Source organism: Chanodichthys erythropterus, chromosome 15 (assembly GCF_024489055.1).
Source record: "Chanodichthys erythropterus isolate Z2021 chromosome 15, ASM2448905v1, whole genome shotgun sequence".
Classification (NCBI taxonomy): domain Eukaryota; kingdom Metazoa; phylum Chordata; class Actinopteri; order Cypriniformes; family Xenocyprididae; genus Chanodichthys; species Chanodichthys erythropterus.
The window spans coordinates 6,398,725-6,519,091 of NC_090235.1; the positions used below are offsets into that span (position 1 = coordinate 6,398,725).

Consider the following 120,367-nt stretch of genomic DNA (forward strand, 5'->3'; position numbering starts at 1 on the left):
ATGGAGGCCTCACGAGCCATTGGATTTTATGAAAAATATCTCAATTTGTGTTCTGAAGATGAACGAAGGTCTTACAGGTGTGGAACGACATGAGGGTGATTAATAAATGACAGAATTTTCATTTTTGGGTGAATTAACCCTTTAAAAACAATGCCACTCCAATTATATATGAAGAGATTTGGAGTCAGATGTTATTTATTCAAATATTGTAGTAATATATGTGAGATGGGAAATGAGTAGAAGTGTTAACTTTACGATGGAGTAATGGTGCTTTAAAAAAGCTAAACGGGTTTTACTAACGCAAATGATTGTGATTCACATCGCAGTGATTTCACCATTCAGCAGTTTGACTGCACTTAACGTCCGCTGCTCACTGGTGCTGATTCTGGGTAGAGTTACCATAGAGTTACCGCGGTACAATGTTTGCAGAATGGAAAGCGGCTGTCAGACAGCCTGCTAGCGGTGCGTTAGCATAAATTACATTTAGGCTCGTGAAATGAATGTGCTATATATGTCATGTTTAATTCTGAATAAAAGCGGCTGCTCAGTTTACTCAAGGTTTAAATTTTGACTCTAACCAAAATTAATTAAATTCTTTATTATAATTGCAGGAGCTTTTATTTTGTACAATGTGACATTGTAGGGCCTGTTGCTTTTTGATCATTTGTGTTTTGTTTTATGATTTAGTTTCCCTTTTAAAGGCAGTGCACAGTTCTAATATTCTGCCTCATTTGCAGTCTTGAGATTTGAATACTAATGTTATATCTGAATATCCTGACAACAGCAATTCCGTATCCTGTGAAATAAAATATGACTTACTTTTTTTTTTAAAGAATACATTAACAAAAACATGTAATTCACATTAATAAACCTCAAAAAAGTTAATGAAGTCAGTTACTTAGTTGTTAAAAACAACATTCAAATAAATAACAGTGAACTGTGGGACATTAGATTAATATTGATCTGACATATTACATGATAGAGGAATGAGTGTAAATAATCAGATTTGACAGATCTGAACCTGAAAAGCGATTGAAAGAAGTTTATTTTATGGAAGCTTGTTTACGCTGGGGAATAAAAATAAAAGCAGTAATTACCACATTTTATCTCACAATTCTGACTTTTTTTCTCACAATTGTAAGTTATCTTTTTTTTTCTCAAAATTGTGATATAATTGTGTAACAATTGTGTTATGGAGTCCAAATTGTGAGATATAAACTCGCAAATCTGACTTTAACTCGCAATTATGAGTTAATATCTTTATATCTTTTTTCCGCAATTGTTATCTTGTAATTCTGATTTTTTTCTGCAACTCTGATCTGATTTCTATTTCGAGTTGATATTTCTCAATTATAAATTAAGTCAGAATTGCGATATAAACTCTCAATTCTGAAAAAAAAGTCAGAATTGTGATAGAAAGTCGCAAATTGCGAGATATAAACTCGCATCTCTGACATTTTTTCTCAGAATTGTGAATTAATATCTCTCGATTCTTATTTTTTTTCCTCAAAATTGAGATATAAACTTGCAATTCTGAGTAAAAGTCAGAATTGTGAGATAAACTCAATTTTGAGTTACAATTTTTTACAATTTTGAGTTCTCGCAATTGTGACTTTTTTTGCAATTCTGATTTTTTTAGGATTGAGAAATCTAAACTCACAATTGCGAGTTGACATTTATCAATTTTGAAGTCAGAATTGCGTGATATAAACTTGCAATTCTGACTTTTTTTCTCAGAATTGTGAGAAAATGCAGTTGGCAGTTATAAACTCGCAGTTGTGAGTTGTGAAGTCCGAATTGCAAGATGTAAACTCGCAATTCTGAAAAAAGGAATTGAGATAAAAATTTGCAATTGCAAGTTATAAAGTCTTGAGATATAAACTTGCAATTCTTACCTTTTTTTCGCAATTAATATCTCAATTATGATTTTATTTCTCAGAATTGAGAAATATAAGCTTACAGTTGGCAGTTATAAAGTCAGAAATGCAAGATAAAAATCGCAATCGTGAGTTTTCAAGTTGGAATTAAGTGATATAAACTCGCAATTCTGAAAAAAAGTTACGAATTGTGAGAAAAACCTTGCAATTGCATGAAAAATCTGAATTGTGAGATAAAAGGTCACAATTACCACTTTTATTTTTTTATTCTGTGGCAGAAACAAGTTTCCATATTATTCCGTGGGAATAAATAAAGCATTTGGATATATGATCACTTACATCCGTTTATGGATAGATTATTCATATCCTCATAGTCCACTGACAAATAATGTAATTTTTGTTGCAAGTACAATGTCACACCACAGAAATGTAAAATGTTCAGTACAACATAGTGCCTCATACAAACCACTGTGCTCTGTAAATATCCATTTTCTTTGCATTATTTATGAGGTTGTGATTACGCTCTGAAGCACCGAGTGGATTATGTTTTTACTGTTTGGTAAAGGCTCACAAAACTGTTGCCCTCAAAAAGAAGAAAAACCAAAATGACACGCTGACCACGTGAGTGGTCACGGTGACGATCGTGTGTTGTAATTTCCCATCAGTGTTGATAATTCTTACGTTTCATTGTGACAAACTCAAAAGAAACCAATTGAGAACATGTCTAGCACATGAACTTCTCACCGAGTCATGTAGAATTGTTCATTAGTTTTTCTCTCAACCCCGTGAATTCTGCGTAAGTGTTCATTTGTTGTGCGTGTCAGTACTATGCCATGAGTTGACCCTGCCATTTTTACCATAGACATCTAACATGTCTAATGTTAGAATCCGATTACCATCTTTTTTTAGTCGGTCCATGCATGGTTTGTGTATTGAATATGTTTTTAAAAAGTTACAAAAGGATCTGATATTTGTTCAGAGTTGCGCAGTTTCTTTTTAAAACATTTGAACCCTGGTGTTTGTCTTGCACTTTAATTTTCTCAATGGAAAGCACACAGGGGGAGAAAAAAGATGAAATGCAGCACCTTGTATGTTGTTTGTTTTTGTACTTCTAAAGTCTTCTTTTCAAAAAGTTCTTTTTTGTATTTCATGTTTTTTCATGTTAAAACTGTACAATTGGACATCTTCCATATAAAACAATGAAATGATCTCTGACTGTGAGCACATTTTCATAAATCAGCACTAATAAACAATATGTATGATGTGTTTCTTTATATCAAGTGTTTGTGAACCACTTCACCCATGCACCCACTGCATTTATAATGATATATAATTGATATTTAAATATGTTTTATTTATATATATTATATTTTCTCAAGAGTTCTTATATCTTTTAGGATACAAGTTTTAAAAGTGTCGTTTTTACTTCAGGTTGATCAAGTTACAGTAAAAATGCTGATAAGATTTGAAACGTATTAAAAAAAATTCTGCTTGTCAGCATATTCCTGTTAAAATACATATATAATTACATATTTTTAAAAAATATAATATGTAGCTACATACTCTACCACCCAAAAGTTTGGGTCGTTATGAATTTTTAATGTTTTTGAAAAGTCTTCTTTCAGTATTCAAGGCTCCGGTTATTTGATCAAAAATTCATTAGAAATATAAAATTAATATTGTGAAATAATATATAATAAATTTTAATACATTTTAAAAAGTAATTTATTCCTGTGAACACTAAAAAATATTGGGTTATTTTTTCTACACAAGTCCTGACACAAAGCCTTTTGGGTCATTTGGGTTATTTTTCCAGTGTTTGTGTAGTTTTTGTGTTACTCAGCTCCTGGGTCAGACGTAATAACCAAGTGTTTGAGTAGCTTTTTGCGACCTCTTCAGGAGAGCAGTGCAGCTCCGTCAAATTGGTGCATTTCTTTGGTAAAATACAGGTTTTATTTTATCTGAAAATTAGTTATTGTTCTGAATATAGTTTTAACTTTATGCAAAGCAACATAACAGGCGTGAGTCGCCAAAAACAAGTAACGCCTGATGTATTGCATAAAATTTTTATTCAAAAATATACAGAATATACATACTTGTTCTCAGAATTGTACGCTGATTATTTATGGACCGGTTATGGAGTCAGTCACGGCATTTTTTTTGGCCACGAGTAAAAATGCAGGGCGGCGGTCTCAGGGGCGTAAATCGCGGGGGGGACAGGGGGGTCATGACCCCCCCTATCTGAGTGCTGTCCCCCCCAAAAAATATATAATTAATAACCACGCTAAGTATTGTACATAAATTATATAAACTTAAAATAATTATGTAAGTAGTGAAGCAATACAAACGCAAACGGGCGTTTTAAGTTTAGAAATATTTTGAGTCACCCCTCCCTTGCCTCACAGTGGTTTGGTCCACCGCGCACGTCACACACGCTTGTGTGTAGATTCTGTAGAAGTCCGGCGGCGCCGGCGGGAGAGAACAGTTCTACAGACAGATGAGTTCCAGTTAGTCGGCTCTCAAGGCTGTTTTATTCAAAAACATCGGATGAAGTGATTATTTTTCTCTTTAACGCTGATGGTGCTGAGCAATTAGTCATAACAACAACAAAAAAGATGATAACTGATGATTTTATTTTCCCGTGAGTCCGCTATTTTAGCGATTATAATGTTACCTAGCTTGTTTTCCATAGCTTGTTGGATATTATAAGATAAGTCACCCACACCAACAACAATTAACATTGTGATAAGAATATGTGAACTGTAATAAGGCTAATAGATTTATTGTTGTGTGTTCGGTTATGCTCAGTGTGTATTCACAAAGACTAAAAGGGACTTTGGTATTCATCGTATTTTGGTGACTTGGTTGTAAACAACTTCAAAAAAAAAAAGTATAAATATAACATATATATATATATATATATATATATATATATATATATATATATATATATATATATATATATATAAGATTTTGAAGAATATTTTGGCCAATTTAGTCAGTTTTTTCATTGAACCAAAGAGAAACAATGTGCATAATGGCAGTCTCCATGCTACACTAATAATAGTAGGTTTTCTTCTGTGTAACATTACATATATTCTTTATAAGTAAAATTTTGGCTGTGTTATTTGTGTCCCCTTCAAAAATTGCTCTTAAGAAATTTTATGTTTATTGTCCCCCCCTACTGTCATATGAAATTTACGCCCCTGGGCGGTCTAAAGTTAGCAGTTCCCCTGCCGAACGCGAGCCATCTCCGGCACGAGATCCAGCGCCTTTACGGTGGAAACGGGACAACAGAAACTGGTCGATTACACTTGAATTACTTCAAAATTTTTACTTATATTTGTTAAACAAACTTAAATGTAGGCAATATGTATAAAACGATATAAAATATGATAGCAATTATGTAAAACAGTGGTTTTGTGCAGTGTATTATAGTGAAAATGAATCCACCCAATTTGCTGGGTAAAATTAACCCAACACGTGTTCTGTCCTAGTTACCCAGCACTTGGATTGTTTTTAACCCAGTTTTTTTTTTTTTTTTTTTTTTTTTAAATTGAAGCTGAATTTTCAGCATCATTAGTGTCACATGATCCATCAGAAATCATTCTAATATACTGATTTGCTGCTCAAGAAACATTTGATCATGTGACTCCTTTGTACATATGGTCTAATGTTCATGATTCCATTGACAGTTCTCCAGAATGATTTGAGAACTATGATCATCAGGTTGTTTATGTTGGCATTTTCACCCAAATTGGACTTTACATACTGTACATGCGTTCACGGTAACACTAAACTGTGTGTGCGACAAAATGATTTTGATGACTCAGATGTCTGCACCAAACATGCTGCATGTGTGTAGAACCAGTATTCCAGCACAAGTATCTCTTCATAAATCACACATTTCCTGTTAACACAGAAGTGGCTTTTATTAGCTCAGCTTACAGAATACTTGGAGCTCCACGGTGTGCTGAGCGAATCAAAGCACTGTGTACTTAGTGTACTGTACATCACTTTGGATGAAAAGCCGATGACCAGTAACTATGTACAGATCAAATTGAGTCAGTAGCATTGCAGTGTAATATTAAATTCTTATTACAATACCTGATTATTCACCAATACAGTCTTCAAGGGCATAGTTAGGAGCTCCATACTAGCACTCAAACAAATGCTCATTAGTGCTTAGAAACAATTGCTACCTTTATTTGGTCCTGTAGACAATGATGAGCAACAGTTTCAACCATGAGGATAAAGGAAAGGCAAAAACAGGGGGGACAACTGTACTGTAAAGGCAGGCTTGGCATTGGGACGACAGGTCAGCTAAGAGTGAAGCCCCTTGTTTCAGTAGTGGTACAGAAGAACATGTTAATTGAAGCTCAACTGGCTTTAAGGAGTCTGGTTATGGTGGCGAGTGGACTCGGACTTAAAGAATACAACAATCAGAGTCTTCCTTCTTTTCCCGACGCCTCTGTCCTCCGTGTGGTGATGCGGCTTGACCTCTCATCTGCTGGGATATGAAGAAAGTACACAGTTCAGTTTCAGTAACTCTTGAATTTTGTCACTGCATGGCATTGGAAAACTGTCTTAGGCTTTTTTTCAGCAAGGATGAATTAAAGGATTAGTTCACTTCAGAATTCAAATTTCCTGATAATTTACTAAACCCCATGTCATCCAAGATGTTCATGTCTTTCTTTCTTCAGTCGAAAAGAAATTAAGGTTTTTGAGGAAAACATTCCAGGATTTTTCTCCATATAGTGGACTTCAACAGGGTGATCAATGGGTTGAAGGTCCAAATTGCAGTTTCAGTGCAGCTTCAAAGGCACTACACGATCCCAGACGAGGATTAAGGGTCTTATTTAGCAAAACGAACGGTCATTTCCTTAAAAAAAAAAAGTAAAATATATATACTTTTTAACCACAAATGCTCATCTTGCACTACTCTGCAATGCGTCACACATTACATAATCATGTTGGAAAGGTCACACGTGACGTGGGAGGAAGTACTGACCCAGTGTCTACAAAGTGAATGTGTAAAGACTAAGTCAAATGGCCTTTACAAAAAAAGGTAAAGAAAAAAAAACAATGTCGGATGATTTTGAAGTTGGGGAGAAAATGAGCGGTACTTCTGCCTACGTAATCCGTGGTGGATCGCAGAGCAGTGCAAGATGAGCATTTGTGGTTAAAAAGTATGTACATTTTTTATTTTTTGATTGTTTCGCAAGGCAAGACCCTTATTCCTCATTTGGGATCGTGTAGAGCCCTTTGAAGCTGCACTGAAACTGTAATTTTTGACCTTCAATCCGTTGGTATTTGTTGAAGTCCACTCTATGGAGAAAAATCCTGGAATGTTTTCCTCAAAAACCTTAATTTCTTTTTGACTGAAGAAAGAAAAACATGTCCATCTTGGATGACATGGGGGTGAGTAAATTATTAGGAAATTTCTATTCTGAAGTAAAATTAATTCATTAAATTGATGAAAAGTGAAATATTTTGTAACAATAAATGTCTTCACTGCCACTTTTGATCAATTTAATGCATCCTTGCCGAGTAAACGTTTTTTTTTCAGATTTTTTGATTAATAGAAAGTTAAAAAAAATTGCATTTATTTAAAAAAAATATTTTGTAACATTATTAATGTCTTTAATATTTCAAATAAATGCTGTTTTTTTTTACTTTGTATTCATCAAAAAATCCAGAAACAAGAAAATGTATCACAGTTTCCACAAAAATATTAAGCAACACAATTGAATTCAACATTGATAAAAAGAAATGTTTCTTGAGCAGCAAATCAGAATGATTTCTGAAGGATCATGACACTGAAGACTGGAAAAACTGATTTTAAATTGTAATAATATTTCACAATATTACTGTTTTTACTGTGTTTTTTAATCAAATAAATTCAGCCTTGGTGAGCATAAGATATGTTTTTAAAAAACAAAATCTTACAGACCCTAAATTTTTTTAAAGGTGCCCTAGATTCAAAAATTTAATTTACCTCGGCATAGTTAAATAACAAGAGTTCAGTACATGGAAATGACATACAGTGAGTCTCAAACTCCATTGTTTCCTCCTTCTTATATAAATCTCATTTGTTTAAAAGATCTCTGAAGAACAGGCGAATCTCAACATAACACTGACTGTTACGTAACAGTCGGCATCATTAATAAGTACGCCCCCAATATTTGCATATGCCAGCCCATGTTCCCAACATTATGAAAGGCATTAGACAAGGGCAGGACGTCTGGATGTGCACAGCTGAATCATCAGACTAGGTAAGCAAGCAAGGACAATAGCAAAAAATGGCAGATGGAGCAATAATAACTAACATGATCCATGATATCATGATATTTTTAGTGATATTTGTAAATTGTCTTTCTAAATGTTTCGTTAGCATGTTACTAATGTACTGTTAAATGTGGTTAAAGTTACCATCATTTTTTTAATGTATTCATGGAGACGAGCCGTCACTTTTTTCATTTTTAAACACTTACAGTCTGTATGATTCATAAACACAACTTCATTCTCTATAAATCTCTCCAACAGTGTAGCGTTAGCCGTTAGCCACGGAGCACTATCAAACTCATTCAGAATCAAATGTAAACATCCAAATAAATACCATACTTACGCGATTAGACATGCTGCATGACGAACACTTTGTAAAGATCCATTTTGAGGGTTATATTAGCCGTGTGAACTTTGTTTATGTTGTTTAAGGCAAGCGCAAGCTCTTGGGGCGTGGAGCACGAGATTTAAAGGGCCACACACCCTGAATCGGCACATATTTAATGATGCCCCAAAATAGGCAGTTAAAAAAATTAATTTAAAAAAATCTATGGGGTATTTTGAGCTGAAACTTCACAGACACATTCAGGGGACACCTTAGACTTATATTACATCTTTTTTTAAAAAGTTCTAGGGCACCTTTAAAAGGTAGTGTACTTCTTTGGGGTATGAAAACAATCTGAAATTCATGTAACACAAGTAGAACACATTTGTCCAAATCATTAATTAATCTATTCTTATATAAACTGAATGCAACAATTTACACAATGGTTTATAAATGCTGATTTACACAGACATTTATTCAGTTGGTGTTTAATGAATAAGGCCCATTTACTCTCGAAGAAACAATCCCTAAAGTTTAATACGCAAGAGTTTCCTCCTAAGGGAAAAAAGTACCTGTCCTGCTGAGGGTTGGTGCTGTTGTGTTTGTGGCTGCTGATACTCCTCCTGCTGCAGCTGTCTGGCCAGCTCAAGATCACTCAAGGGTCCCGGAGCTTCACCCTGCTCCTGCTGCAGGGACATCGCCACCAGATAGTCCTGGATGACAGTGAATTACTCTTAAACCAATGTTTCTATAGATCATGCCACTATGAAACTGCTTTCTCAATGCATTTAACTTCCTTAAAATGACATATTTCTGAGTTAAACAGAATAATAAATGGGAAATAATCTAAGGCAGAATTAGATTTATATCGCATTGGAATCTGACTGGTGCAACATTTTAGGCTATGATATTATCGGTTACTATTAAACTTAAACCTTAATCACCTGGTCGATCTGCATTTGCTGCTGTTGTGCGGAGGGCTGGCTGGCTGCTTGGGGTTTCTGGGATGGGTGACACAATCTGAAGTCTGAGTCACAGAAATTCCCATCCCCCTCCACATTATGGAGACTCTCCCACACAACACTCTCCTCCTGCAGGAAACCCTGATCTGTGACCAGCAGGTAAAGGTGACCCTGAAATTTCACACATTGAACATACAGATTACTGCTCAGCAAATATGATCTTGACAATAGCTGAAACAAAGCCATTCAATTCATTTCCATAAGTATTTGAAGGTAAGGCAATTCCAGTAAGGTTCAAGTACGATTATTATCATCCAACTTGAAATATGTTGCTTTTTTAGATTGTATTTTATTAGATTTACTTAAAAAAGCCCCTGAATGTCTTCAGATACTCACTGTAAAAATGATGAACTACGCCAGTTTTCCAGTTATTAACATCGTAAATCTAGCAACGTTTTTGTGGGTGTTTCTAATACAACGGCTGACGGCAAATTTGATATCTTTCTCTCCTCTGACTGCTGTAATCAATCTCTCAATATTTTTCCTTTTTTGGAAAGTCATAGACTGAAAAAATATATTTGTTGTAGTTTCAGTTCACCACTATAGAAGTTCACCCAACAATGATGACTTCCACTTCTATGAACACCAGAATTGTAAAAAGTCCATTAATCAAGTCACAGTTGCTGCTTATCAAAGCAAAATCTCTGCATTATAGTGCATCTTTCTACTCAAAATGGAGTTATTCCAGTTTAAGTTTTTACTTGGCGTCAAACACATGAATAAATAAATACTTATGTGCTATAAATATCTGCCTTAAAATCTTTTCTTTGGTGGTGGGTTTAAAGCGGCTCAACAACGCTGGGGTTGTTATAATCAGCTTAGCGGCTATGAAGAGTATTGGTGTGGGAAGGCTGGTAAACACCTTGTGCTTTATCATAGTGCTGAAGTGGTTGTTCCTGAAGAATACAGATAGCTCGCCCTCCTTGGCTGTGGTGTTGAGCTCACACAGGCCGTGATACGACAGCTGGGTTGCTGTAGACTCCAGAAACTGCTCTGCTATCAAACCTTTCAACAAACAGAGATTAAGGCTTACCATCAGCCATTAGTACAATGAGAGAAGTTCACACACCTCTGATACACAATATCTGAGCCACTAGTGTATAACAATAGCTTATATTATGCTCATATACAGGTTCATAATTTTGTTTATGGGATCTACTAGAACACATCTACATTTAGTAAAAAAAAAAAAAAAAAAAAAATTTCTCTTATAATTTATAATTTGCAGCACCTGTTTTCTATGTGAGCTTGTTTTGGCCATGGAATAAAACAATTTAAAAGATAATTATGACTTTTTAATCGCACAATTCTGAATTTTTTCCTCACAAATGCAGATTTATATCTCGCAATTCTGACTTTTTTTCTCGCAATTGCGAGTTTATACAAACCCCCTTAAATGTTTCACTCTTTGTTATATTGCAGCCATTTGCTAAAATCATTTAAGTTCATTTTTTTCCCTCATTAATGTACACACCGCACCCCATATTGACAGAAAAACACAGAATTGTTGACATTTTTGCAGATTTATTAAAAAAGAAAAACTGAAATATCACATGGTCCTAAGTATTTAGACCCTTTGCTGTGACACTCATATATTTAACTCAGGTGCTGTCCATTTCTTCTGATCATCCTTGAGATGGTTCTACACCTTTGAGTCCAGTTGTGTTTGATTATACTGATTGGACTTGATTAGGAAACATACCTGTCTATATAAGACCTTACAGCTCACAGTGCATGTCAGAGCAAATGAGAATCATGAGGTCAAAGGAACTGCCTGAAGAGCTCAGAGACAGAATTGTGGCAAGGCACAGATCTGGCCAAGGTTACAAAAAAATTCTGCTGCACTTAAGGTTCCTAAGAGCACAGTGGCCTCCATAATCCTTAAACGGAAGACATTTGGGACAACCAGAACCCTTCTTAGAGCTGGCCGTCTGGCCAAATTGAGCTATCGGGGGAGAGATAAAAACTCGCAATTTTAAGTTGTATAGTTCTATAGTTAATATAAATTGTGAGTTTATATCTCTCAATTTTTATATAGTAAGAATTGTGAGATATAAACTCACAATTGCGAAATTAAGTCAGAATGGTGTGATATAAAGTTCCTCACAATTCTGAGGAAAAAAGGCAGAATTGAGGGATATAAACTCGCAATTCTGAGAAAAAGTATTTTCTTCCTCAGAATTGGACTTTATAACTCGCAATTGCAAGTTTATATCTCACAATTCTGACTTTTTAACTCACAATTGTTTGATATCTCACAATTCTGAGAAAAAAAGTCTGAATTGTGAGATAAAAAGTCGCAATTACCTTTTTTATTTTTTATTCAGTGGGGGAAACAAGCTTCCATACTTTTGACCCTCTGTCTGAATGCTTTGTTTTAGTTTCAGTTTCTTTAAAACCAGCCTTCAGAAAAGCACAGTCTGCTCTGATTGGTCAGCCAGCCCCCGTTTGTTGTGATTGGTCTACCACTTAAAGTTTGTTGGAAATGTAACGCCCCTTTCCATTTCTATTGTAACTACACTAACTATGGGGTCAGTTTGGTATCAGTTTGAGCCCAAGTCAGATAATTACAATTAGTCAATAAGAACAAATAATTCTTTATTTTATTCCACTCTTACATGTCAGATGTGATGTTATTACTTTGCTATTTATAGCATCTGACCTGCATTGAACTGCATGGCTCAGAAAGCAGTCATTAAAAATGGAGAGAACACAACAAAAGGGTGTTGCTATATACTGCTGAGAAATAGTGTTAAAAATACATTTTAACAACTTTTTTTTCCTAAGTTCATCCGCCTTAAAAAGGCAGAAAAAAAGGGGGTTTAGATTTAGGGTGGAAAAAAACTCAACCAGGCCGCACCCCCTTTTTTTAAAGTATACCTTGGGAAGGAATTATTTAAATGAGAAACATTGTGATGTGATGTATATGGAACTCAAGACTATAATCGAGGTGATTCAGGGAGTTCAGAATATTTAGAGAATGTCTCCCTTTGGAGTGAATGTGCTCTGCAGATCTTGTTCATGCTCAAACAGCAACATTACACACTAAAGAAAGTTGAAAAATTAGATAAAAAATAATAATTAAAAAAAAAACATGTTCATGCATCTTGTTTGTAATAATATTTAACATACCTTCACTGACTTGACTGCTGTCTGTCGAGTGCTTGAACTCTATGATCTTCTCCACCAGTTGGTTGTAGCTGAGTTTGCCCACTGCAGACACCACCTCAGGGCTCTGAAAAACAATGTGTTGTGAATGTATAGAATTCAATTCACAGATTACAACATTGTTTTGCTGACGTACCTGCGGGTCGACGAGCCAGCCGTGGTAGAGCGGAATGTCAAGCAGATCAAAGACGATGCACTCAGGTGTGTACTCAAAGTCAGACACACCTGTAAAACGCACATTAACGTCGAGGCCTGTTGACAACTTTGGCAGCACAGCCATCGCGTCGCTCATGTTCTGTGAAGGAAATTAAATTATAATGAAAAATAAAGTCTTTTGACACAAAATACATGATGTTATTTCAGGGTTATTAATCATGGTCATGTTACTGACCTCAGCGTGTGAGTTATTGAGAATTTTAGGTCAAGTGGAAAATGGTATGAGTAATATTTACCACATAACATGCTGACTCCTCTGTTGAAATCATCTAAATTGTATTTAAAAGGTACACTATGTAAACTTTTAAATTTAAATAATGAGTCAATACATCATCAATCCTTTTCCATAACTTGTTTTTGTTCTATCCTGATTCACTATGATAAGCCTATGCAAAGTATTTATATTTTAGACCTAGCGGGTTGGTTTTCATGGGAAAATTGCGTACAAGCTTGAATCCATCTAATTTCCAAACATGGGGAAAAAAGGAACATCGACAGCACATAAACAAAAGGATGCTTTCATTTGTGCATCTTTATAAGCACAAACACACGCTGTAATTGTTGGAATTGTTAATGACGGGATCACAAGCCTTCATTCATAGACTGAAGGCCTCAATCACAATATCTGCTTGTATATGTGTTTCGGTTCTGAGGTTTCCAGCACAGCCCGTCTGCTTAACATGTTAATTAAATTCATTAGACATGTGTTGAAGATCTGTGCGGAGCGGAGCCTGTTACACTTGTTCTCCCACACTACGATTCACCTGCTGGAAATTGAGCTCCATGCCCTCTGCTTTCTCTCGCGGTTTGATGGACAGCACACATTCACCTGGAACGAGACCAGAATCAGACTTTTAACACTTCAGCTTTCTGTCAAAGGTTGTTGTCATTATGCGATTAGTGTCACCTTTTCACGTCAAGCATGCTTGTATTGTTTGTGAAAGCACTTCTGGTTTATCTCCCTATCACTCAAGAACATACATTAATATCCTGATCACATGTTGATCTTTCCAGCTATAACTTAATAAAAGATGATATACAGTGGCTCCAAAAAATATATGGACACTTAAGACACACTTAAAATGTCTGAATGTCATTTTATTAGAGAAATATAAGTGCATAAATGTATACAATTATATTGAAACCAGGATTTTTTCTCTTTTTTTTTTTTTTAAATGGACCAGAAAAGTTAGTTACATATTATTTTTAGTTGTCACTTGGTTTGAAATTTTATGTAATGCAACGCAATGACATTCATGCATGTGACCTAAATGTGCAAACATTAGACTAGAGCAACACTGTAAAAGAAAACCTCCACCCACAGATGATCAGCAGAGTGGTGGTTAAAGTGCCCCTATTAAGCAAATACTACCTTTCATGCAGTGTGTAATACAGCGGTTTGTGAATGTAAAACATCTACAAAGTTTTAAAGATCAAAGACAAATAAAGTTAATATCTCCTTAAAAAAAGAATCGAGTCTGAACTGCTGAAACGAGTTGTCAGCAATTCCAGGCTCACTTCTATAACATATCTATGTAACAAGGTAACAAATTTGTATAATGCCAGTCTATAGTTCTCATTGGCTGCCTGCGTACAACGTCTACTTTGACCTGCCTTCAAACACTGTAGCTGTAGCATAGACTGGAAGAGTGTGTTTTGTGTTGTTGACATGTCGAGAAGACGTTGTTTTCTGCGCTGGAGGACTTGCGCTGGAATTGATACGTAAAAATCGATGCTATCATTACTGTTCGTGAAAATTCAGCTGAAATTCAGATATGCTAATGGTGTCAGACTAGGCCGTTTGACCAATCAGAGCAGAGTAGGCTCTCAGAAAGGAGGGGTTTAGAGAGACTGAATCTTCTAACGAACCGTTTTCAGACTCTTTGAGAAATGAGGTGATGTGCAATGTATATTATAAGAAAACTAAATTGGCCGGCAATGATATTACGCAGAGTCTCTCACATACGTCTCCATGGTTGCAAGGCACGCTCCCTGCGCAAGCAGGGGGTCACAGGCGCTGCGTAATATCATTGCGCCTGCTGCACTCATGGTACGGCAGTAAAGTTGATTATTATGCCAGAATGAGAGTATAGTTCCTAGCCATATGGGCCTAGAAAATTGCAACTTTTCATTTTCCGTCAGTCTTAATACAAAATCTAACAACAGAAGAGTCAAGTTTTAAATAGGAAAAATATCGAAACTCTTTGGTTATTTTTGAGCGAGATGCTAATGGTCTAATCGAATTCAATGAACTATGCTAAGCTATACTAAAAGTGCTACCGCCAGACCCGGAGATCGGTTGAAAACGGTAAAACTCAACTGTTTAACTCTAGGGGAGTTGGAAAATGAGCCTATTTTCAAAAAAAAGTGGAGTGTTCCTTTAATCTTTTGTGCAAATCCAGCATTGAATAGAGTACCTCAGGGATGACGCATTTTTGTAGGCAAAACCCGGAAGTGAGTTAGCATTTTAGGGCTTCCAGTTCCAACTATGGGTTTTTTGAATTGGTTTTTGCTAAATCGTCTGAAATAAGGTCTGTGGTTAACAAAGCCACTAAATACTTTCACGTTTTGATCTATGATATAAAACACACCAGTTATAACCCACTTGTGATTTTTTAAACCTTTATTGTGTCTTAAAAACGGCGGTTGCTAACAAAGTGCTAAAAGGGACTACTTCCTTTTGCCGGGACTTTAGATGTCATCATGACAAACAGGACATTTGGACAGCATTTCTCATGAAAAAGTGTACAAGTATTCATACACAGCGCAGATCATAATCAGCGAACATGTTTTTAAAATAACGTTGTTTTTTAAATACAGTTTGAGGAAGCTTGGTGGTGACGATGTTGATCTGCGACCATCATGTGCTGTAGTCCGTTTATAGTCTACTGTTAGCTTTTTATATCTGACGACTTTATTTAGGCTTCAAAATATATTTATGTTGTGTTCACTTGTAAAGATTATCATGATAGTCAAAACGTGTAAGTATCATAACCCTTTGTTAAACACAGAGCTTATTTTTTGTGATTTTCCAAAAGTCTATGGGAAAAATGCATAGGCTTTTAACCGAGGGAACCTGTGCGCCGCTAACTTCCGGGTTGGCCTACAAAAACAAGTCATCCCTGAGGTACTCTATTGACCCTCGTTTGTGAAGCAGTCCGGTACATGTTCCCGGGGGCACTAACCCGGAAGAAGCTCTTTGTAATCCCTACCAGCTGTTTGTTGTAGTCCTTAAACAGTGAAATTTTAAAAAAGAAAATATCTCCCTTTGCATTCAATCTTTGTAACTTAATAGATGTTGTTTATGCTCAAACAGCAACATTACATAACTAACTAAATTAAAAAAGTGAAATCATAATCAACCACACCTTTAAAATAGCATAATAGGGGCAATTTAAACATCTGGACTATACCATTCAAACCCACTGATGCGTATTGAGTATTACCATTGTGTCCTTGAGCAAGGCACTTAACCTAAAAGCGTCTTCTAAATGACTTACACCAAGGGCAGAGATTTAATGGTATAATCCGTGATTGGGGTGCCATTAGTGGTACTGAAACACAAATGTTTTCACACAGTAACCACACCCCCTTCTTCTCAAGTCACACTAGCCATCTGTTTCCAACCATAAAGATAACTGTAGCACACCACAAGGGTTCCTTAAATTATTACAGTCCATTAACAGAAAAGATGTGCTGTGACTCACTCATGCACTCTGTGTTTTGCTGTAATTTGATGTAACGGATACTGCATGTCAAGTGCTCTAAAACAACCTACCAAGGTGAGCCATCAGCTCTTCTGTGGTGATCACTTCCATCTGAGCCGGCAGCTTCACCTAAAAAAATAATCGCAGATGTTTCAATTAATATTTTATACACGTATATAATGATCTAAACTACATGCACATGAAATTCAAAATATATAAAAAAAACTTCTGCTTTTAGCCACGGCACACCCTTGTCTACATTTTTTTTCTTATAAAATTTCATAACAGTTTTTTTTTTCCTGAATGTGTTATCAGTACATTGTAAGCTGAAGTTATGTTTATATAGTAACACACAGGAACAGATAAGGAGAGTCATGACCTATTACTAAGACAAAGAAAAGTCCTAAAGTTTTGAAGTTCAACTAAATATTGGTTTGTTTTAGATTGTATTGTATTTTATTATATTATATAGTTATAGATACACTACTGTTCAAAGGTTTGATCGGTAGGATTTTTTAAAAATGTTTTTGAATGTTGTTCACCAAGGCAAGACAGTAAAAACAGTAGTATTGTGAAATATTACTTATTATTCAATAACCATTTTCTTTTTGACTATTTAAAAAATAATTTATTCCTGTGATGGGAATAAATGATCCTTCAGAAATCATTCTTATATGTAGACTGTGTATTTAAGAAACATTATTTAATATCAATGTTGATATCAATGCTGCTTAATATTTTAGTGGAAACTATGATACATTTTTTTCAGGATTCTCTGATGAATAGAAAGTAAAAAAACAAACTGCATTTATTTGAAACAGAAAACTGTATCATTATACATGTTTTTATTGTCACATTTCAATCATTTTAATTCATCTTTGCTAAATAATAATAATAAAAAAAAAAATATATATATATATATATATATATATATATATATATATATATATATATATATATATATATATATATATATATATATGTATATGTGTGTGTGTGTGTGTACCTTATAGCATATTTATATATATATAATAATTTTATATTTTATTAAATATCATTATAATAGTCATTTAGTCACTGCAAAAAAGATTAACTACATTTTTAAAAAGTCACAGAAAATGTTTAATTTACCAGATTTTTTTTTCTCAGAAAATTTATCGTTTACCAGGCCAAAATCAATGTCAAATGACTTAAAATTTGAGGCATCTTTCACATCTGTAACACGAACTGTATACAAGTTACATGCCAAAGTTTAAAGGATTAGTTCACTTCAGAATTCAAATTTCCTGATAATTTACTCACCCCCATGTCATCCAAGATGTTTGTCTTTCTTTCTTCAATTGTGAAGAAATTATGGTTTTTGAGGAAAACATTTCAGGACTTTTCTCCATATAATGGACTTCAACGGTTACCGATGGGTTGAAGGTCCAAATTGCAGTTTAAATGCAGCTTCATAGGGCTCTAGTTGATCCCAGCCGAGGAATAAAATATATATATATATTATTTTTAACCACAAATGCTCATCTTGCACTGCTCTGCAATGCGCCACGCATTACGTAATCACGTTGGAAAGGTCACGCATAACATAGGCTGAAGTACCGAGCAAGTGTTACAAGGCGAATGTGCAAGACTAAGTCAAACAGCCTTTACAAAAAAAAGGTAAAACAATGCTGTCAGACGAGTTTGAAGTTGGAGGAGAAAATGAGTTTTTCGCCCTACCCCGGTACTTCCACCTATGTCACACTTCCACCTATGTGACCCTTTTTCCTCGTCTGGGATCGTGTAGAGACCTTTGATGCTTCACTGAAACTGTAATTTGGACCTTTAACCCATTGGTAACTGTTGAAGTCCATTATATGGAGAAAAATCCTGGAATGTTTTCCTCAAAAATCATAATTTCTTTTTGACTGAAGAAAGAAATATATAAACATCTTGGATGACATGGGGGTGAGTAAATTATCAGGAAATTTGAATTCTGAACTAATCCTTTAATACTAGTTCTTATTATTTCTTTCTCCCTGCTTTCGCAAACATCACACATATTGTACTTGTTTTGCACCATGTGTTTGAACTCAACAGCTCGATTATGACAAGCGGGTAATAATGAATGGCTAACCTTCCATCGCAACAACAGGATGTTCATGATGGCAATCAGGGGGCAGGGTCCATTCTCGCTCTGCGTGATGATGGCCGTCTTCTTCTCTTTCCAGGTAATCCACTTGACAAAATAATATGCCGGCATACTAGGCTCTGATGCCCTAGCAGCCCCCGCACAAAACCCTTCATTCCCCTGAGAGGGCACTTGGTTTCCATCCTGAGCAGATTTAGGTGAAGTCAAAAGTCCATCAGGAGGTATCCCATTATTCTCCTCTGAGAATTCCAGACTTGCCATTGAGAAAGTGGGCGTCACTTCTGACTGGCTGGGCGTGTAGGATTGGCTGTTCATGATCTCGGATTCATCGGTTTTGTCTTGGCTTTTACTGGTCACAGAGGCCAGCTGAGCTGCATTAGCATCATCTTCAAGAGAAGCTGTGGTTGTAGGAGGATCTTTGCATGATGTGAGGTCATCTTTCATAAGGTGAGAAATACTCCCAGAGGATTGCTCAGTGGTGGTAACACCCTCTTTTTGGCTGATTTCCTTATCCTGCGGTCTGCCAGGGTCAAAGTCCTCATTTTTGGATGTATTTAACTGCTGTCCCTTAGAACTGCCTTTAATCTCACCATCAACGGTGTCTGGGCAAGAATCTGCCATGACCTGACAGGTGAGATTGTGTGCTTACAATTGACAGAGTTAATTAAACGTGGGTTGAAACAGCAAACACGTTTTAAAAAACTTTTCGGTTGCTGATAAAATAAAAAAAAACCTGGCAGTGACTGCTTGTATTTTCCAAAATTGTATTTTCGCTTACTTCATATTCCTGAGTTTTAGCACTTGAGGGATTTCTGCAGGTTCGATGTATTTGATTTCAACCTGTGCCAGTCTCTTAAAAACAATCACTTGTTTCAAAAAGCCAAAAATCTTATATCAATTCCTTCTTAAGTTAAAAACTTGGTACTTCCTTGCTTTCATGCCACATCCATCACTGTCATGAAGCACAAAACTGTTGGAGAGGCAGTTTTTCGGCACACCTCTGCCTAGTAGTGTTGTTTTTGAGTTGCCTAATTCTGGGAAGAGCTGAGTCACAGGGAGGCTTTCTGTGGACGCACACAAAGCATTTCAGCACTTACTCTACATGACCAAAACATTATTTTTCAATTCTGAAGTAGACTTAATAATATGAGCATCAAAGTTGCAATAGTTTGTTTGGCAGAGCTAATTCAAGCATAAATACATATGCTAGAAGACCCTTAGGGTTAGTTTTCACCTGATCCCTGAAGGTTGAAGCTCTAAAGGTTAAGAAGGTGTTCTGATGTCAGATGTTGAATATCACAAACTCTGAAACAAACAGGAAGAAACTTAGACAAGGTATCCGTGCTAAACTAAAATGTGCAAAGAAGCGAATGCTGTCATTTTCAACAATAAACATTACAAATGAGCTTTTTTAATCACAAGTGAACTGACAACACAAGAGAACAATAAGGTAGTTATTCGCCAATCTATTTAAAAATAAGCAACTTCTACTCAGTACAATATGTGATGTGTTTATAGACATACTAAAGAAGAGTAACAGACAGCAGTTCACTCTGTATTACTTACAACAGCTGCAGCAACTTACCATAGCGAGCTTTCTGCAGGTCTTTAAACATGTTCTTCTTTGCCCCTAAGGCATACACTGTTAAATACAATAAAGCAGTAAAGGTGTCTGGCTAAATTGTACAGGTTTTGCCGTCCACCAGTTCGCTGATACATGCGCACGTCACCCTCTCCCTCTTTCTCACTCTCTCTCGCCACTCTTTCCGTAATCTTGTTTTTGCCAGTCTCACTTCCGGTGCCTGTGTTTGTAAACAGTAACGTCATGTCGGAAGCAAATAACTAATACCCATTTATTGCTCAGCAATATTTTCTCTATCTTGGCAAAGTGTTTTGTTAACTCATACTGGTAAGAATGCTGCAGTTAAATTTGTTTTGATATTTTAAGACGTATGGGATACAAATTATTATCAGGTATCTAGTGGCATCTGGTGGTTGGAGGATGGAAATGCAGATGGTAACGCCAATAGAATAAAATAGAATAGAACAGAATACCCAAAAATAAAAAATTCTGACTTCATTTACATCATCTGACACCAGGTTTTTCCAAAACAATACAACGTTTTTTCTTTAGTAGAGCACAAAAGGAGATGTTAGGAAGAATGACAGCCGCTGTCCCAATTCACTTTCATTGTATAGACAAAATGATGCAATGAAAGGGGAATGGTGACTAAGGCTGTCAGTTCCAAACATTCTGCCTAACATCTCCTTTTGTGTTCCACTATAAAAAAGAATGGCATACGAGTTTTGAGGGTGAGTAAATTATCACAGGATTTTCTTTAGGCTATTTATTATTACACAAGAAACCAAATCCAAAAGAGTTCAAATCCTGTTCTGGCATCAGTTTACATTTGGTTCTAGATATAAACAATTACAAATAAATTATATATTTTCAAATAACAGTCCCTGCAAAGCATTTGATTAATCCTTTAAAACACATAATTACTTTATTATAAATCTTTTAGAGTGCAGAAACAGGAAATAACCACCATTTATATTATATTATATAATATAATATAATATAATATAATATAATATAATATAATATAATATAATATAATATTATATTATATTATATTATATTATATTATATTATATTATATTATCACAACGCATGAGACAAAACTGCATAATTCGTGAATGTTTAACTTTACCTGACTAAGTTTTTGTATAACTTTTGTATTAGCTGAACTCATTGATGTCAATCATTTATTTTGTTTTGTGTGTTTAATGTGTTTTGAAGCTTGTCATGGTGTTTTTATATCCGGGCATTAAAGGTCACTTACCAAACGCAGCAAGTCAAATAATTTCATGTACCAACTTCTTATTATTATCAAATATAATAAATTAGTGAATATATGCTATTTAATAAATATAATGATAGCCTATTGAATAATTACATAATTTGTAATATGCTTTCTTTATATTCATGTAAATCTCTGACTTCCTTAAAAGAACATACAGTCAAACCAAAAATTATTCAGACATTTTTTAAATATTTGGTATATTTTTACTAGTGGGTGCAGGACACTATAGTTCATTTATGTAAGTGAGGATAGCAAAATAAAGTAAACTGTGACATATTATACCAAAAAAATCTTCATACAGTGGACTACCAGTAAAATTAATGAAATATTTGGGACCAAAAATTATTCAGACACTTTGACCTGACCATGTTTTGCTTAAGTGTTATCTGACATAATTAAGATTAATGTTTTCTGACACAGTTCTTGTCATATTTTATTACCATTTTTTGAAACTATAGTGAATAAACTGTATTAATAAATGAAATATTCAAGGTGTTTAAATACATTTTGGTTTGATTGTATCTTTATTTTAATATTTATGTACTAAAAATGTACAATCTGTGCATCTAATATTTACTGAATTCAAATAAATATTCACACTGTGCTGCTTTAAAGATCAATAAGTTCGTTTTATTCCACTGAAAATACCAATAAATTTCCATTTTGCAAGCAGGGCGACAAGTTCAGTCAGTGGAAAGATGGATCAATCGATCTGATGGACGCTAAACTCAGCCAATCAACAAGCAGCACTTACATCTCACAATAGACGACTCCACTAGAAGAAAAGAAGAAGGGGTCGTTAACAAATGCAAATGGGGAGCACAAATTCTCAAGATACCACAAAAGTACTAACATACACCCATGAACGCAGTTACTAATTTTCTCTATTTCAATAGAACAATAGATTGACCACGCCCACTTGACACTAATTATGCACCTGTCACCGGTCCCTCAATCGCCCACAGAAGGTGGGCGGGACTAATGCAAATCGCCCACTAGTGATGTTGGGTGCGGTTTGTTCATGCTGAGCAGCCGGCTAGAAGACTGAGCCCAAACAGCATCGTCTATTCTTCTTCAAATCTGAATTACGACAGCTTGTAATTCCAAGAGAAAGAACCCGAGCACATATTAGGGGTATGTTTTATTACATTTTCCTTTTGTTGAGCAATATTTCTGTTTTAGTGCAATTTATTTAAAGCATTTCAGATGATTTTGGTGTTTCAACAAATAGACATGATGTCCAAGGTAACAAAAATGGATATCACCTTATTTGTCAGTTGAAAATTAGATAATATAACGTCTGTTACTAGTAAATGTTTTTTTGCTTCAGGCCTGTTTAAGGTTTGTTGCTGGTAATCCATTCTTACCACTGTACTGAAGCATCTCTAAAATGCTTTGTCATGAGGTGCGCCATCACTATTTTGGGGTGCTGCGCGAGCCTGTCTTTTAATAGTCGTGCATGTTGCAATAAACATGCAGGCTCTTCATGATAGTCATGTCAGGACCTCATCCACTGATTCTCTCTGAATGTTGGGCGTTTACCGCCGCTGTATTGTGTGCCCACAGATTAATCATCTCACGACGCACGAGACATGTAGCCTACGTGTAGTTCAATTAATTAGAACAGCTTCATTAGGGTCATTTCGCATGTTTGTAAATTGCAGCTCCCAAAGGATATCTTTTCTTTGTAACGAAAAGATAATGCTTCTTTGTTCTTATTCCTGTAAGGACTTAATCTTGCATCTAATTATAATATATTAATATAATTAGATGACTGTAGTGCAGATATGATATTCTTGTTTTTTTTTTTTTTACAACTTTTTCCTTTTTATAATATATTTTTTTTTATTAGTAGTAGTACTTTTATTATATTTTCCTCTGACATGAATATGAAAGTTATTTGCACAAGTAAATTGCTTGCATTTTATAATCACAACTTTTACTTATTAATTTTTTTAATTAAATTGTTAATTAATGTTTAGTTTACTAAAATTAATATCATTATTTCATTAATTGTTATATTACATTATATTTTAGCCTTTGACCTGCATGTGGAAGTTGTTTTACAGATGTAAATTGCTCATGTTTCCCTGAAAATAGCAGGTAACTGTAAATAGCTTATGGGAAAGTCAGGAGCTCACAGAGGGAAAATATATAAACAGGTTTTTAAATAGCGAGCAATGCACTGTATTCTGTGAAACAACTTAGTTAAAATATTGTATTCATATTGCATACAATGAATCTAAATTAATATTTCTACTAAGCTTTTAGGGTACATTTACATGACAATGTACTAAAAACTGGAACATTTTCCCTTTTGCGTTTTTGAACGGTTACACATACAGGCGACAACATTGTCAAAATGATCCCGTTCACACTGATCCGCAAAAACGACAAAAAAATGCTGTATTATGCATGCCAGGCCAGTAGTTGGCGATGTCACTTTGTAAAAAGTAATACGTTCCTATAGACTGAAAACGTAATGCGCATGATATCGTTTTCAAAAACTTGCATTTTGAAACCTGTTTAAGTTGTTGTCGTGTAAATGAACAGCCAAAATGCGCAAAAAGTGTTCTGATTTTAGTTGAAAATGTTATGTAAAGTAAACACCCCTTATTTTTTTTTATTCCTATGTGCAGATCGAAATGTTAGACAAAACCAGCCAGTTCAACTCCTTCCTGTTTTGGAGGCAGCCCATCCCATCGCTGGACCTGTCCGAGCTGGAAGACCTTGGCATTTCTATGCCCAAGTCCAAGGAAGCAAAGTCAACCAAGAGCTTTCCAAAACCTCCAGGACAGGAGGAAGAAGAAGATTTGGAGTTGTCGAAGTTCTCCACATTCAACTTCTGGAAAGAGCCCATCGCTAGTATTGATATCTTGGATTTCAACCTGCTGTTATAAGACACTGCAATGCAATTATCAGTTCCTGCCCAAATCTGTGTTTAATGCCACTGTGGTTCCACCAATTCTCTACTCCGATCTGATATTGATGAATTGATTACAAGAGTCGTGTATCATGTCTTTCTTGTGAAGCCATGTCAGTTCAACTGTGATAACTTGTGCTAAAACTATTAAGGCTGTTATTTACACTATTTAGTACTTTACTGCCCTGTAAACTCTACATGACTGCTCAATTAGTCGTGCGCATGAAATAAGATTAGGATATTCAGATCCATAATCTGGCAATTCATTTCATGGCAATTAAAGGCAAGGGGATTCAGAACAAATAGTAAATCTTAAACTGTATAATATTATTGTAAGGCAATTGATTTGTAATATTAATGCATATAGTAATTTTACTAGTTTAAACTAAAATTTCACTTAAAGCTGTTTTTGTATTAAACCGAGGTCAATGTTAAAAGGCACAGCTAATGCTTTTCACTGTTTCCCCCTTCACCATGTTTTATGACAAATGTCAGATGCCAATTAAAGTGAGCTTGCTGCTAAATGAATAAAAATGCCTCTGTGTTCATGTGTTTTTTTTTGTTTGTTTTTGGTTTTTTTTTATATACAGGTTACCTATAAAACAAAAAATACATTATTTTTGAACATTGGCTGAGAGACTATACAATGCAAACGTATTTAAAAACATCTCACTTATAATTTTATGTCACTGTTACAGGTGCACCAGCTGAAAGAAAGAAAAGTGTATACATATTTTGAAACGTTAAAAGATATAAAACACTTTTAAAGTATTATTTATATATACATTACAGTCCAAAAGTTTGGAACCACTAAGACTTTTAATGTTTTTAAAAGAAGTTTCCTCTGCTCACCAAGGCTACATTTATTTAATTAAAAATACAGTAAAAAACAGTAATATTGTGAAATATTATTACAGTTTAAAATAACTGTTTTCTATTTAAATATATTTGACAAAGTAATTTATTCCTGTGATGCAAAGCTGAATTTTCAGCATCATTACTCCAGTCTTCAGTGTCACATGATCCTTCAGAAATCATTCTAATATGCTGATCTGCTGCTCAAGAAACATTTATGTTATTTTCAATGTTGAAAACAGTTGTGTACTTTTTTTTTCAGGATTCCTTGATGAATAGAAAGTTCAAAAGAACAGCATTTATCTGAAATACAAAGCTTCTGTAGCATTATACACTACCGTTCAAAAGTTTGGGGTCAGTAAGAATTTTTATTTTTTTGAAAAGAAATTAAAGAAATTAATACTTTTATTCAGCAAGGATGCATTAAATCAATCAAAAGTGGCAGTAAAGACATAATGTTACAAAAGATTAGATTTCAGATAAACACTGTTCTTTTGAACTTTTTATTCATTAAATAATCCTGAAAAAAATATTGTGCACAAATATTTTGTACAATTGTACACATTAAATGTTTATTGAGCAGCAAATCAGCATATTAGAATGATTTCTGAAGGATCATGTGACACTGAAGACTGGAGTAATGATGCTGAAAATTCAGCTTTGCATCACAGGAATAAATTACTTTGTCAAATATATTCAAATAGAAAACAGTTATTTTAAATTGTAATAATATTTCACAATATTACTGTTTTTACTGTATTTTTAATTAAATAAATGTAGCCTTGGTGAGCAGACGAAACTTCTTTTAAAAACATTAAAAATCTTAGTGTATATTTATATATATATATATATATATATATGTATATATATATATATATATATATATATATTTATATATATATATACATATATATATATATATATATATATATATATATATATATATTAAATAGAAAAGTACACATAAAAATCTCACAAAAAATTATTATACACTTACAATAAACATTTATAAATATTATAAATGAAAAAAACAGAAATATTTAGGATCTATAGTTGAATAGGTAGGTAGTGTCTCAAATTCTAGCGAGCTGCCTGCCTAGTCAGCATTGTTTTGAGTGTTATAGCCATGTGCATTATTTTGGGGGTTCAAACGCACCTAATAAGCTCCAACATGCTGTCTAAGTAGGCAGCTCGCTAGTAACCACACCTAATATGCCCTAACATACTAAGTAGTTAGCTCGCTAGTAACCGCACCTAATATGCTCTAACATGCTGTCTAAGTAGGCAGCTCGCTAGTAACCGCACCTAATAGGCCCTAACATGCTGTCTAAGTAGGCAGCTTGCTAGTAACCACACCTAATAGGCCCTAACATGCTGTCTAAGTAGGCTGCTCGCTAGGTTTTGGGACACGTCCATAGCGTCTGAATAACACTTTTATTTCCGGGGTTAAAGCAGCCGCCATATCTGAATGCGCTTTAAACACACAGACATGTTTATGTTTAGCCAGTTCAGAAATACAGCACGAAAAACTATATAGTGCTTAAATATTAAACAATAGACGTCCAACAGACAGACTATAAAGGTGAGTTTGAAGTGCGCAGTCTTTATTAGTTCGTGTCGCAGATGGAGGATGTGTGTGATCTGCTCGGCTCTGTATTTGAGTCCACATGGCACATGAGTTTGGCATGTAAAATACGAGCTTTAAAATCGGCGTTAAATGTTTGCCTACTAATGTAAGCAAACGTTTCTGTTTATAAGTTCATATGTTTTGTGTGTATGTGTTCTTAAATGGAGTTATTTTGAGATACACGGAGTTTCCCTCTGCTGTTTCTGTGCACTGTTTTCATGACTTATTTTCTAATGATATGGACAGAAAGGCTGTTGTTTAATTATTTACTTTTTGAGTATCCGCTTGTTTACTTATTAGTGTTCTGTTTAACGTGTTACTGCGTTAGTGTAATTTGTTCAGATGTGTTTTAAACGACATCTGAAAAATAAATGCGAATGACGCGTCGAAATCTGCATGAACGATTAAATTTAGTTTGGTTTTCTGGACAGGTGCAAACAGTTAGAAAAGTAGTAATACAAAGTAGTGATATCTTTAAGGAGATGGTAACATTATTTTCTTCCTATTCTTTCAGACATCCACTTTTTCCACATGTACGTAAAATATAGGTCAATATGAAAACTAATCTCATGATTTGGTACACATCTCTCACTCACTACATGTGAAATGTACATTTAGGCAATCACTACACAATTTGAAATGTGACCCTGGACCACAGAACCAGTCATGAGGGTCAATTTTTTAAATTGATATTAATACATCATCTGAAAGCTGATTGTATTGATTGCATTGATGTATGGTTTGTTAGGATAGGACATCATTTGATTGAGATACAACTATTTGAAAATCTAGAATCTGAGGGTGCAAAAAAATCAAAATATTGAGAAAATCGCCTTTAAAGTGTTAGTTCACCCAAAAATAAAAATTCTGTCATTTATTACTCACCCTCATGCCGTTCCACACCCGTAAGACCTTCGTTCATCTTCAATACCCAAATTAAGATATTTTTGTTGAAATCCGATGGCTCGGAGAGGGCTGCATAGCCAGCAATGAAATTTCCTCTCTCAAGATCCATAAAGGTACTAAAAACATATTTAAATCAGTTCATGTGAGTACAGTGATTCAATATTAATATTATAAAGCAACGAGAATATTTTTGGTGTGCCAAAAAACGACTTATTAAGTGATGGTCCATTTCAAAACCCTGCTTCAGGAAGCTTCGGAGCATAATGAATCAGCGTGTCGAATCAGTGGTTCGGAGCGCCAAAGTCATGTGATTTCAGCTGTTTGGCGGTATGACACGCGATCTGAATCATGATTCGACACGCTGATTCATAATACTACAGTGTTTTGAAATCAGCCATCACTAAATAAGTCGTTATTTTGGGTTTTTTGGCGCACCAAAAATATTCTTGTCCCTTTATAATATTAATATTGAACCACTGTACTCACATGAACTGATTTAAATATGTTTTTAGTACCTTTATGGATCTTGAGAGAGGAAATGTCATTGCTGGCTATTGAGGTCTCACTGAGCCATCGGATTTCGACTAAAATATCTCAGTTTGTGTTCTGAAGATGAACAAAGTTCTTAAGGGTGTGGAAGGGCATGAGGGTGAGTAATAAATGACAGAATTTTCATTTTTGGGTGAACTAACCCTTTAAAGTTGTCCAAATGAAGTCCTTAGCAATGCATTTCCACTCACAAAAATAATTTTGTGATATATTTACGGTAGGAAGTTTACAAAATATCTTCATGGAACATGATCTTTACTTAATATCCTAATAATTTTTTGACATTAAAGAAAAATTGATAATTTTTACCCACACAATGTATTGTTGGCTATTGCTACAAATATACCCATGCGACTTATGACTGGTTCTGTGGTCCAGGGTCACAAATTAAGTTAAGGTTGATTTTTACTGGTCAGTGGCAAATACATTTTTTTCCTACTCCAAAATATCTCTGTTAGATTACTGCACAGACATTATCATCATATATTAACAGTTTGTAGTCCCAGTATGGTATTTTTAATCTCTGTCTTTGCCTAGATGTCGTTGGTGGATTTGGGAAAGCGTCTTTTAGAAGCAGCTCGGAATGGTCTTGATGACGAGGTCAGGACGCTGATGGCCAACGGAGCTCCGTTCACCACTGACTGGGTTGGTCATGTGATCATTTATGTCATGAGTTAATGATTTAAGAGCTTAGCCTTCACAAGAAACGATCAATAAGGAAAACAGTGTTATCAAGGCTTTTTAAGAATGATAAGCCAATCTATAAATATCTGACATCATCTTATCATCATATTCTGACTCATATGATGTGTCATTGACATTATCTGCTTGTATGTAGCACTGTCAATGTAAATTGTCACAAGGCAGTACTATAAAAACGTATTATGTAGAATATAAAAGCAATCACACCATATTATGTTGTATATATCAATGATGCTAACACTTTACAATATGTTTCCATTAGTTGGTTAACATGAACAAACATGGAAAAATACTTAACAATATAATAAATACTGTAAGAAATGTATTGCATGCACTAATATTAACTACAATAAGCATTAACTGACTTTAACTAATGGGACCTTATTGTAAAGTTATTAATACAAATGTTCTTTCTAATGATAATGGATTTTTCCTCCACTCAGATCCTATTAAACCTGCTACATTTCTATGGCATGTTGATTCATACATCTGATATTTTAAAATCAGGGTGTTGTAAAACTTTTTTTCACACTTGGGAGTCATAAAATCTTAGTCATAAAATTATGGAAACTGGATTTTTTTTTAATACCAAATGTAATTTCTATGTATGCTCAGCTCAAGCATTTTGTTGCCTAAATATTGTAAAAGCTTATACCTTTTCATGTACCTGTTTTGCAGCTTGGAACTTCTCCATTACATTTAGCAGCCCAGCATGGTCATTACTCCACTGCTGAAGTCCTGCTGAGGGCGGGTGTCAGCAGAGATGCCCGAACCAAAGTGGACAGGACCCCACTGCACATGGCTGCTACAGAGGGCCATGAGGTCATTGTGGATTTATTAATCAGGGTAAGACGAGGCTTGTCTTGTTGTGATAGTTTAATGTACTAAAATCTATTTCAGTTTGTCAACTGAGGACACCTTTTTATGTTTTAGAGTGGTGCCGACATCAATGCCAAAGACATGTTGAAGATGACCGCTCTTCACTGGGCAGCCCAGCACGGCCATCACAACGTCGCAGAGCTGTTGATCAAACATGGTGCTGATGTACATGCCCTCAGCAAGTTTGACAAGTCGGCTTTTGATATCGCTGTCGACATTCAACATGCAGAACTTATACACCTGTTACAGGTTTGTCATGTTTGGAGAAAACTACAAAACACTAGAGAATAGTGTAAGGATGTTTTCACACCTGTAGATCCTTTGCTTTGTTATGAAACGGGATTAAAATAGTTACAATGTTGCAATTTCTTCTTGGTTCGGTTCGTTTTCACCAGGCAACATTTCTAAATGGAACAAGATTTGTTTATACAAGTCACATGCAAGTAAATTGTCCAGAGTGCAGCTGTTTATGTTGCAGATTCTGCTCATGGCGGTCATCCTACAGGATGGATAGACAACAGCTCATTGGGCTTATTGTGGCTTTCTTTGTAGCTGTTGTTTTATTACTTTTTCATTTTGAGTTTCAAGGCTTCATTGGTATTTATATTTGCGTAAATGAAACGAACTTAGGGCGAAAATGCACCAGGTTCCGAAACAAATGTTCCAAACAAGCTAGGTGTGAAAATTCCCTAAGAAATGTTCCTCATTTTGACTTTTAGGAGGGAATGCAGAATCAGGTGAACAGGAATGCCGAAGCGTCAATTGTAAATGGGAGCTCCACCCCACAGTTCATCATTCAGGGTGTCCCAAACCTCCAAGGGGGAGTCGTCAACCTCTCTGACTTGATCAAAGCCAACTCGGGTACGATTTGACTAGAAAATAATTGTGCAATAAACTAATGTAATGATTATGAACATTGTTGGCTATATTATGATCTTAAATTGACTTGGAACCAACAATTGCGTTTTGTTTTTTATTTTCTCATGATGTTTAGGTGACACAGAAGAGGCCATAGCTGTCAGTGCCTTGGACTCAAGTATTCAACAAGTGGTGAATGAATCAGGTCAGAGGGTCATTACCATATTAACAGATCAACATGGAAACCTGCAGACAAATGGACTCGGCCAACCATTCTTTGTCACAATGCAGGATGGACGACAAGGTATTGCTAACTATGGTAACTATAGTAACTAACTAAGATATAACTAACTAGGATTTTGTGCTGAACTAACTATATATATATATATTATATTATATTATATTATATTTTATATATATATATATATATATATATATATATATATATATATATATATATATATAAAAAAGTCTCTTATGCTCACCAAAGATGTATTTATTTAATCAAAAATACAGTAAAAACTGTAATATTGTGAAATATTCTAATTTAAAATAAATTTTTTCTGTTTGAATACATTTTAAAATGTAATTTCTTTCTGTGATGACAAGTTTTCAGCGTCAGTCTTCAGTATCACATGGTCCTTCAGAAATCATTCTAATGTGATGATTTGCTGCTCAAGAAACATTTCTTTTTATTATTAGTGTTAAAGGTGCCCTAGAATTGAAAATTAAATTTACCTTGGCATAGTTGAATAATAAGAGTTCTGTACATGGAAATGACATACCTGAGCCTCAAACAACATTATAGAAAATATTACAGATTATTATGGGTTCTATTATCTTTTGACTCTTCCGCTTCCACATGTTGCAACACATGGCCTCACCCACTTTGTTGTGTGTTCCCGGGGGCGTGTTTTGCAGGCTTTATGATGTCACCAACCCGGGAAGAAGCTTGTTGTAGTCCAAACCGGTTGTTTTTGTAGGCATTAAATTTCCATAATTTTAAAAGACTATATCTCCGTTTCCATTGGACTTTCAGTGCTGTAACTTTGCAGATATTGTTTATGCTCAAGCAGCAACATTACACACTAACTAAAGTTTAAAAAAAATGAAATCGCAATGGACCACCCCTTTAATGAATAGGAAGTTTAAAGAACAGCATTTTTTTTATATATAGAATTTTTATAAAGAATGTAAAAATCTTTACTGTCACTTTTGATGAATTTGATGCATCCTTGCTCAAAAATTATAATTTCTTTAAAAAAAATCTTTTGAACTTTTGAATGGTAATGTATATAATTATATTATTTGTGTGTGTGTGTGTGTGTGTGTGTGTGTGTGTGTGTGTGTGTATGTATGCATATAACTGCTGTCTTGACATTCTTATACCCTGAATTAAGGATGTTACTCTTTGATTTTCTTTTATTTTTATATTAGTATTGGCAGTTCCAGCCAATCAAGTCACAGAGGAAGTGGTAGAGGACTCCGAACCTCCTGCTCGTAAAAGGAAAATTGAAGTTTCATCCAATAATTCAGAGACTGGTGAAACAGTGAGTATAATATATATAAAGCTGTGTGTGTGTATGTGTATGTATGTATATATGTATATTATGTATATGTATTTATTTGTCTGGACGTCATGTTTCGGTGCATACAGTCAGACCACAAATACAGTCAGTCACAGGCGATCCACAATCCAATCCAGAAGGGGGCGCACATAGTAATGCAATGCTGTCGCCACAACAGGAAAAAGTGCAGAAGAAGAACAGACAATCTATGTTAACTTGTAATCTCTCAACCAGTGTTTCAACCGTGGAAAGTCCTCAATAAAACAGCTTGAGAATAATATCTCACGTAGCATTTCATTTACCTCAGGCAAGTCATTTAGTGTCCACAGCATGTAAGTTCACTAGAGAAATGAACACTAGAGGGGAGCATTTCACTAAATATATGCACTATATTAGCTTACATATTCATTATATTTACTTTACCTGTTGGTAATGTATCTTAATTATTTAATATATTTTTAAATGAATTTGTCATGAAAGCAGGTTGTGACAGTAACTGTAAATGGTCATATTTCAAAAAGTTAATTGGAGTAGATAAATAATGAAAGACAATTTTTTTTTTATTCGATTTAGAAGTTAATATAATATAATTAAACTTTTTTTTTTTAGTTTTAATAATTAACATAAAAAAAAATTGCACATTTTTGCAGGTTTTGCATTAACTTCTTACTCAATCTTCAGGAGCATCTCCAATGGCAGTTACAGGAAGCTAACAGGAAAGCTCAAGCCTATCGTCAGCAATTGCTCCGCAAAGAGCAGGAAGCCGAGGGATACCGCATGAAACTGGAGGCCATTTCAAACGGACAGACCAACGGCACCACGGCTCTGGACCAGGAGCACATCGTGTTTGTGCAGGAGGAGGTCGGTATCGAAGAAACGACGGAGGGAGAAGAAGAAGTTGTCATGTTTTCAGAAGGTGGCGTAGTCATCAAAACAGAAGATATTGATTCTGCGGATGAGCAGATCACTCTAGTGGAAGCCACGGCGGGTCACACAGAAGTCATCTCATAAAAGAGCTCCCAAGAGCGTGGACTCAATCCTCAAGCAACCAAAGAGTGCTTCAGCACGGTTTTTGGTTTGGTTCCTTTTGATTTTCAGCAATTAAGTCCTTTTTGTAATTTATTTCCTTGTTCTGTTTTGGTTAATGTTTCTTGCTTAAAAAATGAAAGTTGACAAAGAAACAACCACAATGTGCATCATATGCACACACACACGACCAGCGAAGATGATTCTTTCTGGGAGTCTGTATCTGCAGTGTCCTGAAAAGTGGTCACCCGTCATTTGTCCCAGATGGGGTTCTTCAAAACAGCTGGAAAAGATTCACTCAGGATGGAACTCTTTGCAAACTGCATGTCTTTTGAGCTCCCCTAGAAATGTAGCTGCCTTATTCAGACGATTAGTTTCTTTGCTTTTTCAAATTAAACATTGAAAATTCATCTCAGAGTGCAGCAGTGTTATGTGTTCTATGCATTGGAAATAAAATAATGCACCAGTTTCAAGAATTTAATTTGTAGGCAATCTGTATTTTTTTTTCTTTCTGCTGGAACGTTTAAAAATCTGTAGGTCAATTAAAAGTGCCTTGGTGTATGTTTGGTCATGTTTAGTTTTCATACATAAAGGAGTTTTTACATAAAGGATTCTCCATGAATTGTTGCTTATATAGTATTTGTTTAAATGGGTATAATGCATAGTTCCCATCCATTGAACATTTTAACTCACATTCCTTGTGTAATGTACCGGTATTTTTTTTTTTTTTCTTTCTCTGAATATGTATAATATGTTATGTTTTAGTTACGTTGAATCTTAAGTCGAGAGCTCTTGTTCACAATGACAGTTAAAGGGATAGTTCACTCAAAAATGAAAATTCTGTCTTCATTTACTCACCCTCTGAACACAAAAGAAGAAACTTATACAGGTTTGGAACAACTTGTGGTTGAGTAAATTACATAATTTAAATTTTTGGGTGAACTATCTCTTTAACAGCGCTTTCACAAATGTAAAAATTTCAGTATCAGGGTTTTGTATCTGTCTAGCTAGCCTTTATGTGTAATGTTATCTCCCTGAGCTAATCAGTTGTTTTTGAGGCACATTATAATCTGAGATATTGATATATACAGATTAGATGGCAAGAGCGTGACTTTTAAACAATCCAATTTTGTGCTATATAACAAACAATAGTGACAGTAAATGAAGTGTGTGAAGGACATAATTGTAGTAACCGCAGAAGGAAAGATCAGTTTTAACCAGTTTTGAACGCTTCTCACATAGGAAATATGTAATTATTTTCTGTTTAAAACATTCATAAATTGTGAATTTTTATGTAAAGACATCACCGTCCACACATCGTATAAATGAACCACAGTAATATACTGGCACTACAATTTATGGACCTACACTGGTGAAAATGCAAAGTCTTGAGTTTAGAGTTCCCCCACTTGTGTTATATGCTTTAATGATGTATAAAGCTTTTGACTTATTTTTGATTAAAAATGTTGCAAATATCAATTGTCGGCTTTTGCATTTATTTTCTGTTGCTCATATTATATTCAACCCAGTAAAAGTAGTTCAGAACATTTAAGTTACCTAGGATACGTTTATTTTTAAATGTCTCTCATGCTCAAGAAAGCTGAATTTATTTAATCAGAAATACAGTAAAAGTAATATTCTGGGATATTACAATTTAAAATAACTTTTCTATTTTAATATATTTCAATTTCATATTTCTGTGATGGTAAAGCTGAATATTCAGCATCATTACTCCAGTCTTCAGTGTCACATGATCCTTCAGAAATCATTCTAACATGCTGATTTGCTGCTCACAAAACATTTCTTCTTATTAAAAGCAATCTTAATATTTTTGTGGCACTTTTTATAAATTTTTTCAGGATTCTATGATGAATAAATAGTTCAAAAGAACAGCATTTATTTGAAATATATTTTTGTAACTATCACTTTTGATCAATTAAATGTCCTTAAAAAAGAAAAAAAAACTTACTAGCCCCAAACTAGATAGTAGAGAGGATATATAATTTGCAAAAAATGACAAACAGTTATATAAAATTGTTTATTCTTGCTAATTCTGAAAAGGTACAATGACCAAAATTAAGAAATCTGTATACAAAGAAGCAAGAGATCCATCTATTAAAGCACAGAATGTAAATAAAAACAACAAAGGTTTCAAAAAGGTCTTCACATTAGGGTTTAGGGAGGCATTGGTGCTCTCATTGGACCCCTTGGTGGTGCAGGAGGACGTGGCGGCAAGGGAGGCCCTCTCTGGAAGCCGAAGGGTGGGGGTCTGGGTGGGCCGGCACCATAACCTGGAGGTGGAATTGGTGGAGGAGGCCCCCTCATCCCTGGATGCATTGGTGGACCTGTAAAAAAGGAAAGGAATTATTGCATCAACAACAACATTTTGTCTATTTTGCTTTCGTTTAAACGCACAAGCCACTTCTTCACACACATACCCATTGGGGGACCGAACGGTCCTCTGGGAGGGACACCCATGGGGGGAGGAGGCATGCCGGGTGGAGTAGGTGCTCTCTGTTGAGTAGATCCAGGAGGGCCAGGCGGAGGAGGCACCATTCCGGGAGGTCCCGAAGGGGGCATTGGCATTGGCGGCATTCCTGGTGGATGCATTCCTGCAGGGGGGAAGGGCGGGGGTCCCGGTGGGTGCCCTCCGCCACCCTGTGATCCTGGAGTACCTGGTGCAGGAGGCATGGGCATGCCGGGCGGCATCCCAGGAGGCATTGTGCCAGGAGGAGGAACAGGTGGGAAAGCACCAGGAGGCGGCATCCCTGCAAGTTTAATATACAAAAAAAAAATTATGCAAAAGACATTTATTTTCCCGGCCGGCATCATATTTGCTGAATGAAATTCAATACTTGTTTCTTACTAATTATACTGTGCTGATTCCAAAAATAGTGTGTTTTGCTCTAACACATCACACTTCCTCTTAAAATATGTGCATTTTGTAGCATTTTTGCTTTTGACAACCATTTGTAAGGCCTAGAAGTCTTGTATTATTAATTAATCACCAGAAAAAATTCCAAAAAGCCATGATTCCCATCTTCCTCTAAGCCAGATTACAATTGTTTGTTAGAATTATGGGCAGTGGCATAAGAAAATGGGGTTGGGGGACATGATCTTGTGTTTATGTTAAGTTTTTTGACATTAAAGGGATAGTTCACCAAAAATGAAAATTTGATGTTTATCTGCTTACCCCCAGGGCCTCCAAGATGTAGGTGACTTTTTTTCTTCAGTCGAATGCAAATTATGATTTTTAACTGCAACCGCTGCCGTCTGTCAGTCAAATAATAGCAGTGATTGGGAACTTGAACAATAAGAGTCGAAAAAACTTCCATAGACAAATCCAAATTAAACCCTGCGGCTCGTGACGACACATTAATGTCCTAAGACACGAAACGATCGGTTTGTGCGAGAAACTGAACAGTATTCATATCAGTTTTTACCTCTAATACACCACTATGTCCAACTTCATTCAGCTTCCTGTTAGTGAGGTCAAAAAACGCGTTGTGATGACGGAAGTGATGTCTCGCCCATATACTTCAATGAGCGCGAGACATCACTTCCGTTGTCAGAGCGTGATCAGACCTCACTAACAGGAAGCTGAACGAAGTTGGACATAGTGGTGTATTAGAGGTAAAAAATTATATAAATACTGTACGGTTTCTCGCACAAACCGATCGTTTCGTGTCTTAGTACATCAATGTGCCGTCACGAGCCGCAGGGTTTAATTTGGATTTGTCTATGGAAGTTTTTTCGACTCTTATTGTTCAAGTTCCCATCTACTGCTATTATTTGACTGACAGACGGCAGCGGTTGCAGTTAAAAATCATAATTTGCGTTCGACTGAAGAAAAAAAGTCACCTACATCTTGGATGCCCTGGGGGTAAGCAGATAAACATCAAATTTTCATTTTTGGGTGAACTATCCCTTTAAATTAAGTATTTGAACATTTTCCACTCCTTTGCAGATTGTAAAATTTTCTTTTCGTCAGAAAAACTTTGACATTTGCCTGCTTTTGTTATTTTGATAAGTGAGTTTTCAGTTTTGAGACCAAATGTTTAGTTTTTTTTCTTCAAAATAATGGAATGAAGCTTTTTCAAATTATATTATATATATGAATATATAAACGTTTTATATTAGAGGTGTAATGGTTCTTGGTAAATTAAAAAAAAAATAAAAAAAATAAAAAATCAAACTGTACAGTTCTCCACACACGGTTCGGCACGTACTTGTACTGCGGTCATCTCATATCTGACGACGCATACGCATCTATAGTATGGTTTGTTGAAAATAAATAAAACAGACAAGAGTTAGGCTAATGTATGCTTCTGTCAATGCATACACATTCTGGCTTCACAAAACTTTGTTAATGCGAGTGCCGAAGCTCATCCGAAGCGTGCACATATTGCCTTCTCTATCAAGTCTTGCGCTTGAACAGACAAATTCACACAAAAATTGTCAACATGCCCGTCTTGTAGAGTATCCTAACAAACAGTAGGTTATGTCTTAAGTGAACTTAATGCACAGATACAGTACGCTGATACTGAACACATTCGTTCTTTCTTGAGTGTTTATGTCTTAAACGGATAGATCACCCCAAAATGAAAATTCTGTCATTTACTTTCCCTCAAGTAGTTTCAAACCTGTATGAATTTCTGTTCTGCTGATCACAAAGGGAGATATTTGGAAGAATGTCATTAACCAAGCAGATATCAGCCCGCATTTACTTCCATGGTAGGAAAAATAAATACTATGGTAGTCAAAGAGGGGTGAGATCTGCTTGGTTACTGATATTCTTCAAAATATCTTCCTTTGTGTAGAGCAGAACAGAAATTCATACAGGTTTGGTAAATTAAATGACAGAATTTTCATTTCAAACAACAAAAGACAAGGAAATCACTCGTTGCTCTTAACTGAATAGGTTTTGTAACTTAATGATGAATCCTTATTTAATTTATACAGTGAAGATTATATTCAACTTGTTTTACATTTGATTAGCTACTTTATTCAGTTTCTGTACCTGAAAATTACTGTTAGTTACCTGAATAACCTGAAAAGCACTGTTTATTTTATTTTTATTTTTGCTCTACTGTATTTATTTGTGCTGTTGCTTGTAGTTTGATTATTTGTTCTTATTTTCTTTATTTTTATGACAGCACTTATTTTTTTACCTGAACACAGCATATACTGAACCGTACCGAAACCTTAAAACCGTGTTAAAAACTGAACCGTGAGTAATTTGAACCATTGCACCCCTAAATCTGCATTCCTATTTGTGGAAAAACTGTATGCAAATCAGCAGAATTATTTTCTCTAGATGCAGGGCTGTATAATAGAAATATATATGTAATATATGTAAATAAATAAATAAATAAAGTGTCAGAAAGGGTTCAAAATCCTCATAATATCTAACCTGGCATTGGCATCCCTGCACCCATGGCGGTCATGACAGGTGTGGGCATGCTGGGAGGCGGTGGGGCGTCTGCGAAAAGCTGATGGGGGCGATCGGCCTGTGAAAGTGGATTCTGGGCAGCCAGGAGACGCTCTGCAGCTGAGCCGTGCCTCTCGCCCTTTGAGTCCTTCTTAAATGCGTATGAAACAGTGATGGGCCGATTGCAGAGATACTGGCCGTTCATGGCCTCAATAGCTGCATCGGAGGCATCAAAACTGGCATAGTTGATGAAAGCATAACCCTTGGAGTTGCCCGTGTCCGGGTCTCGCATGATCTTCGGCGTCTGAAGGATCACACCGAAAGCGCTGAAAGTATCATAAAGGAGTTTCTCGTCAATCTCAGGATCTAAGTTGCCAATGAAGATGTTGGCGCCGACATCGAGGTTCTTGTTGTGCGCCGAAGCCTTGTTGACTCGTATAGGTTTGCCGTAAAGTTTGATCATGTTCATGATCTTTATGGCGTAGTCTGCATCCTCTTCACTGAGGAACTCCACAAAGCCATAACCTGAAGAAGAGACCAATATCAATTTTTAATCATGCAAAAAAAAATAAAAAATAGAAATCTGAATGCACAATGATATGGAAACTCACCTTGATGTTGTCCTGTTACTCTGTCTTTGGGCATGTGTGTGTTTACAACAGGACCAGCTTGCAGGAAAAGCTCCCACAAAAGAGGCTCAGAGACCTTCTCATCAAGACCACCCACATATACAGTGGCATCTGGAAATAAAATATAATCAAAATAAACACTACTGCACTGGACACAAAGATTAGGCAGCTTATAAAATACGCATAAGATCATTATTACTATTACTACTACTACTACTACTACTATATATGCATATATTATATCGTTTTGTTACACTTTATTTAAATTAAACCCCAAACTTCTTTGTTATTTGTTTTTACCAAGCGTATTTGAATGAATGGAAGTGAGCGACTCGGTGCTAATAGAGATGACATGAAGAATTTAAAATGTTTTCATAGTGCTGCAAAACTTTTCTTGAATATTGCCTAAAAATATTCCTACGATTTAAATTTATAAATTTACCTTGATTTCGTTCTGAAATCGGTCCCGCCGCCATGATGAACCCGGCGTGTGTACTAACGGAAGCGCCTCGTTTTCCTTCCGCGATACAATACAACACAACAACGCCACGTCAGTCCGGTGCTGCCCCCAACAGGACAGGAGGATGAACATTCACGCCTTTGTGGCTGTCAAATTCTAATTTAGGTTTACCGCATTCTTTGCTCTTCTTTGCAGTAGGGGTTCAATCTTCAGCTGGCTGGCGGTAGCAGCCACTGACAGGTCACGTGACCTGGTGGCAGCTGCCAGTCTGATTCTGGCAGGTCACGTGACCTGCCATTGGCGCTGGTGGCAGCTGCCAGTCTGATTATGGCATGTCTGTCAGAGGTTCTGGTGGCTGGCAGAGTGTAACACGTTCCTTATATCTCTGTCGCTGCATGGAAAATACATAATTTTATCATTATTAATATAATATTATGACTCCATTCTTTTGTATGGTGGACGTTTTAGATGGGTTTATCTCAATTAAAGCAGTCAAATGACCGTGATCTCAACTGGTGGGAAATGACGCATTGCCCAGCCAGCCACTGCTGAGACGCGAGTATAACGCGCTCTCTAATCAATTTTGCTGCATTGAAATACATAATTTTATTATTATTAATATAATATTATGACTATATTGTTTTGTATGGTGGACGTTTTAGATGGGTTTATCTCAATTAAAGCAGTCAAATGACCGTGATCTCAACTGGTGGAAAAATGACGCATAGCCCAGCCAGCCACTGCTGAGACGCGAGTATAACGCGCTCTCTAATCACTCTCGCTGCATGGAAATACATAATTTTATTATTATTAATATAATATTATGTCTATATTGTTTTGTATTATTGACGTTTTAGATGGGTTTATCTCAATTAAAGCAGTAAAATGACCGTGATCTCAACTGGTGGAAAAATGACGCATAGCCCAGCCGCAGCCACTGCTGAGACGCGAGTATAACGCGCTCTCTAATAACTCTCGCTGCATGAAATTACATAATTTTATCATTATTAATATAATATTATGACTATATTGTTTTGTATGGTGGACGTTTTAGATGGGTTTATCTCAATTAAAGCAGTAAAATGACCGTGATCTCAACTGGTGGAAAAATGACGCATAGCCCAGCCAGCCACTGCTGAGACGCGAGTATAACGCGCTCTCTAATCAATTTTGCTGCATTGAAATACATAATTTTATTATTATTAATATAATATTATGACTATATTGTTTTGTATGGTGGACGTTTTAGATGGGTTTATCTCAATTAAAGCAGTAAAATGACCGTGATCTCAACTGGTGGAAAATGACGCATAGCCCAGCCAGCCACTGCTGAGACGCGAGTATAACGCGCTCTCTAATCACTCTCGCTGCATGGAAATACATAATTTTATTATTATTAATATAATATTATGTCTATATTGTTTTGTATTATTGACGTTTTAGATGGGTTTATCTCAATTAAAGCAGTAAAATGACCGTGATCTCAACTGGTGGAAAAATGACGCATAGCCCAGCCGCAGCCACTGCTGAGACGCGAGTATAACGCGCTCTCTAATCACTCTCGCTGCATGAAATTACATAATTTTATCATTATTAATATAATATTATGACTATATTGTTTTGTATGGTGGACGATTTAGATGGGTTTATCTCAATTAAAGCAGTAAAATGACCGTGATCTCAACTGGTGGAAAAATGACGCATAGCCCAGCCAGCCACTGCTGAGACGCGAGTATAACGCGCTCTCTAATCAGTCTCGCTGCATGAAAATACATAATTTTATTATTATTAATATCATATTATGACTCTATTCTTTTGTATGGTGGACGTTTTAGATGGGTTTATCTCAATTAAAGCAGTCAAATGACCGTGATCTCAATTGGTGGAAAATGTCAAATATAACACAGCATGCTTTCGGGGAACATATTATGATTGATTTTCAAAAAATTGAGCTATAAAAGCCTGATGTATAAATATGATGCTCAACAACAAAAACATGCACATACTTTTGAGGTATCATATTTCATACACACATGCACTGGGACTCATGATTTTTATTTATACTGTACAAACTGTACATCCTCCCATATATATATAATTAATGAGAAATGGACAAATAAATGTTACCCAAACGCCTGTTGTTTACATTAACATTAAAAAATGTAAACATGTATTTTATTATTTTTAACATTAAAAAAAAGAGTCATGAATAATTAGGTAAATCAAAGTTGCTGCATTCCACAAAATTTTTATCTTACACTTACTTACAAGCTAACACTCAACAACAACTTTTTAAACATGCAAGTCCCCTCCAAATATTGTAAATATGTGAAACATATTTGTGAAACAAGCAGATTTACAGGTGGTCATGTTGCTTATGCTGCCCGTGACCTTAAAAGAAATGAACAAAGTCAATGTATCTAAATATTTACATCAAACACACCTTTTTAAAATGAAATCAAGAAATGAGACCTAAACTTCCCCACAGCCGCTAAAATGATTGTATCCAGATTTAGGATTAATGTTGAGAAAGGGTCGTATTATTAGAATAATTCACGTTTTAATTGCCATTTTTATGCTATATATTATTGCATAACTTGTGTTATTACAAAACATAAAATCGTCACAACTATTAGCAGTATGCATACAAAATAGAATGATTTCTTTGGAATGACAGGCAACAGTGGCTGGATGGTTGAGCGTCCAGCAAAGCATATAGCAACCAGTTGAGATCACGGTCATTTTACTGCTTTAATTGAGATAAACCCATCTAAAACGTCAATCATACAAAACAATATAGTCATAATATGATATTAATAATGATAAAATTATGTATTTTCATACAGCGAAAGTGATTAGAGAGCGCGTTATACTCGCGTCTCAGCAGTGGCTGGCTGGGCTATGCGTCATTTTCCACCAGTTGAGATCACGGTCATTTGACTGCTTTAATTGAGATAAACCCATCTAAAACGTCCACCATACAAAAGAATAGAGTCATAATATGATATTAATAATAATAAAACTATGTATTTTCATGCAGAGAGAGTGATTAGAGAACGCGTTATACTCGCGTCTCAGCAGTGGCTGGCTGGGCTATGCGTCATTTTCCACCAGTTGAGATCACGGTCATTTGACTGCTTTAATTGAGATAAACCCATCTAAAACGTGAATTATACAAAAGAATAGAGTCATAAGATTATATTAATAATAATACAATTATGTATTTCCATGCAACGATAGAAATAAGGAACGCGTTACACTCTGCCAGCCACCGCTGACAGACCTGCCAGAATCAAGACTGGCAGCTGCCACCAGCGCCACTGGCAGGTCACGTGACCTGCCAGAATCAGACTGGCAGCTGCCACCAGGTCATGTGACCTGTCAGTGGCTGCTGCCGCCAGCCAGTTGAAGATTGAACCCCCACTCCTTCTTTGTCGTGAAATTACGTAATCCTTAATACTGCTAAAGGTCATAAATTGGAGCCAGAGAAGTTTCGGTCCTTAAAACCAAACATTTACACGACAATGATTTTGTAAATGCTGCATATGAACAGCTGAGGTGTGACTGACCAGTATAACACATGAAACAAACACTATAAACTGGTAAATTTGAATAAAAAAGCCAATTTGCATTTTCATTCAAAGATTTTGCATTGAAGTAGAACATCTCTGCTAATACATCACAGTGAAACACAAAGGTTCATGTTAGAACTGAATCTGTGAATGTGCCGGTTTCAGAAGTACCTGTTGATACAAGACAGCTTGTTTTATGACTCAGCTTTATGATTTGCATGCATACATACAGCATAGGACACATGCAGCTACGGCTGGATTGAGAAGCGACTGTGATTTGTGTAAAATCATGAAGTCACTCCCATTGTGTCAGTGGTTCTACCTGTTTCACCTGCTCTCCCACCCCAACTGTCTCAAAGAAGAGTCTAGCCGTGTGGAATCTGCCTTTAGACCAACACAAGAATGGATTTATAAACCTTTTCAGAAACTTGAGCATCTTCTTTTCTCCTCCCAGTGGATTTTGAGCTAGAGTAACACGTAAGCACTAAATACAGACTGACACAATACTGCTAGGGTGAACATGGGGACAGATTTAGCCTACAACTTTGTCTTCAAAGGTAAGTTTGATTTATGTTTATTGGAGATCAGATTTATGTGAAATGATGGTTCTGAAACTTGGTGATAATCAATAGCCTATACTAAATAAATGTTCTCTTTCTGTCTTATCATATGAATTTTATAGAATTTGTGAATTAGAAAAAAAGCAAGCTTTTGTTGTCTTTCAGTGGTTTTAATTGGAGAATCAGGGGTTGGAAAGAGCAACTTACTGTCAAGATTTACCAAAAACGAGTTCAATCATGACAGCCGTACAACCATTGGGGTGGAATTCAGCACTCGCTCCATTCAAGTGGATAATATTACCATCAAGGCCCAGATCTGGGACACTGCAGGTCTAGAGCGCTACAGGGCTATTACTTCAGCGTAAGTCCCTCATTATTGTCATTTCAAAATATATATCCTTTAATCTTTCGGATAACTCTGATCTATGCATGTTCACACTAATCTTTATTTAAGATAATGCAGCAGCCTGTGGAATTTTTTAATTTAGCATCACACCCAGAACCACTCCTTTTCTCACCTGGTAAACAGTTAGAAGTATTACTGACATCTACAGTGGCCCCAAATATATTTGCATGACTTTTAACTCTTTTACTGTATCCTAATTTGTTTGTAGATGCCATTTGGTTTGATATTTTATGTCACTGAATCTATTGCAGTGACACTGATACGTTTCTTTAAATATCTAGAATACATTTTTGGGAGTCACCACTACTTATATTGCATGATATTGCAAGTTAAATGTAATTATTTGGTAATTTATTGTAAACCAAATAATGATTCATAAAGCACAATTTGAGCCAATTCTTGTGTCTGCACGTGTGATAATGAATAGTTTGGCTCTTGTAGGTATTACAGGGGAGCAGTGGGTGCATTGCTGGTGTATGACATCACCAAGCACCTGACGTATGAGAACGTTGAGCGATGGCTGAAGGAACTGTATGACCACGCTGATCCACATATAGTAGTCATGCTTGTGGGAAATAAAAGTGACCTGGGAAATGTACGCACTGTACCAACAGAGGAGGCTAAGGACTTCGCAGGTACATGTTATAACCCTTTTAAGGACATTTCAGCCCTAAAGTGATAGTTCACACACATTCTGTCGTCATTACTTACCCTCATGTTGCTCTAAGTCTGTCTTACTTTCTTATGCGAAATGCATTGAAAGTCCAATGTTGTTTGGACCCCAATCAAAATATCTTCTTTTGTGTTCCGAAGAAGAAAGTCATGCAGGTTTGGAATGACATGAATGTGAGTAAATGATGACAGAATTTTCATTTTCGGGTGAACTATCACTTTAAGACATATTGTACTATGAAACACAAAGCTGTACTGACATATATTTACATTTTTTGATAAAACAGAGGCCAAAGGCTTACTTTTTATGGAAACTTCTGCATTAGAGTCAACCAATGTTGAATCCGCCTTTCTTGAAGTTCTAACAGGTGAGTTTTCTTTTTACTTCTGTCACTGTTAAAGGGTTAGTTCAACCAAAAATGAAAATTCTGCCATTAATTATTCACCCTCATGTCGTTCCACACCCGTAAGACCTTCATTCATCTTCAGAACACAAATTAAGATATTTCTGATAAAATCTGATGGCTCAGTGAGGCCTCTATTGCCAGCAAGATCATTTCCACTTTCAATACCCAGAAAGCTACTAAAAACATATTTAAAACAGTTCATGTGACTACAGTTGTCAACCTTAATATTATAAAGTGACGAGAATACTTTTTGTGCGCCAAAAAAACAAAATAGCGACTTTATCCAACAATATCTAGTTTCAAAACACTGTTTCATGAAGCTTCAAAGCTTTACAAATCTTTTTGTTTTGAATCAGTGGTTCGGAGCACAAATCAAATTGCCAAATTCACATGAACTATTGCAATTTCGAAACACTTATGACATAATGAAGCATCGTTTACTGAAATCAGGTGATTTTGGTGCTCTGAATCGCTGATTCGAAACAAAAGATTCGGAAAGTGTCGAAGCTTCATGAAGCAGTGTTTTGATATCGCCCATCACTAGATATTGTTGAATAAAGTCTTTATTTATTTAGTTTTTTGGCACACAAAAAGTGTTCTCGTCACTTTATAATATTAAGGTTGAACCACTGCAGTCACATTAACTGATTTAAATATATTTTTAGTACCTTTCTGGGCATTGAAAAAGGAAATGATCTTGCTGGCAATAGAGGCCTCACTGAGCCATCAGATTTTATCAAAAATATCTTAATTTGTGTTCCGAAGATGAATGAAGGTCTTGCAGGTGTGGAACGACACGAAGGTGAGTAATTAATGCCAGAATTTTCATCATTTTTGGGTAATGAACTAACCCTTTAACATTGAAGCACAGCAAACTATTTCAGAATTTATATTTACTATGGAGTCAAAACCAGTTTATACCTGAAGTTTAAAACCCATCTTGACTTTAACTCACTTTAAATGCATAAAGACAGTGTTTAATGACGTTTCATCCATCAGAAATACACAAGAAAGTGGCTAGTAAAGAGGTGACCAGAGGTTCTATCAGTGCGGTGACCCTGGGTCAGACCTTGGGCCCCACCAGCGAGTTCAAGGAGAGGCAGTCCTGCTGTAAAAGCTGAACAGATGAAAGATCATCCAGACAAAGTCATCAAGAGCAAAACAAAGACATTTCTCTATGACACTGATTATGTCATACCTGCATGGATGTACTTCATACTTGACCCTCATTCAATGAGGAAAATAGGGAGGGGACCAGCGTTTTTTAGAGTTATTGTTTTTTTGGCTTGTTTTTTACTTTTAAATCGTGTAAACAATTAGAACTGATGATGTAAAACATGATGCGTTTTTAGATTGTTTATTATCATTAGACATGAGTGTAAATTACTCTTATGAATAAACCACAAATGGGTTGTGATGTATTATAAAGCTATTTATATGGTGTTGAAATGAACATAAATTAATTCTATTTCAGTACAGACTTTAAGTCTGTAAAATCTAAACTCAATCTATGAAACAAAGTACATATGTTGGACTGATCAATGAGACATTTATTGATTATTGATATTTTTGCATTAAATTAATTTTTTTCCCTAAAAGTTGACACTGAGATCTGAGTTCTTGCCTCCAAAAAATAACTGCAGAATTATTATAGAAATGCAAAGAGCTCTACGGAAGAGGATTAGGGCTAAGCAATAATAAAAAAATAAAACCATCTCGAGATTAATGTTGTTAAATTTCGAGAAAAAACTCGAGATAAAATGTTGAGAATAAAGTCATTAAATTACGAGAAAAAAGTTGTTAAATTTCGAGAAAAAAGTCGAAATAAAATGTTGAGAATAAAGTCATTAAATTACGAGAAAAAAGTTGTTAAATTTCGAGAACAAATTTGTTAAATTATGAGAAAAATGTTGTTACATTTCGAGAAAAAAGTCGAGATAAAATGTTGAGAATAAACTCATTAAATTATGAGAAAAGTCGTTAAATTACGAGAACAAATTCGTTAAATTACAAATTTGTTCTCAAAATTTAACAACTTTTTTCTCAAAATTTAATGACTTTATTCTCATAATTTAACAATTTTTTTCTCATAATTTAACGACTTTTTTCTCGTAATTTAATGACTTTATTCTCACAATTTAATGAGTTTATTCTCAACATTTTATCTCGACTTTTTTCTCGAAATTTAACGACATTTTTCTCATAATTTAACGACTTTCTTCTCGTAATTTAACGAGTTTATTCTCAACATTTTATCTTGACTTTTAACAAGTTTTTTCTCGTAATTTAATGTCTTTATTCTCAACATTTTATCTCGACTTTTTTCCCGAAATTTAACGAGTTTTTTCTTGTAATTTAACGAGTTTATTCTCAACATTTTATCTTGACTTTTTTCTTGAAATTTAACGAGATTTTTCTCGAAATTTAACAACTTTAATCTCGAGATGGTTTTATATTTTTATTATTGCTTGGCCCTAATCCTCTTCCGTAGAGATCTGCACACAGCTGCAACTTGCAAAATTCAATTTAACTGAAACAGTATTATTTTAAGACCTTAGTCAGGCACAAAAAACTGTTGTTTCAATGAATATAAGAAATTTTAATGCAAGCTATGGCAATGTGCTGGACTTACGGTGTGATTTGCTCAATACAATTGCATGTGTGTGTTCTGATTTGTCTATAAACATATTCATTTACATTTATAGATGTCAGCATAAAGTGTTATTTTTATGTTATTTTTAATGCAATTTGAAATATTTCCGTATGCAACCAATATACTTAAACACAAAGCAATAATACAGTAATTACTCTGGCTTAGTCAATAAATCCCGAAACTATCAAAAACTAGAATTAAATATTTTTTATTTATTTTATATTGAGGTTTTTATAAATTCTTAACTAATCAGAGTTGTTTCTTTTAACATTCTCTAACAATCTTGGCACTAAAGAGTCAATATCTTTAAACATCCTTAATCTACCCATTAAAAGAAAAGCAGAAGAAGTCTTCAGAGTGGTAAACCATACATTTATAACTCATCAGTATATTCATTCCAGGTGTTTTTGAGTAGTGACACAAAAGTGAGATGAAAGGCTTAATGTTCAGTTCAGCTGATACACACAGTCAGTGCCTGGGTATTGAGGCAAATTCAGCTGGTATTTCTGTTCAAGTGCAGGAGGAACGAATCGTCCTCCCAGGAAGTGATATCGTCCTTTGAAGTGATTGGCCGCCTTCTTAGGGGCCGTGAGGGAGATAAGCATGTCAGGCTGAATCCCATCAGGACAGCCTTTCTCCACATCCCAGCCTAAAGAGTGAAAGAGACAGCACATCTTTGGTCATAAATAACTATTTAACTTACCATTACCTGGTATTTAATGCAATAAAAAGATGCTTTTTGGCTCTTAAATGCTAATCAAACATGTTAATAAACCCAAAACATTTGCTTGGATTCCAATAAAATCAGTGGTTATCTGATTATGGTGTGTGTGAATTCTCACCTGAAGGTATGTCGACGCTAGCAATGGGAACAGTGATTTTCTTTAGTTTGGAGAGGATGTCTCCGAATGGCTCTCGCACCGCACCCTTAAAACTGAATCCAAAGATGGCATCCACCACCAAGTTATAAGCTTCATCAATCACATCAGCCTAAACACAGCATGGTGGGAAAATACATGACATACAGTACTTAGACACATAGTATACATATTAAATATACTGTTGATCAAAAATTTGGGATTGGTAAGATGCTTTTAAAAAGAAGTCTCTTCTGCTCACCAAGCTGCATTTATTTGATCAAAAATACAATTAAAAATTGAAAAATTATTTCCATTTAAAATAACTGTTTTCTATTTTAATATATTTTAAAATGTCATTTATTCCTGTGATGTCAAAGCTGAATTTTCAGCATCATTACTCCAGTCTTCAGTGTCACATGATCCTTCAGAAATCATTCTAATATGCTAATTTGCTACTCAAGAAATTTCTTATTATCATCAATGTTGAAAACAGTTGGGCTGAGTAATATTTTTTGTGGAAACCATGATATATTTTTTCAGGAATCTTTGATTAATAGAAAGTTTACAGCATTTACTAGACAGATACATTTTTTATTTTTTAATATTATAAAATGTCTTCACTGCCACTTTTGATCAATTTAACGCATCCTCCTTGCTGAATAAAAATATTAAATTCTTTTTTTCTTTCGTTCCTTTTTTTTTATAAAAATGACTGTCCCCAAACTTCTGAACAGTTGTTTATACATATAAAAATGTAAATATACATAAATTAACATAATACATTAACATAAATCCATTTTTTATGTAAAAGGTAAAAATTCAAAATGTTGAAATGTCAGATAGGTGTCTCTAGGACATTCAGTGCAGTCAGTGCATTATTTTTAGTTATTAATGAGGAAGAGGAACCCATATGAGAGGTAAAAAAAAAAACGGACCCCCCACGGTGTAAAAAATGTGTTATTGACCACTGAGGTTTCTGTTGTACCTCAGGCATCTCTGACAGGAAGGATATATCCATCTTCTCACACTGGGTAGTAAGATTCTGAAACAGCTGTTTGTTGGGGCGCTTTGGGTACAATACAGATGGTTCATAACCCTAGGAGATTCACATGCAATATGAATAAACTCAATACGCCTTCATAAAATATTAAGTTTAATGAGGGAAAGATTTGAAACAGGTGCAGTGATTTTATTTTCAGGTATAAGTCGAACTCACAAACAGTTTGAGATGTCTAGCACAAACCAAGCCATCTCCTCCGTTATTTCCAGGCCCACAGATCACCAGAACTCTGGGTGGACTCCTGAGCAGTGATTGTAGAGGATAGCCCTATGAAGTAAACATCTGATTTGATTGTGTGTAATGGGTATAAGCTGTATTTGATTCTTTCCACATGATGGTGGAGCATCAGATGTACCTTTGACACAGCTGTGGCACAGCTAAGCCCGGCCAACTCCATCAGCTGATCCACACTGAAGCTGTACTCATTGAACAGCTCCTCGTCAATGTGCTGAGCCTCTTCTTGTCTATGATGACAGAAATCGGGAATAAAAATGGTTGTGTTCGTGCCAGAAAGTTGGGGAATACATACAGTAGTACAAAGCCAAACAATGAAACACAATGTATCTTCAATGCAGGGTTATTATAGTTAACCAAAATTAATTTTCATTAACTGAAATAAACTTGAACTTTATTTTGTTTCAGCTAGTTGTCAAGGCAACATTTCTCATTTTCATTTAGTTTAACTTGAAGAACAAAAATAATTAAAACTGAAATAAAAAATATATTCACTATATTGCCAAAAGTATAGCGGGTATGCACGTGACGTCACCGTCGACCGTTACGACTGCGGTTACGCCCACTGAGTGGGACAAAGACAGAGTGGCAGCATTGGTTTTTAGCGAGAATGCAGCGAAAAACACATAAAACACATGCAAAACGTGAATGAGCTTTGCGATTGACTGTACAAATAGCTTTGACACAAAATCTCAAGTTCAAGTTTTTATTTAGCCATTTCAACAATACAGTTGATAGGAATTTGCTCACATAGTTAACAGCAATGCACTAACACAGCACACACATATACAGACATGAACAACACATATTGCACATTAGGTGTGTCAGCTGGTTATAGACCAGACCATAAAATGCTTAGTGCAAGCAACACAACCAGAAATCAGTCCACAAGTTTATAACCTAAATCAAAAATTCAAGCATCAAGCCATGTTTAAATGTTGTATAGCTTGGAGGTAAGTGCTATCTCTAAAGTGTGATGTTCTGCTGGTGATGCTTCTGTACCTCTTCCCTGATGGCAGAAGAGTGAACAGGTGATGGGTGGTAGGGGTCGTTGATGATGCTTCTCACCTTCCTAATAATTCTGGTGACGTAATGTGAGGCTATGGTAGGCAGACTGCAGCCAATGATCTTGGAGGCTCTGCGCACTACTTTCTCTAGCTGGTGCTTATCCTTACTGGTCACGTTCCCGTACCAGGACAGGATAGAAAAGGTCACCATGCTTTCTATGACAGCTTGATAGAAATGATTCATGCCTTCCTGGCTAACCCCAAATTTCCTCAATCTAGTGTAATGTGCGCTAAGTTCCTGCAGACTAGGCGCTCGAACACCTTCATGACAGCAGACGTCAGTGCAACAGGTCTGAAATCATTGAGGCAGGTGATGTTATTCTTCTTAGGCACTGGAATGATCATGGCTGATTTAAAACAGGCAGGTGCTATTGATGTGGTGATAGACCAATTGAAAATGTAAGTGAGTATGAGAGTAAGCTGGTCTGAGGTATATATATTTAAAGAGTGCCGAAAGCTACAGATAAAAGAAGCAAATGGATCACTGCAATTCACAGAAATAACTAGACTCCAGGCAGAGAAACATGGATTTGCAGTTATCATTTTGTGTCAAATTGTTGGATTTTGAGGTAAAATCATACCGTATATATTGTATTGTTATATATTGTGTTGACAAATCATCAATTAAATATTTACCATCTTATATTCTGCATAATTGAGTGTTTAAAAAAAAAAAACACTGACAAAAACTATAAAAGTTTTAGGGCTGGACAATATGACGATATATTTAACATTGATATAAGTGATTACTCGGATTTAAACCTACCTATATTGTAGTTATATAAAATATTCACAGGCAAATTTGCTTCATGTATTTCCCTGACATCGAAATCAGGCACATTTAAATGTCAGGAAACACGATTCCTGGCTGCATGTCAATATCCATGGATTAGGTTTATTTAACAAGCTTTAAGAAACACTTTCGAGCCAAACCTTTAGAGTAATCGTTTGTTTTGCATTTTCGCAGTTTCCCCTATTAAATCCAGTCATGCAGCAGGTTCTTTTGCTACTCAGTCCAGCTGAGGGAGCGCGTTCCAGCGGGAAAGTGACGTCAATGCATACCCTCTATTGGGACACCACTTCAAATCATTGAATTCAGGTGTTCCAATCACTTCCATGGCCAAAGGTGTATAAAATCAAGCACCTAGGCATGCAGACTGCTTCTACAAACATTTGTGAAAGAACAGGTTGCTCTCAGGAGCTCAGTGAATTCAAGGTTGCCACCTGTGTAATAAGTCCATTCGTGAAATTTCCTCACTACTAAATATTCCACGGACAACTGTTAGTGGAATCATAAAGTGGAAGCAACTGGCGGCAACAACAGCAACTCAGCCACGAAGTGGTAGGCCACGTAAAATCACAGAACAGGGTCAACACATGCTGAGGCACACAGTGCGCAGAAGTCACCAACTTTCTGCAGAGTTAATAGCTACAGACCTCCAAACTTCGTGTGACCTTCAGATTAGCTCAAGAACAGTGCATAGAGAGCTTCATGGAACGGGTTTCCTTGGCTGAGCAGCTGCATCCAAGCCTTACATCAAGTTCAATGCAAAGCGTCAGATGCAGTGGTGTAAAGCACACCGACACTGGACTCTAGAGCAGTGTAGACGTGTTCTCTGGAGTGATGAATCACGCTTCTCTGTCTGGCAATCCGATGGATGAGTTTGGCGGTTGCCAGGAGAACTGTACTTGTCTGACTGCACTGTGCCAAGTATAAAGTTTGGTTGAGGGGTGATTATGGTGTGTGGGGTTGTTTTTCAGGGGTTGGGCTTGGCCCCTTAGTTCCAGTGAAAGGAACTCTTAATGCTTCAGCATACCAAGGCATTTTGGACAATTTCATGCTCCCAACTTTGTGGGAACAGTTTGGGAATGGCCCCTTCCTGTTCCAACATGACTGCACACCAGTGCACTAAGGATGGGTAAATGAAGCCTCATGAAGCACTGAGGCTTTCCCCTGACTGTTCCGGGAAAAGATTCAAAGCTTCAAGAGTGTCGAGAACAGCGCCATCTGGTGCTTATTTAAAACATATCAGCCAGAAGCTTTTGGAAGAAGCTCTGTCAAGATGACGTAACCACCACAAGCTCCACAGTTTCAATGTTATGTGTACAAATAAAAGCCTTACACGTGCGTTTCATTTGTCCATTAAATAAATTAATTTACCCTTTAAAGTGTGACAATAAAATATAATATGACCTTACATGATTTAATATGATGTAATGTACTATTTATCTCTACATGCATTCACTAGTGAAAAAGGACATTGTGTTATAGGATCATCTGTTTTTAAATGTGCTTATGACACTTCGATAGTGCTTGTGTAACTGTAGGAAAGACAGAAAGGGGATAAAATTGTGTTAATTATTTTTATTGACCCATCAACCAGACTGAGCCAATGAGGACTCGTTAAGTAAGATCTGGGGTTCGAACCTTCTGATACGCAAAGCGAAACGCGCACGTGACTGGATAGAAAGAAAGGCTTCATTTGTCATAGATCACGTGACCAATACACACCCCGATACGGGGCTTCGCTAGAAATTGTGTCACATGCGCGATACGCACATCGAAGCCTCAGTGTCATACGTAACATCACTACAGTGCACAAAGCAAGGTCCATAAAGACATGGATGAGCGAGTCCTGACTTAAACCCGACAGAACACCTTTGGGATGAATTAGAGCGGAGACTGCGAGCCAGGCCTACTCGTCCAACATCACTGCCTGACCTCACAAATGCGCTTCTAGAAGATTAGTCAAAAATACCCATAAACACACTCCTAAACCTAGTGGAAAGCCTTCCCAGAAGAGTTGAGGCTGTTATAGCTGCAAAGGGTGGGTCAACTCCATATTAAATCCTACAGATTAAGAATGGGATGCCATTAAAGTTCATGTGCACGTAAAGGCAGGCGTCCCAAAACTTTTGGCGATATAGTGTAAACACACATAAAAAAATAAAATAAAAATAAAAATAATATAAAAAAAACCCAGTAAATTACTAAAACTTTAACTAAACTTAAAATGAAAAGAGAAAATATAAAAACGATTAATAAAAAAATTATAGCATCTCAATGATACTAAAATAACAATGCTTTAAGCAAAACTTAATATCAGAGACACTATTGTTGACATTCACAACAGTAATGTAACATCATGTTATGGACTAACTCTACCACTGTCAAATAATGACTGATATGCAACAATATTTATCATATCACAGAGAGTGTTGTGCATTTACACTCACCCCAGGTATTTAATAGTATTAGCCATAGTGCAAGCCTGTCTGTGTTTACTGTAGATGTTACTGGCAACACGTGCACATGCTCCTGTATGTGTCAGCACAGAGCCTCCTCGTGATGTCACAAGAAGACCGATTCCAAACAGGGCTCGAACTCCCAACATTCACCTGGCTAAAGCACCTGAACAAGGGAAAACAATAAGAAAGTTGTTAAGAAAGGATGGTGCATGGCGTTGATTTCTGCCTGCATATCTTGCTGCATTCTAGGAAAGGCAAACACAGTATTAATGCTGAGAGGAGAAATCTGATAAACTGCTGCCCATTTATTCAAACTTATTAGGAGGCTGTTGACAGACATAATAGATATTGAACAGATATACATAGATATGCATTTTTATGTGTAAAGAGGAATTCTATATTATGCAAATAATATGAATAATCATAATATTATGTATACTAATATGTTTGTTTGTTTGTTAAGTTTTTAAGCCATGTTAGCATGGCTATTTACATGGCAAACAAAAATGTTAGTATCATCCATAAAATTTACATTATTATATAAAACATTTCAACTTAACATAAGATAGAAAATCTAAAATACATTCAGGTGATACATTTTCATACTTAATATGTAAGCTAAAATAAATTGCATATAACTCAACCTGGGCAACTTCATCGTAAGAAAAACTCATATTGCATATTAAAAATCATAATTTAGGACAGTTTTTAACGAGATACCTTCGGTTTAAAGACCTGTTATAGGGGAGAATCAGCTTATCTAATTATATAAAAAAACAGAAACATTCAGTACCTGTTAGTAAGTGTGTCTATATCAAGGTTAAACGCTCAGTAAGATTCGTTAGCACTAACAAATGTTCAAGACACCGTCGGGAGAGTAAACAGAGCAAAAACCAATTCGGTTAAAACTTTACAGGACACAAACATGCAGAATAGAAAGGATACTTGCAGCCCTCTGCTGCTGAAACCCAGTAAATATCCGGGTTAGTGAACTTAAGCTGCTTTTCATAATAACAGTCTGACTTTTAGGCAATTTTGTTAAAAACATTAAATTAAATTAAATTAAATTAAATTAAATTAAATTAAATTAAATTAAATTAAATTAAATTAAATTAAATTAAATTAAATTAAATTAAATTAAAAATTTAAATTAAATTAAATTAAAAATTTAAATTAAATTAAATTAAAAATTTAAATTAAATTAAATTAAAAATTTAAATTAAAAATTTAAATTAAATTAAATAATTACTATAATCATTTATAATGATTATTATAATGATTATTATTATGTTCATCAGAATTTTGCTATAATTATTTTATTTTAGAGCTTATTTTAGACTTTATTTAGAGCTTTTTTTCCTTTTCAGGGCATAAACTGTCTTTATTTGTGTGTAAAAGATGTGTGGATGAACATATGTTTGAAAATAGAGGGTCACTGAAATTATTCCGCGACATTTCTTTGATTGTATCCTTGAATATCACGTATACGTAATGTTTCTTTATGTCGCCTTATTTATGGAACATATCTATGCATTTAGAGCTCACGTCCGTGTGTTCACGTTTGGTGTCGTTTTGGTGGGATCCTCCGCCGCACCCCTCTACCTCAGGATGTGATGGTATGTTCCGGTCATTTAATAGCGCTCTCAGAACGCTAATGCTGGCATTCTGTGAATGGTAGTGTATGGCAGGTGTAATCATAAACACTGCATGATATGACACATCACTGGATTTGCTGACGCATTACCTGGCTTAAGGTAAGCGCGAATTTTTTTCAAGCGACAATTGTTATTTAACCCAATAAGAATAAATGTGGAGTATGGGTGTAAATAAAACAATGAGGGAAAACACACCGGATTTCCATAAAAGGAGATTTAACTTGAACTTAACGGTTTCTTCGGGCAGCACCCCTCGAGGACAGAATAACAAGGAAATAATCTAGGAAATAATATACTTTTTTTCTTTTCTTTTTCTTAGAGTTTTGGATGACAGGGGGGATATTTTGGGGATAGCTGAAATTGACAATGCAATGGGACTATATTTTTGAATACTACAGCTGCACTATAGTTTCATTTCATAATTTTATGCATTGGATATCATTTATTGTTTATTATAAAAGTATTTATTATAGGCTATATAGTTTAAGTAACCCAGAAAGGAAGTTTACAACATATGTATGTATGTATGTATGTATGTATTGTGTTTGAGTAGCCCGTTTTAATTTATTTATTAATTAATTTATTATTATTATTATTATTATTATTATTATTTTGGACCACTGTTTTGTCTTAATGATACTTTTTTTTAACTTTGTTTCAAATCTATAACTAATAGATATTATATCTGCACTGATTCAGTATTAGGTTTCCAGGTAGAGATCACTGATCCCTGTGTTAATGCAAAAACTTTAAACATAATATGACATTGAATCTTGTGAGGTACGAATAAAACCCAAAGTTATCATGGTAATACTATGGTATTCTTTGAATTCTCGTCAAATGTGTAAATACCATGATGCATGAACATGGTAATCATACAGTACCATGGCATCACAATACTTTTTTTCTTTCGCTTTTTGGGTTAAAGTGTTTCAGAATGACGTTATTTCATTAAACAGCAGGTTTTGATGCAGACTCTGTGTAACTGAAGCTCAGAGATGCTGTTGGTATGTCCTCATCGATTGATCGATCTCAGAGCAGCAGTGCTCTCACATCCAGGCGGACACTCATGAAAAGCTGCCATAGAAAAACCCAGTGAATTATAATGTCTACAAATAGCTGCTGTCTATAAATTACCAAAGAGATGGCCTGTTTGCCTTGCTTAGACGCATTGTTTTAAAGACCCAGCGGCTGAAATGACTGTAGAGCGGTCTGCACAGGGCAGTGGCTATGCACTCACAAACTGAAGTGGCTCTGTAATATCAATTTTATTGATGAAGGCTTTGTGCATGTTTTGCTGTAAACTAGCCTTGTTACATAAATATGCTTATTGTGCTTCTATGGTCATGGCTGCTGCACTTCAATAATGCAATTGTGTTTTCCAGCAAGAGCTTTTAGTGAATCATGCTTAGCTCTTAGGATGCCATAGTAGGTTTTAATGTAGACCAGAAACTTGAGATTTGTAAACATCAATGTATGCCTGAAGAAGGCAATCATGTGATTTTAAGATATTATTGCTGTCTTAGTAAAAGGCTGATGTAGATTGTGAACTCTCATATGATATTGGTCGCCGTCCAGTGCTGAAATCATAGATTGGATTTTAGATTGGACAGATTTTTGGGTAGAATTAGCCATAGGATTCAAATATATTTTCATATTATATCTAATCAGAAGAGATAAAATAATTAAATGTGTAGGGGAGAGTTGGATAAGTTGCGTCTCTTCAGTCAATCTAATTTTTGCATGTTATTCATCATGTGTATTTACAAGTAGCCGTCATATACAGCTGCATGTGATGTGATAGATGCACAATAGGAAAGTAAAAAAAAAAAAAAAAGTATTTTAGTGCTAAAAAGCTTAGTAAAACTTTTACATGGGTGGTGAAATAAAAATGTCAACAAAATATTTTGCACATATAAGTGAATTATCAGTGTATTAAAACCATGTAAAGTTTTATTATTTAATAGGCCTTTAGTCGCTGTATCTCATATCCTTGTACATGGTATCTCCATAATTCGTCTTTTTTCATAAATCATTACAATTGTTCACCCTTTCCATCTCTCTCTGGGGTTTGCAACTATTTAACCAATGAAAAGTATTAAAAAGAGCTTGTGACTAAACCTTGTAACCCCATTGGTCAATCAAGCCTCATAACTCTGCCCCGCCTCTATCGTGAAGGAAGTGGCTCACGCAGTTCGGACCGTCTCTGCTTGCTTGCAATGCAAGGGTAAATTAAGAACTGATTGTTTAAATAAGTAAATTTTCTTTACTCTAGAAACACTAGACTATATAAAGGCTAATGTTTTATGTGTTTGAGGAGTGGGGAAGAATGTCTTTGTCTAGTCATTGTCGAGTATTCGTAGCAATTCGTATTTAATAACATGAGATATGGCCAAATGACAAAACTGAGCCCACATAGCTACAATAAACTTTGTAACCTGTAAATACTGTTTTCTTTTTTCCATTTCCTGAAAAATAGCATTTTTGGAAAGGCGACAGGGTAGCTGACATATATAATTTATGCTAATTTATGCCTTCACATGCTATCGGAAATGAGATAATCCCCACTCGTATCTCGTATTTATGATAATTCCCAGAGCACATGAAGACAGCAATATTAAATGAAGTATTTACCCCAAGTTAGCTCATAAAGTGTGTAGTGACTTAATTAATATGGTTGTAGGCCTTGCCTCCAAATACAAGAAATGCTATCAGAAAAATATTTTAATATTGCATGTAGACCTACGTGTACAAATGTTTCAGTGCGTTTCGCTTTTAAATACTGTGAATATTAAGCCTTTTCCTGGCTTGTTAATATGTGCAGCAAAATTAGACAGCATATGGAATGTGATTAATTTCAGTTAACAGACACCCTGAAATATATTTAGACGTGTTAGTTTTACCGCTATACATTTTCTTTGCGCCTAGAGGGAAACTTACGTCAAAGTGGCACAGCTTTATCCCACTCTTCTGTAGTATTTTGCTGCAGTGAAGTCTTGAAGCCTGCTGTAGATAGGTTAATCCATAAACTATCTGCAGTGACTCAATTTTGCATATACATCTAAATGTTGAAACTATGCTATTCTATTCGGAGAAACCCAGCAAGCTGTCTTAAATAATTGAATGACCAAAAATACATATTTGTTTTTGTGCTTTGCTGTGGTTAAGAAGAAAAAAGTTTTTCGAAATAAGAAAAAATGCATTCATAGAGTAATTGGCTACATCCGGCATCTGTAAGTAAATGAGTGTTCGTTATTCTCTCCCAGGGGCCACATCCCTCCAATCTAGCGTGGCGCACTTTGGTCTTTCCCTGCTGTTGTGTGATACATGGACCAGATGTTTATTAATGAGGCTCATTAGTGACTTTTAATCCAATGCAAATGTGTGTACTCTGTATTTATATCTTGCAACATGTACATAAAAGTAATTTTAATTTAATTTATAGATAGGTTGACCCAGTAAGTTTAATGTTATTATGACTGCATTTCACAGAATTGCACAATGTACAGAATTTGCAATGGATAAATACTGAGAATTTATGTGTATATGCATCAACCTGAAATCCTAAATGTTTAGTCATGGTCTTGGGCAATTGGATTATAGTGCACTGGTTCTGTTTTCATCCCATCGGAACAATTACCGATGTCATTTCGTGCTATGGCTCACGCTAATGAAACCAGATGGCCAGAAAGTCATCCTCAATTAAAGGAAAATCAATTTCCATTCATAAAGTTATCCATTACCGCTAGGACGAGAGACATTTGAAACAGTTTTCAATTAATATCTCCTTTTCATCAATACTGAGACCAGGAGCCATGCTATTTCTGGTGTCCATTGTATACAGGCTGCTGCTTTCTACATTCCCAATCTCATCCCAGAGATTAAACGCATCTCCTTTTGCTTGATGTCTTAAAATCTTTGATATACCAATGATTTTTTACCTGTGCTTTGTGGTTGAGGCAGGTTGATGGTTAGGCTAGTAGAATAGCAGAGGGCTTACCTGCGTCTTACACAGGCTGTATTCATACATTATTGATGCACTCTGCTTGGACGGGCAGCCCTAGTTGACATATGACATCTTGCCATTGATCTCATTATCTAACAAAGATTTTGACGAGTACAAGAAGTTTTGGGACCTAGTGTACGGCTGTGCTGCATGATTTTGAAATTAGACCTGTGCAATGGCAGGCATCTGCAAATATTTCAATATTTGTATATTCAATATGTATTTAAATAGAGAGAGTGGAAAAACAGGACAGTCATTAGCATTTTAATATCCTTTAGCGCAGGTCTATTAAAGCTGATCCTTGGTTTCTTATTGACAGTATAATTAAGTTAGCATTAAGTAAGCTCTGGTGGTTTCAACCAAAGTGGGCAATAATCATTTACATGTCTTCTTCTGTTCATTGGTAAAGTTATATAACCAAAGATAAGACTGTAGACAGGAAACCTACAAGTTAATTCCTTGGTAAACACCATCTGGTCGCCAATTAGTGGACATAACACAAACATTGTCCAGCTCCCTCTGATTTTGTTTAAGACTGTTGGATTGTGACTGTCAGTTGTAATTTGCTCACCCATAGAAGTCACACCCCTTACAGAGATGAGGTTATTGGTCCTTGGATTTTTTTTAAACCTGATACCATGAGATGGTGATTGAACCTGTCCCTGTAACCATACTCTCTTCCTACAGGTCCACTCCATAGAGCTGGCCTATCGCTGTCATTGCGTCATCCATCCAACACAGGATAACAAGGACTCAGAATGTTCAACACAAAGAGGTCAGTACACGGTAGTGGTTTACATTGTTTTTACATGCAGTGTTTTTGTTAGTTTAACTGTGTTTCAATTCCATTTTTTGAAGTCAAGCCTGACTAAGGCCCTGTTTCCACCTGGTATTAAGATGCATTTTGATCGGTTGCATCACAATTGGACAATGCTAAATACAGGTGTAAAAGGGGTGTTAAATGTTTTAAACTGCTTTACTTCTGACCACTTCCAAAGGTAGTCGAACACGCATTTGACCGGATTGCTTTGTAGTGTAAATGCTCATGATCGAGTGATCAAACAGCCACTAAAGACCACCTACTCTCCGCCTAAACATCATGGGAAGCACACTAGCCAGACGGGATTTAAACTTTGTCAGCTGAAGACCCAAGTTTCATTTGAAGATGAAAACCATACTAATCACAATCACCAATCCTAATTTCTAACACGCACTCACAGCATTTGGACCGTCTTGAGGCAGTCAGAGCTGAAACGAAAGCTGATGCTCTCTTTGTGTTTTTCCGCCATCTCTGGGCACGCTTATACACTTAGCCAAACTTTTTGGGACACCAGCCTTTACGTTCACGTGAACTTTAATGACATTAATCTGTAGGATTTAATATGGAATTGACCCACCCTTTGTAGCTATACAGTTTTAACTCTTCTGGGAAGGCTTTCCACAAGGTTTAGGAGTGTGTTTAAGGGAATTTTTGACTAATCTTCTAGAAGCGCATTTATGAGGTCAGGCACTGATGTTGGCGAGGCTTGGCTCGCAGTCTCTGCCCTAATTCATCCCAAAGGTGTTCTATCGGGTTGAGGTCAGGACTCTGTGTAGGTCAGTCAAGTTCTTCCACACCAAACTCACTCATCCATGTCTTTATGGACCTTGCTTTGTGCACTGGTGCGCAGTCATGTTGGAAGAGGAAGGGCCCATCCCCAAACTGTTCCCACAAAGTTGGGAGGATGAAATTGTCCAAAATGTCTTGGTATGCTGAAGCATTAAGAGTTCCTTTCCCTGGAACTAATCCCAACCCCTGAAAAACAACCCCACACCATAATCCCCCCTCCACCAAACTTTACACTTGGCACAATGCAGTCAGGCAAGTACCATTACCAGTGGCAGCTGCTCGGCCATGGAAGCTCTCCATGAAGCTCTCTACACACTGTTCTTGAGCTAATCTGAAGGTCACACGAAGTTTGGAGGTCTGTAGCTATTGACTCTGAAGAAAGTTGGTGACTTCTGCGCACTGTGGGCCTCAGCATGCGCTGACCCCGCTCTGTGGCTGATGTTGATGTTGTTGCCAATTGCTTCCACTTTATGATACCACTAACATATATTTAGTAGTGAGGAAATTTCACGAATGGACTTATTGCACAGGTTGCAACCTTGAATTCACTGAGCTCCTGAGAGCAATCCATTCTTTTTCAAAGGTTTGTAGAAGCAGTCTGCATGCCTAGGTGCTTGATATACACCTTTGGCCATGGAAGTGATTGGAACACCTGAATTCAATTATTTGGAGTGATGTCCCAATACTTTTGTCAATATAGTGTTCATATGTAAATTGCGCAAGCTTATTTTGTCCATTAGATCAAAAGATCTGAAAAAAAAAAAAAAAAAAGTACTTGCCCATAGACCCTCCCTTCGAAGAAATTAGGACAAAAGTGGTTGAAAGTGGACAAAAGAGATAGATTAAAATATCAGGTGTAAACGATTATGTGTCTCCCTCGTCTACTTGTGATCCAATCGACCAAAACACACCTTAATACCAGGTGGAAACAGGGCTACTTAGGGTTAAATGTACTTTGAAATCACTAACCCTAAGTATCACTTTACTGTGTAACTATGCACATAAATGAAACCTCTAATTGTGCAATTTATTGAGAGATGTGCTATTACTTTTCGAAGCAATCATATTTATGTCTTGAATTTGCATGCATTTAGTGGTAGATGTGTAGAGAGGTGGCAGGCAATGGTCATTCATTTACAATAGCTGGTGGTTGTCCTATTGGATGCATGGACCAAAACAACAGTATAAATACTTGTTAGACTTGCATTCAAAACATGCATCATAAATTATTGATTGACCATAAATCAGTATGACCGCATACACACATACAATCACTTTAAGAGATGGTGAAGTTCGAAGCAGGACAGTGAGTTTTCTAAAAGTGAACTTTGTGATGAAAACCAAGCTCTGGTAAGAAAACCACAGGAGATAAGATAAGAGCATTATCATTTAAATGGCATAGACCCCAGGTGAAAATGCTCCTGGATTCTAATACATTCAGGCTGTGATCGAGATATCGCTGAACATAAGCAGGGCTCTTGAATTTTTGTTTTAGCCCTGCGATGCATCATTAGAAGGTTCAAGCGTAAAAATCTCAAGAGGATTACATAATCCTCTCTAACCCCTAACCCCTCCCCTCCCCACCCCACTGCACAGCTGTCATCCTGCTTGATGCATGCCATAATCTGCATGCACTTTCCATTCCACTATACTGAAGATGAAATATTCTATTCAAGTCCTCTAGACATGCTGTAATTGCATTAAAGAGGACCGACTCCATTTCTGTTTTATTGATGACTACTTTTTGGGGTTGTTAAAGGGTTTCTTTTATTTATATATTGTTAGTTATTTCTTCCTTTGTGCCAATCAAAATGCATTCATTCCTGTGTTTTGGGATGTTTGGAAGGGAGTCTGAGGTCCTTTGAGGTTTAGAGTTATTTTTACCTGCAGCAGTACCGGGCTGTTATCTCTGCAAGAAACAGTGATGGGCTCCTTGGAAAAAGATATATCACACCATTTTTAAAGCTTCCTTTTGATTATAACTAGAAGGGGTGATCTGTGATGAGAATATGTAAGATTTTAAGAGTTCAGAAATGCTCATTTTGAAAGGTTGTCCTAGAAGACCGTATTATCAAGACTCATCTTTGGATTTGTCTCGGCTAATGGAGTAACTATGTCAGTAGATGACGTAAGGATAGAAAAGAAAGGTATTGGTTTACAGCTTTCTTGGTCCAGGTGAATAAGGTTCACAGTGGCAGGTTTAACTAATCACCACCATCTAAATCAAGCTGAGAGCTGTTTTGCCTTTACCTGATTACCTGAAGGCACTCTCTGTTTAGAACAGAACAAAACCATCTGTTATTACAGTATTTGGTTACGGTTGTTTAATTTGGGAGGAAAAACAGCTGTTCGCAACAGAAAGCAAGCTAAACATTAAGTATTTAATTAAATACTTATTAAATAATTAAATTATTTAAAGGTACACGATGTAATGTTTTTGTTTAAAGTTAACAAAATATAAAGCAATACATCTTCAGTCCTTCTTCCAAAATGTGATTTTGTCTTACCCTGATTCCCTATGGTAAGCCTATTTTAAGTGTTTATATTTTAGTAATGTCGGGATGGTTTTCGCAGGAAATACATGCATCACTCACCCGTGTGTTTCTTGCCGTATCCTTTGATGCGTGTGTGGTGTGGGAGTGGCATAGGTTGATTGTCACAAATTAAATGGACCCGCTAAATCTCAAACCTCCAGGGAATCACTCAAAAAAACAGCAAACAGAGGAGAGAATGCGACAGAGCGCGTAATAAAACAAGAATCAACATTGGCTTGGCTTTTCAGAGATGGCACGAACTGAGGGATTTGAAATGTTGTAACAGCAACGTGGAGGTTGTGTTTTTATTACTCAACAGGTAAGTAAGGTATTTTATTGAACAGATAAATTGTCATATGTAGCTCTCTAGTTCATGGTAAAGCATTTTCTATTGTGAAGGGTCATATTCATCTACAGTCTCACAGAACCGAAACACAACCAAAACAATGTTCTGCTGCAAAATGTACGCAGTTCTGTTTTTAACCACTAGAGGGCCAAAAGTTACATAATGTACCTATAATATTAAAAAGTATATCCTAACATGTAATAACATGTTTTTAATTTATTAAATTTAATTATTTAATGAGTTGTGTAGTGAGCTGATGCCTAGGGGTAGCTGAGGTGCTCTTGTGGGCAACACGCTTGATTGATTCTTTTCTTGATCTAGTTTGACACTCTTTGTGGTCTTTACACAAAATAGTCTCTCTCTCTCTCTCTCTCTCTCTCTCTCTCTCTCTCTCTCTCTCTCTCTCTCTCTCTCTCTCTCTCTCTCTCTCTCTCTCTCTCTCTCCCTCTCTCTCTCTCTCTCTCTCTCTTTCTCTTTCTTTGTTTCTTTCTCAATTAGTTCCCACTTGACTATCCCAAAGATAAAAAGGCTGAAAGGAACAGTTCGGTCATTCTGTTTCAACTCAACCATTGAAACATTGGGGTCCCAATATCTATGGGACTGAACTATATAGGGCCTTGAAAATGAAGATATCAAAAGGAAAGTTTATTAAGAAAGAGAATCTGGAAGGACATTAAGATATCTTGAATACTTCTTGAGCTACAGGCATGCAAACTTTGAAAAAGGAATATTTATGGCATTCAGACAGGTTATATGAGTTGATAGAAAAACATATTTCTAGTTTTAACATTATTTGTTCTTCAGAGATTCCTCTTTAAAAGAATAAAATATCAGCTGTGTGTAAAGTGACCCACATTTTGTTTTTGACTGCTGAAAATTTATGCAATTTACCAGTTTACTTATGGAGCCACATTAAGATCTCCATATCTCTGGGATTAAACCATCAAGGGCCTTTAAAATAAAGATAGCAAAAAGAAAGTTTGTTAAGAACCAGAATCTAAAAGGACATTAAGATATCTTTAATACGTTTTGAGTTACACAAGAAGTGTTTTTTGAACTGTCACTGTTGGCATATAATAAAACAAAGATTGCTAAAGCCAAAATTTTTAACTAATAGACCTACCAATCTCTGTGTAAAAATAAGATAATGATGCTGCCATCTTTCTAAATTCATTTTTGCACATCTCCAAATCTCAGGTAAAAATTGTCAACAACAACAAAAAAGATTTTGTTTTCTTTTTTATTTTGTATTCATCAAAGAATCCTGAAAAAAAGAGTTTTCACAAAAACATTAAGAAGCACATCTGTTCAACATTGATCATAATAAAAAATGTTTCTAAGGCACCAAATCAGCATATTAAAATGTTTTCTGAAGGATTTTGTGACACTGACTAATGATGCTGAAATGATGATGCTTACCATCACAGGAACAAATTATTTAAAATATATTCAAGTACAATTTTAAATTGTAATAACATTTCACAATCCCACTGTTTTTATTGCATTTTTTGATCAAATACCTACAGCCTTTATGAGCATAAGAGGCTCTATAGAGGTTTGAACAGATGTCCAAATTTCACAGCAAAGACTAACCAGTAGGATCGATGCCATGTGTTCTCCACAGATACAATATTGTAAGATGAAAGCCATTTCTTGGGGGATAAATGAAACATGTAGTCCCATTTGAATTATGTAAGAGGACAAAAAAAAAAAAAAAAAAGTGTTTTAAGAAGGCAATAGTAGGGCATGTTTTTTGATGTGAAGCCTTATAGAGCATATATCCTGTAAACAGCCAGGCGGGAGTTTGTGGCTGTGCAGAGGCACCTAACCACTGCACAAACAATGAGCACTTGGCTAATTCAGAGTGACTGTTCTGTAGCTGCATTTAATACACTCACTGCACTACCCAGAGAAAGTTTGAAAGTTCTCCTGAGAAAGGAAGTCACACTTTCCTCGAACAAAAGAGCAGTGAAGTGGAAGAAGACCCTGGGGTTCCTAAAGTATTGCTTTGAAAACTGTGTATAGATGAACTTTAATTTCCTCAGTGTCACCGGTGTAACTATGTGAAATGGCTACGCCTGAGCAATTGCCTTTAGGTCCTGCCTAATTGCTAACAAATCTTTTTATTTATGGAGTGATTCATCCTCTAAGGTAGTCGTTTGTAGAGTTGTAACATCTCCCACCTTGCTAAATTTAGATTGACTTGTCTGTATTTTGCAGAAAGGAAGAAAACTTTGAAAGAACAAGAGTGTCTATCTATGAGAGCATGAAGGAACACGGAGTACATTTCTTAGAGTGGATTATGCACTCTGTACTAGAAACTCAAGTGCTTGCGTAATAAGCCTGGAGACCTAGGCTGATGTTTCAAGAGTGATGAAGGGAAAAAAAAACATCGAATACAAGTGCAATTCATATTCATATCGAAATTGGCTTGGTGTTGCTGAGAAACATATGCAAATATTGTGCATTTGTTTGAAGCATATTTAATAATTTAATATTGCATCTAAATCTCCAGAGAAATGTCACTTATTTGAATACACTCTGAAAAGGGCATCATTTCAAAACTGAAGGGCACATTTATAATAATTTGAATTCTGTTTGACAGGCTAGACAGAATACAACCTCTCCGCAAAATTGATTTGTCTCTGGTTTCTATTAACTTTTAATATAATGATCATTTTATTTTATTTTATTTTATTTTATAAATTGCCAATTGCATGAAAAAAAGTCACGTAATGCCAAATTAAAAAGCCAAGTCATGTAAATAAATTTGCTGCATAAATAATTTGGTTGCAATCTTTCTATTTATGGCAGCATTTCAGTGGAGATGTCTTATTTGATGCAGAAATCTTTATTTCTGTGGATTACATGGCTATTTTAGATTCATTTGTGCTTTACTGTCTTGGCTTTGTGAAAACAGAAGTTTCCCCAGTAGTCTTTTTCTTTTTGTTAGTGTTTGTTCTTCTACAACATATTCAACAATGACCCACTTCCAGACTTTGATGTCAGAATCTTACAGAGCACAGAATGTGAATATTTAATATCCCTCATATTATAATCAGGCTTGTGCAATAACAAGCTTTTTGCTGGATTTAACAATTTCATTACAATTTCTTTTGTTGGCATTGGTGGTTGCCAGAGAGTTACTATGGGGTTGCTAAGGTCTTCTGAGTGGTTGCTAGGAGTTGCTAATGTGTTGTGGGTGGTTTCTAGGTGGTTACTTACTTGGGTATAAGTCTTGTAAGTTCTTTCAAGGAGGAAACATTTGAAAAATATTTCTGTCACCCTTTATGACTATGGCTTTTAACTTCTACTTGCATTTGGTTGACACGATAACAAGACATTTAGGTAATAAATAAATCAGAATAGTAACACTCAGATTAAGGTTGGTTCATATTTTAATGTCTAATAAGTTCAGTGCCCATAGGGTATCAGTCTAACACCTGCTGCTGTTATGTAATATTTAAGGAGTTCAGCAGGAGTTTGAGCAGCTTAAAATCTATCATAATCTCTATTAATGCTCTCTTACCCTTCATTAAACATGTTCCATGCTGATACAGAAGTAACATGAATGACATCTGCAAGTTCTGTTTAATGCATTAATATTTCTGTCACTTAAGCCACGTTTCCATTGAAGTTACCCCAAATTGTCCCAGGAACTTATTTTCCCCCAGACCTGTTGCTGTCTGCATTTCCATTGCGGTCTGAAGATAAGTCCGGTGACGTAGAACTGGGTGCGACGTTCCAGTTCCCGCTGGATTTCATCCTCCACATATAAGCTTAATAAAGCCTGAACCTCGCCTTCGGTCCATCGGTTTTTAAAATCCACTGTTGATTCGAATAGCAAACAACTCTTAATGCACTTGCCACAAAAGACTTTTAATAATGGTGGTTGAAATAAAATGCTGCGTGGAGTCAACCAATCAAAATATTGCATGAACTCAACCAATCAGCATGTTCAGCGCCCAAATCCCATCCCCAAAAGTTCCTGAACTTTGAAAAAGTACTACCTTGTTAGCAGGGACTTTCTGAGGGGAGAATTTTTACCTGGAACTTGATTAGACCCTGGTCCCTGCAGTTGAAAGACTCTGAGTACCAAAGTCCCTAGTTCCTTTGGGTTTTTTTGAGGGCAAGATGCTTAAGTTCTTTCACTGTTGAAGCATTTTTGAAATTTTAGATGCATAGCATTGTCAACTAATTTTTTTTTTTCTTTGTCAAATTTGATATAGTAAACATATTGTAACAAATTGAAAGTACTGAACTGGCATAAATGTGCACAAAGAGCTTTCAATTTAAAATCACAAAAAAGCTGTCACTCATTTCAGTTCGTCGTAATCTCACAAAGTTCCTTTATAATCAATTAAGCGGTCTACACAGCACAATGAATCTCTTTTCACATTATCATGTCTACACTTTTTGAAAGCCAGGAGAACTCGGCACTGAACAAAACTCTGACCTTTTGAGCGGTGACACCTCTGATTGGTCATTGCATTCAGGAGATTAACAGACATGTTTGTGATTGGCTTCATTTCTCAGAGCTGCAAGAACACATTGTAAATAGAAACCCTTTGACGCTCTCCAGAATGCAAACACAAATATGCACTGGAGCATTTGTCAAATCAGTTTCGCCGATATTATTACAGCATCAACTGAAGGTGCTCTTGCTTTCATTTGAGAGAACCAGGCCTGCCTCTTTATTTTACAAAGCCACAAAGTTGTTTTTTTGTTATTGTGAGTTTACACAAATAAAAGTAGACAGCAGAAGTAGACCCTTTACAGTTTCGAATGATGTTTTGTAAAATGTGCAGGGCTGGTGGTACACCAGGACAAGTTTGAGAACTACTGCTATAATCCATTGGATTGTCAGGGCACCACAGCAGATGGACGTTTAGACAGCTCCTTCCATTTCCGGCGGTTCTTGGCCAGGACTTGTGTCTTAGCAAAGTCAGCTCCAATCCATTCTTTGATATTGTCTGCCCAGTTTTTCCTGGGTCTCCCTCTCCTTCTTGTTCCTTCAACCCTGCCCTGGAGAATGGTTTTGGCCAGCCCGGAGGATCTGGTGCCACTGCAGTTTCCTTCTTTTGACAGTTGCCAGGAGTTCTTCATAGGGCCCAGCACGCTGCCTAATGGGGTAGCACACTTCCTAATTGGTCACATGGTTTTGCAGCTGATGCCCAGAATCTTTCGAAAGCATCGCATTTCCAAGGCCTGTATTTTCTTCTCTCAAGCTCAGCTGTCAGTGTCCACAATTCACATGCATACAGGAAGATTGAGATAACCAGAGCTTTAATCTAAAGGTGATGTTCTTGTTCCTCCATATCGGCTTCAGTCTGGCAAGTGCTGTTGTGCTATGATATCCCTCATCGGATATCATAGCAGCAAGATATTTCAACTGGCACACTGATTGCTGGTACTGCTTCTGGATGGTTTAAATTGATGTCATTAAAGGGTAAAAAATGTTCAAGGGTTTTCTGTGATTTGTGGCAATAATTTGTGTTTAAATGGAGGCTCTTTGAATTTGCTTTTAGCTGTAGTGTCCTTGATGTTCTGAAGGCAAGCAGTCACCCCTTTTGATGAAACTTTATTTCTTGCCCACTATTTTAATCAGCTAATTTACACACAGTGTGGTAATGCTTGGATATTAGTATTGATAAATGACTACAGAGAGTGTGTGCTTTGAATAATCAACACAAACCAAAATGCTGCTTTTATTTTCCTGTTTTCTTTCTGAGCAAGTTGGCCATACATTTTCTTTTGTTTGCTCTGGATGTTCTCAGACCACAAGCAATTAGGTCATTCTGCAGAGGGACGGTTACCTGCCGTTGATGCTTAAATATTGTTGACATGCAGAGGGCTCATGTGAGCAGTTTCACATTTACCCTGACAATTGCATGTTGTAAATGAGAGTGAGTCCATTAGCTGATAAGTCCAGCCCAGATTTATAGCATTTTAATATCTCCCTATGGGACAATAAAAGCAGGTGATCTAGCTGTGACAATAAAAACCTGATTTTTTTTTTTTTGACCCCTTTACCAATGTCAACAGCAATATCCTTTAGCAGCCTGCTTTAGTTTGTCAATATTTACTGACATTACCATGACAATTTTCAATATCAATATCTGAGTTTTCATAACGAGTGTTAAGGTTGAACATGGTTTGTAGAAGGAGACAGTAATATATGGTTGGTTAATTCCTAAATGAAATTGTCTTATCAATATTACGCTTTCTATTGTCCTGGAGTTCTGTGTCCTGAGCTCATTGCTTGGGTGAATGAGTGAGTGTGAGACTTCAAACTGTTTTCTCTTGATCTAGGTTAGTGCATCTAGACAGGCCTGCCTGTCTGTCCCCATCACTTGTGTCACTAGCTCTTGGTCTTCATCTTTCACCTTTACTGCAGTTTCTGCAAAAGGGACAGAGTCACTAAAAATGTTATCTAAAGGCTACTTTTATACACTCTGCAAAATAAGCAGAATGCAATATGTATTGATTTTGTGTGTTATTCCAGCAAAGATGCTTAATGTCATTGTTCAAAAAGAGATATTAAAAGAATCAAACATTGACTGCTTAAAGGATTAGTTCACCTTTAAATAAACTTTTCCTGATAATTTACTCACCCCCATGTCATCCAAGATGTCCATGTCTTTCTTTCTTCAGTCGAAAAGAAATTAAAGTTTTTGATGAAAACATTCCAGGATTTTTTTCCTTATAGTAGACTTCAATGGGCACCAAACAGATGAAGGTCAAAATTAGTTTCACTGCAGCTTCAAATTGTTCAAAACAATCCCAGATGAGAGATAAGGGTCTTATCTAGTGTAACCATCGCTCATTTTCTGAAAAAAATGGAAAATTATATAAGTTTTAACCTTAAATGCTCATCTAGAACTAGCTCTCTTATTCTTCTCCTCTATTTGAATTCCAGCAGTGTAGACACTGCTAAGCGTATTACTGCCCTCCACAGGTCAAAGTTTGAACTAATTGTTATATACTTGCACTATACATATTGCATATAAAAATTAGTTCAAACATTGGCCTGTGGAGGGCAGTATTACACTTAGCAGTGTCTACACTGCCGGAATTCAAATAGAGGAGAAGAAGAAGAGAGCTAGTTCAAGATGAGCATTTAAGGTAAAAACTTATATAATTTAAATTTTTTTTTAGAAAATGAGCGATGGTTTCTCTAGATAAGACCCTTATCACGATCTGGGATCATGTTGAACAATTTGAAGCTGCAGTGAAACTAATTTTGACCTTCAACTGTTTGGTGCCCATTCAAGTCTACTATAAGGAAAAAAATCCTGGAATGTTTTCATCAAAAACTTTAATATCTTTTTGACTGAATAAAGAAAGACATGGACATCTTGGATGACACGGGGGTGAGTAAATTATCAGGAAAAGTTTATTTAAAAGTGAACTAATCCTTTAATGCTTTTGAGGAAGAAAACCTGGACCTCAGGGGAAAAATATACATATAAATGTAAAAAATTTATTAAAATATATTGTGCGCAAATTTAAGGCAAAAGTCATTCAAAAGTTTTGGGTCGGTAAGATTTTTTTTCACCGTTTTTGAAAGTCTCTTATTCTCACTGACATTTTTTTTTCAGGATTCTGTGATGTATAGAAAGTTCAAAAGAATTTGAAATGGAAATCTTTTGTAACAATGTCTTTACTGTCACTTTTGATTAATGTAATGCGTCCTTGCTAAATACAAGTATTAATTTCTTTAAAAAAATAAGTACCTCAAATTTTTGGAAGGCAGACAACAACAACAAAAAAATGAAATGAGATTAAATAAAAAGATTTACTGCGGTTTAAATTCTTTAAATTAAATGCATTTTTTCCCTTTCTTTATTCTAGGTTGAAGAAAAAGTCCCAGTCAGTGGACATCCCTGATGAGGGTTATGCCGGTTCATTCGTCAAAGACCTGCTGGCGTCGCCCATCATACAGAATATGACCAGAACAGCCATAAGAGAAGAAAAGGAGATCAATACCAGCAACATCCAGAAGGCTCGTAGTCCTCGACGTGGAGAGCTCAAGCGAGGTTATACCTTAGGTGCGTGATGTCTTCTTCAGTAACCCATCTGCCCAGATTTATTACGGTATAATCTGTTCTTAAGGAACAGATTGGAGTTTCCTTTGGCTTTCTTAGCAAAACCGCTTATCTTGGGTTATTATTTAGTATTTTATCATTTCTATTGTATTTTTTACTATTTAATTTTAGTTTTAGTATTGTAATCACACTATGTGTTTTTTTTAATCTAAGTACTTAATGATTTTAAGGGTGTATTATTACTTATTGAATGTGTTATGATGCATTAGAAAAGACTTAGAAAACACTTCTAGTACAAATCGAACACATTAACATTAACATTAACATTAACATTGTCTTTCGGTGGAAAGGAATATTCCAGTGAGACTTGTTAGTTATGCTTAATCCAGTGTTGGCACAGGAACTGGCATGCCGGCCCTGCGGTAAGAGGAAAACGGATACCTTTGAGACTGTAATCAGAGGAGAAAAGAGGATCTCATCCCTCTGTGGACCCACACATACAGAGAGAGAGAGAGAGTAATTACTCCTGAGTTGCAAGAGATGCTCCAGCCTCTAGACTGGACGGAGAACCGTTATAGTAACAATAATGAACACACTTTAACCCTTTGACTGTTACTTACGTCTTGATGAATCTGGTCATTTCAAAGGGTTATACTCAGTATTTTGGTCTTTTCGAAGGATATACCCTACCATTCAAAAGTTTGGGTGTTTTTGAAAGAAGTCCCTTATGTTTACTGAGGCCATATTTATTTGATCAAAAATAGCAGTAATATTGTTAGAATTTAAAACAACTATAATAATAATTTAAATATGATAGCAAAGCTTAATTTCTAGTTTTACTCCAGTCTTCAGGGTTACATGATTTACATGTCCAGGGTTAGTTCACCCAAAAATCATTAATTACTCACCCTCATGTTGTTCTGAAGCCATAAGACTTTTGTTCATCTTCGGAACACAAATAAAAAAAAATTTGGATGAAATCTGAGAACTTTCTGTCCCTCCATAGACAGCCACACAACTGACACTTTGATGCTTCATAAAGAGATCGTAAAACTAATCCATATGAATTGAGCAGTTTAGTCAAAAATGTCTGAAGAGATTCGATTGCTTTATCCGCTTGTGTCGTGACGTAAGCAAAGCCATTTCTGGGTCCAAGCCTCAACTCGTTTCACTTGAGAATGCCATCTCCATGGCCGTTTATGAGCGCTATTTATTCATATTAAACATTTAACATTTTAAAGTTAAGCATTTAAAATAAATACAACAACGGTCTCTGTGCTCACAGCGTCACAGACATTAATATTTTAACGATTTATAAAAGATGAATCACTGTCTGGCCATTTTGGTATGGAGATAAAGGTTTTGATTATAATTTTTTGGAAGTATTACATCACATTGTGTGTGTATATTAGCACCATTTGTTGTTTTCTTGTGATATGAGATAGAGTGTTTGGACCCGGAAGCGTCCGGTGACGTCAGACTTAACAACCGAATATGATGAACAGATTTAATTTAGGCTTTTATGCACATATAAACATTGATCAGCGAACATAAACAGAAGCTCAGCCAAACCTGCTTGACACGCGAGAACAAATCTCTTCTGGAAGCTCTAACGTGATGCGTAACACAAGAATGAACCTCATTGGTTCTTAAGGAAGCTCAAACATGCTGCATAACATGAGAATGAAGCTCATTTGTTTCTTGCACGTCAAGCAGTATGCTTGAGCTTTCATTTACCACGACTGATGTGTAAGTTGAGAAATGTTTATATGTGAATAAAAGCCTAAATTCAATCTGTTCATCAAAAAAAGCAATTGAGTCTTTTCAGAAAACTTTGGACTAAACTGCTCAAATCATATGGATTAGTTTTACGATCTTTTTATGAACTTTTTGAACTGTAAAATGGGTAGTCCTGTAGCTGTTTATGGAGGGACAGAAAAAAAAGATCTTCATCAAAAAGATCTTCATCAAAAAAGATCTTCATTGTGTTCCGAAGTCTTAAGGCCGTGTGTCCACCAAAGCGTTTTTTCCAGCTACTAGCATGCTTTTTGAGTTGTTTTCAATGGGAACGCCGCGTTTTTTAAACGCCAGGAGCGTAACGAGGCGCTGAGCGTCTTTTTCACGTTCAAGCGTTGAGAGCTCAGCGTTTTTTACTGGTTGCCTCGAGTTGAAGAATGTTCAACTTTGGGTAAAAAGCTGCGCTAATCACTGTCACTTTTTACCCAGCCATCCAATCAGAGTTGAGGAGGGGCGGGGCAAATACAACACCGACCAACTGTCACAACATTTTTGCTGTACAATGACATCAACAAGAAGTGAACGGAACAAAATGGATGAAAAATTAATATTGCTGGTCTCCGAACATACATGGCAAGTAATTCCACATTGTGTCAACATTTTTAGTCTGAAACAAATTACCTGCAGAATCAGTTATAAGTAACAGTGCCACGGATATTCCGTATCATAGCAACAAAGTGTCTCAACGGAAAAAAACGCTGCACTGCAGAAGCGCTCTCAAACGCTCACAGATAGGCGTTTTAAGCAGAGCGCTTAGCGTTTTCAGCTGGCTAAAAACGCTTTGGTGGACACACGGCCTAAGGGTTTGGTACAACATGAGGGTGAGTTATTAATGACAGAACTTTTATTTTTGGGTGAACTGTCCCTTTAATAATCATTCTACCATCTACTTTTTCTCTTGTTTCTTATAAGAAATACTTTTCTCAAGTTTTCTTGGCAAAATATAGCCTCACTTACTGTTTGCCAACTTTGTGGTCAATGAAAAATGTTATGTTTTAAAGGAACACTCCACTTTTTTTGAAAATAGGCTCATTTTCCAACTCTCCTAGAGTTAAACAGTTGAGTTTTACCGTTTTCGAATCCATTCAGCCAATCTCCGGTTCTGGCGGTACCACTTTTAGCATAGCTTAGCATAGTTCATTGAATCTGATTAGACCGTTAGCATCGCGCTTAAAAATTACCAAAGAGTTTTGATATTTTTCCTATTTAAAACTTGACTCTTCTGTAGTTAAATCGTGTACTAAGACCGACAGAAAATGAAAAGTTGCGATTTGCTAGGCTGATATGGCTAGGAACTATACTCTCATTCAGGCGTAATAATCAAGAAACTTTGCTGCCGTATCATGTCTGCAGCAGTGCAATGATATTACGCAGCGTCTCTCACATACGTCTCCATGGTTGCAAGGCACGTTCCCTGTGCAAGCAGGGGCTCACGGGCGCTGCGTAATATCATTGCACTGCTGCAGCCATGATACGGCAGCAAAGTTCCTTGATTATTACGCCAGAATGAGAGTATAGTTCCTAGCCATATCAGCCTAGCAAATCGCAACTTTTCATTTTCTGTCGGTCTTAGTACACGATTTAACTACAGAAGAGTCAAGTTTTAAATAGGAAAAATATCAAAACTCTTTGGTCATTTTTAAGCGCGATGCTAACGGTCTAATCAGATTCAATGAACTATGCTAAGCTATGCTAAAAGTGGTACCGCCAGAACCGAAGATCGGCTGAATGGATTCGAAAACTGTAAAACTCAACTCTTTAACTCTAGGGGAGTTGGAAAATGAGCCTATTTTCAAAAAAAGTGGAGTGTTCCTTTAACAATCAGCCTCACTTCCAGTTTTGCTTCACCACTATCAGTTTCATTAGGGCATAATGAGGAGACATTTTCAAAAATGAAAAATCCATTTGAACTTAAATTAAATTCCAAGATGGTGGAAAGTCTAGTTGGACTGCAAATTGAAACCACCTTACTCTTTAATTCCCTGGGTCATGTAAAGTTCAGAAGGCTTTCCAGACCAAACAGTTTGAAAGTTGCTAGCAGAAGAAGATTTTGGAAGTTAGTTCACCATAAATAATGCACTGTAATAACAAAAACATCTATTGAATATCCACTAGTCTTGCTCTTTCCAGCTCTTTTCAAGCCGCTTCTGATCTTTTGAGTATGACTACAAATAGCCATGATGCATCACGTTTCCTAATGGCCATTTTAGGAGAACTGGCTGTTGCGGTGGTGAATAAACGCACTCATAATCCTCAGGTGAGCATGTAAACGTACATTTGCGTGTTGTTTTATACCCAGACAGCTACACCATAAGCTCAGTTAACCTTGTGAGCATGCAGTAATTACTTCAGCAAGATTTTTCCCAAAGGACAGATACTGGAGGTATTTTGTGACATCCCAGCGTCGCTTCCATTAAGGCTAATGTTTCTCATTGTTACCTGCAGGGCAGGGTCGACGGCAGCCGGAGGCTTCAGTTCAGTCTCCTGTGACTGATGATGCAGTTCTGCTGTTAGTTCTCCAGCAGTCGGGTGTCTCTCCCAATTAACTATCTGTGGAGAAGATCTTTTAATCAAAGCCTTTGATCGGATCTCCGCCGGACTAGTGTAGTAGATGCCGTAAGTCACACTAATTAGGCTGTTAATCACGGTGATTTGTTCGCTGTCTTCAGCAGCATCACATCAGAGTTCATATAAATGCCTTTTATAAATGTTTCAGCAGTAAGTGTGGCTTAGATATAGAATTTTCCCTGAGGCTCTACTAATTTGTACATGTTCCTAAATGTTGTTCTTGCATCTAATGGAACTGGCTGTTCTATGAACATGAGTGATGCAATGAGTATATTTGTTGTCCTGGATGCTTTCTGTCCATTTTCAGGAACATCAAGGGTTAAAAGAAAAAGCACAGTGTGGCGTTCTTGGCTTTTAAAGGCTTTTATAGCTGTGTGTGTGTATTGGAGATTGAACCTCACAGCTCAGAATTAGCTCTCGTATGTAGCTCCCTCACAAACACACACATACACACTCACAAAAAGTAATCTTCTCAAGTGAAGTGCAGTGGACGCTGAGCTTCTGTAGAAAAACACTAAAATAGAGTGGATGGAAAATGGGAGTGTTACTTCCCCATACGCAATCTTCAGTACATGTCATATAAAATGTTGTTTATTTGTTTTCTTTCTGAAAACTTATGGACTTGCCCATATTTATATACTGTATGGATACACAGTATATACATTCACTGGCTACTTTATTGGATACACCTGGCTAGTACCGGTTTGGACCCTTTTTGCCTTAATTCACTACATCCCAAAGGTGCTCTATTGGATTGAGATCTGGTGACCGTGGAGGCCATTTGAGTATAGTGAACAGATTATCATGTTCAAGAAACCAGTTTGAGATGATTTGAGCTTTGTGACACAGAGCGTTATCTTGCTGGAAGTAGCCATCAGACGATGGTACACTGAGGTCATAAAGGGATGGACATGGTCAGCAACAATACTCAGGTTGGCTGTGGTGTTTAAAGGTGCCGTAGAACGTCTTTTTAAAAGATGTAATATAAGTCTAAGGTGTCCCCTGAATGTGTCTGTGAAGTTTCAGCTCAAAATACCCCAGAGATTTTTTTTATTACTTTTTTTAACTGCCTATTTTGGGGCATCATTAAATATGAGCCGATTTAGGCTGCGGCCCCTTTAAATGCTGACGCTCCCCACCCATGGAGCTCGCACTTGCCTTTAACATTATAAACAAAGTTCACACAGCTAATAAAACCCTCAAAATTGTTCTTTACAAAGTGTTCTTCATGCAGCATGTCTAATCGCGTAAGTATAGTATTTATTTGGATGTTTACATTTGATTCTGAATGAGTTTGATGGTGCTCTGTGGCTAAAGCTAACATTACACACTGTTGGAGAGATTTATAAAGAAAGAAGTTGTGTTTATGAATTATACAGACTGCAAGTGTTTAAAAAATGAAAATAACTACAGTCTTGTCTTCTTGAATACAGTAAGAAACGATGGTAACTTTAACCACATTTAACAGTACATTAGCAACATGCTAACGAAACATTTAGAAAGACAGTTTACAAATATCAGTAAAAATATCATGATATCATGGATCATGTCAGTTATTATTGCTCCATCTGCCATTTTTTGCTGTTGTCCTTGCTCACTTACCTAGTCTGATGATTCAGCTGTGCACATCCAGACATCCTGCCCATGTCTAATGCTTGAACATGAGCTGGCATATGCAAATATTGGGGGCGCACACTCCGACTGTTACGTAACAGTTGGTGTTATGTTGAGATTCACCTGTTCTTCGGAGGTCTTTTAAACAAATGAGATTTATATAAGAAGGAGGAAACAATGGTGTTTGAGACTCACTTTATGTCATTTCCATGTACTGAACTCTTGTTATTTAACTATGACAAGTTAAATTCAATTTTTTATTCTAGGGCACCTTTAAATAATGCTTAATTGGTACTAAGGGGCACAAAGTTTGCCAAGAAAATCTCCCCCACACTATTATAGCCTGAAGCATTGATACAAGTCAGGATGGATCCATGCTTTCTTGTTGTTTATGCCAAATTCTGACCCAACCATCTGAACTTCGCTGCAGAAATCAAGACTAATCAGACCAGGCAACTTTATTCCCCCCCCGAATCTTCTGTTGTCCAGTTTTGGTGAGCTTGTGCAAATTGTGGCCTCAGTTTCCTGTTCTCAGCTGACAGGAGTGGCACCGGTCTGTCCTCTGCTGTTGTAGCCCATCTGCTCCAAGGTCCTACGTGTTGAGCATTCAGAGATGTTCTTTCTGCAGACCTCGGCTGTAACGAGTGGTTATTTGAGTTACTGTTGCCTTTCTATCAGCATGCTCTGACCATTCTCCTGTGACCAGAACTGCCGCTACCTGGATATTTTCTCTTTTTTGGACCATTCTCTGTAAATCCTAGAGATGGTTGTGTGAGAAAATCCCAGTAGATCAGCAGTTTCTGAAATACTCAAACCAGCTCATCTAGCACTAACAACCATGTCACATTCAAAATCATTTGAATCACTTTTCTTCCTCATTCTGATGCTCAGTTTGAACTTCAGCAGATCGTCTTGACCATGTCTACATGCCTAAATGCATTGAGCTTCTGCCATGTGATTTGGCTAATTAGATATTTGAGTTTTTTTTTTTTTTCATACGGTTTCATTTATTCAAATTAATTAGTAAGTGACATTAATATAAAATAATAAGTAATGCAAATTGTTAGTTTTCTTTGAGGATTTATCAAGGTTTGGACACTAATGAGTTAACTATTTTCAGACACTACTAAGATGAGCCAGCAGAGGGTGTATTAAACTTGCAGAAAGTGTCCTATAAGTAACATATTAATTATTGTAAACAATACTGGTTAATCAATGTTTTTAACTAAATTTGTGTTTTTCCATTCTGTAATAAATAATGCTATTGTTTTAATGTGTACATTATAATTATTGTTATTATATTGTTGTTTTTATTATAAGTTAATATAAAATAAATAAAAACAACAAAGCTTCACGTAAATGCTTGCCTGTTGTTGACTTGCCTTGCAATAGAAGTAAATGTGACCTACTTTTCCCTTTCCAGGCATCATGCCAGCTGTCAAAAGTTTTAGTCGAGATTCAATAGTCCAAAATTCCTGGCTAAAGCAGCATAACACAAATGAAAGAGCTTGTCTTCTCGTATTGGAGTACATTTTTAATTGATTTTCGTTGATGTAGCTGCAAGCATGTTCAAGTATGTAGTGGAGCTGTTTAAACTATACATTTTAAATGTTATTTTGCAGCTCAGCAGGATTGCATGGCATATATCACAGATTTATTGCAGAAGCAAAGTGAGGCCAATATGTGCAAGGATAATTTGACTCGATATATGAAGCACAAATCTAAACTTGCCAATGGACTTGTTGTAGATTCACTAAAAGTGATTTATCCTGATTCCAGGCTGGCTGTTTTCTTGCTGTAATAGATGTCCTCCTTTAAAATATGCAGATGATTTGAGCAAACAAATTGAGGATCTGCTTAAATGTAGATTTGTTTTATACTATTGAGTATATTTCAGATGCTTGGTAACATTTTTGAAGCATGTTTTAATATGTGTGGTTGCTAGGGTATTCTGGGCGATTACATACCAAGTTTATATTTTATTTATTTAATTTTAAACAGGCTTATAATAAATCCAGATACCTTCTACCTCTTTTCAGCAATAATCAATCTCCAGTCTTAAAGCAATTGAAAGCTGTGGACACGCTCAAGATTGAGTTGATTTGAGTAACTCGTGCAATCTTGCAGCCGGGGAGTGAAGGGAGTGATGGACACTTTGATTGACAGCAGTTCATAAATCCATGTAATGACTTCAGGGTCCTGCTCCGCTTCCCTGTAATGTGACAGGTGATAGGAGGAGACAGCAGACTGCTGAGTTGGTGTTTCTCACAGCTGACCTTAACACTTTTCAACCCTCCCTGCTTTTGTCTCCATGCAGCGAACCCGCAAGAGAACAGATGCTGCAGTCCAGAATTCATATGCAGACATAAATCTGTTTAAAAGTGTTTTTAATCTGAACGTAAGAATCATTATTTAGAAGGCCATATCCTCCCTCTAGATAAACATTTGTCAGCCTGACGCAATGCATATTGGTAAAATGAAAACCATCAATTCCCTTATTTTAGTGATACCAGTCACTTTTCTACAGTAAATAGTAAATAAAAAGATCAGCATGTAATTCCAAGCAGCATGCTGTTTTGGATGTGGATGGTGAATCAATTTTGGATGATTTATTTCTTTAATAGGTAATTTAAAAGCCACAATAATGCCCCCTAAAATGCCCTGCAATGTTCAGTCATAACTTATGTTTACATTACTATTTTCCACCCTTCTCTGATCCTCAGAATTAAACAGGCTGTTTTTACTAATGTACCATTAAGACTTCTCTATGTAAATTACCTCTGTCATGATTGTTTACCGTCCGCATAATGCAGTTTATTAGGGTGAGTCAAGTTGCTGAATACTGAATAGACGTTCATGTGTATTATGTAGGTGGTCATGTTAATAAGCTCATGGTTCTAACATCATGACAGTTTTGGAAAGGCCTTTTTTTCAGCTTAGTATTCATCTGGAAGTTCTTGAAAGTTTGTGTCTAAATGGAGCACTGAACTGAGCAAGTAAAATAATTCTTTCCCAATATCTGGTCCCTTTAAGGCTTGTCTTAAACTGCTGGCCCTTGCAGTTTCATTATAATGGGACATTTATGAGACAAAAGGGACACCATAGTGTAAATCGGCCTGCATAGTCGTGTTTTTAATGCGCATGCTGTATCCTCAGCACCTTCCAGCCTCTAGCTCAGGTACTTTGACAGAGGAGTCCCTGGGGTCTCATTTGGGTTGAAGTGTGCAGCTGGCATTTCAAACAGTCCTGGTACGCTGTCTTTACATCAGGCTTACACTGAGTAAGAATGACTTTAATTGGCACTCCAGCTTCCTTTTAATCTTTGAATAACGAAGAACTATTTGAGGCTGGCGAGTTGGAAGGTATATCATCCCTTGAGTAGTCTTTTGATGAGAATTAGTTAGTTTTGCACACTCAGCCTAGTTAAGAGATGTTCTCTCCTATACTCTGAATATGTAACTGTGATAGCAGTGATGATTTACTTTTGAAGAACTTGTTAGTTTAATTTTTATGTTCCCTCAAGGCACTGCTGTATGTTATTTATTTTTATTTTTTTGCACATCGCACTGGTGCTATAGAGGTCAAAAACTTTGTTTGTTGGCACACAATTGTAGCACGAGTATAAAACGTCTGTTACCATCTCTGAAAACAACCACAAGTAGTGCAGTTCAACACTTAAACAGGCATGTGACCAATAAAGGACATAATGTTCTATACAGGGCATACCAAGAAATGTTTTCAGACGAACATTTTCTTAATTTGCCACAAATGGAATGTAGCACCTCTTGCTTAACATTTAAGTCAGTTTTGTTTACATATCCCAAAATCACTAATCACAGTCCAAACAACATCAACATTTAAATGATTGTTTCCTTTTTTTAACCCAAAATAGGGGGTTGTGACTGGGAGCAATGAGTACGCGCATGTATAATGTCTTTTTCATACTCGTAGCTGGATGGCGCCCTAGCGCAGAAACTCCACAAGTGATACTCATAGAAGTCATAAACCTTATGACATTCCAGAAAACCCTTTATATGGATAAACGCCTCTAGCTCTTGCTAGCAGAATGAAACACTGATAGAGACGTTTCGATCACTGAAACATGAAGACAATATACATACGATTGGGACAATATAGAGTTTAACTGTGTTCTTCTAGACATCTCAGGTATTTTCATAAGAATAAAGTATTAATGCAGTGCTAATTGACATAGCCTTTATCACTGAAATATAATACTATAAAATAATACCATTTCTGCCTCATTCTATGATGAGAAGCCACATCAGATCACAAAAGAGTCATTTCAAGCACTTGACTGACGCTGTGAAGTGAGTTTGGAGTAAAAGCATGTCATTAAATGATCTCTTTTGTTGGACAACAGGTTTGTAAGTGCATCTCATTACAAGTTTGGAACAATGTTTGGTGCATGTTGATTTTTCAAATGCATATTATAAGCAGTGTTGGGGGTAACGCATTACAAGTAACATGAGTTATGTAATCAGATTACTTTTTTCAAGTAACTAGCAAAGTAACGCATTACTTTTACATTTACAACAAAATATCTGGCCATGTAAACATGATGCTTATTGCTGTTCTAGACTAAACGTGAGCATTTACTCGTCTCATTTACAGATTCAGTATTCCACAAAATGATTAAAAACCGTGAAATGCAAACTCAGAATATTACCCAATTCTGCCATAATTAAATATGTTAAAAGACACAAATATACTTTATGTATAATCTCACTTTATTAACCAGTGTCTTTGCTGCTGACCTTCGATGATCCAATTCAACTATACTAACAAGCAAAAAAGACTTTCCTTCAGCCTGAGACTTATTCATTTAACTTTTGGTGTGAATGGGCATTAACCTTTGCCAAAAATAGAACTTTTGTGTTTGTTCTTTTGTTATTAAAAAAACACACACACACAAAAAAAATCAAGCAAGCCCAGCCCAGTTGAGAAAAAGTAACGCAAAAAGTAATCTACATTATTATTTTCCATAAAAAGTAACTAAGCAATATTGTAATGCATTACTTTTAAAGGTGCCGTAGAACGTCTTTTCAAAAGATGTAATATAAGTCTAAGGTGTTCCCTGTGAATACAGTAATAAACGATGGTAACTTTAACCACATTTAACAGTAAATTAGCAACATGCTAACGAAACATTTAGTAAGACAATTTACAAATATCAGTAAAATATCATGATATCATAGATCATGTCAGTTATTGTCAATTATTGCTCCATCTGCCATTTTTCGCTATTGTTCTTGCTTGCTTACCTAGTCTGATGATTCAGCTGTGCACATCCAGACATTAATACTGGCTGCCCTTGTCTTGAACATGAGCTGGCATATGCAAATAATGGGGGCGTGCACCCCTGTTACGTAACAGTCGGTGTTATGTTGAGATTCGCCTGTTCATCAATCTTTTAAACAAATGAGATTTATATAAGAAGGAGGAAACAACAGTGTTTGAGACTCACTGTATGTCATTTCCATGTACTGAACTCTTGTTATTTAACTATGCCAAGATAAATTCAATTTTCAATTCTAGGGCACCTTTAAAAGTAACTTGTTCACAGTGCACTTCATCATGAAACACACACTGTGCATATATTTATTTAATTGAAACTTTACAATTTCATAATCACACTAAGCCAAATCACGATTTCAGTTTCAGTTAATCATGCAGATCAACTTGACACCAAAAAAGCACACAACAAACACTCACATCACACAAACAAGCTGTCTCGCACACAAAACTGTGTCACACATGTGCTACTGAGGTCAATTTGTACATCGCACAGATCGATTTTATATTGTATCGATTTTATATGTCTGTACACTGTACAGCCCTGCCTCAAGGTCAGTATGAACTGAATGTTCAGCTGCCAGATAAAGGCGATCAGGAATGCTCAATTCTGAATCGCACCTGTTGTATCCCAACAGCTTGTACTTTTCTAGGTGAGCGTGATTAGTTTGTCTAGGGTGAATTGTAACTAAACTTCACAGGAAGCCTGTGCCAAAGCGGACACCTTCCATTCTCACCCAAAGACCCTTCACTCCCGTCGACGAGCGTCTGTGAAGGCATCTGCTCGTGGGAATCAGTCAGGGAGCCATTTCCGCCACTGTTGGGAACCTGCTTCCAAAAATAACCCGTCATGGCCAAAGGTGCCAAGATAATAAGAGGCTCAGAGCAGTGATTTATTGTCCTGAACAGATAGCAAGGGGAAAGGCTGTCACTTGTCTTTTAGACCAGTGTTTGTGGGCTGCTTGTGTCAACTGTAAATTCAGGTTTTGGTATTACACTACTGTTCAAAAGTTTGGGGTCAGTAAGACATTTTTTTTTCATTCAGCAAAGGATGCATTAAATTAATCAAAAGTGACAGCAAAGATTTTTACATTGTTACAAAAAAAATTATATTTCAAATAAATGCAGTTCTTTTGAACAACCGTTTCAACATTGAAGGATTTCAACATTTCTGAAGGATCATGTTACATTGAAGACTGGAGTAATAATGATGAAAATTCAGCTTTGTCATCTCAGGAATAAATTACATTTTATATATACCGTAAATGACACTGAGTACTTGTGGTGTGTTATGCTCTGTTGTTTTGAAGTGCTGCTCACTTTAAACTGTAGAAACGATAAAATGCCGCAATTATGTCCCATTGCCCAGATGGAACCAAGCCACCATTTGAATACACCTGGTTTAGAACTTATGATAATTCATGTTTTTATGATGGATTTATGAACAATTTTGGAGTGTTAGGCAAGGAATAGGTATGATTCACTGTTAAAAATAAGATCAGTGAGTCATGACAATATATGTTTTTCCATTACTTTAACTCATCAAAATAATGACTTGTACAGCCAGTTTGTTTATAGCTACTTAAAAATGTAAGGCAGCAACTTTAGATTTTAAGTTGAATTAGGGCATTTTTTTATAGTGTAGAGAGATAAAAAAAAATCAGAAAACCATTGAGAGTAAAGATGATCACAATATAATTTATTTTTAATGTCGTGCCTATTTTAATCATCCAAACATAAATCACCCAAATGCAAGTGTAGTTTATTTTATTAGGCAGGCCAAAATATCAGAATCAAATCTGCTGTGCTATAAACTCTCAGACGTTCACATATGGTTTCAGCTGGCATAGTGCATTGATCCCAACACAAGTATGCTCATAAAAATGACATTTATAACGCTTCATAAAACATCTCTACTGTTTAATGGCATTTTCTTGTCGCCAAGACACTTAGACCCACAGGTCGAGTCTGACGTCCCAGTAGACCGGTGTATCCAAGCACACAGTGATAGCCGAGAGCCACTCCCCTGTGTGCGGGCAGGCGGACTAACTAGCCGACTGGGCTGCAAGCTTCCTCTCTCTCTCTGTCGCTCCGCAGCTGGTGCTAACGGACGGACGAACAAACGCAAGGGGTGGGGGGGAACAGACCGTGTGGAGCGCAGAGGAGATGAGAAGAGAGAGGAGGACCATGACTAGCGTAACCCGCGCTCTCCCTCGTTTACTTTCAGACACCGGGCAGAAAAAGAGTGCGCTGGAGAGGAAAGATGTTCGGAGGATATCCTTCCAGAGGCCCAAAGGCACCATGGAGTATGTGGTGAGTAGTAGGTGTTGTCTGTCTGATCCAGGTGGCTTTGTTTACATAATGCACCGGTGTGTGTGTTTGTGCGCTTGACTAAGGATGAGTGTGTGTACACAAAGTCGCATGTATGTAATTATGTTTGGGATGGAAATGTGTGCTTGCACATCAGGTATGATTCATTCACTCTGCAGAGCTGTTAGTATGTGCTGCAGGAAAGACTTTAATTGCTCTTATTCATGGTACAGTAGTTTACCTGCTGTCTTTTTGCAGCTGGGAAGCAAGGTGTTAGGACAGGAAAATATGTACCACACATAATAAAATGACTCTATATTAGGAGGTTGTGTGATATCTTATTGTGTGAGCATTTAAAGTCTTTGCAGAAACATGCCTTTCTCCTGCCTTTATCATTTTAAATGATTTGAGAAAGAGAGAGAGAGAGAAAGCGAAAGCAAGAGAGAGCTTTTTCATATGCTCTTGAGATGACCTCAAATCAGGTGGTGACTTTCTCCATGGTAACAGTGGCATTGCCGGGGATGCTGGGAGATGAGGTGGCAGCTGACTGGTGCTTCTGTCAGCCTGCTATCTTTTAGCCAGACCTTTAGGTGCATGGAATAGAGCTTTATTTAGAAAATCTGTGTGTATACTTACAGCACATTATTTTTTATTTTATTTCTATTTTGTAGTTTTTTTTATTTTTTATTTATTTTGCGAATGTAGTTTATTTTATATCAATTATATAATTGATTTAAACCAATATTGAAATTAGATAATATCACCAGTATTATTTTAGTATAATTTATTTCTATTATTTATTTTTTCATATTTTGTATTAACTGAAAATATAAAAATCAAAGCTTTCATTTTAAATTTTTGTTTACTTTTTAGTAATTTTGTTAGGTGCTTCTGTCATTTTTAAGAGTTTTAGTTCTAGTTTTAGTTTAAATTATTATTTAGGGATTTATTCTATATATATTTTATATTTATTTATTTATTTATTTATTTTTATTTTATATTTTTTATATTAATATACATTTTAGTTTAATTTATTTCCCGTTAGTAATTTTAGTGCTTCAACTTAAACTGTTCAAATTTCAGTTAGTTGTCAAGGCAACATTTGTAATTTGTAAAGTTTTTCATCTAATGTTTACTTTTTATTTCAACTTTATCTCAATTAACATTTTTTTTAATAGTTTAAGGTTCAGTTAACGATAATAGATCCTGATCGATTTTTTTTCAAACATTAGACTGCTGTTGTTCTGATGTCTGATTTTACTTAAAACATGTTAAATTCTAGGTTTCATGTGAGAAATATAAATTTTATAATATACTGTATGATATCGGTATCAAAAACTAGATTTTATAGAAAAAAAAAAATGTGAGTGGTACCCTTTCAAAGCTAACTGCTATGATGGAGTAGTGAAGGAGTGGTGTGTGTGACAGGGTGTTGCTATGCAGTTGCTACGGCAATCTGGGGGGTTGCTAGGTCGTTGCTATTCTCTATGAATTTCTCCAGGCTTTGGTCCAGTCTATGGTGTTGTTTTGTTCAATTTTATCATCCATCAGGAGAAAATCGTCTGAAAAATTAGGAAAGGAATAGCTCTCCTCTCCTCAAAATGATAGTCTCATTCGTGTCTTTAGCACAAATGGTGCAAGTTACATGGAAAATTTTAATACTTGGGAATTGGTTATCGATTTCAACCTTTAATATATTCCCTGGTCACTGAAAAAGTTGGTATGAAACTGCTATGAAGGGATTAAAAAGAATTTCCAGAAGTTTTTGTAGCTGTTACTGTTGCTGTTTTGTAACCAAGCCCCCACCTTTCTCTTTCTTATTGTCAGTGTTGTGAAACCGTACACTTTCCCTCTGTAATTGCACACCCTAATATCCACACCAACCAATCATAGTGATTTGTGGTCCTGTGTCCACAGAGATTGATGGGTGTAATCAATCAATGCTCTTAGAGCTACACAGCGATTGTACTTCATTCCTACGGTTGTGATGAGATCCATGTACCTCATATGAGTTTTCATTCCGTAGCAGATATTGGAAGCGGGGTTCGCACGTGGATAGAAGATTTGATGAAAAACTATTTCTTGTTGAAAAAGATATCTTTTGAAATGGACAGTTTATTATATCCAAACTATATTAAACTTACACACACACACACACAGATAAACGAACATATACATGAACAGAAGATGAAATATATATATGCAAATGTGTGTGAAACTCATCAGTAAACTCAGGGTCCCTCTGAAGGATAAATTGAATGCAGACAGAGAGATGGCCCTCAATTATTTATGTCCGGCTGTTGGACTGTAAGCGATACCCAATGAGAATCAATGATTTGGATCAGGTGACTGAGTGATCCGGAGATCTGAGATCCTGCCACCTGGGGATTTATCAAAACGTACAAATGTGACATCTTGCCACTGCGACGAGCCATCAGAGGATGAATTCCTCATTGTCGCCATTGCAGTAAACACACTCATGCATCATGCAATATGAAAGCCTTTAATTATAATTTGTCTCGAGGTAATGACTGAATTCACTGAATGCTTTTTTTATGGTATGTCATTTCTATAGCTGTTATGTTTCTATAATGTTTCATCAAATCATGTCTTTTGTGGCATAAAGATGCTTTTGTTTTCATTGGGTGAGATATTTTTAAAGCTTTTCAGACTCGGTGGTCATCATGGAGCCGGCTCAATACGTCCCTCTGTGCTCTCTTTTGTGTGTTTAACATGACATTTAGAGATTCTTGAATGCTATTTGCAAAGCATACAATCATCTCCCCATGGCACTGAAGGACAGATATTGTATCTCGAGAGAAGGTTAGAGCTCTTCAGCTATAATCAAACCACGTGCTTCTGAACAAGTTTGAAGGATATTGATTTAACACCTAGTGAGTTAGAGCTTACATGAAAGCTGTTTTGTTATGTATCTTAGTTATCTGATTTTGGACATAACCATTCGGTTTAAATGGGCAAAATCACATTTAAACTGGTTGGTAGCTGTGGGTTTAATCATTTTGACTTATACAGTTAGATTTTTATTGTGTATTTTACATACTGGATGACACTGGATAAATGTAGCAGTTTCGAAAATAAAATAATGCTGTGTTTTTGTTTTAATATTGCACGTTTTTCAGATGGATAAGAGAGAAGGGGAACTTTAATTTTAGATGATGTGTTGTGTTACAGGTGGACATCTCATAAAATGCATTGGTCGGTTTTCACAGGGGCCTTGATTTGCTGTTCCAACAGATTTAAAAGCTTAGTCAGCCGTGTTACTTGGAAGCTGATGTCTTCATTTTAGAACTTTTTTTAGCTTATAAAATGATATCTAACTTTTGTTTTTGTCTGCCTCAACTCTAGGTGGAGTCCCGGGACACACTCAACAGCATTGCGTTGAAGTTTGACACGACTCCTAACGAGCTCGTCCAGCTCAACAAACTCTTCTCTCGCGCTGTGGTTCCTGGCAAGGTACTGTATGGTGTTGTCATTTTTAGAACAGATGGTCTCTGTGTCCAGCTGAACTCTCTTCCAATTAGAGCTGGACGAAATTCTTATTTCACAAAATGAGAAATTTTATTTCATATATCTCGTGATAGTTATTTTGTGTTATCTCATTTCTGTTATTAAAAATAAGAAAATGAGAGGCAAATTCTAAACAATAGGACAAATACAATATAACAGAAATATGAATTAAATTTAAAGTTTTTCAGGTACAATAGGTATTTAAAGTGATAGTTCACATAAAAATGAAAATTATTCCAGGTTTTAACTCACTAAAGCCATCCTAGGTGTATATGACTATCTTCTCTCAGATGAACACAATCGGAGTTATATAAAAAATATCCTGGCTCTTCTGAGCTTTATAATGGTAGTGAATGGTGCTAACGATTTTGAAGCCCAAAAAAGTATATCTATCCATCAAAAAAGTAATCCACACATCTCCAGGGGGTTAATAAAGGCCTTCTGAAGCGAAGCTATGGGTTTTTGCACGAAAAATATCATTATTTACAACATTATAAATATATAATAACCAGATTCCAGCAAACATCTGTACACGACTTCTGACTTATGGCAGAAGGGGAAGCTCTGACGTGATGCATTACATATTTAATAAATGTGGAAAGGATAGAGCAAAACAAAATATATATATTTCGATATAAGAGAAGAGGAGCTTGGGTTTGTTGCCCAGTCCTGTTTGTTTGTTTTCTTACAAAAACCCATCGCATCGCTTCAGAAGGCCTTTATTAAAGGAGCCGTATGGATTACTTTTATGATGGGTGGATGCACTTTTCTGGGCTTCAAAATTATTAGTGGCATTCACTACCATTATAATACGGAAGAGGATTAAGGCCACGCAATAATAAAAAAAATAAAACCATCTCGAGATTAAAGTTGTTAAATTTCGAGAAAAAACTTTTGAGAAAAAAGTCTAGATGAAATGTTGAGAATAAAGTCATTAAATTATGAGAAAAAAGTCTTTAAATTACGAGAACAAATTCGTTAAATTACGAATTTGTTCTCATAATTTAATGACTTTTTTTCTCAAAATTTTATCTCGACTTTTTTCTCGAAATTTAACGACATTTTTCTCATAATTTAACGAATTTGTTCTCGTAATTTAACGACTTTTTTCTCAAAATTTAACGACTTTTTCTCGTAATTTAACGAGTTTATTCTCAACATTTTATCTCGACTTTTTTCTTAAAATGTAACAAATTTTTTCTCGTAATTTAATGACTTTATTCTCAACATTTTATCTCGACTTCTTTCTCAAAATTTAACGACTTTTCTCGTAATTTAACGAGTTTATTCTCAACATTTTATCTCGCCTTTTTTCTCGAAATTTAACGAGTTTTTTCTTGTAATTTAATGATTTTATTCTCATAATTTAATGAGTTTATTCTCAACATTTTATCTCAACTTTTTTCTCGAAATTTAACAACATTTTTCTCACAATTTAATGAATTTGTTCTCGTAATTTAACAAGTTTATTCTCAACATTTTATCTCAACTTTTTTCTCGAAATTTTATTAATTTTTTCTCGTAATTTAATGACTTTATTCTCAACATTTTATCTCGACTTTTTTCTTGAAATTTAACAAGTTTTTTCTCTAAATTTAACAACTTGAATCTTAAGATGGTTTTATTTTTTATTATTGCTTGGCCCTAATCCTCTTCCTTAATATAAAGCTTGGAAGAGCCAGGATATTTTTTAATATAACTCCGATTGTGTTTGTCTGAAAGAAGACACATATACACCTAGGATGGCTTGAGGGTGAGTAAATCAATTTTTTTTAACATGTAGATAGAATTAGTATAGAAATTGATGCAATATTTGCTGTACTATGCAAGTCTTCACCTTCTGAATTAAATCTAAAATGTATTCTTATTAAAGCTAAAAAAAGTTATTCAGTCTAGAGTAGTTATTTTCTCTCTTGTTTGATTCACATTAATGACAGAGCAGCAGGTAGGTTTATTAGGCTTCTACCACTTTTTTTTTTAGACCAAATGCACAGATCCATTATACTGATACACATCTGTTTACTTTCACTTGAGACATAACTGGCTGTGTTTACATGAATACTCCACACGATGGGCATTTTGACATAATTGCATGTGTACTATTCAACCATTCAAATGCAATTAGACATGAAAGAGGACTAAATTTGTGATCAAATTAAGAATATAAGTTCTATTTGTTCAGTAAATAATTTCAATGCTGAGTTCTGAATAATAATTCATGCTCTCTGCTTTCTTTTGTCATTTGGTTTTGTTGGAGATCAAACTAGCTGTCTGCTTGTTTTCATTCACTATTTCATTTGCCCGTTTAATTTTACTTCGCTAAATACTAAATGCTGTTTGCATGTGAGATGATATAAATCTAAATTGTCTGTCTTGATCTTTAGGTTCTGTATGTCCCTGACCCAGAATACATCTCCAGTGCGGACAGCTCTCCCTCCCTCAGTCCCATCAGCCCCCTCTCCCCCACCTCTTCAGAGGCTGATCTGGAGAAGGCCACCACAGTAAGTGCCACCTCAATCTTCATCCACAGCTTTCAGTGGGATCGTATAGTGGGAGGACATGCTTATGCTTGTCCTTTATCATTGTTTAAATTGCACAGGTATATGATTAAATGATTTTGGATGCCAAGGTCTGATCAGTTTCCCACAATTTGTTACTCAAGCAAGAAGAATTGCTTTTTATATTCACCGCACATGCTTTTTGACCTTTGAGCATGCATTGTTTTATGTGCCTTTCTATTGTGAAGTCCAAAAATCTTTTAGCTCATTGTGGTGTATAAGCATATTTTTGCATGATTTGGAACAGGGATGGGGGAATTTAGTAATCCATGTAATAAGTTGGGTTTCATTAATGGCCATTCAGCGTAATATGAAGACTTACTCAGCTCAAAAACCAGCAAGTTATTAAGTGAAACGGCTTGAATCATGATTTCACACTAATGTAATCTATGTCTAAATTTATGCAATAGGCCGTATAAAGTGAAATAGACCATGTAAAGTGAAATAGAAGTGCCATGGACTATCAGTTTGCATAGCTTGCATTTTTACATGGATTCAATTATTTTCCATTTACTTCAACCAGTTTTTAATTTGTAGTTGCTGAGCTGAGCCTGTTCAATTTAATAGGTCAAGAGATCCAAATCAGTGGCCAAACTCCTTTACATACTTGAAGACATTTTAAAGACCTGCTTTGATATATATATATATATATATATCTCAAATCACAGCCATGCGGATATAGAGTGATATCGCACGACTACAAGTGTGATACTGCATTTATACAACAGTTTGACGGCACAAGTGTGTAAATAATTAAGAAAAAATGGAGTGTCTTTAAAAACCCTCTTTTGTGAGGAACTACTTCCTTCCGCCACAGATTCAAATCTTAAGTTGATTGTTTAATCGCATATTTGAGGTCTAAACAACTACATTCTCAAGTAAAAAAAACTCTTAAAACTACATTTCGTTACACAATAACAGTATTATCTATAAAAATATGGTGGGTTTGCTGGTCCGCCATGACACTCGCTGTGAGAATGCTGAAAGTGGAGTGATTCAAGCGGTGAAACGGTTCCTGTGTAATATTATGGCATGGCTGGAAAACCTCTCAGCCAATTAGATTCGAGAACCAGAAAGAACTGTTGTGTGTGTATTTATTTATTTATTCGTTTGTTAGTTAGATTTTCTTTTTTGCTGCCCTTTTTAAAAATTCTAGACTTGACCTACTGTATAACTCAAAAGTCATGCGTACTATATGTGTGTTAGTTAGAACTCCATTCACATCAATTATAAATGTATGGAAAAAATAACCAGTAAGTTCTTAAAAGCTTCCCCTTTTGTATTCCATAATAGATATCATGCATGTTTCAAACATCATGATGTTGAGTAAATTAGCACATTTTCATTTGTGGGTGGACTATTTCTTTAATCTCGGTCTCAGATAGTTTTGTGTCCACAAGGGGGTGGCGATGAATTTCCCTTTTGGATACAGCTATTACTTTTCTTTGTAGCAGAGATTCCAGTAATTGTTGTATTCAGACAAACTGCATTCCTCCCAGCTCTATTTGTCCCTAGCTGGTGATACTGGATGACAAATAAGAAGGAAGATATCTTGCAAAAGATCACCATGGCTACTTTTTCTAGCTCTCATCTGTCCTTGTGTGGTTTAAGGGTCTAATTTATGTCCTGGACTGCCATTTTGAGGTTGCCAAATGGATTGCGTCACCTCTGTTGGATTAGTGTGTACCTCTGTGTGTAGTTCCGGCTCCATATGGTCATGGATTTACTGGTCCTGCTGCCCAATGCCAGTGATTCAGGGTTACACGGGTGCATTTCCTTATGAGTCATCAATGGATAAAGCAAGCACATGCACATGCTAATTTGAACTTCAAATGTATTCAGGTATCAACATGCATCTCACGAATAAGAATGCACATACATATTCTTGTCATTTTAATAGCCTGGAGAATTGACTATGTTACAGTACCATCACATTACTTTAAAACACGTACGTGACCATTCATGCAATATTCATGTTACTCAGTGCTGGCTTTTGCGTTTTTAGCATACTTATTATACATACACAGTGGAGTGCATCTAAACTGTGCAGTCAGTCACAGCAGCCATACATTTATATACTTGTCCACAGTCTGTACACATGTAATATTCATGTGTCAGGGAAAACATACTATGCAGTTAAAGGGTTAGTTCAACTAAAAATAAAATTTCTGTCATGTCGTTCCAAGCCCGTAAGACCTTCGTTCATCCTCAGAACACAAATTAAGATATTTTTAATGAAATCCAAGGGTTTCTGAACCACACATAGGCAGCAATGTCATTGCACCTTTTGAGGTCCAGAAAGGTAGTAGAAACATCGTTAAAATGGACCATGTGACTACATGATTCAACCTTAATGTTATGAAGTGACAAGAATACTTTTTGTGCCCAAAAACAAACAAAAAAATAACGAGTTTATTCAACAATTTTTTTCTCTTTCATGTCAGTCTCCTACTCTGTTTATGTAGTAAACACAGTGCAGAGCTTCCGGGTTCTATGTCAGAATGCCGACTCATGCCGACCCATTATTCTGTGTGAGCATCACACGCATGTGTCTTGCTCCTCATGTAAACCACTTTGCCAATACTGAGCCGGCGTTCTGACGTAGAACACGGAAATGCTGCACTGTTTACTAATAAACAGCATAGGAGACTGACATGAAAGAGAAGAAATTGTTGAATAAACTTGTTGTTTTTTGTTTTGTTTTTGGGCACAAAAAGTATTCTTGTCGCTTCATAACATTGAGGTTGTGGATTATGGATCATGTGGATTATTTTAACAATGTTTTTACTACCCTTCTGGACCTCAATGTACAATGACATTGCTGCCTATGTCTGGTTCAGGAACCCTCGGATTTCATCAAAAATATCTTAATTTGTATTCCGAAGATGAACGAAGGTCTTATAGGTTTGGGACGACATGAGGGTGAGTAATTAATGACAGAATTTAATTTTTTGGGTGGACTAACCCTTTAAAGGTGCCCTAGAATTAAAAATTGAATTTATCTTGGCATAGTCGAATAACAAGAGTTCAGTACATGGAAATGACATACAGTGAGTCTCAAACTCCATTGTTTCCTCCTTCTTATATAAAAGACCTCCGAAGAACAGGCGAATCTCAACATAACACAGACTGTTACGTAACAGTCGGGGTGTACGCCCCCAATATTTGCATATGCCAGCCCATGATCGAGGCATTACACAAGGGCCGTCGCTATTTTCACTATTAAACACTTGCAGTCTGTATAATTCATAAACACAACTTCATTCTTTATAAATCTCTCCAACAGTGTAGCATTAGCCGTTAGCCACGGAGCACAGCCTCAAATTCATTCAGAATCAAATGTAAACAATATAACGGTATACAATACTCACATAATCCAACGCATGCATGCAGTATGCATGATGCACACTTTGTAAAGATCCATTTTGAGGGTTATATTAGCTCTGTAAACTTTATGCACTGTTTAAGGCAAGCGCGAGCTCTGGGGGTGGAGAGCGTGTGATTTAAAGGGACCGCAACCTGAATCGGCACATTTATAATGATGCCCCAAAATACGCAGTTAAAAAAATTAATTTAAAAAAATATATGGGGTATTTTGAGCTGAAACTTCATAGACACATTCAGGGGACACCTTAGACTTATATTACATCTTGTAAAAAATCATTCGATGGCACCTTTAAGCACAGTGTGGATTTACCATTTTTGCTACATTCATGTATGTTTGCCTCAAACATGCTGCTCGTGGCCCATCAGTTGCAGTTTTCGATATGAGCATATTTTGCTGCTTATGTTTACTGTTGAGGGCCACATTTAGTTTTATACATGCAGTTAGTAGACTACTTAAAAAAATCAGTTTCTGTGTGTACATCACTTGCTTGGTTGTAAACTCCAGTAAACAACCTGGTTTTCTGCTATTAGCGTTAAATGAGTAAGTGATGTTTGTTTGTCAAGTATAAGAGGTTGCAGTGTGTTCATGTTTCACTGAGCTCTTTGTGTGATAAGTTGAAATATAGTGAGCGAGGAGTCAACCATGTGTTCCGTATTTGCAATTTTAGCTTGTTCACATTTCAGCTCAGGATTCTGCTGCAATGCATGTGAAATTTTGTAAAGCTAAAACAAGTAACTTTTTATAATCATTAGATTTGTATTGGTGTGTCAGCACAAACTTTCAGTGAGCAGTGACTTTCCTTTTTCTTGTCCTATAATGAGCTCACACACATAAACACACAAAGACGCTGACAGTCACTCAACCGGTGCAGCACCATGTTAGGAAACCTGCCTCAGTCTCCTTGGTTTCCGTCTGTCAGCCTTTTTACAGCAGAAAGCCCTCAAGGGATCTACCTTATGCCTTAATGGGTTGTTATTTCCAAGCCTACTTGTTATGATGACACTGTGTGTGTGTGTGTGTGTGTGTGTGTGTGTGTGTGTGGGTGTGGGTGTTAGAAGATGTACTATGAGCACAGGATTGAGCCACATTCAGTGTGATGTGGCGAGGGTTACCACTGATTGAGCTGTTTCTCACACCAACTTCATCCCACCAGGACTCCGATGATGTCCACCGGAGACACAGTACCCATGGCCTGGGTCACGGGCCTCCTCGACCAGCCAGAGTGGTGTCGTCCACCTCCGAGGAGGAAGAGGCACTTACAGAAAAGTTCCTTAAAATGAACTGCAAATACATCACAGATGGCAAGGTGAGTTTAAGTTTCTGCTAGTCAGGTGCACAGATTGTTACTAGTCACTGGATTTGCCAAAATTTGCCACATTTGCAACATATTTTCGATAGTTTTTGTTTGAGGTACTTGGTATACACCATTCAAAAGATTAGAGTCTGTAAGATTGATTTATTTTAAATTTAAGAACTTAATACTCAATTGATATGAAATTTATATTCAGCAAGGATGTATTAAATTGATCAAAAGAGACTAAAGACTTTTACATTGTTACAAAAGATTTCTATTTCAAATAAATGCTGTTCATATTCATCAAAGAATCCTGAACAACATTTCAACATTGATTAAAAAAAAAGAAATGTTTCCTCAAAAAAACATACTGAACTTTTAACGGTAGTGTATATGTTCAGGAAACAAATAAATGTGTATGGTTGTATTGTATTGGGGGGGTTGTAACTGATGGCTTTGAATATTGGGGGGGTTACTCCCCCCCCCATCCCTCCCACAAACTACGCCCCTGGATGGATGGATGGATGGATGGATGGATGGATGGATGGATGGATGGATGGATGGATGGATAGATAGATAGATAGATAGATAGATAGATAGATAGATAGATAGATAGATAGATAGATAGATAGATAGATAGATAGATAGATAGATAGATAGATAGATAGATAGATAGATAGATAGATAGATATTTATAAAAATACATTTCCATCTTTCACTTCTTTTTTTCTCTTTTAGGGTATAGTAAGTGGTGTTTTGCTGGTAACCCCGAACAACGTCATGTTTGACCCTCATAAGTCAGACCGGCTGGTGCAGGAGCGAGGATGTGAGGAGTACGGGATCATGTGCCCTCTGGAAGAGGTGCAGTCTGCAGCCATGTGCAGGGAGATCACCGACATCAGGGTCCGAGAGCTTGTGCCACCGTAAGTTGCTTTAAAGCTTGAATTACTTAATTTAGTTACTTTTTGCTACAGATATGATGATTGTTTCTATGTTGTCAACCCAGAGATCTAGAGCTTGAGCCTTCAGTACCTGAGGTAAGCCATCTCAAGAGAACGCCACGTCCTAATGCAGGCGATACGGCACACCGAATCCGCGAGACGGGCAACGACAGTGCCAGTACGGCCCCTCGTAGCACGGAAGCTTCTCTATCCGAAGACGTTTTTACTGAGTCAGAACTTTCTCCAGTCCGTGATGATGCCCTCGCAACATCTTCTGACGAGCTGCAGCAGATAAAGTCCTCTGGTGCATCTTCTGAATCGGTGCAAACCATCAACCAGGCCGCCACAACCACTGAAGAACCTTTAATGTCTGACCAAAAGGATGTAAAAGAAGCTGTACAAAATGCAGGAACTGAGGGAAGAGTATGGAGGGATAGTGGCATTGAGCAGAGTCTGAATACCTCAGATTTATACAATGAGGTGTTGTCTGAGAACGTTCTGGAGAATGTGATGAGGGACCAACCTGCAGATGAGGTCAAATCACGAACCACATCTGAGTCGCTTTGTTCAGACACTGTAGCTGTTGAGGATTTTGCAAAAGCCCTTGAGTCACAGAAGAGTACTGAAGTGCAGACTATGCAATCGACCAGTGATGTGAAGGAAGGAGAACAAAGGATGTCCAGTGACTTCACACCAACCTATGAGCTTGGAGCAGATGAGGGACAGAGTACAGAGGAAGGTAACCTATGTTAAAGTCAACATGAAATCAGATTTGACACAATTAAAGGGATAGTTCACCCAAAAATGTAAATTTGATGTTTATCTGCTTACCCCCAGGGCATCCAAGATGTAGATAACTTTGTTTCTTCAGTAGAACACAAATGATGATTTGTCTGTCAGTCATATAATGCATGTCAGTGGGAATTCCATCTATAAGAGTCAAAAAACATGCACAGACAAATCCAAATTAAACCCTGCGGCTCGTGACGACACATTGACGATCGGTTTGTGCGAGAAATCGACAGTAATTATATAATTTTTTACCTCTAATACACCACTATGTCCAACTGCCTTGAGCATCAGGTTGGTGAGGTCTGAAAACGCGTTTTGATGACGGAAGTGATCTCTCCCGTGTAGGGCTGGGCGATATATCGCATGAGATTGTCACGTGCATTTCATCAGTAAAGCCGGTTCCCTGATTACCGCAAAATCGCCATCACCTGCTTTCAAATGGACCGGCATTTAATAGACAGAGCCGTAGTTCACTGACAAGCCACGCAATATCGCGTTCATATCGCAGATGAATCGCCTTCGATAATGAATGCGATATTGCGTGGCTTGTTAGTTGTCTATTAAATGCCGCTCCATTTGAAAGCAGGTGATGGCGATTTAGCGGCAATCAGGGAGCCGGCTTTACTGACAAAATGCGCTTGACAATCTCATGCGATATATCGCCCAGCGCTGCTCTCGTGTATATGTCAATGAGTGCAAGCGATCACTTCCAGCATCAGAGTGCATTCAGACCTCACAAAGTCACCTACATCTTGGATGCCCTGGGGTTAAGCAGATAAACATCAAATTTTTGGGTGAACTATCCCTTTAACTTTCTTAATACATGTTCATGATCTTATTTGTACCCGATCACAGCCGTTCATAAGTTCATATTGCGTCATATTGGCACTGAAATTTTAAAAATGTGATGCTTTTAGCGCTGTTGAGTGGATTTGTTAACACCTCTGATTGGCCATTGTGTTCACTCACTCATCAGATTATGTCTGTGATTGGTTACACTGATCAACGTTTCAAAAACATGTTGTAAATAGACAATAATTATGCTTTTCACTGAACGCTTATACAGATACACATGGTTGTAGCCAATCACAGACATATCTGATGAGTGCATGAACACAATGGCCAATCAGAGGTGTTTACGAATCCACTCATTTTTAAAATTTCAGCACCGACTTTGTATTGAAGTCAAAACTTTTGAAAGCACTTTACTGACATTTATTGATTATTGGCCATAACATGAAAAAAATTCATTGACATCGGAATTTCAGTTTCAGTCCATCTCTAAAGACGTACAGCAAAAATAGCAAACAGAGATAGATCTGAAATAGTAGTGGGATATATAGCTTATTTCTTATTGTAGCTCTCTCTCTCTCCCTCCCAATGGTATTGCTTATATAAAAGATATCCAATCCTTGATGACATAATATAACTTACAAATATATTGAAGTGTCAGCCTACATATGATCCTGCTGTATCACTGCTGCAGTCTAATGAGGATGTGACCCTAAAAATAAGCTGAAAGATACATTTTCGCTGGAGATCCACAGATTTAATTTGCTTCATTTATTTATTTCTCTCCAGCACACTAATAACATCAGCTCACTCGACATGACAGCTTATTTAGCTTATGTTGCATCCAGCGTGCATAAATATGCTACAATAAAGATTAAAACAAATGGGATGCAAGATTGTTTTAGTTTTACATGCTGAGATAACTATGAAAAACAGGCGCATGCTTTGTGCTGTTTGTTTCCTGTCCCAGTTGTGCCGGGGTCTGAAGGCAAGCAGAAGTCCAAGTTGCACAAGTTCCTGTGTCTGCGTGTTGGCAGGGCCATGCGGAAGACCTTTGTTTCCCATGCCAGTGCCTCCATGTTGCAGTATGCCCAAAGAGACAGGAAGCACGAGTACTGGTTCGCAGTTCCTTCTGAGAGGTCAGTGCTATTCCCAGTTTGGCTGCACTCCACTTTAAATGTCACCTTCCTGTACTGCTAAAATGGAATTGGTTACTTATTTACTGCTCCAGACCCAGGTGTATATGTTCTTGAAAACACACCACAAAAAGTGGATGATGGGTGGGCCGGAATAATTCACATCACCCCATGTTTTTCAACCAGTTTAATTTGGAAGAAAAATAAAATTGACAGATCCATCCTTTCACCCACTAAAGCACCTTAAAAAGCATAGTGCCATCTACTGTAAGTGGCCACAATGTAGAAAAATTAAAGCAAAAACAAAGCAGGAGAGGAGAACAGAGTCCAGTATAAAACTATATCACTAACTAAGCCAAATCACCATCGCTAGGCCCATTCATGGCTGCCGTCCCTGCCTCCAACTAAGCCTGGTTTCTCCCAAGTTTTTTTTTTCCTCTATTTCTGTCACCCTGCTACTGTTGCCTTTGGCTTGCTTGGTTGGGGACACTTAGTATTCAGCAATATAAGTGATTTGACTGTGCTAAAACTATCGGATGAGAACTGTTTTCTGTAGACCTGCTTTATAACTGAATTGAACTCAATTCACAATTGGTGTACTCCGTTATTGAACCAAAATGAATCAACACTGAATTAATTGTTTGTATCATTGAATCATTATTTTCCTGTCTATCACTGTAAAGCTGCTTTGAAACAATCAGTATTGAAAAACAAATTACTATAGAAATAAAGGTGACTTGACTTTAACTTGCCAAGTACAGTGAATTTTTACTTTATTAGTGAGATATGCCGAAACTATTGATTATACTGACAGTTAGGGATTTGAACAAATATATTTGGTACTTATATATAAGTTTGTTCTACAGACACAAATGATGCATCATGATAAATTATGATGTTTTTAGTTGTATTATCTTGACAGCAGTGAACATTGTTTCACTTGAAAATTTTAAGAATCACAAAAGTTATTTTCTCAGCTAAGAATTCCCAAAACTACCTTTTAGAATTTAATATATACTTTTAGAATTTAATTTAATTATATATTATTAATTTATATCTTTATATACATAAAGAACTGCATTTATTCAAAAATCTTTAAAAGGTTAGTTCACCCAAAAATGAAAATTCTGTCATTTATTACTCACCCTCATGTCGTTCCACACCTGTAAGACCTTCCTTAATCTTCGGAACACAAATTAAGATATTTTAGTTGAAATCTGATGGCTCCGTGAGGCCTGCATAGGGAGCAATGACACTTCCTCTCTCAAGATCCATAAAGTAACTAAAGACATATTTAAATCGGTTCATGTGAGTATAGTGGCTCAATATTAATATTATAAAGCGACGAGAAAATTTTTGGAGCGCCAAAAACCCCAAAATAACGACTTATTTAGTGATGGCCGATTTCAAAACACTGCTTCAGGAAGCATCAGAGCATTATGAATCAGTGAATCGAATCTGCTGTTCGGAGCGCCAAAATCACGTGATTTCAGCCGTTGGCAGTTTGACATGCGATCTGAATCATGATTCGATATACTGATTCATTTGTGCTCCGATGCTTCATGAAGCAGTGTTTTGAAATCTGCCATCATTAAATAAATCGTTATTTTGGGGTTTTTTGGCGCACCAAAAATGTTCTCGTCGCTTTATAATATTAATATTGAACCACTGTACTCACATGAACCGATTTAAATATGTTTTTAGTACCTTTATGGATCTTGAGAGAGGAAGTGTCAATGCTCCTTAAGGAGGCCTCACGGAGCCATCGGATTTCAACTAAAATATCTTAATTTGTGTTACGAAGATGAACGAAGGTTTTATGGGTGTGGAACGGCATGAGGGTAAGTAATAAATGACAGAATTTTCTTTTTGGGTGAACTAACCCTTTAAAGATTTTTGAATAAATGCAGTTCTTTTGAACTTGCTATTCATCAAAGAATCCTGACAAAACTGTATCACTGTTTCCACAACAATATTACGCAGCACAACTGTTTTCAACATTGATAATAATAATAAAAAAAGTAACAAAAGCAGCAAATTAGCACATTAGAATGATTACTGAAGGAGCATGTAACACTGAAGAATGGCTTTTAAAATTGTAATAATACATCACAATATTACAGTATTTTTGATCAAATAAATGCAGCCCTGGTAAACATAAGAGACTTCATTCAGAAATATTTAAAAAATCTTAACAATACCAAATTTCTGAATGACAGTGTTATGCATATAAACAAAAGAATTTAACAAAAAAGTATAAATATTTTATAAACACATTTTTATTTTTAATCATTTTTATTTTTTATTTGAAATTCACTTATATTAGTCTAGTTTCATGCACTAAAAACAGTGATTTAGTTTTGCAGTCATATTTTTTCACCCTGCCTCTGATCCTAAATGGATTGCTGCTTTACTTGTAAGCCTTCCTTTGTAACTTCTTTTATTGATTGGCTAAGCTGTATACATGTGATTGTCACAACAATAAGCGGGGGTTTCAATAACTGGTCTTGGTGGCCTTGGCAGGGAGTGTTTGCACAGCACAAGTCTTTTATATCAAAAAATATAAAAATAATATGATTTCCATGACATGACATGAGGGTTAGCTCGGGCTTATCATTTTTGTCTAAGAACTTAACAACATGAATCTGACTCCTTTAGTCACTTCTAGGAATGAGATCTATCTGGTGACACTAGAAATGACTGAGGCTAATTACATGACCTACTAATCTGAATGTTCAAAAGCAAAGCCTTATGTAATCCGTCACAGAATCTGTTACTTTTGTATAATACGGCTATTCAGCCACAGTCAGACAGATTAAGAGAGATTTGCATGCTGCGTATGTGTGTTTTCATCTCCAAACTGAATTATGCATGGATCAAGGTTTTTTCAGCTTTCCCTAGAGCAATAAATCAACGTAATTACCTAAAACTACACCATCTCTAACAGATGACAGTCTGTAATGTGATTCCATATTTATGATCATAAAAGAAAATCGAATATGACATTTGAAAAATTGCTTTGTACTGCATAATGCTTGCTTTTTGTCTAAATAGTGTTATGTGTGAAAAAGCGTAATTTCACCCTATGTCTGTTTGACTTTGTGTTTAGTCTTCTGGCATTTCCGCTCATTTTGACTGTTTCAGTTTTGTTTTTGTTTTTTTGTTTTTAAGTGTGTATTTGAGAGTTCTATAGATCACGCATGATTTATGACTTCCATTTTGACCTATTAAATTCACACAAACCGAGTCTGCATTCGTGTCAGAGAGTCATCCATGGAAAAGATGTCTCAGAGATGTGGCTATGGGAAGGACGGCACAAATAACTGCTCTACTGTTGTCTGACCCAGTTTGGAGGCCAGTTGCATGATCCATTTGAGATATGACAATGGTCCATTTTGTCATTTCTGAACCACAAAGGGAACATTAGCCATGTTAGCTGGCGCACACATACTTGCGTACTTCTCATAGGCTGTAAGCTGTGCCACATGCTGTGTCCAAGGAGTCGCCTGGATCTCATCCAAATCTCTCCATGACCAGGTCATTGTGTATATATAAATGTGTGTGTCTGAGCTTGTGCGTGTCTGTACGTGTGTTTATGGTTGCAGTTCTTTGTAAATGATCTCTTAACATCAGTGCCTTTTGCTAGCAGAACTACAGGACAAGGTTTCATCACTGTCAACATGTCGTAATCGCCTATAAGTTGCTGTTGACATATACCATTATAAATTGAACAGAGCAATTAAGGAAAGTGGTATATCAGACTACAGACATGCATTGTGGCTGATTTTAGATGTCAGTACAGACCTGGACTCTATTTTAAGTATATAAATTGTTTATACAAAACATTTGCATTATAATGTATGCCTTAAGTTATGGTGCTTTACATACTTTAGACTAAAATGAGAAGCAAAACTAGTGTATAATGACTATAGACATACTATAGAAATTCTCCTCTCCTACCCTAAAGGTTCCTAATTTTGTTTTGAGGTCTCCTACAATAAGTTTACATGCATCCAATGTAGTGTTGTCAAAAGTACCACTCTTTACTCTGGATGTAACGTTATCAAAATCTCATGATACGATAATATCTCGATATAAAGTCCACGATACAATAATTATTGCGCTTTTTAAAAACACATCACAACGCAAACAGGAACTTCCACTCGAGAACTACACGAGAACACGAGAATTTAAAGGGGACACAGCCTGAATCAGCGCATATTTAATGATGCCCCAAAATAGGCAGTTAAAAAAATGAATAAAAAAAATCTATGGGGTATTTTGAGCTGAAACTTCACAGACACATTCAGGGGACACCTTAGACTTATATTACATCTTTTTAAAACACGTTCTACAGCACCTTTTAAGTAAGTTCAGTATTGATTCTTTCTGTTGTAAAAATCATTAGTTACTAATTTAGTTCATTTACCTATACTAAAAAGTTCGATAATTTTCTTCCAAATACAATAATTTTGAGCTTCTGGTACGAAAATTGGATATTTCCAATCTGGCAACACTGGTTTAAGGCATCACATTTTTATAATTTCAGTACCGACTTTTTACTGAAATTTGTACTTTTGACAACACTAATCCAATGTCAAAAAACACTTTAATTTTCTCATAATATACATTGCACATCACCTTATTTCTCAAAGAGTCTGAAAATGGTTCATTCGAATATTAAATCTCTCTTATTCCCTCCTTTCCATGAGTCTATTCTGCTTTAATTGGTCAGACGGTCCAGTCTTTTGAGATTGGTAGACCGCTTACAGTGTGTGTCGGAAATGAAACACCTATTACCATATCTGAATTTTCAACTCCAGAGGTTTCCTCAGCGCTTAATACACACCGATATGAACAATGGCTTTTTGATATCAATCATCTACAATCGTATAATCGTCTACAAGCTATCATTGGTCAGCTAAACACAATACACCATCGCATTATCCCTGGATAACTTTTGAATCACTATAATGAATATAGCGTATGAATGATGAATAATGAATTTATTAATTCACTAAATTCATGTTGTTTACATTTATATGCACTTAGGTGCCTATTGCCAACAAAACAGACATTTGAAGCAGTTTTACTCATCACCTGCTTTTCCGACTCATAACCGGGATCATTATCGCTGTGACTGCTCCATATTTCAGTTTCAAACTATCTGTACTTCCGGGAGAAGTGCCCCTACAAGGAATTCTTCCCCCGTTGATGTCACTCAGGCTGATGCTCGAAAAAAAAAAAAATCTGAAACCTGTGACAATTTGGAAGAGAATTTTTGGAACAGAAATACTCCGTCATATGTCCAACTCATGTTTTGAAATGTTGGCCATGTTTAGCATGAGAATCCAACTCTTTAACAGTGTTATTAAATCAGAATACATGAAATAGCATTATAACCCCCCTTTAAAGAAAATCGATGATCAAAAGTATAGGAACCCTTAAGATTTGTTAATTGTGGGAAAAACATAGCATAACAAAGCAAAACAAAACATAGCAAAGCATTTTTCATCAGGGCAGAAAAAAACACACCTAATTGTGACATTTTTAAGTGCATAAAAGGAGGAAAAACATGGCATAGCACAGCATTTTCCATTAAAGTAAATCAGGTAAAAGAAAAAATGTGTTTATTTTTCATTTAGAACAGTAAAAAACACATCTAACAGTCATGGACACTGGCGCACAGTATATTATTAACGGGCAACGAGAAAACATCTAATTTTTAAAGTAATAGGATGTCAGTGTGAATAAAGACCTGGTCCAGTTTGCACTGATCTTGTGTTATATCTTAAAAGCTGTCATACACCGAATGAACCCTTTATCTATTTTGTGTGTGTTTCCTGTAGGTCAGACCACCTGTATGCGTTCTTTGTCCAGTGGACCCCTGATGTGTACGGGGAAGGGCTGGGCGGAGTGACCCGGGAGCCTGGGTTTGTAGTGGTTAAAAAGAACCAGGATGCTGAAAGTGGGGAGCACGACAAACCAGTGCCTGATATCACATTCAAGGACTGGGAGGTATGAACAACAAATACCTGTTAGCCAAAACTAAAAAAAAAAAAATTGATTAACTAGTAGAATTGACAATTAATAGATGGTTAATGACTTAAAAACTAAGTCATTTATGCATTCATGCAATCTGATATTTTAATGATTTATAATGTGATACGATTCTCATAAACATGAATACTGTTAATTAATGCATGTGTTTTTAATTGAAATGAGTGTATTGTCTGTCTTTGATAATTAGGCTGATGTTTTTGTTGCAGTTGTGTTGTCATGTGATCATGAATATGCTTACGTGATGTTTGTTCTCTCCTGAACACATGAGCCTGTTATTCACGGCAGCACTGGAGCGTGTGTATGTGTGTGTCTGTGTTGTTTTTTTTTTCCTCCAGAGTTTGTCCTCTTCAGCCACTTCAACCATGTTTATGCACATAAAACCATTTAAGTATAAATGCATGCTTATTCCTGTTGCCAGTCAATGTCCATTTAATATATTGTTGCAGTGTCTTATTTTCATAATGACATCTTTTCCTTTCAAAGGATGTGATGAACTGGTATGTAATGTCCTTTCATTGTAATGTGTATTTGGCTTGGCTGTTACTGGCTTGAGTGTTTGTCTGCAAATGGACACAATCATTTCATCATCCCTCTTAAACCACTTACAGACTCCAGTGAGCAAGTCCATCTGACTGATAAATCTGGTTTATGCTTTATAGTCAAAGATAACAAGTGAGAACACTCAATGAAGAAGATAAAGACAACATAATAGTTAATTGCCCAATAGTTCAATAAATTATTATCTTCTTCAGATCCAGCAATTAGTTTTTTGTTTACTGTGGTGGACTTCTTTGGTAATATCCCAGAGTTCTGGTATATGTATTATTTATGCAGTCCTGGTATTATTTATCCTCTATTTTTCTCTTGTTGGATCTCAGGAAGATATTTAATTTTATATAAAAGCTTGTGTTTATTTATATGATCCAGAAAGCAAATCCTTATTTTATTTTAATATTCATATATTATTTATTTTTCTGACTCTCAGGAGGATATTTTCTAGGCTACATAAATATACATGTTGTTTGTAATATCTTCAAGATAGCCATTTGACTTTTTATAAAGTATGACTCGAGCTCTGTGCAGCCTCTTATCTGGGCTGGCCAGAGGGGAGGCCACATGAGTTCATGCTTCTCTCTTGCCCTGCCATCCTATTGGTCCTTGTGGGATATAAACAGCGCAAAGCCTCTAGTTCACTTCTAAAAGTCTCTGTACCTCCGAGGGTGCACGTGGGTATTAAATATTGGATACAAACCTGCATATCGAGGGGCTTTCAGCAGAAGTGATGTTTTTCTCCAGAAGAATTAAGGAGGGATGTCAGCTAACGCCCAAATACAGCTTTGGCCTGGTAAAAAGCGTGCCCTGTGGATCTAATGTTTGTGTGTGGCTGAGTGTCTTGTGCTTGAGTGCACTTGACATGCACATTGAGTGTGGTTATATATTGAGCAGCTGTAGCTTTCTAGGCTTTGTAATTGATGAAATTTAAACATGACAGTAAAATCTGCTGTGTAGACACTTTTTGTAGTAACCTAGCGTACTTATATTATGCAGTTGCATACAGTTCAACATGCAGTATGCTAATATTTCATTTCGTGCATAGCATATCATTAACGCAGTTTTGCGACAAATTAATTAAACCGCAACATCCACTATTAAAAAAATAATCCTTCGAGTGTCCCCTTTTAAAAGTTTTGTTGTGTTTATAGCAACTAATTGCGACGAAATTAAACTGGACGCATAGATTTCGTTTGGAACGCAAGTCTACCTTGACATGATGTGTTAAAAACGCGACGCTCTCATGGCGCGAGACGCTGTAAACAGCAAGACGCAACGCAAATGAAAATCCGAACGTCTTTGTGCAACACTGCACTATTACGTTATTTTTCGTCAGTCGCGATTTTAAATCGAAATACGACTTCCTTATTTGAGTTTATCCAAAAAAGCTTTTTAAAAACTGTACTTGGTTGTTTTTATGATGAAAGCTGCAAATGCATTAAGAGCATTAGCCTTGTAGCGAATGCATAGATGGCTATATAAAGCATGCTTTCTGTTTGTAGGAGTTAAACCCATGACATTACTAGGATGCCATTCTGGGATAGGCAATTGGATATGTGAGGGTGGGCAAATTAAATCAATAGGAGCAGCAAAGAGTTCTGGGCAGTGTGTTTTTTTTTTTTTTTTTTTTAATGAAACAATTTCAGCTGTAGGCAATGTTAGTGAATTTACATTGGGTATTTGCATATGCTTACTTTTTTATTTTGTAATATATCTGGAATGGACTGCGGATATGAGCAAATGCACCTCTTAAGGGGTTAGTTCACTCAAAAATTTAAATTATCCCATCATTTACTAGGTGTAAATGACTTTCTTCTTTCTGCTGAACACAGAGTTATATTAAAAAATATTCTGGCTCTTCCAAGCTTTATAATGGGAGTGAATAGTAACCAAGATTTTTAAGCCCATAAAAGTAATCCATATGGATCCAGGGGGTTAATAAAGGCCGTCTCAAGTGAAGCAATGCATTTTGTCAGAAAAAAAATCCATATTTATAACTTTATTAACCCCCTGGAGCTGTATGGATTACTTTTATGATGGATGGATGTGCTTTTTTGGGCTTCACAACTCTGTTACTATTCACTTGTGTTTGACTGAAAGAAGAAAGTCATATATACCTAGGATGTCTTGAGGCTGGGTAAATTAGTTTTGGGTGAACTAACCCTATAAATGCATGATACTTTCAAAATGGTAAATAAATGGGTACAAAAAATTAATTGGAATATATATACAGTACAGTCCAAAAGTTTGGAACCACTCAGATTTTTAATGTTTTTAAAAGAAATTTCGTCTACTCACCAAGGCTACATTTAGTTAATTAAAACTAGTGTAAAAACAGTAATATTGTGAAATATTATTACAATTTAAAATAACTGTTTTCTATTTGTAATTTATTCCTGTGATGGCAAAGCTGAATTTTCAGCATCATTACTCCAGTCTTCAGTGTCACATGATCCTTCAGAAATCATTCTAATATGCTGATCTGCTGCTCAAGAAACATTTAATGTGTATAATTGTACAAAATATTTGTGTACAATATTTTTTTAAGGATTATTTGATGAATAGAAAGTTCAAAAGAACAGTGTTTATCTGAAATCTAATCTTTTGTAACATTATAAATGTCTTTACTGCCACTTTTGATTGATTTAATGCATCTTTGCTGAATAAAAGTATTCATTTCTTTCATTTCTTTTCAAAAAAATAAAAATAAAAATTCTTACTGACCCCAAACTTTTGAACGGTAGTGTATAATGCTACAGAAGCTTTGTATTTCAGATAAATGCTGTTCTTTTGAACTTTCTATTCATCAAGGAATCCTGAAAAAAAAAAAAAAGTACACAACTGTTTTCAACATTGAAAATAATCATAAATGTTTATTGAGCAGCAAATCAGCATATTAGAATGATTTCTGAAGGATCATGTGACACTGAAAACTGAAGTAACGATGCTGAAAATTCAGCTTTGCATCACAGGAATAAATTACTTTGTCAAATATATTCAAATAGAAAACAGTTATTTTAAATTGTAATAATATTTCACAATATTACTGTTTTTTTACTGTATTTTTAATTAAATAAATGTAGCCTTGGTGAGCAGACGAAACTTCTTTTAAAAACATTAAAAATCTTAGTGGTTCCAAACTTTTGGACTGTACTGTATATATATGTAATATGCAGACATATATATACACATACACAGACATATATATTTGCAGACAACTGACCCATAGCCACACCTCTGGTTACACCCATGCCATAGTGTAAAATTCTACATTTCAGCTTTGAAAACACTGTTTAATGTTGCTTTGTGGCATGACACGCTGCTAAGCAGCTGCTCTGTGGACATTGCAGATGTCTTTTTGGTTGACGTGTGATCTGTTTTCGAGACGGTGCTGTTTGATCTCGTCAGGTGAATCCTGTTAGATTAAGCTGATTCGTGGCACATGAGACCTGACTGCAGTTCTGATGCAGCTGTCCGTGTAAACACATGGGTCAAGAGGGAATTAAAGTGCTTTTCTCAGTCATTTCGTTTTTATATATTGCAGCTTTTATTCTGGACTCCTCATTTAGGTTATGCAAAGAAAGTAAATGTCTTGAACTTACTAACATGTCCCTTCCTCTATTTCCATCTGATTATTTTAAGCAGAAGAGGAGCGTGTCCCGTAACTTCTGTCCCCTCACATACTAATTCTTTGATTTTGGGCTGTTTCTCATGCAACACCACTATTCTGTTTGTGCATTAGGTAGTTTCTGTGAGTGAGTACTACCGACGGATAGATGCGCTAAAGAGTGAGGACCTGCGCTCGCTCTGCAAACGTCTTCAGGTGCCACATGCTCAGCTCCACACAAACCATCACAAAAGCCACGTCATGTCTGCTGATGAAGGAATGTTAACTTCAACATGAACTTGACAATAAGGATACTGTCAGAGTATCATCACGTATGAATCTACCCGTATCTGATTTTGCAAAAATTGAATGAAAAAGGACTATTCTACTGTTTGATCTAAATCAAAATGCATTACTGGCTGTATTACAGCATTTGTTCCCCTTGATCAGCAGATTGCACTTGTCTTTATGTGGAGTGTGGAATAATAAAACTGGCCCTGAGTTGAGATACAGCCGTTTTTATTTGTAATGACATTTAGAGGCTGATAGAATTTCTGCAGTAGTACTGAAATTGGATATCCGTTGGCTGTCATTTCCATCTGGATGACAGGATGGGTTTTAGATAGCTTGCATATGAGGAAACAATAAATAAAGCAAATACATTTTCATAGTAATTAGTCACATGCTGTCCCTCAGAGCCCCTTCCAGAAGGGTTTGGTCAAGTATCTAAACACATAGTTGTTGCATTTGACTGCAGTGCTTGTTCTGACGTACTCTTCAGACAACATTCATCACACTATTAAACTCAACATGAAATTACAAAAACTTTTTGCTTTATTAATACACTTTCCTGGTACTGTGTCTGATTCACTACTACATCTTATTCCAATTAATTTTTTGTACCCGAAATGTGATAATTTACTATTATATTATATTATCAATTATTAATTATTAGATTATAACAATAATAATTTGCTCTACCTTTTTCCCTGATGTCACCAAGGCTGTGTTAATGTTAAATGGGGTTAGTTCATCCAAAAATGAAAATTGTTATCCATTACTCACCCTAATGTTGTTCCAAACCCATAAGACTTTCATTCATCTTCAGAATACAAATGAAGATATTTTTAATGGAATCTGAGAGATTTCTGTCCCTCCATTGAAAGTATATTCACCCAAGATTTTTCAAAACATTCATAAAGAGATCGTAAAAAATCCAAATGAATGAAGCCGTTTAATCCAAGTCGTCTGAAGAGGCACGATTGCTTTATATGATGAAGAGATTTAATTTAGGCTTCACGTATAAACCTGGTCATTTGTGTTCTGAAGATGAACGAAAGTCTTATGGGTTTGGAACGACATGAGGGTAAGTTTGATGACATAATTTTCATTTTTCTGTGAACTATCCCTTTAACTATTGGAAGGCAAATTCTAATAGCTACTACATTAGCCAGCATTAAATAAGTGGTCAAACTTGTATTTATTGTGAGTGTCATTTCATGTTGATTTTTAAAGGAAAACCCATTCCTGAAAGTGTGTTGATGAGGTCTCATTAGCCCTATTCCCTGCTAACATGAAAACAGTGCAAACATCCAAGAGTGTGAGGCTTTATTGAACACATTGTTCTAAATATACTGAAAAACAAATATCAACTCCAAATCTGATGTTTGTGCATTGTAAATCGTCATGTGGTTCTTGGATATTTGCCTTGGTTTGCATTGCTGTTGGCGAACGACCCTGTTTTCTTGCAAACCTTTATTCCTGTGCTTAACTACGGTTATACTTTTCATTCCTTAACCTGAGAGATAAGCCTTCCCAAAGTAAGACCCTTTCTAACATTCTCCTGCCAGCAAAACCTTACTGATCTCCACCCATCCATCTTTCTCTGTCTACATCAGTTGTACTGAAGTAGAAGCACACATTACCAGATTTAAAGCCTGATTCTTTTGGCTGATAAATGTGTGTCTCTGTAACCCTCATTCCTCACATCCTGTAGTGCGACTTTCTCCTTTTATTGAGCTGTACTGCTTACAATGCACTCTGTGATGGGACATGATACTGTTTCAAAATTTTGCAGATGTTCTCTTACTTGAGAGTACTGTTTATATAGCATATTTTAGATAGCTCCGATTGTTATCTGATATGAAAGGTGGCAGTTACATGCAGTACAGTACTAAACAAAGTCGATAGATTGATAGATAGATTGATTTTCATACCGCCCACTCACTGTAAACCCTAATGCTCAAAAAAAATAATTGGTTCGAGTAGGGTAAACTCAAATTAAACAAATTAGTTCATTTAAAACTGACACATTTTAAATAATCTGAATTGTTTCATTGTTTTGAGTTTTATGAACTTGTTTCTTTTAATTTGGGCAAACTTAAATTTAACTGAAACTAGGCTGGAATTTCTATTTCTCAGCATGCTTTGCAATGGGACTCAAAAGGGAGAGTAAATGCTAAAATGAAGTGTTATATAATGTTCTATGTGCAAGATTAATGTTAAGTGGGGGATTTCGTAGTGTTTAATGTTTTGCTATGCTAATTTAGAGTTTCTGTTATGTGGGGTTACCATCATGGTGTCAATTGGATCATGAGTTTAGTTTGAGAACAGATATGCTAAATGTTCTATATTGGCATAGTCATTCAGCAATTGCTATGCTAATGCTATCAAAGCATTGTGCAAGTTAGCATTTACTAAATTAGCTAGTTAAAGCTGATTACCTCAAATTTGGGGGGTTTTGCAAACTTATTTGGGTTTAAAGTGTATGGCTGTAAAATTTTAGGTTAATCTAAAGAAGCCCATTTTAAAGTTTTCTAAAGAAAGCGGACCATACATTTACAGGCTTAACCCATCCACATAGTTGTGCTCTCAATGTAAGACAATCTTTGTGAAATTTTGGGGAAAGCAAGTGATGGGACTATGTTTATCAGTCCTTTTTCTTTCTTTTAATCAGATCACAACCAAGGAAGAGGTGAACTCCAAACACGTGGTGAAGAGTGACCCAGACCCCGAATCATTCAGACCCAGTCTGAATGAGCCCAGTGACCTGCTGCAACCCGATCAGATCGAGAAGGCAAGTTATAGCTTATTTTGTTCCATATCTATATTTTGACCTCATTATATATTTAACTCTGATGCACTATTGAGTAAGGAACCACTCCTCCGTCTTTTGGCTAGCTCTCATGGGATTTCCGTGACATTTTCATCGTCTACCTGTGACATATCAGTTGTATAATTGGCTCCCAGAGGCCCTTATTTTTTAGTATACTTCTACTTTAAAGTTACTTCCCAAGTGCCCTTTCTGTATTGTCCTGATCTATTGGGGGCTTTTCTTTACTCACTTCTAACCTTCTACCCCAATCCTCAGCTGGCCAAGCACCTCCCACCCAGGACAATCGGATATCCCTGGTCCCTGGCATTCAGCACGTCCAAACACGGCATGAGCATCAAGAGCTTGTATCGCACCATGCAGGGCCAGGACTCCCCAGTTCTCATGGTGATCAAGGACAGCGATGGACAGGTATGCTTGAGCTTTTGGGTTTTAGCTGAAGTGTTTGGTTTTACATAATCGTTTTGGAAATCTGTATGTGTAGATTGTGAATATTGTGCAGTTCATCAAATATTTTAACAATCTTTTGGCTTATTTTCTGCAGTTGTTTGGAGCTCTTGCTTCAGAGCCATTTAAAGTCAGCGACGGCTTCTATGGCACCGGAGAGACCTTTGTTTTCAGCTTCTGTCCAGAATTAGAGGTGAAAACATTAAAAGATTACTATACATGTAGATCTTAGATGAAGGTTGTCAATGATTATGAATAGGTTTATTAATGTATATTAGCTGCTTTAATAGTAATAATATTATAAAATAGTATTTTTATATTTAATATTTAAAGTGTATGTGTTTGAGTGTGTGTGTGTGAGCCAAAACATTTATGAAGTGAATCTCCTAACAAGGCCACATATAAGGTCTGGGTAGATGGTAAACAAATAATCAGTTTTCATAATCAAGATGTTGGATGCAGGAGAAATGGGCATAATATAAATGACTTTGACAAGGGCAAAATTGTTATGGCAAGGCGACTGGATCAGAGTATCTCTGAAACAGCAAGTCTTGTGAGTTGCTCTCGGTCAGCAGTGGAGAGAATTTACCCATGAGGAGAGACAAACCACAACCCGCGACAGGGTGTTGGGCACCCAAGGTTAATCGATACACAAGGGCAACTAAGGCTATCCCGTCTGGTCTGAGCCAACAGAAGGTCTACTGTGGCACAAGTCACACAAAATGATGTTATGTGACAAATGTGTCACAACACATAGAACATCACACTCTGCTGTGTATGGGGCTGCATAGTCACAGACCTGTCTATGATGACCCCTGTCTACTGCCGAAAGCATCTATAATGGGCACACAAGTGTCATAACTGGACTTTGGAACAGTGGAAGAAGGTTGCCTAGTACAATGAGACCCGTGTTTTTTTTACATTGCGTGGACGGCCATGGACGTGTGTGCTGTTTACCTGGGAAAGTGATGGCACCAGGATGCATTGTGGGATTATGACAAGCCAGTGGAGTGTGATGCTCTGGGCAATGTTCTTCTGGAAAACTCTGGGTCTGGTCATTCATGTGGACATAAATGTGTCACATGCCACCTACCTAAACATTGTTGCAGATTGGGTACAGCCCTTCATGACAATGGTGTTCCCTGGTGGCACCCTGCCACACTGCACACATTATTTACAAATAGTTTGAGGAACATGATGAAGAGTTCAAGGTGTTGCCATGGCCTGCAAATTCCTCGGATCTCAATCCAGTTGAGCATCTGTGGGATCTGCTGGACCAAGTTCGATCCACGGCGACTCCACCTCGCAACCTACAGGACTTTAATAGCTGCAGGAACTTTCCCCAGGAACTAGGAACTCCGGAGTGGTACTCAATGTGTTTCGACCACAAGAATCAGGGTTTAAATGAAGTTGTAAAAGTACCTGCTCACTAGATAGAACTTTCAGGGGTGGGACATGGCTGCTTTTTGATTGGTTGACACCATTTTTATAAGTCTGTTGCGGTGCGTGCAGTAAAGGTGATGATATGCGGGGCAACTTTTTGAGCAATGTTGCCGAGCAACGTTGCTTGGGCACTTTCCGATTGAGAATGAGCAACATATTTAAATCTGGATACGTTAGATCGGTCGTGGGCAATTTTTTTGAGATCCTCCAATCAGAATGTTAGCAGCCAATCACATGACTGGTTCAGAGATTTCAGAAAAAAATCAAACAAGATGGCGGCCTATAAGCGGCAGTGGAGCGGAGAAAAGGAGTGTGAACTTGTATCTTTTTACACACCAGTAAGTTGTCATGTGTCAACCCAAAACAGGGAATTTACCTCATATAATGCTTAAAATACCAACAACTGTCCAAAGTAATGCGTGTAAGCTGTAATTAAGCCATTGAATGTTCTCAGTTAAATACTTAAAAGACTGGGTGTGTTTAACGTCTGTAGTAGTGTAGACTGTAGGGCATATGGCACGTGAATTTCCCTTTTGATGCGATCGATGCGGGTTCGAATCCGCCTTTTGCTGAACTCGCTCTTCTCCGTTTTCCTATCACAAATCAGATCAGAAAGGCATCTATTTTTTATAAAAATGAAGAGAAAATATTTGAAAAGTTGAAATAAAGTGCCTAACAAGTATTTATAATAAAGTATTTATTGGGTTGGCAATATATTTGCTCCTCTCTGATTAGTTGCTGCCAACTCTCCGTTGCCCTAATTAGTTGCCCTGTCTCTCATCAGGTTGCCCATTGATGGCAACATTGCTCAAAAAGTTGCCACGTGTATCATCACCTTAAGAGTTGTTTGCTATTCGAATTAACAATGGAGTTTTAAAATAGGACCGATGGACTGAGATTCAGGCTTTTGACGAGATTCAGGCTTTATTATGCTTATATGAGGAGGACGAAATCCAGCTGGAACTGGAAAGTTTCGCACAGTCCTACGTCACTGGACCTAATCTTCACGTTACTTTAGATTGTGATGGAAACGCAGACAGCAACAGGTCTGGGGGAAGAAAGCTCCTGGGACAAATTGTTCTGGGTAATTTCCTTGGAAAAGCGGCTAATGTCTTTGTGCCAGATAACACAGGACAACTACAGGGGTCTTGTAGAGTCCATGCCTAGGTGGGTCGGCACTGTTTTGGCAGCACTGAATGTTGTGGCTCATTGGTGTGTGTGTGTATAGTATGTCTTTGTATATTGACTGTTTGTGCCTTGACTGTTAGCATTGCTAAACAACTTGAACCTTTCTAGGTTTTCAAGTGGACTGGCGACAATATGTTCTTCATCAAAGGAGATCCGGATTCCTTAGCTTTTGGTGGTGGAGGGTATGTAAAGAGAATAAGTTGCCATACACTTCATTAATCAGTGATTTAATTAAATTAAATTAATAATTATTTTTTCCTTTTAGAGGTGAATTTGGCCTGTGGTTGGATGGCGACCTCTATCATGGCAGAACTCACTCGTGTAAGACCTTTGGAAATCCAATGCTCTCAAAAACAGAGGACTTCTATGTGCAGGACATTGAAATATGGTCCTTTGAATAACACCCCCCTTTCTCCCCACCTCACGGACTCGGTACAAATTACAAAGGGGTTACGAGGCCACAACACTAGACCCCTATAAAGATTGTACACCCTCCACTTGGCTCCTAAGAAGCCCTGATAGAGGCAGAGCAGATATACAGTGTACATTGCACTTAATTTCTGGAAACGGTCAGCATGGGTGGGTCTTCCTCACTGGTGTCCCAATGAAAGTTTCATATGAACACATATTATTTACCCATTTGCAGCCTGAGGTCCTCTAGACTTGAGGATAAGGAAGGGCGCTAATGGCTGTTCTAGAATGTTTCCTTAAGAAATGTAGCTCCAGACCTTCCCAGGAGTCATAAAACATTGGGGTTTAAGTCCTACTACCTTCATCACCTGTAGCATTCAAGCACTTCTCCAATATCTTAGCTCAAAACCCCTGTTATTAAAATGTCTCGTCTGTGCATTCACACAGGCTCTATATAACCAAACACCACTACTTAATGTAATATTCAGTACCGTGTTGCTGTAAAAATGTGGTGTAACATGCAAATTAACGTGTGGTGCCCTTTTCATATCGATATGCTTTGCTGTAAATCCTTTGTTCTGTCTGGGAGTGTTGTAGTTACGCCAACAGAAACATGTACATCTTTTAGGAAGCCTTTCTGGGGGGCGGGGCATCTGAAGGAATATATATATACATATATAAATACATATAGCAATTATATATTTATACCTTTACTAGTGTACTGTGTACATAACTACTTCCCATATTGCTGTTAAGTGTGACAGTGATATGGTTTGCGCTACTGTCCTTGAAGTATAATCTCAGTTGTACATTTTCTTGTAAATTTGTTCCAATAAATACATTTCTGTATGCACACGACATTAACCCTAATCCAATGTTAAAGTGGAGTTGTTGGCGGGGAGTTTTCATTCATCAGGTAACCAGTCTCTTGAGACTGGCTCTTCTCGTCAGTGGTAACCTGGGAACCATATATAAGGTGACCTGGGCGTTGGAGGGTGATGAAGTGACTGGTGCAACCAGAGCCAGCCTCCGGGGCTTATGGATGACTGCTGTCAGTGATAATGAGAAAGCCTGTTACTGCAATATTTACAAAGAGTCACACAAAGAGGCACCATGACACACAAAACACAGAGGAAATTTATGGGGAAATGGCTCTTTTAGCAGTATTATGATTTGAAGTTTAAGCGGAGAGATGCCAATTTCTCATTGTGGCCAGCTGAAAACATGCCCAAACATTTGACCCGACTGTGCGCGTCTGTTGTCAGAGCAGGCTTTGTGCTGTGAAGGTCTGATGCTCTCTGCATGACGTGGGATTGTAGAGCTGAAGGACTCGGACGCCCCTCCCGGGCCACCTGCACATTTCTGGTCTTCCAGTATTTGATGGCCGTGTGGAAACTCAAAGAAATGTCTTTAATCCCCTCAAAGATCCCTGACGGATTATGTATCAATGTATTAATCACAATAAAGTCTATGTAATAATGGTGTTTTTGTGTGTGTATGTGTGTGCATAAAGGAGAGAAATATAAAGTAAAAGTGTCTTGGTCACATGTACTCTGGCTTGGCAAAATTTTGCATGCTAAATCCAGTTTCAAATGCATTTGAGAATTCTGCATAAGTGTGAAAAATTTTAAGTTCCAAATGGTCTCGCAAATTGATGACCATGCATGGCTCCACTTTTGACAATAAACCTTTTTTGCAAACAATTTTTTTTGCCAGTTATGCTAATGTGACCATGTCTTGAATTGTAGTGAGGATCAGGAGATCATTTTGCATCAGGATCCAAATAGTATTGTGAATGCGCAGAGTTCACCAACAAAAAGCTGTTTGGATTGAAGATGACCTCCATATGAGCAGTGCTTTGTGCATTGACAATAAAATTTGCCCACAAAATTTTGTTAACGTGACCGCATCTTAAATTGTGGTCGCATTTACCGTTGCTCTGCAAAATGTCCACAGGATTGAGAATTTCACACGAGCGCCAAAAAATTAGCTGATTTTCAGCGTTAGAGGTAATGCATTCCAAGTAACTTGAGTTACATAATCAGATTACTTTTTCAAGTAACTAGTAAAGTAACACATTACTTTTTCACATTATTTGACTGACAGCTCTCCTGTCCCCATGTAGAGCGAAATAAAGTGCAGAGGTGTTGTGTGCGCTGTGTGAACATGATGGTTATTGTAGTTCTAGACTAAATGTGAATGTGCATTTACTCATCTCGCTTGTACTAAAACATTCAGTATTCCTCAAAATAAATAAAAACAGTGAAATGCAAGCTCAAAATTGTAATAACTATAGTAGTCAACATTTGAAGTGGATCAAAACCTTTCATCAAAGATGTCCTAAAACCTTCTTCTTAGGACAACTTTGATTAACTTTTTCGATCCACTTCAAATGTTGACTACTGTATATTAAATTACACAAATATACTTTATGTATTTAATCTCACTTTATTTACCAATGTCTTTGCTGCTGACCTTCAATGACCTAATACAACCATACTAATAAGCAAAAATTACTTTAGATTTAGAAATAACTTCCTTCTCCTGTATCCTCCTTTAATCCA

General features: G+C 36.4%; 7 protein-coding genes across 13 annotated transcripts; 4 read left to right on the forward strand and 3 right to left on the reverse strand.

The window, feature by feature from the left end:
* Positions 1-5,790: 5,790 nt before the first annotated feature.
* Positions 5,791-20,520, reverse strand: mindy1 (MINDY lysine 48 deubiquitinase 1). Its single transcript, XM_067411478.1, has 11 exons — positions 20,317-20,520; positions 19,966-20,036; positions 18,717-19,795; positions 16,672-16,729; positions 13,658-13,722; positions 12,814-12,972; positions 12,642-12,744; positions 10,372-10,514; positions 9,432-9,620; positions 9,060-9,200; positions 5,791-6,387 (listed from the first exon to the last, which is right to left on the reverse strand). Exons 3-11 carry the CDS (start codon positions 19,350-19,352, stop codon positions 6,304-6,306), a joined length of 1,578 nt encoding a protein of 525 aa, XP_067267579.1. The 5' UTR covers positions 19,353-19,795; positions 19,966-20,036; positions 20,317-20,520; the 3' UTR covers positions 5,791-6,303.
* A 1,774-nt stretch (positions 20,521-22,294) lies between these two features.
* Positions 22,295-25,057, forward strand: mllt11 (MLLT11 transcription factor 7 cofactor). Its single transcript, XM_067411479.1, has 2 exons — positions 22,295-22,732; positions 24,238-25,057. Exon 2 carries the CDS (start codon positions 24,244-24,246, stop codon positions 24,496-24,498), a length of 255 nt encoding a protein of 84 aa, XP_067267580.1. The 5' UTR covers positions 22,295-22,732; positions 24,238-24,243; the 3' UTR covers positions 24,499-25,057.
* Positions 25,058-26,824: 1,767 nt separating this feature from the next.
* On the forward strand, positions 26,825-34,959 carry gabpb2a (GA binding protein transcription factor subunit beta 2a). 4 transcript variants are annotated; one of them, XM_067411165.1, is made up of 9 exons: positions 26,837-26,958; positions 27,518-27,536; positions 28,996-29,103; positions 29,839-30,006; positions 30,094-30,288; positions 30,759-30,900; positions 31,034-31,216; positions 32,335-32,447; positions 33,147-34,959. In XM_067411165.1, exons 3-9 carry the CDS (start codon positions 28,996-28,998, stop codon positions 33,474-33,476), a joined length of 1,239 nt encoding a protein of 412 aa, XP_067267266.1. In that variant the 5' UTR covers positions 26,837-26,958; positions 27,518-27,536; the 3' UTR covers positions 33,477-34,959. The 4 variants fall into 4 exon arrangements, with proteins under 4 accessions (XP_067267265.1, XP_067267268.1, XP_067267266.1 ...); XM_067411164.1 differs by lacking the exon at positions 27,518-27,536 and having other exon boundaries at positions 26,825-26,958; XM_067411167.1 differs by lacking the exon at positions 27,518-27,536 and having other exon boundaries at positions 26,825-26,958; positions 31,034-31,201.
* Positions 34,960-35,515: 556 nt separating this feature from the next.
* Positions 35,516-40,063, reverse strand: sf3b4 (splicing factor 3b, subunit 4). Its single transcript, XM_067412108.1, has 5 exons — positions 39,994-40,063; positions 39,534-39,662; positions 38,905-39,447; positions 35,930-36,259; positions 35,516-35,836 (listed from the first exon to the last, which is right to left on the reverse strand). The coding sequence occupies exons 1-5, from the start codon at positions 40,025-40,027 to the stop codon at positions 35,667-35,669; spliced, it is 1,206 nt and encodes a 401-aa protein (XP_067268209.1). The 5' UTR covers positions 40,028-40,063; the 3' UTR covers positions 35,516-35,666.
* Positions 40,064-44,012: 3,949 nt separating this feature from the next.
* Positions 44,013-48,692, forward strand: rab25a (RAB25, member RAS oncogene family a). Of its 2 annotated transcripts, none has more exons than XM_067411080.1 (5): positions 44,013-44,140; positions 44,309-44,504; positions 44,991-45,184; positions 45,509-45,589; positions 48,628-48,692. In XM_067411080.1, the coding sequence occupies exons 1-5, from the start codon at positions 44,104-44,106 to the stop codon at positions 48,690-48,692; spliced, it is 573 nt and encodes a 190-aa protein (XP_067267181.1). In that variant the 5' UTR covers positions 44,013-44,103. The 2 variants fall into 2 exon arrangements, with proteins under 2 accessions (XP_067267181.1, XP_067267180.1); XM_067411079.1 differs by lacking the exon at positions 48,628-48,692 and adding an exon at positions 46,628-46,749.
* naxe (NAD(P)HX epimerase) lies at positions 48,116-55,717 on the reverse strand. The gene is made up of 7 exons (XM_067411078.1): positions 55,545-55,717; positions 54,740-54,914; positions 50,557-50,665; positions 50,358-50,468; positions 50,127-50,237; positions 49,124-49,271; positions 48,116-48,930 (listed from the first exon to the last, which is right to left on the reverse strand). Exons 2-7 carry the CDS (start codon positions 54,895-54,897, stop codon positions 48,728-48,730), a joined length of 840 nt encoding a protein of 279 aa, XP_067267179.1. The 5' UTR covers positions 54,898-54,914; positions 55,545-55,717; the 3' UTR covers positions 48,116-48,727.
* A 706-nt stretch (positions 55,718-56,423) lies between these two features.
* oxr1b (oxidation resistance 1b) lies at positions 56,424-119,281 on the forward strand. Of its 3 annotated transcripts, XM_067412139.1 has the most exons (17): positions 56,424-56,505; positions 61,100-61,187; positions 72,756-72,952; positions 86,469-86,554; positions 89,918-90,025; positions 92,464-92,580; positions 97,179-97,331; positions 98,058-98,242; positions 98,326-98,999; positions 100,815-100,983; positions 106,830-106,998; positions 111,338-111,418; positions 114,159-114,278; positions 114,573-114,725; positions 114,859-114,954; positions 117,501-117,574; positions 117,658-119,281. In XM_067412139.1, the coding sequence occupies exons 2-17, from the start codon at positions 61,171-61,173 to the stop codon at positions 117,791-117,793; spliced, it is 2,535 nt and encodes an 844-aa protein (XP_067268240.1). In that variant the 5' UTR covers positions 56,424-56,505; positions 61,100-61,170; the 3' UTR covers positions 117,794-119,281. The 3 variants fall into 3 exon arrangements, with proteins under 3 accessions (XP_067268240.1, XP_067268241.1, XP_067268242.1); XM_067412140.1 differs by lacking the exon at positions 111,338-111,418; XM_067412141.1 differs by lacking the exons at positions 56,424-56,505; positions 61,100-61,187; positions 72,756-72,952; ... (6 more) ...; positions 100,815-100,983; positions 106,830-106,998 and adding an exon at positions 107,038-108,388.
* Positions 119,282-120,367: the final 1,086 nt, after the last annotated feature.

Excerpts from the sequence above, each read along its gene's own strand:
- gabpb2a (XM_067411164.1), top strand. The coding sequence starts at position 28,996 with ATGTCGTTGGTGGATTTGGGAAAGCGTCTTTTAGAAGCAGCTCGGAAT. Across the intron at positions 30,901-31,033 it reads CTTGATCAAAGCCAACTCGG|GTGACACAGAAGAGGCCATA; the intron begins GTACGATTTGAC and ends CATGATGTTTAG. Across the intron at positions 31,217-32,334 it reads ACAAGGTATTGCTAACTATG|TATTGGCAGTTCCAGCCAAT; the intron begins GTAACTATAGTA and ends TTTTTATATTAG.
- mindy1 (XM_067411478.1), bottom strand. The coding sequence starts at position 19,352 with ATGGCAGATTCTTGCCCAGACACCGTTGATGGTGAGATTAAAGGCAGT. Across the intron at positions 12,973-13,657 it reads TGGAGCTCAATTTCCAGCAG|AACATGAGCGACGCGATGGC; the intron begins GTGAATCGTAGT and ends TTTCCTTCACAG. Across the intron at positions 10,515-12,641 it reads CAGCAGTCAAGTCAGTGAAG|GTTTGATAGCAGAGCAGTTT; the intron begins GTATGTTAAATA and ends GTTTGTTGAAAG.
- mllt11 (XM_067411479.1), top strand. The coding sequence starts at position 24,244 with ATGTTAGACAAAACCAGCCAGTTCAACTCCTTCCTGTTTTGGAGGCAG.
- rab25a (XM_067411079.1), top strand. The coding sequence starts at position 44,104 with ATGGGGACAGATTTAGCCTACAACTTTGTCTTCAAAG. Across the intron at positions 45,185-45,508 it reads GGAGGCTAAGGACTTCGCAG|AGGCCAAAGGCTTACTTTTT; the intron begins GTACATGTTATA and ends TTGATAAAACAG. Across the intron at positions 45,590-46,627 it reads CTTTCTTGAAGTTCTAACAG|AAATACACAAGAAAGTGGCT; the intron begins GTGAGTTTTCTT and ends TTCATCCATCAG.
- sf3b4 (XM_067412108.1), bottom strand. The coding sequence starts at position 40,027 with ATGGCGGCGGGACCGATTTCAGAACGAAATCAAG. Across the intron at positions 39,663-39,993 it reads GATTTCAGAACGAAATCAAG|ATGCCACTGTATATGTGGGT; the intron begins GTAAATTTATAA and ends TTTTATTTCCAG. Across the intron at positions 39,448-39,533 it reads AGTAACAGGACAACATCAAG|GTTATGGCTTTGTGGAGTTC; the intron begins GTGAGTTTCCAT and ends TCTCTTCTTCAG.
- naxe (XM_067411078.1), bottom strand. The coding sequence starts at position 54,897 with ATGTTGGGAGTTCGAGCCCTGTTTGGAATCGGTCTTCTTGTGACATCA. Across the intron at positions 50,666-54,739 it reads AATACTATTAAATACCTGGG|ACAAGAAGAGGCTCAGCACA; the intron begins GTGAGTGTAAAT and ends CTGTCATCATAG. Across the intron at positions 49,272-50,126 it reads TCCTGTCAGAGATGCCTGAG|GCTGATGTGATTGATGAAGC; the intron begins GTACAACAGAAA and ends TGCTGTGTTTAG.
- oxr1b (XM_067412139.1), top strand. Across the intron at positions 99,000-100,814 it reads GGGACAGAGTACAGAGGAAG|TTGTGCCGGGGTCTGAAGGC; the intron begins GTAACCTATGTT and ends TTCCTGTCCCAG. Across the intron at positions 117,575-117,657 it reads TTAGCTTTTGGTGGTGGAGG|AGGTGAATTTGGCCTGTGGT; the intron begins GTATGTAAAGAG and ends TTTTCCTTTTAG.